The 116,944-nt window shown below is 25.3% G+C and overlaps 2 protein-coding genes across 4 annotated transcripts in view; one reads left to right on the top strand and one right to left on the bottom strand.

The window, feature by feature from the left end:
* Positions 1 to 504: 504 nt before the first annotated feature.
* On the top strand, positions 505 to 64,228 carry LOC112591193 (transmembrane channel-like protein 3). 3 transcript variants are annotated; one of them, XM_025334924.1, is made up of 15 exons: positions 505 to 712; positions 21,614 to 21,740; positions 22,632 to 22,812; positions 26,782 to 27,022; positions 27,103 to 27,291; positions 27,401 to 27,639; positions 27,746 to 27,937; positions 28,146 to 28,394; positions 37,045 to 37,114; positions 42,634 to 43,777; positions 44,651 to 44,811; positions 50,753 to 51,352; positions 57,886 to 58,099; positions 61,375 to 61,993; positions 63,983 to 64,228. In XM_025334924.1, exons 1-14 carry the CDS (start codon positions 578 to 580, stop codon positions 61,968 to 61,970), a joined length of 4,338 nt encoding a protein of 1,445 aa, XP_025190709.1. In that variant the 5' UTR covers positions 505 to 577; the 3' UTR covers positions 61,971 to 61,993; positions 63,983 to 64,228. The 3 variants fall into 3 exon arrangements, with proteins under 3 accessions (XP_025190709.1, XP_025190711.1, XP_025190710.1); XM_025334926.1 differs by lacking the exon at positions 505 to 712 and adding an exon at positions 7,008 to 7,098; XM_025334925.1 differs by lacking the exon at positions 505 to 712 and adding an exon at positions 19,339 to 19,425.
* A 34,904-nt stretch (positions 64,229 to 99,132) lies between these two features.
* Positions 99,133 to 116,944, bottom strand: part of LOC112591208 — a 62,742-nt gene continuing 44,930 nt past the window's right edge. The window contains exons 3-4 of the mRNA XM_025334953.1: positions 113,251 to 113,451; positions 99,133 to 100,256 (exon numbers count right to left, since the gene is read on the bottom strand). Coding sequence (XP_025190738.1) covers positions 100,111 to 100,256; positions 113,251 to 113,451 — 347 coding nt within the window. The 3' untranslated portion in view covers positions 99,133 to 100,110. The remainder of the gene's footprint in view (positions 100,257 to 113,250; positions 113,452 to 116,944) is intronic.

The raw sequence follows: 116,944 nt of genomic DNA, 5'->3' as shown, positions 1-116,944 counted from the left end.
TATTATTGTGTCAAAAGACAGTCCTTAAGTACTATTTAAAATCTCACGGATTTGAAAATATGGTCTTAAAAAGTATATTTAAAAATTCCAAGAAAAAAAAAGAATCTGAATAAATGAATTTTGTATCAAAATGAAAAATGCAGGAGGTAAGCATGTTTGATGAATCACACTGTATAATATAATATACACAAATATACACATTTATACACTTATATATACAGTATATACACACACAAACGTTTTAGCATAATTAAACATCGGAGGCCGTTCCAACACCCTGGATGAAATATTCCGGTTTTTTGCCAACCCCAAGCGGTTGACGTATTATTTCTACGTGGTTTTATATATTTTTTTTAATAATTTTAATTAACTTAAGTACTCCGTATTAAACAGCGGGGTTAATGTGTTTGCACGACGGTGACGATAATCTATACATAAAGCTGTTTAATATCATAACAAGGTGGTTTAATCAAAATCGCGTAACAGGCACACTCGTGGAGAAACTCGTACACGTCCCGCACGTCGTTATACATATGATAGAAATCATCATCATAACATAATACTATTATACACCGTAATGGATATCAACCAAATATCGGAGAAACAGACGCGTAGACGCAGCCGGACTGTCAGCTGGGACCATTCGGTCAGAGCGGATGGCGAACCGTTGACTTACAGGACGACGGTGGACAGAGGTGTTCTATTCCCGCAGGTACGTCATTTTCATCGGAAATGATAAACAAAAAAAATTATACTTTTACCAGTTGTTACTATAATTTATATTGTACTGTGCACGTTAATATCAATATCGCACAATATTTTTCTGTTATATATATATATTTTAGACGGGTGGTAAATGGTTTTTGTCTATGATAGTTTGTACGACATAATATTTTATATGACATAAATAAAGTATAATATGTCCTGTATTTAAGTCCAGATCAACATATCGGTGAGTTAAATTTCATAAAATTTATTTTTAAGTTTTGGATGGCGTGAGATTATTTTGATTCAATACATGAGGATACAATATTATATATCTTAATTCCTATTATGATATTATTACGTCATTAAAGTAGCGCCCGAAATATGAAATTTTAAACTATTAATCAAAATATTTTTTTTAAATGAAATATGTCTTTAGGTAAAAAATATATAAAAGTTAAATCTATTTAAATGCTAAAATAATATGTGTGGTGTAATAATTAAACACAATTTAAAGTTATTATTATACAAAGTTAACATTCTACTATTTATGATAATTTGTTTATTTTTAATCCAATTATTATTAGTTTTTTTTATTGAGTTAAGGTTAAGTTTAATTTTGGAAAAAATCGTTAATGTTTAGCAATTAATTAATTTTATTAATATTCATTATTTAAACAATTTTTAGAGTGATTTTAATTAGAAAAAAGGCTTTATGGAATTCGTTTTCAATTAAAAGGCTTGAATTAACTGGAAATAAATTATCATTGTTTATTTAAACGACTAGTATTCATGGCTATAATAGCATTTAATGCTATAAAAGCCAATTAGAAAAAGTTTTTCAATAAAAGTTGAGTTTCAAATATTCAATATGCCAATTTCAGTTTGTAAACTTAGAAAAAACAAGAGGAGTAAACGAATATTAGATTCAATAGATTCTAAGCGAAGCGATGAATGTATTGATTTTACAATGATGCTTTTTTTTTTTTTGTAAGAATACAGGATAAAATACTTCAATTTTCAACATTGAGGGTGATTTTGGATAGTAATTGGATTTAGTTTTTAGTAAAAGGACCAAATAAAAAATGCTCTGTTTTTTTTTTTTAATAATCGGGAAAAACAAACAAAAATTAAAAAAAAGTTTAACCAGATTTTAACTTCATTTATTTCTTTATTATGTTATGATTTAAAAACAAATAACCATAAAAATTTATCATTTTCACCAAATATTTATATTATTATTTTATCATTATGTATGGTATAATTTTCAAAATATTTAAACTTTTTTTGAGAAGTTAATAGACAATAATTTTAATTTTTAATTTTTTTTTTTTGATATAAACGTCATTAAACAATTTATGAATCGATCAATTTAATGCAAAGTTCCTATAGATGGTTAATATCCCAATTAAAAAATATCGAAAATCTATAATCACAGTATATTTTTATAATATTTAGAATGTTACCGAAATTATTTATTTAAAGAATAAATATTAGTATTAGTTATTTTTTTAAATTTAAAAACATTACTCGTGGAAATTTAAAACTTTTACACATATTATATTATTATAGGATGAATTTTACTATACACAATAACATTTTTGATTCATTGTAAGATATATATTTATATTTTGAATCTATTTTTACTGTTTTATGGTATTTACAGAAAGATTAAATTAAATTTCGAGTTATATACAGTTTTTTAATATGCTTGAAATGTATATTATTATAATTATTAAATACTGCACGGTACATTATACAAGAAAAAATTATATCGATCTATCATAATTCTATAATTCTATTAGAGTAAAGTAAATGGCTTTAATAGCTATGATAAAAAAAAAATTCATTAAGTAATATACTACTTAGTAATATTGTAGGCTAATAGACCGTCCCCGCTCAGAATCAATTTTCGTATATTATACTCGTATGTTAAACGATACATATGTATCATTGAATTGAAATTTGCCACACTCATAATAGTGACCTACTCGATACTTAATGTACAGCAAAACGGTTCGTTCCCATTTGCATAGCTTTTTTTTTTTTAATATTATAAAAAAAAATAATGCTAAATACGCAGTAATAACAATAATATGGTAAATGGCACGTTTTTTATTCATTTATAAAAGCTTAACGAACCATCGTGCTCCGTAGTAATATCTCCAGCCAATCAATCTAGCTGTATTTAAACGAAATCGCAGTACTTACCGACATTACACGCATAATAAATTATTATTAAAGAAAAAATTTGTTATGATGTAATAAATGGAGAAAAAATGGCTTAAAAGTGGCCTATCTTCAGAAATACGATCAAATCGGTAAGAGTCTGCGTTCTATAATGTTGTTAAATAGTAATATTTTATCATTTTAAAAAGTAATTTTATTTAAAATGATAATAAATTAAAATAAGTATAATATGAGGTTGGTCTCAAAACCATAGAAAAAATTGCGTATTACGTATTTAATACTTTGTGTCAATTAAATTTATCTGTTATGCGTTTTGTAGAAAAGTTGTTTTTTTTTTCGTTGTTGTCGGTATATTTCTCATATTGTGCAATTCGATTGACATTATTTTATGGCTATCTCTACCCCAACACGGGCTTAGGCTTAAAAGGAGTAGTGGACATTATATATATTCACTTATATTAAACGTATGCACGTATGAGCGAAGTAATTTAATCGACAGGAAAAAAAATACACCCACACACACGCACAGATATCGATCATCGCGTTAATAAGAGACGGCAGTTTGCTCGACCTGCAGCAGTGACGACGCCGCCGTTGACCGATGTGGGTACGATCGACGTCCGGTGACCGGTGTCGTGTTTGAACTTTCCGATGGCTCGGCGCATCATTTCTCCGATGCCGCCGGACGATCTGCTATTTTTCACACACGTCGGTTGCTGAGACGTCACGGCCGCCACGTCGGGGTGTCGACGTCCCACGTCTTGGTCGATCGCGGCATTTCGCTCCGGCGACGCTCCGGCGAACGGTCGTTTCGTCGACGCGGTCGCCAACCGCACGAGCGATTCGAACTGGTTCACGGCGGCCATCACGTCGGCGGCGCCGCCGTTGCCGCAGTCATTGGACACGTCGCGACGGCCGGCCGGTGAAACGGGAGTCGCGCGCGTCCCGCCGACGGCCACGACGACGACGGCGATGAGCACGGCGAACGCGAACGCCGCCGAAAACCGTCGCATAGCGTGGTTCGCGTGCGCGACTGGCGCGGATCGCACAGGGGTTGGCGAGCGATGCACGTCGCGAAGAGACGCGACAGACGGTTGCAATAGTGTACGGTACGTCGGCGTACCCGAAAACGATGTTGTCACGTACCTCTCCGGGCGACGGCGTCTGATGTGTCACGAGAATTGAATTTTGGAGAATAAAAAGAGTTGCTAGGCGACAGCAATCAAAAAAAAAAAACGTCGTCCGACAAAGCGTTCGTCGATCCGTCGTTGTACGTTTTTTTTTTTTTTTTTTTTGAAAACCGTTTACAGCGACTGGAAAGTCAAACGTATTTTTCGAGACGTTTATTGTCCACTGCAGAGCGACTGTTGTGTGCGCAGTTCTGCACTGTCTGCAGTCGATCATACACGTTCGTGATAATACAGTAGTCGTCGTATCGTTTTCACTCGTCAATAACGAGATGCTAATACTTAATTGACATACATTGTGCTTGTGTGTGATATTATTAAAAATAATAATTGTTAGATAAGAAATTCTAGTAAAACCTACTATTGGATAAACCGCATAAACTACTCATATTTATACGGCTATATATACGTACAATTGGAAATAACAGTACGTAAAAATACACGGCATTAGTGATCAATCCCATCCCCCTTAATTGTAGAATTGGAGTATTACAAATAATTCATTAATGTTTTTGGTTGACTCGAATTCGGTCGGGTGAGGGAGCAGGGGCTATATCAGTAATGCCTAATATTTTATTCGGCGTGCTACTTGGTAAACTTCGAGCGGGCCACCAAATACAAAAGTACGAATAATCCCAATCTTAGCTAGTAATATAATTTTGTTATACATAATTCGAACCAGATTTTTCATTATTACTAAAGTAAACTCAAGTTTAAACTTCACATTAAACATTGTTTTAATTTTATTATTATCATTACTATTATAAAATAAATTAATATTATTTTACTTTTTTTAGAACATTTTATTTTATTTAAAAATTTGTATCGGGTCACACAAAATACCTTGGCGGGCCACATGTGGCCTTCTGGCCGCGGGTTGGGCACCATTGGGCTGTATGATACACTTTTGGTTTTTTTTTATTTTACACAAAACTGGTGTAGTAAATAAATTCCTAATTTTTAATTTTCATTAGATACACATGTAATGATTGATATGATTATGATAACTAATAAAAAAAATAAATATTTGGAAGTTAAAAAAGTATTTGAAAAAAAAAAATTATATCACATTACCTCAGGACGGGGCAATGTGTTACAATACCTGAGGTCAAATGATACAAGTAAGCCAATAAATAATTTTATATAATAATAGACTTTACTACATTTGTCCAATCAGTAGGTTGTGGGTAATTATAACTAAAAAGTTCATATTGAAGATGAATATTTAATCAAAATGTATAATAATAATTAATAGGTACTTTTTATATTAAAAGTAGACATATGCAAAATTTAGTTGCTAGTATAATAAAATTACATTTAACCTTGATTTTACTAAATCACATTTGTACAAAACAATTTAAAAAAAACATAGATAAATTAATAGTTTAATATACACAAATACAAATTGATTTAGATTATAATGGAGTTTTATAGTTATATTAATATTTAACATTGTAACAGTTAGCCCCAATTGGCCTTAGGTATTTAACGATTTTGGTTATAAGTTATAATACTATAATTAATTTGTACAAAAAGAATAAAGATAATTCTAGGAAAATATCATTCTGCACAAGATATACTGTAAAATGAAATTAAAAAAACTTACTTTTAAGAATAATTGTAGAAAAAAACTTAATCGATAAAACATTTTTTTTAAACACATTTTAGTTTTTTAAAATTATTTATAAAAATACGATTGTTATTAAACCGGCTTATCAATGATATACGCACATGGTTGAAACCGATAATTCTACGTAATTATTATGGTGTTACCAATTATTGTGTAGTACAAATAATTGTTACCGTAACACTTTGCCCCGTTATTACTATATTCAAGTTTAGTTACGCAATTCACATAAAAATCCTTACATAGTTACACCGTATAATGAAATCATATATTATGGAAACTTTTTAGCTACATGTATCGCCAGGATACGATTATAATAAAAATTGATTTATTTGTTTGGAAAATTCAAATTTTTAGAAAATTTTTTTACGTATGTTATATAGGTCATGAAAACCCTCAATATTCTTGACTTAAAACTTTTACTTACATAATTAATTTTACTATACGTAACAAAATTTTCAAAATAAGTATACTCTTTTTATGATATTAGTTTATTACCTATTAATATCACAAACCTATTCTCATTGTTTGTTTTTTTTTTTTTTTGGTAAGGTGGAAAAGTCAAAAGTTAGTTACAATATCTTGTATACTTTGTCAATAAGTTCATACCTAAAATGCGCTATAATATAATATAAAACTAAGTGTTTAATGTAAATATATTCTTAAGATTTAAGAAGTACAAAATCAATTTTATAAATTTTTGTGAGCTACAAGAAAATGAATACAGACAATAATATTTAAGTTACTCTCTTAACACCCTTAAAAAACAGAAATAAAATAAATAATTTATCATTTTATACAAAGTTTTTAATGATTTGATTGACGTCTTTAATCTAATTGTAAAGTTGAAGTGTCGTGTACCCGTGAGATATATGACTTAAATAACTCTTAGATGCCTCTTTTCGAAATCTGACAGAATATAAGGATATTATAATATTATCGTGAACTGAATTTTAAACAAAGTAAATAAACATCATAGAAATCACATCGATTTCATCTTACATGGTTAAATTAATTTAGAAGTAAAACCCAGTAAATATCATTTAAATTAGTTACATAATATTATTATTGGTCTAACCCAGTGGTTGCTAACCTGTCGATTTTTCCAGGAATATAGGTCGATTGCGAATTAAAATTAATTTTATCATTATCGATCTATCGTGTTATAAATAACCAGATAATTGCTATATTGTATTCTATACATATATTGAATTTACCATTATCGGTCAGTTGCGATAGTGGGAATGTTTATTATTTTCAGTTATAATTCAACTATCAACTACTGTTGATCTTTTTTTTTTGCTCATCAAACAAATCTTCCAGACTCTAGACTTCGATATCGATCATCAGAAACTTGAAATTTAAAATGTAGCTCACTTAAATAAAAAGGTACCAAGTTTATTTAATTTTTTTTTTAGTTATTTTACTAAGTTTTTCCTTTTTGATTCTATTCCTTGTTTATTTATATCAAATATTTAATTTTTAATTTGTAATTAGTATTATTATGTGTTATTTTTCATTAAATTTACTAAAAGGGTGTTATCTATCTATTTATTAACAAATAAATATCATATGGTATAATATATATTATTTTAATAATTAAATATCAATAATATAATAAACGCAATCGTTTGGAAAAATTAAATCAACCTACCGTAAAAATAATAGTAAATAAATAAATAAATAGTTAAAAGAAATACTAAAAATGTTATCATAATAAAATGTACTTAGTGATACAAGCTGACAAATATTAGGTATAATAGATATCTATTACAGATTTTTACTCAAATTAAGAGTTTTTTTTTTGTTTTTAATACAGAATAGTATACTTAAAATTTATATTCATAAAACATAGGCTGTTTGATACAGTAAAAACAGATAAATTTTATAGGTTAAGTAGTTAAGTGAATTTTATAGTATATATAATATATGTAATATGTATATACGTAAGATTATTTATTTTTCGATTTACTAACGTATTCTAGAATTTATGATGGGTCTGATGGATTTGACATGTAAAAACTAATACTATTTGGAAAATGGATCAAAAGCTCCATCTGGTCCATTCGAATTACCCCATATTAATATACACCGTCAGAATGACAATACTGACTTTTACAGTATATATTATATTATGCACACCGGTTGTTGTACAATAAAATTTCCATTTAACGGGTATTCACTAACAAGAACGTTATTATGGAATCGTTTTACTTATCCGTTATGTCAGAGATTTTGGTGATTTAAATGTTTCAGTCATAAATTTGTTTGATAAAAATAAAAATAAATTTAAAAAAATCAAGTATCATTTTAAGCTTATAATATTAATTTATCAGAATGAAATTAACACTATTATTTCATTAAATTAAATTTAAATCGTATAATTTGATATCTGTTCGACTAGAATTATGACAGCTGTGTATCGATTTTAAAAGAAATCATTAAAATGTACGAAGAAAAATAATGCTATCAATAATATTCCTTTAAAATTATGATCGTATTTTATTTTATATTGAGTTACATGCCATTAAATTAAAATAATATTATTAATAGTATCTAATAATTTCTTCATATATTTAAACAAAATTTCCTTTAAAATCGATACACAGATATCATCATTTTACGAAATTTAAATTAATAAAACATGTTGTGTAACAATAATAGACAGGTTAACAAGTTTTAATTAATTATAAAAACAAATACATTATAATGATGTATGTGATATATAATTTACTTATAAATCTGCAAATTATATGTATTGAAAGTCGCTTTTCAATAAAAACATAAATCGCTCACTAAAAAAACAATAACTATTTTTTCACAAATTCATTAAGATTTGAGTGTATACGTAGTTACCCACGATTTTATTTTTATAAAAAATCTTGAGAGTATACTGCGTTCATGGGTATACTCTATGGGAACACCACATTTATATTATTTTACTATGCTTATAAATGTATTATAAAAGTACCTAAACTTCTATTCGTAATTATAATAATATAATTTAATATGCCTAATTTCCTAGATTTTGTTAGATATTTTATTTTAAATATAAATTGAATTTAGAACAACAAAATATTTGAATACTTAACTAAACATATTTTATAAATTTGATCATTAAAAAGTAGTATTTATCAGGTTATGATATATTGATTTTAAAGTAATGATAGATATTTAAAATCAAACTGTTGTCATTATTTAATAAATTGTTTTATTATCTTTATTCTTTATGTAGCACTTTAAGTTTTTTTTATAATATTTAAACATTCTATCTTTATACTATTTTTAAAGTTAGATGGCGCTACTATATATATTTTGGTATTTATAAGCTTTCTATGTATATAGAATACCTAGAGATGTGAGTTTGTATTATACAGTGGTATAAAACTGTACCAGGTAATAAACACATGGTATAAAATTATTTTATACAAACGATGTAAAAAAAAATTGACACGTTATTATTATGAATAATATTTTTATTATTTATTATTATCGTTTATAATAGTAACATGTTTATTTAGCATTTTTGTGTTAGAATTTAGAAATGACTTAAATAAATTGTACCTAATATTATAATATTGTTAATATAGGTACAATGAGATAGTATATAAGTATTAATTATGGTTTTCGATTTATTTCAATTTAAAAATCTAACATAAAATACAGGTAAGTTTATTTAAATTAAAGATAAAATAATTTTTTTACTAAATTTCTGATATTAAATATAAGTAATTAATACTTACAAGAAGTAAAACGTGTGGAACCAAAAAGTTAGTAGATATAATTACATGTTAATAGACAGATAACGAGGTAACTAAGTCCTAATTTATGTAATATTTTAAGAATATAATTAACTATGGAATATGAATTGTAATTAAAATATTTTAAATTTAAATCATTTCTAGTCACTGATATATGAATGTATGATACATCATAATTAGTAATATGAATAAATATTAATTTGGTTTAAAATAATTCTTGTTTTATGTATTTTTTTAAAATATTTTCTGACCTTTTAGCCATTTTTCAATTAATTAATTTTAAAATAACTCATATTCCATAATTAACAATAGTTTTATAATCTGTATTCAATTTTTGATAATTTAAAGTATTAAAAAGATCTATACGGTATAATACTGGTATTATAAAAAAAAAAAAAAAAAAAAATAAATAAATGAAATACTATATTTTAACATCTCTATAAATATTACAATAATATGTTAAATCAATGAGAAAACTAAATAATTTTTGTAAATATTATAACAATAGTTTAAGCAACATAAAATTATTTATAATATTAACATAAATAATGTATTTAATATATTATATTCAGTCAGAGTTTAATTAAAAAGAAACCATTGATTGTACTTAACTATGTAAGTTTACAAAATATCTATGCTTATATATATTATTAACCATTTTTTTTATTTATGAAGTAGTGAAATGGGATATGTATGATATAAATTTATGTCTTTATTGTATAATTTATTAAACATATGACATTCAATATTTCAAAAAAACATGAATGTTTTTTTTAAAAATATTTTTTTTTACATAATTTTAAGTAAAAACAACATTTTTCTAAGAAAAATATACTCTTCATTTTTTTATTAACCTTATTTTTTTAATGGAAGTATACATTTTTATTTTTTAAAAATATATAATTGCAATAATTCGATAGATATACAAAAATAGCGTTTTGTCGAGTAGATTATGAATTGTAAATCATTCATTGTACAGTTTTTTTAAATATTTTTTTTTTGAAGTATTTTAAATTTTAATGAGTGGAGTTGAATGGTATAGATAAGGTACCTTGCAAAATATTAAATCTCTACCATGCTCATAGGTACATACTATAAATATTTTTTAACTTTATAGCTTATTGACAATTATTAATTCAAAATTTGAATTTATGTATAAAAATATTTTTAATTATAATCTGCTTTGGAATATTAAGATAAAATGTATGTTATACAAAAAGTTAAGAAAGAAATATTTAAAAACCATTAAATAACGAGTGCCTTACGTTAAATTAATCACCCCGTGTAATTGTAATTTTTTTTTGTTTTTTATTTTTAAAATTTTTGTATTTTTTAATTTTATTAATAGATGATTATAAATTTATTATATACTGTTTAATAGTTAACTGGTAATTTTCTAAACAATTGGGTAAAGGCTTAGAGTTTATGAGAATATTTTTTATTTTGAATGTTAATTTCATGAGTTGTAATGGTTTTTTTTTTTTTAACTTTTTGATTAAATGTATTTGTTTTTATTCTTTTTAATTATTTTATATTGGCATGGTAACGAAAACTTGTATGTACCATCTTTATTGATAGACAATAATATTGTGTTTATGGAGAAGATTATAGCTTTATTATACCTATAATATTATATATTATTACTTTTCTTCAATGATCAATGTGTAAATACAATTTTTTCTTATTTATTTGAGTTTCATTGTTCTTGAAATATAATACAATCGAAATATAGTTACAGCAACGCTATCTAACATCATACTTGTTTTTACGAATACCAGGATGGTACAGTTTCAAAAGATAAATTGGATTTAGTTATGGTTTTATAATATAATAATTATACTTTTGTATTTTACTGATTTTATTGGTTTATTATTTCAATTAATAAACAAGCAACGATAATTTTATAATGTTATACATCTAAGTTCTATATGAAATTTGTTTTATTCACGTTGACCAATTGTGACGACTTTCTGTTATTTTATCAGATATTTTGATTTTATCATCGTAAAAGTTTGATTCTGGGTTCAAATACTAGATATCGCAATACTATACATGATACGTATACATTTTATTATATTTAAAAAGTAGAAACAATTACACTAATATATCGTTTATGACGTAATTGTTTATGTTTTATATTCAATGAAGTGTTGTTTTGATAAATTATTATGTTTTAAAAGTATTTGTATTTTAATTTAAGTGTAAGGTAGAAATAAAATTATAATAAGATATATAATTCATGAACATTATTATATTCAAATTTATAAAAAATTCCCTAGAAATATATCTTTATTATGGTGAGATTTTTTTAATCATATACTTATAATTTGAATAACAGTATACTTACTTAAATATTTATTATTTAATAATAGGTAATTGTTTTGCGTTAAATAAATCATTTTTAATACAGAACTTTACTTATAAATGTTAAGTTTTAAATAAATATATATACTCATATTTTAAATTATAATATTTATTTTTAATTTTTGTGTTGATTATTTGACGTGATCGCGTCAATTAATATTTGCACCTATAGTATATCGATGGAGTTACACTAAATTTTGTAGGTTATTTAACCTCATGCTACAAATACTTTCAAAAATCATTAAAATAATAAATAAATAGAAGAAGAAATATACAATTCACCTCGTAGTACAGCACCGCGTCGCCATAGAATTTTATAACTATGGTCTATAAATAAAATTGGAAACTTGGCGATGGCGGTGATGATAAAAATTATGGTTATGTTGATACTCGATTAAGAGATTTAAGATTTATGGTGAAATTCGTTTTTGTATTAGGGTAATTTCCATAAATATTTTTTTTCTGGATTTTTTTATTTTTTCTATTTCTTATGATTGGTCATAGTATGACTTGGGGAAGAACGCCTTTAGAAAACCTTAACATAAAAAAGGTGCCGCGAGTCAAAAAAGTTTGGAATCGTTGTGACGTCATAGCACATATTGTAATAAAATGTTGTTTATATTACCATGCCAATATAATACACACCCACTTATAAAAAGAACGATAATTGGGATTTTTGGATTATATTATAAACTGGATAATGTTTTAAAGAAAACAATTCTGAATGAATACGTACATGCATATTTGGTTACCCATACAAACCGTAGAATATTTTATGAAAGTTTAAAATTATCTGAATATTGTATTACGATTGCTTGAATACAAACTTTTTAAGTTTGTATGAATATAATATGATCATACAGAATTACAGAAAGATTGAAAATGCCAAAAATATTTTGCATTTTAATTAATTTTTTTTTATTAATAAAAAATGAGCATTGAATTATTTTGCGATGATAATTTGATAATTATCATTTGAATATTTAGAGTTTGTCTAATACATATTATACATATAATATAAAAGTCATGATTCCAGTATATAGTTTGAAAGCTACATGATATGTCATTATGTTATGTGGTTATAATATTACAAAAATAAGTCCTCAAATATCGCGTCTCAAATTACACACTCTAATAAAATTGAAGCTTATATTTCAAATATTTTCTATAATGCAGTAGTGCAGTTTATCATAGAAATAACTGAGTGCGTTTCATTCATCAATAATACCGAATTCAATTAGTGGCTACAAGTGGTAAATTAGGTAAATATATTATAAATTACAATACAATTTGATATTGTCTTGATAGGAAAGATGTATTTAATATTACACTGAATTATTAATTTAACATCCATTGATGTAAACAATAAATTTTATGTTAAAAATTACGAAAACAAAATGTGGGGTAAAATTCTATTTGCAATAATTAAAAATCTAATATTATTATTACCCGTATGGATTTTTATTATTATATTTTTTTTTATCTTATGTTCTGTTTTTGTTTTATTTTATTTTTTATTATTTAATATATTTACCAAATAATATTATTATTTAGAGTATATCTTTTTGGTGATTGGTTATTTGGATTATTATTCATTATAATTGTGATCAATAAAATTCAATATAAGGTTGTCCTTAATTCATTTATATTTAATCATTTTTAGCACAAGTGTCATTTGTTAAACATAACTAGTTTATCTAATTATTTATATGCGGGAAAAATCAATAATTTTTACTTATAAAAGGTTATGAGCTGTAAGCATAACGTGTATAGTAAAAAAAAAAAAAACAAAATCGTCAACGTAAAAAATATTGATGATATAAGTTTGATTAAAAAAAAAGAACAAATCAGGGTAGGGTAAAAAAATTTGCATATAAAGCTTAAAACTGTGATCGATAATTCTGTTATGTAAAATTTAATTAAAAACTCGAAGAACTCATTCTATTGTAGATTTCAAATGTACCTCGTAATTAATAAAAATCATCCTGGAAAGTAAAAATTATTCAGAGCTGATTCTGTGTCAGATTTTACCGCAGAAAAAATTTAAAAATGTATTAGTATTAATATGAGTAATTAATTTTTCTATAAGTAATACGAAATATTGAACTGATTTTTGTCAAAAATATTTCAAATATTATGTATTATTATTGTTATTATTATATGTGTTAATATTGATAGTGATGTACTATTGAATAATATTTATAGGTTCATGAAATAAATAGCTTAGTTAGTTTAAATATTTTGAAAGATTCATTGTTTATAAAATATAAAAATATATATAATATTGAAGAGTTCCGTGCATTCGTGATTACAGAAATCAAAACCATTCTAAAATCGTTAAAGAAATAATCGTTTAAATATTCATATTTGTTAAGTTTTGATCAAAAAAATATTGAGTATAAAAATTAAAAACATCTTTTCAGTATATTCGATATTTAAAATTAGTTTAATTCTAACTTTATGATTAACCATGAGGATTATATTATCATATTTTCAATAATATCGAATAAATATTTAAAATTTAAATAAATAGATAAAGAAAGCCAAATGTATTGAAAATTATATCATGTCTAGAAAACATCGATTAAAAATTTAGATTTTAGTTATAACTACATGTTTTGTTCATTGTTAAAGCAATACACACTTTATATATACTGTACTTATGAATACTAATAGATATTTAAAGTTTATTTGTTAATAATGTTTGTTTTAATTATTAAATTAAAAAAAAAAAAAAAGGAAATTTTATCTTTAAGGTAAAGCTTAGTTCTTGCGAGTAAAATTAAAAAAATTAATCGGCCAGGACACGGGCAAGTTGTACTTCAAAATAGAAAAATAGGTATTGCGTTTAAAATATAAGGGTTGTTATTTAAAAAAAAAAAAAAATAATAACTTAAACACATGTTGAAAAAAACTTTAATAAATTAAATATACCTCTGTTTTTATTTTACATGATATTGTAACGTTAAATATATCTAATTAATTTTGATAAGATTTATTATATATATATATGATTTTTTACAATATATTTAAGTATAAATGAATAATCACCAAATATTTTTTTTTAATTCAGTTGATTACTAAGTTTAACATGAACAATGTTCTTTTAAACATTATATTTAAGACTTCGATATATTTTTTTTTGACATTGCAAAAATATAATATTACAGTAGAACCTCTCTAATCCGTCACCTTTGGGACTGGGAGTGTGGTCTGAACGCGAAAAAGGTCGAATTATCAGAATATACAGAACATTTTTTTATTTACATATTACATACAAGATTATATCAGAAATTTATTATATTTTACATTACTTAGAAAAAAAGTCAGTTATAAATTTTTGTTTAGCAAATGACATTCTAGACTTAACTGCAATATTCCAAAATACGTACACCGATAGAAACGATACGAGAGAGGTCGGAGTACTAATTATATTAAATAATTAAATTACATAGTATTCATATCGATTATACTATAGTTGGATCAACCGGAGCGGCGGACCAGCCGAGGGCGAATGGGAGGGGTTCTACTGTAATGCAATGACAATATCTATACTTAATAACCATGAAAGTTAACATAACATGAATGTAGATTATAGATGTAATATTATGTTCTCAAGATTTTGAAAACTAATGGGTTCTAACACTTTATATATTTTATGCATATTAGTATTTCAATGAGAATATCATGTTAACGTGTAGTAAAACTATGGTATAATAAACGAAATTATTTGAACTAGTATCGTTAAGATAGGAGGAAATGTCACCATTTCGTTACACTTTTCTTGGGAGAAAACGCTAGGCAAAGCATATACAATTTTTTCACTCGATAAATAACTTTCAATACACTAAAAAGATCAATACAAAATTACTACTATTATGGTACTCAAAAACATTAATTTAATTCATTTTTTTCTCAAGGATAAGAATGTCGAGTTTATATTGTATAATGAAATAAAGTATGAATAGATTGTGATAATAATCTGTTTATACCAGAATAATGCCAATTCTGAAAATATATGTATGTTTAGGTCATTGTGTAAAGTTTTGTTTGTGACATAGCAAGAATAAAAAACTATTAATCTTAATCATACTGATTTAGACCAAAGAGCAAATTGGACTTTTCAATAGGTACGTTAATACTTTATAGAACTGTTGGTTGAATTAGTAAACGGTTTTTTTGTTATTACTTACTATTGATTTTTTATTTTAATTCTGACAATATTATAACTGCTATGTGATTGTGTATCCGTTATATTTATAACGATGTGAGTTGAAATAATCTTGTTGAAATATTAGTTATATGCTATTATATTATTGCTCTATCGTTAATATACGGTGAAAAATGATATTTTATTTGGATGATTCGTTGATTCTAAATTTGAATTTGCAATCGAATAATACATAATTAATATAAATTATGGATTTTTATACATAACACATTAACATGTTTTTAGTTTCTATGCTATATTTAAACAAAATTATTACCACTTCTCAAAATCATCATTATTATTAATATTAGGTTTAGTTGTATATCCTTTAAGCCTATAATATATCCTAGATGTCAAATACCTATTATTTATTACTCAATTTAATTTAATTTTTCAACAATATTTTATTAGCTATGCAATATTATAATCTGTTTGATAATTTCAATTTTAATAGTTAAATGGATCTCAGTTTTTAAATTTAAATATTAATTATAATAATAATGTATAAACCAGAAACATCTATATCTATATATATATATATATAATAATGAGATTAATAAATAACTTACTAGATTAAAATCCATTGTAATTTTTTACAAAACAATCTACTTTCATTTTTATATTACAATATACCTCTTACTCTAAAGGTATATGGTTTAAGTAGTGTCATTTTTAACTTATGTCATAAATTATTAACCCAAAAAATAAAATATATTAATTAAATATTGATATTATTTTTTTATTTTTTTAATTTTTGATTGATTTCGATTTTAATATATATCTAGATGATTTCTAAGTTATATGCACTATATAGTATAATTTGTACTATTCCATACATAACATGTTCTGTCTCACACTATGAACATTAATTTGCTCATATGACATACTCATGAGTTCATGACCTACAATTGCATATATTATTATGTTTTAAAATTATTATTATAGTATTATATATGGGACCTCTTAATTGGAAGTTATAGTTTCACGTGACCACGTGCCATGCATGTACTGTCGTGTTCACTGTTAGTGAGTTGTGGCTCAATCCCTAAATAAAGTACGAGTTGCGGCCATACATTAATGTATACATTACATATATACTATATTATATATTCACAACAAAATCAATTTAGAACTTAGAAGTGTAATAAAAACACGTAAATATTAGTTTAGTCACGAGGCTCCTACGACTTTTGCACGAGTACGATCGCACACATAAGAAACCGATCAGAAATATGATGATTTTAACGCGACTGTATGAACTTGGTGTGAAAAAAGTACGAAGCCGAGTCTGCGGCAACAACGTTAAGTAAAGGTCGCATGGATAACTTCCCATACGTATCGAACATTTCATTTCGTATCGAACATTTTATTTACCGTTATTCGTTTATCGTTATGTATATTCTCATAGATAATGATAATTATTTTGGCCGCAACTCACATGCAGCTAAAATATTGTGGGGCTGCAGCTAACCTACACCTAAAATATTATCGGGACGCAATTCACTGGTCTCTAACACCGGAAACGACACATCGGGTTGCAACTTACCCACAGCCGTCGTGTTATTTCCTAAAACGTTTGATATTACGTACATTCCCATCATGATATGTATTGTTAATCAAAAAATTGATGTATAATGATAAGTATTACATTAATTATATGTTATAGTAATATTTGTTACGAAATAGCTGAAATAAATAATGATTTTGTTTTTTAACAATTTGAACTATAATTAAGTATTTTATTTGTACTATACCAAGCTCATACTTGTTTATTATATACATCAATTTAAATATCAGTTGAAGTTTAAAGTATTTGGGTAGCTTATTTTTTAGAACAGTATAGATTATGTGCAGAACATAGATTTATGTATTGATTTTTCAGTGACGTATTTCTATTTTTTTTTTTTTTTTATGTACGGTACATTTAGTTTTGGAGATTTAATCTAAAATATTCATAGATATGTTTGGCAAAAAATATTATTTAATTGATAATTTAAGAGAATTAAAACTAAGAAATTCCCAGTAATTTTAAAAACTACCGATAAAGTTTTAAGTAAAATGATAGTAAAACGTAAATATTTACATAATGTTTTAATAAAATGTAGGTATTTATTTGTTTTTTATTTTTTTTGTAATTCAATTTTTGATACTTTAAAATATTTAAAATAATAAGCTATTTATGTAAAAAACCTATTCATATTATACTTTATACTATGTATTTTTGATACAGATCTGTTCAACCTACCAAATTAAGAAAATTATAATTATAATGTGAATGTAACGCAGTATAAACTATTTTTAAAAATAGACGTTGATCTGATAATTTTAATATACAAGGATTTAAAATTCAATTTAAATTGAATTTATTCGTTACACATTACAGTGAATTATTATTCTTAACCGTGCGTTTACAACATTGGAAGCGTAGTCATATAGGTAATATTTGTAATAAGTATTTATATGTTTTAATTTAAATTTTGTTTCAATAACTATTCGTGGTGGTTGATGGGAAGGTCGACGAGAGAGTAACATTTTTTTAAACATTATTTACTTACCATTAAATAAGTAAAATAATCACATACTATTATAAATTATAAATGCAGTATATTATTATTAAAAAAAAAATATCTTTAACATTATTAGGTTATTACTTAAGAAGTATGAGTTATAAGTTACATTTTCACAGTTAGGATATCCAAAACTATTTATAACTGGTAAAATTTTCCAAGAACATATATTAATTGATAATTCAGTAACTTACTTTTACCGTGTAACACTTGTACGTAATAAATTATTTATATATTTTTTTATTTACCTATAAGTTATAATCGTGTATACCTGAAAACAAAGTTCTTAAACAATCTATTATCCTACCTCGCGTGCACGCTTATAAATGGCCTACTCAAAGATGAGGTACACTCAAAACGTTTTATACAGCGGAGAAAGTTTCCTATTTTTTTGTATCATTCATGGTTCTTATACTAGGTTAAATAATGTTTTTTTATTGTTTTTAATTTTTTAATTACGTTTATAAGAAAAATTAGTAGTTTCGTAGTATAATCTAGTCACAATATTGATTATGGGCTATTGAAAAAAAAGGCAAAACTGTTGCTTTCACCCTATCACTCGATTTGTAAAGGATCGCGTGAGAAGTCGGCTGTACAAATTAATGTATGTCGTTGTTGTCACTATTCCTATAATATAGCCCTTTGTTGTTATTATCGTGGGTGTGGCATGACCATAGTACTATACGAGTATGACTACTTTTTTATTTCTACTGTGATTGTAGTCGACGTTAGACTTATCCCTATAATGTCTAGATCTATCTGCTAACAAAGTTTTATGGAATTCAAATAAGAAAAAAAGAACATGTCATAAAACGTAAGTACTTGCACATTTAGCTATGCTTTTGCACGGTGTTATGATATAAGGAAACCTATTCAAATTGAGTATTATGCTCAAAATAATTGGGAATAAAGTTTTTAAATAGATCTATAGGCTTTGTATTAAACTTTATAATTGTATATTTGTTATTGTTAAAATCAGTTGGTGCGGTGTTCCGATAGTAATATATCACTGAGGATTAGTATTAACGAGAGGAGAAGACGTTCTGTATGGACCCCATATTATTAATAATAGTAACTGAACATGTATATTGGTTGGTATTACCATCATATTTGAACAATAATTTTAATGTAATGATATATCATACCCTATAGGTCCCATAAAATAGATCATAACTGCAGTAATACTTGAAAAATTCATATCATATATTTTTAAGTTAAGTTTTTCTTAACATTAAAAGTAGCTGAGTCTTAAAGAACTGGTCAAAATTTCTGTGTTTTTTTTTAATATTTACAATTTGTTATTCTAGAATATTATATATGTACTAATTTTAAATATAATTAATTAAATAACATTAGGTTTATATTTACTGTTATTGCTTATTATCATTTAACAATATTTTATTGCATTAAATTTAGTTTGAATTAAAATATTAATTTTCACAATTCTTACATTAAATTTTTATCCAATAGTTGTTTTTTTTTTAATTTTAAACCATCAAAGTCGAAAATAATACGAACTTAAAATTACTTTGATATTGTATTTTAAGTTTTATATACTATATTTATTCTCTTATAATTGTAATTAATATTTTGTAATCTGTTCATAAATTAATAATATCTTTACTTGTTCTTTATAATATATTTGATTAAAATATCATAATATAATATTACGGGTGTGTAATTGTTAGTTATCAGAATACGTTATACTTGCAAGGACTTTTGTGTATTTGGTATAAAATACAAAAAAGTAGTTAGATTTTTAATATTTTACTTATTAATTAATTATATTTAGGTAATTTTTACAAATTATAAACTGCTCAAAGTTTTTTTTATAGCCTCTATCCAAACCTTTTATTTTCGTATCTAATGATAATAATTCAGAAACGACAGAAACGACAGAAACTTTAATACTTTTTTGAATTTCTATATCGTTCTATATCTGACATTTTTGAGAACATCTTCTCCTTAACAATACACAAAAATGCTCCTCATTTTAAAAATAAAGAATTTTGTATCACCATAAGATTTTACCAATAAAAATATAGGTATAGTAAATACTAACAAGACGACTCAACAATATAATACATTATACGAACATCCACCGACGTTTTCGATGGATTTCTTTTCGATACATTAACAATTGGATATTATTTTTTAATAATAGTCATATAACCTAGTCATACAGGCACGTCCTCCAATCGGTGTTAATTCATTCAGCTGATCAGCAGTGTGTACACATAATATTTTACGCGCATATAACACGTGTATATATTCCGGAAATCCGCAATGTCACACCGACACAGCATTCACATCCGCGGTGTTGTTCGAATGTCACGGAGTCGATTGTCGTTTTTATATACGAGTACGTGCAAAATGATAAATTACTAAGTCCTGTCCTTACTACGCTCGCGGAATTTCATCAGGATGGACGCCGCTGATTGCGTTCGTAAAATCTAAAAACGACACAAATTCCAGATGTTGGTGGCGGTGGTTGCGTAATAATAATAATTTTACTGTTGCACCGCGTAACGTTTAATTAACTCTGGCTGGAGTCGTAGTGAGGGGGATGATGGACGGTAAGGGTTCTCCAGGTCGAGGGTGATAGGGTTTTTTTGGGATGGTGTCACGGGGAGGGGATGTTTAATCTGCTTAATGGTAGCACAACAACCGTCAATTATTATACTATGTCGGCGAGACGTTGCACGCAATTTTGCCTAAAACGGACTCGCGTGGCATCTCCTTCCCCACCGGTCGAACGACGTTCCACGCACGCTGTTTTGTATATTATTACATAACTTATAAGCATTGTACATTTAATAATAATAATTTTTATAATAATATGTATATTGTACAAGTTATCCACACACACACACACATGCTGTGTGACAGTAAACATATAAAATAGTTTAAACATTTTGAGATTTTATTTGCTTTGAAGTAATATAAACCATGCATGACTACATATATACATATATTATGACTGTAATGAATGAAAATTACAGGGGATAACGTCACAGGGTCCACGTGATTCGTCGACAGTAGAATTGTTTTTTGACGACGACATGAGTATTAGCAGAGGACATTCGGTAGAAAAGGTTCGGTTTTCAGCCAGCCGGGCACATTCAGATGGTACGTGACATAAGTATTTGTTCAAAATAATTTATTTAAATGTTACGGGCAATGCAAATTATTGGGCGATAATCCATTGAGAAATTTTACCCGTTTGGAGTGACCCATATTAACTCTAAAATAATACGTAGACAGTATACTTAAAAAAAAAAATTAATTAACAAAACCCTTTATTCAAATATTTATCTTTGTCTACAATTATTTTTTTATATTTTTAAAAATACATAATATTTTAACTATAACGCTATGATTAAATAAAAAATGTAAAAATTAAATAAATATAAGATATGAACATAATATAGTGATATATTCACCGGCATATTAGTAGTAAGACAATTTTATTATTTAGACTAACATAGTAGTAAAGATTCAGAATATTCTACAAATAGGTTATTGGCTGCCTTTAACCTATATATTGTATAGTTAATGAAATAATTAATAATTATAATACATTGAAACATAATATTATATCATGCAACGTGCAATAATTAAGTAAAGTGTAATATATTTTTTTTTTTTATTAAAAATATGTATTATACATAATTTTAAAACATACTTAATTTAAAATTATACATGGACGAATTTGCTTGGGTATTTCATTTACTTAAACGACAATAGTACCCAGAAATTATAGTATACCTTATCTGATCATCAGACAACAAAAATAGTACACACCACTTCTGACAAAAGTAGTATAATTGAGTATATATTCCACCCATAATTGATGTACAATTGATAAACAATATTGACATGGACTTTACAGTATTATTAATTAATCAGCTATTTAATAGGTATTGTAAAAATTTTATTTCATTGAATGTATTAGACATAAACTTTGTATAAATAATAATAATAATAATAACGTATATTTTTATTAATTGGCTTTTTTAGAAAACGATGAGGATTATTCAGCTAGTGTAAATGCGATACTCCATAAGCGGCTTAGCGTTAGGAAAGGCAAACACCTTAAGCAAAGAAGATCATCTTCTCCCGTGTCTTCAATGCTAGCCGATGACGCTAGTTTAATATCAGATCGAAGGAGATCGTCAGCATTTACAACCAGTTCTGGAGAGTGAGTTTCAAAGCATTAATATAAACTAAAAAAGTATACTAAAAGATTATAAGATTATAAATTATAATTCATCAAATCAAATTTGAAAGAAAAAATTGTAAATTCATAATTTGAATCATTAAATGTATTGTTTTAGTTATTCTCATAATGTGTAAATGGTAGAACTGACTCAATAAAATTAGTAAACCTGAGAGACTTTATTAAGTTTCTTCCGGGGTTCCTCAAGAGAGCTTTTTTTTTTATTATTGTATCATTATTTTTTAATATTCATTAATGATAATGACTCAGCAGGGTGTTTAAATTGTGTGAATATGGAATTTTTCGTTATTTATACAGACAAAGCTATTATAGTACTCCAACAGAAATTAAATAGATTCTTCGAGTGGAGTTTTTAAAAAGGTCTAACTAATAATGTATTCTTAAGATGCTTATATTGAAATAATTTACAACAAATAATTATGCGTAATGAAATGCATTTATGCGTTGTAAAAAATTGAATAAGCTACTTAGTTTGGTTAAACGTGTTATAGAGTTTCTTAGTAAGAACTATTTTAAGATTTAGTACAATAATTATTTACGAACCCCTAATAAACAAGGTTCAATTTTTAAATTAAAATTCTCAAAGAAGTTTCTTTGAATAAGTTTCCTTTTTGTTAAATTATATCTCCTTAGTAATAACAATTATTCGAATAGTATGATTTATTATTCTTTTACGCTCAAATAATGACATTTAGGATTTTGAGTTTTTTTTTTATTAATAATATTTAATTTTAAAACTCAATGTACGAACTATGTTCCTACTTTAAGCTTTACTATTTAATTATTTATTATATTAACTATATACTCGTAATCTTACTTTTTAGGGTGTAGCTTTTTAAAAAAATATATAAAAAAAAGTTAAATGTAGTTTAAACAGTTTTCATAAGTTTTAATTAATTTATAAATAGAATTAAAAAATGTAAAATACATGGTCTATGATTATTTGGCTTTTATGATGTTGAGAAATAAGAGTTGAAGGAAATACAATCTAAAAAGAAAATATATTAATTCGTACTGGGTAATTGTAATACATATTAAGTATATTATCTGAAATCAGGTCGTTATTTGATAAAATGTTTAATTTCCTTAGTCAAGACTGTTTAAACGATTTAATATTTGTTTCTAAAACATAAAAAATTAAGATATATCTATTAACGCGTAAAAATAAGATGAAAACTTTTGTTTGTATTTTGTGTTCAATAAAATTGACAGAAAATTAAAATGAGATTTCATAGCTTGGCGTTTTATATATTACTGATGTTGCAAGAAAATTAGAGGAGAAATTTTTCACTGTAGTTGGACGATTTACTTATTTATCAATTTCACTAAACGAAAATATAAAATGTGTTAAAATATTTATCTTAGTTATGTTTCAATCAAAATTCTTGAAAATCAAAGAGTATACTCTATATATCGGGTTTGGGTTTACAAAACGGTCTTCGTGTCCTAATTTGGTCACTATTAAAATACACGTAGTTTTTCTTTATTCATTATACTTGGTCAGTCGAAATACTGTTTAAATGATAACACGTTTTACATTTAAAACTGTATATACTATTACTCTATATAATTATTTTATTATGTTAATTTCAAAATGTAGTGTTTTAAATTATTTTTAACTGATTTAAATATTTTTTATTTAAAATCAAAACCAATTATTAAATCAGCTAAATATTTCTGATTTATAAAATGTATAATTTCTAGGTACAATTCACAATTAAACATATTTTTATCTAGAATCTTGACACATATATTTTAATTATTTTTATTAATGTTTAGATATATTTATGCATAGCAGTAGTTAAATTTATAAAAATTTGTATTGTGGGAATATGAATAACAGGGAATATTAATAATTTTGAAAAATTACCAAGATTATTTTGTCTTACCTTACAAATTACATATAATTATTTAAAACATATTTAATAAATCTTTGCCATTGTAAGAATGTACATAATTAATTGATATATTTTTTGGTAATAAAATATGAAAAAGATTTGCGATCTTACTTATGGTAATAGAGCAGTTTTGTGGAGAATAAAATTTAAACGGGAATTATTGAGATTGTCACCGGTTAGTATAATAAGTGGTTGTCAGCAAATTCAATGGTTTAGTCATATAAAGCACAGAAATGAGGAAGAGACAGTTAAAGCGGTACTGGAATGGTATTCTACAAAGAAGATACCTCGCAGGTGACTCTTGAAAAAATTGGTTGGATACAGCAGAAGAGGATCTCGAGAAAATAAGAGTAAGAAAGTGGAAAACGATAATTTGTAACAGGGAAGAATGGAGGCAGATTTTGATAATGGTGAAAACTCTTGAAGAGTAATAAAAAATGCCAGAAGAAGCAAAAAATTTATATGTTACGTTTTAGTCAGTTTATTTTTGTTTGATTAAAATATAAAAAATATAATAACATTATATTATATTAAATCCTAAATTCTAATTAAAGTACTGTAACGATTAGTTTTAGTTTTTTTTTTTTTTTAAAGATAGTATCATAACATTAACATTTTTTTATTAAATGAACGAAATAGTTATAATTTTTATTTAAAAATAAAATATTTTTAATTTTAAAAGTAGTTTAAATTTGAAACACTATTCTTGTTTTGATTGAATACTTTTGCATTCCATTAATCAAATTTTATTTTTGACAAAGAAGTTTTACATTTATTATTACAAATTACATAATTTTTATTTTAGTACTTTAGTAATATTATCAGTAGTAATTTTAGTTAAATTATTAAAAGTTCACTAATCTTCAATAAGTTATAAAATAAAAAAGTAAACTATTATTAATGTTTAAAAAAAAAAGAAGAAGAAGATATTTAGAAATTAGATATTTTTTCTAATTTTATACATGTAGAAGAAAGTATTTTTAACAAGTATGGTTCGCATAATTACTTTCAACATTATCTTTCAGATTCAATTGTCGTTACGTTGTGGTTCATCAGGCCCTCAGGAATACTCTATTCCCTCTCGTATTTTAACTTTTCTTATGATGTCAGAATCAGTTATAAGTAATACAATTTGATGTCATTTTTATGCTTTCTAAAACTGTATATTACATTTTAAGTCTGTAGACATTATAATATACGATCTGAAAATGTTAGTATAATTTAATTATTTATAAATATTGTGTTAAATAAGTTAATTTTATTTCGTACTTGTGTAAATTATAAATTATATACGGTTTAATGTCTATAAATATTTCAAAGAGAAAAATCTTTTAGTTTTTTAAAAGTAAATCTTATATTATGTGTATACGAAATATGTTAGATTTAACGGGTTCACGTAAAATGCGCTTCAAAAGTATATAATCCATTTTGCTCACGTGTATGATTTGGTCCAATTTAAAATATAGAATAACTCATCTCTCGATTAATGCTATTTGGATATATAAGAGACAGAAATAATCCGTTTGATTCTGAGATAGTGCGTCTAATGTTGTATTATAACTTATAATTATAATTTTATCTCTAATTATATGCGTAAAAATAACTCAAAGGTATTAATTAATAACCTTGATTTTGCGACAACGACTGATAATGATAAAATTACAAAAAATAACATGGATAACACTATAAATGTTTATAATTTAAAATAATAAAAACAATTATTAAAAATAGTTAAAAATTAATGTTATCTATCTCGTTTATAAAATTAAATTTTCATTTTATCAATAAGGATTTTGTAAATAGTTTAGTATAGCATTAATTCAACGGATTATAACAGCAACTCGTGGCCGAGTCAGATAGTATAGGTATATTTTAGATACAAATTATTTGTATATTTTAAAAATGATATGTTTATTCACAGTATTTCATAATATAAATAGTGCAATGTATATTATTAAATTTTTGGTTGGAAACATTATGCATTGTATAACAATTAAATAATGATTAAAATATAACCATCTTATCTTTACAGTACGGCGATTAACATCGAAGATGCTGGTATCTCTCAAGAGCAGATACTTGAAAACATTCGTTTACACAAAGAGGTATTAGGCAGTGTCCGTCAACAACCGTGGTCCATACGGAGGAAGATGAAATTGGTTCAGCAAGCCAAAGAGTATGTTAAGAAACACGAGGGTCAGCTACAAGAACGTTTGGCAATGAGTAAAAGTACGAGAGATATCATGGCGCGGTTTCACATAGTCTTAGTTAAAGTAATACGATAACATAACGAAAATATTGTTAATGCTTCGGTGTTAATATAATATGATAACGGTTCGCTGTAAAAATATAGCAATGGCAGCACAGTAAACGGGAGATGGCCAATTTCATAAGTCAAATAATACCATGGGAACTAACGATCAAAGAAATTGAATCTCAATTCGGCACGGTAGTCGCTTCATACTTCACTTTCCTGCGCTGGTTGTTCTGGGTGAACTTTGTCATATCTGTGTTGTTAGCAGCTTTTGTCGTCATACCCGAAGTACTCGCAACAATTTAAAAAAATCATATTATGAACTTCTAAATCCAAATATCCGCACCTGAAATTAAAAAGTATACCAGTTAATAATAATTTGTTATGGATTTTACAGATTTTGATGACCAATAAGGTGGATACCGGAGAACGAAAGACACTGTTGCCCGAAGAGCAAGATACTTCTAAGGAATTAATGACTTTGTTGAATTTTGAAGGAGTTCTACAGCATTCACCCATATTTTACGGCTACTATTCAAATCGACAAAGTTCGGATACCGGATACCAGCTACCCACAGCCTACTTTATCACAGGGCTCGTTGTTTACATTTACAGTTTCGTGGCTACGCTCAGAAAGTATAAATACATATATATATATCTAAACATACTACCCGAAATTCGAACTACCATAATAGCTGTTTTAATGTGTTCTTATATGTTCGTTGTATTAATTGTTATATAGAATGGCCGCAAACTCTCGTCTGAGCAAACTATCTGAAAAAGACGACGAGTGCATTTTTACGTGGAAACTATTCACCGGGTGGGATTACATGATCGGAAACGAAGAAACTGCTCATAATCGTATATCGTCCATTATACTCGGTTTTAAAGAAGCGTTGCTTGAAGAAGCTGAAAGAATGAAAGACAAACAAAAGTAATAAAATATCTATCAGAAATCTGATTTTTTACACATGCGTAATCAATCATTGAATTAAATTAAAATTATATTTTATGAGAAGAAGGAATTATATTTAATTTTTAGTATGGTTTAAGCTATTGTCCTAATTGTTAATAATTGTACTGATACTTTTCGTTACTCAGTGCAATAGAAATATATTTTGTTGTATTCACTTGTTTCGTAGTTGGAAAGTGATGGGTCTGAGAATATTTGCAAATTTGAATATGATATGGATGTTGGGAAGTTCGGTTTATGCTGTCATTTTCGTAGTAGAAAGGTCTACAGACCAAAATATTGAATCCGATTTTTGGAGAAAATATGAAATCACATTTGTCATGACGCTTATTGGCACGTTCTTTCCGATTGCGTTTGAAGTGTTGGGCGTGTTGGAGAGTTATCACCCCAGGACAACTCTTCGTGTACAATTAGCTAGGTAGGTATATAAAATCCAAATATCTTTTATATACCTTTGCACATGAAAAATTTACATTTCATAAAAAAAACTAGTTTTTTTTTTTAAAGATAGAATAATAATATACCTGCTTATATTTACTTAATTTAAGCATACCGCATTCGTCTTTTTTTAGAAGTATCTGGAAGTTTAAATTAAACCTTAAATATTTAGATTCATTCATTATTATTTGAAAATAAAGTTACTTTTATTTTTTGTAGTAGGTTAGAAAATCTCATTAAATTTTCTATTTATTTTAAGCACAGTATTGATGTTACTGTAGTAAAATGGTTCCAACATTTTATTTTTAATTGAAACACTTTTTAACAAACATAATTTTAAATTATTTAAATTATTATATACTATTATATATAATTATATATTCTATTAATTGCATTGATGAATTTGTTAGTTACAAAATGAATGCAAAGCTTTGAATTTGTATTTTTAAACAAATGGTTAATAATTGAGTTATTTTATAATTTATATTGATCTTTTGAAATATTTAAGTTTGCAGTTTATATTTTTATAATCTGGAAATAAATTAATTTTATTAAAAAGAAAACAGAATATTATATTTTGTTTATATAAGCCAGGGTTTGGGTTGGTTTTTTTAAAACTATTTTAATACTAGATTCATTATTAATGAAAAAGAATAAAATAACGGACGTTAAAGTCTACTGTTAAACAAGATTTAAATTAACCAAAACGAAAAAAATTCTTTAAAGACAGCGATAGAATTTTTTTCAAATAATTTTCTATTAAATTATGTATTGTGGTTCCATTTATACATGACTTCTTGCGTTAACGAAAAAGTGGCGTGATTCAATATTGAAAAATAAATTGAAAGTAAATTGCTCCAAAGTACCCTAACATAATTCAATATTTTCGCAACGAAAGTACATAAACAAATAAAAAATACCTACTATAACGTTAAGGAAATATTACATGCGTCATCGTCACTGCTTTCACATATACTAGTATTTGTTACATGTTGTATACGGATGATTAGAGACTTATGCTTTTTTTTTGAACCTTTATATTAGTGACCTTTTTAACTATAGTATAACAGTAATTTGATATTGTAAATTATGTTGTAATATACTTTCGAAAGACTTAAAAAAAAAATCATAAAATTATAATAAAAAAATTTCAAATTTGATTGCGTCACTAAATATTATTACCATGATATATAATTATTAATAATAATTTATTATGCATTAGTCATTGTTGTTATGTTTTCATAGTTTATGGAAAAATATACTCTTAAATTTAAAAAAATATATTAAATTATAATCTACATAAGTTATTTTTTTTTTTTTTTTTTTTTTTTTATTGTAACCTTAGTTATACTATTAGGTTCGACAGTTACAAAGTATACAAATATTAGTTGAAAATAGTAAAACAATAAAAGAGAAACAGATACAATTGTAGATAAGAGTACTGATATAAACCAATTAAATAATTAAATGTATATAAAATGGCCAGATATAATTAAGGAGGTGAAGTATTTTTGGAAAGAATTGTATTTTGGAGATTAGATAAGAGCGAGATTATAACATAAGTTAGGTTGATTAAAAATAAATAAAAAAAAAAACAATAAAATATTTTAGAATAACTACACTCAAAATTAAATACAAATATTACAATTTAGGAAATTGAAAAATAAAAACATAGATGCTCAAACATAGTAATGTTTACATAAGGACGTAAAGTTAACTAAATAAACACATAATAAAATGTTTTACATACATCATAAATAAAGTCGTGGATGTTTCCACGTTTAATGTTAGATTTTAATTGAACCCATCATAAAGTAAGCCTCTATTATAATTTAAATGTATAAAATTTAAATTCAACGATAAATATGTACATACGAAAAATATTTCTAAGTGAAAATACAGTGTGTCAATCTTTAATTTTAAGGATATTTTATAAAAAAGTTTATATTATTATTCTATAAATCATTTATTTTTTTTATTAATCAGTAGATTGAATACATTTTTGACAAAAACTCAAAAATACCGCATTTAATATTATTGTTAATAACTTATAAACGAATACTAACGTACGTGGTGTGAAATGTAAATATCTTAAAATTAAACTAAATCTTCTTAAAATTGCATTGTATATTACAAATAATAATTGAAGTATTATTGAAATATTCCATATTTCAATGATTAAAAGGAAGTCGTATCTGTAAGTGTCGTCTCAATCAAACACATGTGTAACTTACCAAATTTGCGTACCTGCAGGTTCTTTAAAAAAATATTAAATATTAAAAATAATTAAATATTTAATATTATTTAAAAAGTTTTTAATTAAGATTAAATGTGATAATATTTTAAATATTAAAAGAAAATCTGGATTAGGTAATTATATTTAATCAAATAAAGCATAAAAATTAAAAGATTATTGTATATTTTTAATACTAAAACAGACCATATGCACGATCTTCTAATTTCAAGCATAATAACAGTATCTATATAGTTTATTGTATAGACATATGTACCTATGTAATATGTACATTGTGTACTGAAGTGTACACCTATTAGAAATGTACATTTTGATAATCGTACTAAAGCCATTTCAACAACTAACCTAGTTAACAAGTGTTAAATCTTCTTGTTATCCGCACTAATCACATGATATTTTTAAAAAATTTTACATAAGGTGATTTATTTTAAAGTTAAATCGTACCTTTTTTTTAAAAAAAATATGCTGGTTGATAATTTTTTCAAATTAAAATGTATTAAATATTTTATTCTGTGGTTTAAAATGTTTATTTATAAATGTATCATCTCTGTAGAACGCTCTTATAACCACTTAAATCGTTTGATAGAATATAACAAACTATTCAATAAATTCTAATAAAAATATAGAACTACCTATTTTAATACTTTAATTTAAATTAGTACATAGAAATTATAAATATTTATATTATTATTATTGGTATAATTAGTATGATTTGGTATTTTATTTTTTCTTCAAAACAATAATGGGCCTCACTGGACATATTCATGTGAAGGTCCATGAGTTTAAATTTTAAATTATAAATTTAATAAGTAGATATAACACTTAGAATTATTAAAATAACAATTACAATAGATTTTCATGCATAATTAGAATATTAATATAATTAAATACATTTATTGTATATTTTATGTATAATGTAATATTATATAAAAAATCGCATTGAATAGAGGCATACAAGAAGGACACACAACGTACGACAACGAACGTCATCATTATGACCGTGGATAGCACAGATGATTGCCAGACGACCTTTTTATCATCGACTGGTCTGATTCGTGACATTTGACGGTTGGCAGATTATTTAACGCCCGTACCTTTCATGGGCAGTAGAATTCACGTGTTGGCCAAGACCACTGGAATGGGCTTGACAATCACGTCGGTGTTTAAATTAAATATCATTAGCTCTAACCTACTAGCTTATGGATATTAAACTTTTGTAAAATAACAAGATGGTAAGGCCTAGACCCTAGCCGATCCCTAACCGGCCTGGACCCCAAGTCAGACAGGTGAAACTTTGAAGCGAATAGCTGTTTAGAAACCAGAGGAAACTGGTTGGACGCGACACTGACTTGACACGTGTGCTATAACCAGTGTAACCCCGTAAAATGTTTTGTAAACTTTGACTACTGGTTGCCAAATCAAACTCTGTCCTTGTTCATTGACCAAGTGTTAAGATACTGTTATTTCCAAATCTTGCAATCTATCTATACTACTACAGTAGACGCCGCTGATAAGACTCACGGATATAAGGTTCAGTCGCTTATTAGACTCAACATCGTCTGGAACGGACCGGACGTATCCAAATACATTAAAAAAAAATCAGTTTTAAGACTCAACACTTCGGTTATAAGACTCAAATTTCGTAAAATAAATAGTAGAAAATAAACTTTTTTGGTTATAATTTAGAAATAAATTGGTTTTGAAAAATGAAATAATATTCGTGTTGATTATTTCTAGTTTCTGTTGGTACCTTATTATATATGACGTATAATAATTTTTATTGCAGATAAAAGTTCACATTTATTGCAACAATAATTATAACGATTAAAATTTTAGTTTTTTTTATCGGGATTATTAAATTTATTCAATAATAAAGTATGTAATATGTGTTAATGTATTAAAATCAAAGCAAAATATATAGTAAAACAAAATTTATAAATACGTAATTAATTTTTTTTTTCCACTTCGCCTATAAGATTCATTCGGTTATAAGACTCACTTTGTGCTAGTCCCAAAGTGAGTCTTATAAGCGGCGTCTACTATATATAGATTTACTTATCGGCATGGATCTAGATTCTAAACTTTTCCTGAAGTCAATTCGAACATTCAATTTATGTTTCCAAATGACATCAAATGGTTCCAAATGGTCAACAATTTAATTCAATATTACAAATCTAAGATCAAGTTCATCACAGAAATAATTTATATGACAGAACAACGTTTGCCGGTCAGCCAGTAAAAATAAAATAAATCAAGAAAAATGGGAATTTTTACGTAATTTTATTATTAACACATTCGAGACGAAACACAATAATAGAAAAATACGTTGAGGACGAATAACGCGCTGAGCGCGTTACAGTATTTTATTCATTGAAGACGGATCACGCGTTAAGCGCGTGATGATTTTTAGACATCGATATTAAATTCAATTTTTATTCTACACTTTTCGTATTTTCATCAATCGATAGAATCGATAGTGTTAAAATTATCAACATCGAAAATTAAAATGTATAAATAGTTGGCTCCACGTGGAGCATTGTTTCTAATTTATTTTTAACTGATGACAACAATTGCATTTTGTCTACAAAAATAATTTCTATTGACTTATAATTTTGTTTCAAATATATTGGATATTTCTCGTGAATTTTATCTAATTATATATTTTTAAGTATATATCTACTAAGTATATTTTTAAATACACATATAACATTGAATTAGTTTAAACATAAACATAATATATCAATATATGAATAAACGAGTATGAATGAAACCGAACGCTAAAATTAATGTTTATAAAATAATAACGATACACGGTGTGTATAATAAATATTGACATATTTTTATCAAAAAGATTTTAAACTCAATGAATTGCGTTTTTAATAACGCATAAATGCAAATAACGCAAATAACGATTTTAATTCTGAAATTCATCATTTATACTAAAGAATAACCATATAATAACGAATTATTATTTATATTTCTTATTTCCATTGTGTTGATCAATGTTTTGAAACATATCATACTTTTGTATGATAAGTATTAAAGTATTGGTTGTAATTATTATATTTCATTTTTATTTGTAAAATATTAATTTTTTTTTAGTTATTTTAGCACTTTTATTATGCTGGTCAACTTTTTTTTTTTTGTTAGAAACAGTACATTTTAATAAAATAATTATATGAATAGAATAATTTACTATTATTTGTTGAGTATTTAAAAATATTTAATAATAACTGCTTAGTAAATAGGTTTTTTTGTTTTTCAAAATTGGTTAAGTATCGACGAAGTAATAAATATTTGAAATAAGTTAAAAACGCTCCGTCCACTATAACTAACGTCCGCCGAAATCCGTCGTCCATAACAGTAATATTGACATCACGCGTTATGCGCGTGATCCGTCTCGAATGTGATAAAATTATTGTTTTGTAACCATGGTTACCATTAAAACACTTATGTTATAAGTGTTGTTATAAATTATACGGAATACGAAATTTTAAAAATATCTAAATGAATTTAAAGGTATTATCTATTTATACCATACTTTTATTCACATTGTTCTATGGTAAGGTTTAATTAACTCAAAAGTGAATAATAAAGTTTTTGAAAAATTAAAAAGAAAGCAAAGTTTTGGGGCCTCTCTGCGAGGTTCACAAAAACAGGTTTTTTTATATTCTCATTTTGGTGTTGTCACCATTTTTTTTTCACAGATTTGTTTCAAATATCTTCCTAAACGTCACCACATCACCCGATTTTTAACCTTTTTTTGTCTGGTAGGGAGGGTGTATTGTATTTAAATGTTTCAATTTTCTGACGACACTATTTAACATTTTTCTAATTTTTTTCTCAAAAGATTATATTAAATACTTAATACGCTAGAAACACTTCATTACGTTTTTTTTAACCATTTTTTATATTTACTTGCCGATCATATGATTAAAATATAATTTGAATAAAAAATTCTATATATCAATATATATCATCGTCTGAAGCCAAAATAAACAACCAATCACGGGCGAAGCCGTGACGAGTAACCTAGTATTATACATTTTGGTAAATATACATTATACAACTCTATTTATACTTAGACGTTGAATTTAAGTTTGTGGATAAACGTGTCGCATTTTTAAGGACTTACATTTCTATTGAAATGAAGTGATTTGTCAAGCACTTTTGTTCGCGGGAAAACTCATTATACAAAAAGTATAATATTATCAGTCTTGTAAAAATACTTTTGAAAAAGTATTAAAAATACTTTAAAAATGTATTTTGCGAATACCCACAAAGTATTTGAAAACAAATAAAAGTATTTTTTTAAATTTTATACTACATATGTTTTATAAATTAATAATAATAATAATATATATGGGAAACCCACCACATCTATGATATTAATGTATTAGTGCTAGCAACAACGCATATAAAACTGATGTCATCAGTTAGAATATTATTAGTATATTAAATTTTAAATTTATATTATATAATAATCAATAGGTTTTTAATATTCAATTTATTTACTTTTAGTAAATGAATGTAATCAGTATTCATTGGAAAAATGGAATAAAAATGAAAACTCTAAGTAAATATTAAATAATGTAATACAAAGCAATATACTATATAATTATTAATAATTACTTAGATCATCATTTTTTATAGTAATTCACTAATGCTGTAAAATTGTTATGCTACAATATTTCGTCCAAAATGTAATTTAATTTTAAAAATATTGAATGAATTACTATGTTTAATTTTGAATGGTAGTTGGTAGTAATTTTTTGGACCATTAAATACAACTATGTGGATTGTGTTAATTTTTTATGTATGGTTGCAGGTACTTTGATGTTAGATATTTGTCTAGTATTATGTCCGTGTTTGCGTGCATGTTAAATATTTTTATTTGAACAATTATTCTTATGTATACTTTTATTTATTTTATATGGTTGATTAAAATGGGCTATTTTTATATAATTTGATCAAATGTAATAGTTTAAAATTATTTTCGGATAACCATTTTTGGATATTTTTCAAGTCGGTATAATGTAAATTAGCAAATACCTCAACTCAAGATAAATAATTTTGGAAATTTTTTGTCCTTCAACAAAAAATACTGTAACTAGCTTACCGATTTTGTTCAAATCGTTTATTTAGTTGATATGTATATTAATATTGTAAACGATAGAGAATGAAGATTCTTCACTTATTTCATTGTTAATTTGAACGTAGTTTTTTCTATTTTTCTATTTTATATGAACTTAATAAATTGTAATTTGTTCCATTAATACCGAATTTGTTGACATATTGTAGAATATTTGGTGATCCATAGTATCAAATGCTTTAGCTATAATCAAATATAAACAGTACCAATTTTTTTTTTTTATTTTCAAAGGAATTTTAAATGGAGTATAAATTTAAAATTTTAAGTCATAAGAAATCGATTACACGTGGTAGACCGAAACCATAGTATTGGTATTGAGTATTTTTTTTTATAGAAAGGTGATTTTTCGTAGAAATCCGTATTGACTTAAATACAAACTAATGTATTATGAAATTGGGATTTTTTTTATTGTTTATTTAAATGTAAATATTCATATTTGAGAAATTTTTTTTTTTTTATTTTAACTTAAGTAAAAAAAATATTTTTTGCAATTATTTATCAAATTTAATTATATTGATCATAAGTCATAACAAAGAAAAAAAGAAACGACCTTACATCCTAAATGAAAAATGTTGAATTCTTACTATATCTGCCTATCAATTAGTAATCAATTTGCAATAATCTGCTTTCAGGAAATTAAAATTTATTACTTAAGTGACTTATTTAAAATACATAAATGCTTAAATAATAATTTATGACAAGATGAACACTTTTAACTAAATTGTATTATTATATTACACTGAAGTCTAAAATACTGTATTAACACAAATGGTGTATATCGTAAATTTTAATTTAATTTTACATTAATAATAATGTTAAACCTACGGTAAAAATAAATATTTTTGGGCACTTCTTAACCGATGATGGTGAATAGTATTATATATTATACAATGATAGTAAAATGCTTGTTTCATCCGAATAAACCTCAAATTGATATCGATGTACATTTTCTTGTTACAATAATACGAATATTATGTTCCGGATTTTTATAACTTATAACTTAATTAAATTATTTCATTAAGCCTGACACAAATTGTTAGGTTTATATTAATATGATTTGTTAGTTTTAATTTTCTCGCAGTAAACTTTAATAAATCAACTAAATCAGACTCACGCATATAATTATATCTGTACTGTATAGCTACTCATTTTGAACGGAAAATATTCGTTCGATTTAAAATGAATGTTCTTATGAACTGATGTCTCGTTTATTGTGTGTTTTAGGATTATGGCGCTGAACTTGTTAAATCTTTACACACTGACGTTTGCGTTATTTGTGAAAATCAACGACATGGTAAGTATAACATATTAATCTCTTTAAATGTGTTAATTATTCTTAGTGACGTAATCTACGTATATTACGTATGATACAGTCACTATTAAATACCATTTGCATACGTTTAATTATGTTAATCGTACAGAGTTAATATATTTAAATTATTATTTTATTTTTATTATTGTGAAATTGTCTATAAGTTTCTAAAAAATAAAATAAAAAACCAGGCCTGCACTAGAAAAATTTTACATTGTGCTTCATTTTGGTGAAAATTTATAAGGTAGAAAATGTGTGTATTTGTAAACGTGTTTGCTGCAAACAGTGCATTCAAATATTTTTGACATATCCTACATACTCGATCCGTCGGCTATCGGATTTTTGCACCGCAATATATGTTTATTTTTGGCCTATATATTTGTGGCGAACTCTATATTTGACGCACAACGTACATTTTTACTAGAGTTGACCTATTTATGAAAGAAAACATTTTTTTGTTTAGTGAATTTTTTTAGTATTTTCAAAGAAACATTCGTCATTAAAGGGTGACTTTTACTATAACGTATTTTCCATGAGATTTAATTACAACTTAAATATCACAATATAGATTTCATTAAACCTATGCTTAAGGTTCACTACATGCAGTTCCAATTTTAATAACATGATCATTTTAAACTTAAATGTTATAAAATTGATGTATTTTTTTTTATACACTAAACATTTCTTGTTATCCAATAAAAAGTAGATACATATTTTAGATTTTGAGCGCAGCAATAAATGTATTGATTTTACAATGATAAAAGTTTTTTTTTTTTTTATATTTGTGCACACAATAAATTAAAATTTGTCACTTTAAGGGTGGTTGAAGGTTTTAAATAGCAAATTTAATTCAATTTATAATTTAAAGATGTATAACTTAAAAAATCCAAGCACCAAATTTTTAAAAATTTTATAAAGTTTTTTTCTATAAATGTCAACTAAAAAGTATTCATTGAGTAGAAATCAATCATTAAAGTTTTTTAGAGTTTTTCAAAGTTTTCATGGTTTATTATTTTTCAATTAAAAAATAAAGACTATTATAATTTTTTTTTTTTTTATAAGCGTTTAAAGTTAAATTAAACGAAGACATTTTAAGTTCAAATTTAGACTAGATTATTTATTTTAATAATAAATAATGATATTAATTATTATTTTATTATAATTTAAAACTCATGGAAACTTAAAATTAATGTATATTATATTATTATGAATTTTACTATAGCGATGAAATTTTTGATTTGTTTTATGATATTTTCTGTTTATAGTTCATACTATGAACCTATTTTTACTCTTTTACGATATTTAAAACGCTATTATGTTATTACATTTCGAATTATATAAATTGATATAATATAGAATAAATACATATTATTAAAAAACGTATGATAGGTTTATTAAATACATTATTATTGGTAATAATTATATTAACCTATTATAATACTAAAAGTAAAATAAATGATTTTAATAGCTATTAAAAAAACTATCACTTAACAATATAGACTGACAGATCGCCTCCGCTCAGAATCGTTTTTCATCAATAATAATATATCATTGAATTCAAATTTAACACAAAAAAAAATAGTGACCTACCAACTCTTAATGCAAATCAGAGTAATACCCATTTACTTACCTTTTTTTTTAACTCATGAATTTCATAGTTTCAATTTTTGATAACGGATGGTGTCATAATGTCACATTTTATAACCTAACCTTTACCTTTTAAAATGAATTATTTGACAAGAAAACTTCATAAAATGGATTTTTATGGTATCTGAGATAAGTTAGGGATCTCAAAATCTATTTTAAATTTGGTTACAAAACGTCTAAAATATTATGCTGTGAAAACTTAAAGTAAAAAAAATCATTTTGATGTGTATTAGTTCTAACCTGGCTGCTAGCCAAAAAGAGCTTTTTACACGTTTTAAATTATAAGTTAAGAATCTCTAATTTTTGATTTATTTGGTTATAAAATAATATCTACAATAGCTTGATGAAGTTTCGCACAAAATTTTCAAATTTGTTATTCTGACGTAATATTGCAAAAATAATTTTGTTAGTTTTTATAATTAAAAGAAACATTGTTTATCATAATCTCAATATACATTTATAATTTTTGTTTACAAATAGGAAGTTATAATAAATTCAAATTTTAAATGTATAAATAATGATTATGGTTGTATTGATGATAATCACTTCTATTTTTCGATATTTTTATAATATTGCTTATCATATTTTATTCATTGTACTCCTCTGCTATACAATATAATATTATATAATCTGCAAATAATGTTTACGTTACTTATTTTATTAGAATATTTATTTTTAATTATTAAGCAACGATTTTTTAAAAACATATAAAGCCAAATCGAAATGTTATTAATTATTATATTAGAGATTGTTATTAAAAAATCCAATATAGATAATTTCTAAGTATGTGAGTGCGTGTTATTTATGAGTGTCATCCTTGGTTAAAGATACACTTGGCTTTGGAACAACAGACATTTAATGTACCCCTTTCAACTTCAACCACTATTCTCACTTAAAAATATTGTTAATTACTAATTTTTTTTTTTTTTTTGGTTTTATGAAACTTTTTCAATTGTGTAATAATAATAACGATAATAATACAAAACTATTATGACTAAAAAAATTATTGTTTAATATTAGGTGTAATATTAAACACGTATTATTCAAAATAGTAAATTATTTGAACAATAATTTTCTACTTTTTAGATTTTACTATGAAACATTTTTTTTTTCGGTGGACAAGTACACGATAAGTTATCGATAAAACGCTCAATTGTTAAAAACGGTGGTGGTCTTGGATATAAAATTGAATCTAATTTGTTCTTAAAAAAGGTCACACATAAAAATTTCTAGTATTTATTTTTATAATATTCGAAAAATTGAACAAAAAATTAGAAAAAACAGGAATTTTTGCTCAAATCCAATTTTCAACAAAATCAATTTTATTTTTTATGTTACCTACTCGAAAACGAATAGCTGTAGATATTTGAAATTTTCACTGATGTTACTATTATAATTTTTTATTCATAGTAAAATTATAAAAATATTTCAACTCTTGAACTATTAATTGGCATGACAATTTTCCAATATTTTTTTAGTTTTTTTCTATAGCCATCGATAAAAAAAATGTTTAGTAGATCAACATTCTTAAAAATGTAATACAAGATTCCAAATAATTTGTTCTTATATCTGTTTAAAAATATTAGAAATACATAGTCATAATCTTTTTTATTGTTTGCATTAGAAGTTTAAATTTTTATAAATTTTTTCAAAACCACGAAACTGTTCAAACTACAAGTATTTTGCAGTAAGAAAATTATAAAACTTTTTCGTTTTGTATCTAAGTTTTAAAAATGTTAGTACAAGATTCCTGATTAGTATTTTATACTGAAACTATAACATATACTCGTATAAAGAATTTACCAAGAGAATTGTTTTTATAGATATTTAAAGTTCAAATTTGGACAAAATTATTTATTTTAATGATAAATAATGATATTTATAATTTTCAATTCGTGGAAACTTAAAATTTATGTATATTATAGTATAATTAATGGAATTTATGATTTTTTTTAAAGATATTATCTATTTATATTATTAACCTATTCTTATTCTTTTATGGTATTTATAGAAATATTATATGGTTAAATATCAAGTTATATAAGTTGACATAATAAAGTATAAATACATATTATTAAATACTAATGATTAGTATAGTAAATGCAATTTTTCTGGTAAAAATTATATCAATCTACCGTAATGCTAAAAGTAAAATAAATGGCTTAAATATGTCATAAAATATACTTAGTGCGATAAGGCTGACACTCTAACAAACTGTCTTCATTCACAGTCGCTTTTCGTATACAATAATACAGTAATTCTAATATTTTAAATTTATTTTATAATAAAGTTTTGTTATATTTATTCTTGAACCATAAAAACATGAAAAAAATCTGATAAAAATTATGATTGAATGATGTTAATTAAATAAATAATACAATATAAAAATCAGGTATTAATAAGAACTACTATTTATAATTTATAATACTAAGAAGTAAGAACTTTTTTTTTAAACTAAAATATTAAAATATTAAAAAATATTTCTTTTTGTAAACTATTTATTTTACATTTACATATGAAGCGATCGACCTATAATTAATATTTATATATCTACATGTATTTTAAAGAAGATTAATTATTTTTAAATATACAAAGAAGCTAATTACTTGAAAAATTTGTTAGGACAAAAGTTATTTATTATAATATTATACGTATCTATAAAAGTAATAAAATTTAGGTGGAATTACAAATAAAACATATTTAGTGTAAAGTCAGTAAATATTAAATACAATTTGGTCATCTGCTAAAAGAGCACACTAAAACACAATAATAAACTTATATTTGTAGTATAATAAAAATAAAAATAAAAATTTATAGATTATCCGTTTTCGGTGTTTATTACTCAATTTTGAGGCTACTAATTGCTGTTATAATTTCTTTTATTTTCTTGGTTAGGTTTAAAAATTATAAATTTCACTCTAAAATATCGGAAAATTTTCATTTTATTAATTTTAAATCAACATACATATTTCACTACATATATATCAAAAGACAAGTACCACTGGAAGTATCTACCTATTATATCATTTTTCTAAGAAGATAATATACTTAATTACTTATTTAATTATATGTATAAATATAGGTATACATATTATATATAAATATATATATATATAATATACTTATTATAAAAGTCAAACTTAATGAAACAAATCACAAAGAAAAGTGGTGATAAAAAAAAAAAATGAAATTAATAAAAATTAACCAAGGTAGTGTAGGTTAAGATTTTGATTTTGGTGATAATAATAGTTATGTTAGTAGAAACTAAAAACCTAAGCCGTGACCAAATCATCAGTTAATAGAATCTTTCAACAAAATTAACTTAGTTTGAATCTATTTTATCAGAATATAATGTAAAGATCTACATAAACATTACAATTGAGATTCGTTTAGATTTTAGAAAAATATTTAGTTTATTCATAAAAGCTATTCTTATAAAAATCAATAACTTAATCTGTTCTTGATTGGACAATTTTCGATCGAGTTAAATATTTTTTTTTTTTTTTTAATAAGATAAAAAGGCTATACTGAAAATTGTATTGTACAAATATTTTTTTGATTTTTTAATTTGTTGTTAATACGGATCATTCCTATACAATTATTAAAAAAAAAAAAATAAAACGTATATAATTTAATCATATTAATTTTTCAAAGATGTACTAGCAGCTACTTTTGATGCATATTATGATACGAAGCGATTGAGATAAATTGTATATTATGTACCTCAATATTTATTTACTATAATATTTATATAATATTATACGTATTATTCTATTTGTACTGATTCTTGTTTACATTTTAAGACGACTAATCTTTATTTCGACTGTATTTTTACCGATGTTTACGTGTTGCAGACCAAGGAGCTGTTGGAGTTGAAAGATAATGTATCTAATATTACAGCCACTGCGGCTACCAAGGCTACCACAGCCACCATGGCCACTACGGCTACCGCGACCACCATAGCCACTGCGGCCACCATGGCGACCACGACATCTTTGTTGAAAACGACTTCGACTACATCGGTATTGGTAGCATTAGCATTCATGAATTCTACTATGTCGAACACGACAAAATCTCAATTGCCAGTCACCCGTACTATCGATACACAACCGAATTGCTTCCGACAGCAAGTAGAATGTCCGTTCTCCTGGTCAGCTGTCCGGTACGTTCCAACCGACGCGAATCCACCGAAATTGGACGAAAGCGTTCCTTCACCGATTGCGCCACTGGAATTCGGCACGACTGAGACCGATTTTTCGACGGTAGTAGATTTAACTCCCGGTACGAACTTAGGTCCTATTACAGATGTTTTCGGTGCAAATCGAAATGATGACGCCGGGTGGACTGAAAGTACGGCTGAAGCGACTTTCAACACCATTAATGATTTACAAATAACTGCTGAAGTCGTATACGACACATCTTCGTCTGAAAATACCGCCACCACCTCTCAGTTCGATGTCACTTATACGCACAGTTATGATGATATGGTAGAGAATTCGACTGTAGATTTAGTTACAGATGAACCGATGACGGAGAATTCAACCATGGATCCGGTTGATGGTGGGTCAACAATTATGAATCCGACGAATGCTTCGTTAGACTTTTATTCAACGGCTTTTCAATCGATATCGATTTCGACACAGAGTGTAATCGGTGAAACGACACCGGATGAGTCCGTTGAGTTGACGTCGAGTGTCGTTCCCGAATCAACAACAAGTCTGGATGCAGAAGTATTGATGAAGAACACGACGATTGATCAATCGATAATCACTATAGATAAAGACGATGAGCCATATAGTACGATTGCGTCTGATGATCTGCAGTCGTGGAGGACGGACAAGATAATTGCGTTGTCTGAAAGGAGAAGAATCGTAAAACGGATGTCGGAAGTAATTTTCAATGGGACTCATTGTTTTCAAGTAGTTTGTTCGTCTCCATCACCAGTTACAAATGTAACCGAGGTGCCAAATGGTTTTCAAGGATTTAGCAAGGAATCGAGTAAATACCAAAGCGTATACTCGTATATGTGTACTGTTTAATACTACATAGCTCAATGTATGTGAAAATGTGGTCGATATCAATTTGGGCCCCGCAATTCCCTAGAGACTTACATTTCTGCTGAGAACATTAATTTAATCAAATATCTAACATATAGTTACGCGTTGATGTACACGTATAGTACGCAATATGCATTTTATAACAATTTTAAATAAATTATATGAGTTTGATTATTTGTATCCACATAATATAAAATAGTTACTAGTTAAATATATTAAATAATTAGTATGAGTTTTACTACTAAAAAAAAAAAAAAATAAATAGTTAATTAAAAATAAATTAATAATTGTTTAAATGTTAAACTTTGTGATGCTTACGTATAAAATTGAACTATTTAAAGTACATTTCTATTTATATTTATACTAACTCTTGACAGATACATTTTATCTTCAAATTGTCTTAGTTGTTTTTGATACATAATATTTTTATGATAGTTATGAATTTAGATGTCAAGAGGTAGTATGAAAATGTAGAGCCTTTTATACCAAATTTAATTTAAAATTATTTTTATTTTTTTATCCTATTTTATTATTTATTAATTGTATTTGTAGTAATACCTATGATAGTATATTTTAACCATAATATACACTACTAATTTAAATTTAAGATTTTTACCAACATCAGTAAAACGTTACTTATTAAATATTATCATAATATGCATTATTTTTTCGCTTTTAGGGATTTGTTAGATAATATTAGAGAGATTTACTTTGGGCATTTAATTATAATTTTATCAAAAATGAGTTAAAAGCGTTTAATAATTTAATTGTAATTAAAAATTTATGAAATAAATGCACAGTGGTTTTTATATAGGCAAAGCGTACACGACAACGACGGAACATGACGATGCGCCCAGAGAAGACTTATCTCTTCGTACCACTTGTTTGAATCTTCAAATCAGGCGACGATTGCGGAAGTTGTGTTGGGAGACAATGTTTGGACAAGAGCTAGTTAAACTTACAGTCATGGATTTGGTAAGCATATTAAATAAAATGATATCAGAAATTTATGTTTGTTAATACCTTGGGAAATAATTCTAGTATACCTCTTGTTGGTAGTTTCTTGAATTAGTTGACGAAATATGTATGAAATTAGATTATTAGAAACTTAAACATAATCTGTTTTTAAATGTCATTGATGACGAATATGTATTAGGACTTAGTAATAATAAATGAATTTATTTTCTACCTATATACAAATTATACGTATAATCATGATTGAAATAAGTTTGAAAAATCAATAAATATGAAATGTAATTATTTATTTAACAATGCTAAAAACATTAAATTTTAAATTACTTTAAAACTTTAAAAGAAATAAAATAAGTATTCGTTATTTATAAATTCAGGCTTAATTTTGATAACAATTTAAATAATATATTACAATAATATTACACCAAAAATATTATAAAATATTTACATCATATTTTAGTTGAAATTTTTTAAATATTTATAGACTAGTGAGAGGTAGTAGGTACATTTAATTAAATAAAATAAAATTTTTTTTTCTAATCCACACATTTTTAGCTTACACTTATCTTTATCTTATGATGATCGAACGTTATTTATATTATTATACCGTGATAAAAGAAAAAAATACATAACACAAATAGCTACATAATCACCCCGGATTCTGCAAGATTGCTTTGTTAATTAAAGTCTATGAGAAATAAATTTTTTACGAGTAACATCTTTCACGGAAATTAGATTCAAGTTTTTGCATTTCAAATTTATTTTTATTTGTTTCGCCTGTCTTGTCATGAGCATCTTGTGTTTTACGTATATTTTTTAGTTATTTTCTTGTTTAAGGTACAGTTGGTTGCACAATTTCATTAATATTTTATTTATACACAGTTTTTTCTTTCTTAAATGTTAACGTTTTTCAAGTCAAGGGTTTGTGTTTTTAATCCTAATTTTTTGACGTTTAATAATAAATTCATATGTTTAAAATCTCGCTATTATAGGTCTATACTCATGTTAGTTGTCCGATCTTGATGAAAAAATACCTGGCAAAGCAATAACATCAAAATTGTTGATAATAAATTTCAAATTATTATTTATCAAAATTACTTAATTTAAATATAGAAGTATTAAAGTGTTATTAATATTTTATACTTGCGCTAAAATATATCTATCTTGTTCGTTTAAAATGTAATAAATCATCATTCCAGTATTATTTTTTTTTCATAAAACAATTATTTTTTATTTGAGATATTTTTTTGAGGGGATATTTTGAACGGCTACCGCATATAGCTTATGAAATACAATCTATGATAACAATTATAATATATACATTACGAATTTCGATTTATATTAAACAATTTTGCTGGGTGAGGTGCATCTATCATCGTTTAAAGACTTACAGAAGTCACGTTTATTTGATTTTGGAATGTGAATAAAGATTAATGTTTGTCAATGCATTTATGCTGAGTAAACACATATGACTATTTACGAGTTATTACTTATTATATTATATGTACTTAGATATTTCATTGTTTTTTAGTTTATTTCATGTAACATGCTGTGTTACTCCACGAAAAACAATAACAATTTATTTTTAACAATATACTCCACGGTAGTAAAACCTTCAGTACTCAATAATTGTCTATTGATGTTACATTGAAAAACAAATCGTTTTTTATATGTATTTGTTGTTTTTTATTTTGATGAACTAAAAAAATGTAATACAATTATATGATAAAATTTAAAGATAAAAACAGAAGGTTTTATAAATTTATATAACCTTAACCCATTATTTAAAAAATGTAATGTTTGCTTATAAAACATAGGTAATAAAATAACGAAACAGCTGTAGTTCAAAAATTTGGATTTATAATAATGTATTTTAATAACATTAACTGTCGTCAAAGAAGCCATTAACAATATAATCTTCATAAAATTAATTGTACTAAAACTTGTCTGAATAATTGTTAGAGTTGAAGTTACAATAACGTTTGGTATGGAAAACTTAGCATGTAGCTTATTTATTTATCACTATTTCGTAAAATTGGATATCTATAAAGTTAATAAGAATTATTCAATAACTATTTACGTAAAATCGTGTAGTTGTATTTAGAACTGATATTTGATAAAACATAATACTATAAGTATAGTTCTCAAAATATAAAAGTACCTCATTAAATGTATTGTACTCTAAAAGTAATATTTATACATAAAAATATCACCTGATATTACACATTAAAATAATAGTTTGAATAAGTGCTATTCACAAGCTCTCAGAATTTTTTTTCTAAGTTAAATTAATTTTTTATGCTATTAAACATTTAATTTTATAAAATTGAAATAATTCTAATTTGAAGTATAAAACAGATCCTCAATGTATAGAATAGTTTTATTTTTAAACCTTCATACTTCTATAAAATAAGAAACATAAAACCATGTGTACTTTGATTATTTTAATTCCAAGCTTCAAGTATGAATGTTACGATGCTATTTTAAGTATAAATTGAGTGTGCAACTAAAAATTGTAAATACTAAATATGTTATACAAACAATCCCAAAATAACTTAGTCATAACGTAATATGTGAAATTACAAAAAATAATATGAAGAGGTACCTACTGATTAAAATTAATTAGATAAATAATACGGATATGCGATTTTTAAAATTACGCTAGGAATGAAGAGATACCACATGGTAAAAGAATTAATAGATGTTTTAAACTTAAAATCACGAGTAAATTTACGGGGTCGGTTAGAAAAAAGTTTCAGATAAGCTGCACGCACCGCTCATATTACACGTGGTGACCTGGGTAGAAGTGGTAGAACGAAACGACATGAGATAGTGAAATGACGAAACCTTAACGTTTGGACATGTATTCGCAGGATTTATAGTTTTTAAACAAAATATTGTGCATTCCACTGGTTTATTTTGAAACGCGTGAAATACATACCGAGATAACAAAAAATAATAATACTACATTCAACTACTGAGAGATATATCATTTTATAAATAATGTAAATACATTTCATAGATATTAAATAAACTGATTATAATTGTATGTGTTATATTGTTCTTTATGTGCGTAATTTAAATATTTAATATGTATCATTTTTAAAACTTTTTACATACCAACAATATAATAATGAATATTTAAATTTTTTTATACAAAAATACCACGTATTTTATGGTTATATTAACTGTGTTAATTTATCGTCAAAAAGATAAACATATACAGTTATAAAATAAAAAAAACAGATTATCGCACTTAAATTGAATATATTAAATATCATATTATTACTATAATCCGCTGGGACTTTGTGATTGCGTTAAACTCAATATTCAATAGAATTCATGTAGGTAACTGCCTAATTCGTCTTTTTAAAGTAACAATAAAATAAATTCACAATAACATAGACAAAATTAAATTATTTAGATCAAAGAAATAGTTTTAAGACTTTGAAATTAACAACTAAACTTAACTTAAATATTCTACTATTTAAGTTAAGTGCATGTTTACTAAGCTTTTGACCATTGATCAATATCTCTATTTCGTGTTACAATATTATGTTGTTCAGTTTGAATTGTATAAATGGATACGGTTTGCATTTATGATTATAATGATAATCGTATTTTATTTTAATATTTAAAAATATATGATCACCAGTTTAACGTTAAAAATATCTTTATCTCCATGTGGTTTTATTAAATAAATTATAAACTTAATTTAAATTAAAATTCATTATACGATTCAGGGGTTAGAAAAGCTACCGAGATGGTGTTAAAGATTAAAATATTTGCTTCATTACAGACTTAATTTTTTCAAAACCTTATGGAAAATTTGAAAAATAATTTCTGAGCTATTAATAAACATTAAAGCTATTTTATTTATCTTTCAAAAGGTTTTACATGATAAACCTTTTTACTATCACGAAAAGTGTGACCAAAGAATAAAACGCATCAGATTTTGAACCAAATAGATTTTTGATCCTAAATGTTCAATGTGTATTTCTCTCTGTAGCAGTTATTTTTTAATAATACAACTTTTATTGAGTTTACTTGAGCACAAATTCAGTATAAATATTTAACATTTTTATGCTTTGGGTCGATAGCAAAGATAACCGTCTTTTTTAAATTTAAATATAGGTTGAAAGCAGAGTATTTAAATTTTAATAAACATGAATAATTGCATAAGTGTAGTAAAAACCACATGCATAAATTGTTACGTCACAAAACCAATTGTCACACGAAATCTTATAAAAAAATAAAAAATTGCAATTGAAAACCTTCTTAGTAATTTATTCAATATAAACAACAATGTTTTATTGAAAGAAATCTATTTTCATCAACAATTGTTCACGAAGAGATGGCAAAATGTAAATTCCATGGTCTATCCAATAGTTAATAGTATATCTTGTGTATACTATACACAAAGTTAAATTTTACAGCACTTACCCTAAAAAATGTTGATATTTATTATTTTAGAAAAAATAGAACTAAAATTATGGACATTTGCGTAAATAGAGTACTTAATTGAATTCATCCACCACAAATTAAATAAACGCTTGCCAAGGTTTCAACATTCATTTACTTTAATTGCTTTCTTGTTGATCGTTAGTTGGTTTAAGTATACTATTAATTTCGACATATTCAAAATACATGGATACATTTTTTATACTTTTTCTTAAATTCAATAATGTTATAGTTTTCGTAGATATTTCACTTGTGTATAATATGATAAATAATATATATATATATATTTTTTTTGTGTACTATCATAATTTTATATTACTTTTGTGTCATCTTAGAAAATTAAAACCACTACGAAATGGCTAGTTGCGTAAATATAATGTACGAATAATCTTACGCTCACGATGTGTTTTTGATTTTTTCTTTTGTACCTACTTTGTTTATAAAGCTTAATATGTTCAATGAGAACAATATTTTACATGCAGTACGAGTGTTCATAAACGTGTTAAATAGTGCTTGTTTAAAAAGTAAAACACAAAAGCATGTTCATCATTATATCAATATATAATAATATGTATAAAGAATGAAACATAACAAAAATTATGAATGTATGCAAATTTATACAAATATTAATTATTATGTGATAAATGTGACAAGAATGTATCATAATTTTAATTGTGTTCATAAAAAAAATTATCCATTGCGATATCCGATGTGATAAATTATCTTTATTTCTCAAAAGTATTTCATGTAAAGAGTTTAAATTTTCTACGTACGCAGTACACACATTATTACAATAATGTAGAAAGATTATTGAAAATCAGATAATTTTATATTTTCTTTATATTTAACTTAGGTTTTATTGGAGTTAAATCATGACTATAATCAAATATATTTTGTATAATTAAAAAAAATAAATAGATTTCTAATGTCCTTGAATAATTATATTTAATAAGTATATTTTTGAGTGCCAAAATATAATCTAAAATCCACGATGTCGGTGTAGAAATAATGCATGTATTTTTATTTCACCACGGGTTGGGCAATTTGGGAAAATGTATCTGAACATTTGGGTCAAAAGAAAGTAATAATAATAATAATAATAATAATAATAATTGAACCATATCCGATTTTTGCTTACAATGCCATTATGTGAATTTTAAAATAACTATGTAATTATATTTATTCAGCTCGAATTGATACCTTTGCTTATAAACTTTAAATCTCTTCGGTTTGGATTACAAACATCAGTAGCAAAATGAATGTTTTAATTTAGTGTCTATTGGTTAATGTTCTGTGAATAAATATATTGTGTATGATGTATTTAGGTATCGGTTTTAATATTGAACATTTAATTTTGTATTATATCACATGTCGGTTTTTAATTGTTTTAATTTGTGTTTAAACCGGTTCAAGTCGTGTAGAGTGACTTAAAACAAAAAATGTCAGGGGTTTTAAAACAGTTTTTTACTATTATTTTTGTTAGGTGTCGACAATCCTCTCAACGATATTCGTGGACTTTGCACGTGCTGTATTCGTGCGGTACATGAACCGGTGCTGGTGCTGGAACTTAGAGAAGCGGTTCCCACAGTATGGCGATTTCAAGATCGCCGAGAATATATTGCACCTGGTCAACAACCAGGGTATGGTGTGGATGGGTATGTTCTTCTCTCCAGGGCTGCCCATTATAAACGTGGTCAAGTTGATGATTATGATGTACGTGCGATCGTGGGCGGTGCTCACGTGTAACGTACCACACGACGTCGTGTTTCGGGCCAGCCGAAGCAACAACTTCTACCTGGGACTGCTACTCACAATGCTATTTTTGTGCGTGCTGCCGGTCGGTTACGCCATCGTGTGGATTGAACCGTCGTGGCACTGTGGACCGTTCTCGCAGTACAAAAAGATCTATCACATCTTTACCAACTCGATCAAGAAGGCGATACCTAACCCGATGGTGCATCGGGTACTCGATTACATAGCGTCACCCGGTATCGTTATACCACTGTTGTTGCTCCTCATTCTCATCATTTACTACTTGGCATCGCTCACGTCATCGCTCCGAGAAGCCAATAACGACTTGAAAGTAAGTGAATGTGCTAGACCTGCTTCCTGTACGGTGGTCGTGAATTAAGTAAAATTATTAATCTTAAAATTAATATAAGAATGTTCAGTATTGTGCCAGATCATAAAATTATATTGTTTTTTCATACTATTTTTCAATTAAGTACGAGAAAAATGTTCTGCTTCAAACATTTTCGATAACATAAGTCAATTACAGATCTAGAAATGGTTTATCATTATTTTTAGAGGAGACTTTCTTGAGGAAGTAATTTTTTTTCAAAACTTTGAAGCTACTAATATTTTTAATGTCATCTTACTTTTAAGCTAATACAACATTCTATTAAATATATTGCACAAATATGTGTATTTGAGCCTACCAGGTGTTTATTGAAAAAAAAAAGAAGAAGAAAGATTCTATTTAAAATTTAATTGATTAATTTATGCTTATTTTATCTTAATACAAGAAATAATAAATATTATTTTATTTTGGAACTCGCTCTAAGAGGATAATTACTTCATCATATTATACATTATATTTACACCCATGTTATATTTATATGCAATAAATTCTAAATACCGTTAATATAACTATGATAAGACTGTAGAAGTGTATGAATGATAGCATATCCTTACAATAGTGCTACAAAGATCAGTGAATAATATAGGTAGATACCTAACATTATTATGTGTTTCTTATATCTATACGCGTCGTCCTTGGATTGTAATCTTCTGGGAATGGGAAAAGTGTATGGTAAAACTGTAAATTAAGTGGGTCACAATTATTAATATAATATTATAATACTATTTTTATTATAAATATTAAACGCCAATAATTATACATTAATACTTACTGAACTCGTTCCGCTAGCATTTCATAACACTACCTGAGAGCTCATCAGTCATCACCATTAATAATACTCACTCGTAGATGATATTGCGAATCGTTGATCGAGAATCGAATGATAAGATGGGCGCTAAAAAAAGACTGTTGACGACTGTGTTTTACTAATTTTTTTTTTTAGAGTTTTTTTTGCTTTCAAGTCTTTTACGCTAGATATTATATACTCACGAAATTAAAGTTAAATCGATTAAATCATTAGAATCTTTGAAAATTAGTAAAAATAGCGGACGCAAACAAAACGATTGACAGCTACTGTTTTAATTTCATTAAAATTGTCCGACAACGAAGAATATTACGTTCACGAGTATACCACAATATAACATACGATATGAATCGTAATTTCCGAACTGAAACACGGTCGACTTCGAGGTAGTCGACTTTATACTATGACCACCATCCATATTATTTTACCTAATTCGCAAGCAGGTAAAAATTAGATTTTTCATTGGCTAGTTTTTATGGGAATCTGTAACTACCAACTGTTTTTTGCATTTGCCACAGAATCAAATTCTCAACGATTCTCGACAAACACCGTTTTTGAGTGGGTAAAGTGTAATGTGCAGTGAGATTATAGTTTATCAGTAAAATGAGCCTCGGGAGTGAACACGTTTTATATTTGTTAGCTTCGTAACTTTAAGTCCGATAAAATGCGTAGTCGGTTTCCTGAAAACATGCATAAAGTAAAAATCTATAATATTTTCATCTAGGTACTTGTATTTGCTTTTTGTTTACAGATTCTTTGTTTAGGGGTGTATCTAAAATATTGATTACATTGATTTTAGTTGCATAGAAATAGATATCTTAATAAGACAATTATTTAATTAATAGGTCATTAATATCATAAAAATATATTAACAAATAGTCTTAAATGTTTGACTTTATAAAAAATTCAAAATAGAATTTGAATAAAAGTAAAATTAATATTTAAAAAATGGTTTCTACTCTGTAATATTTGTATTAAACACAAGGACCAGTGCTAACATGGGAAAGGATCGTTTTGGATGGCTGTATTTTATTAAATAATTTAAGTAAAATTGATTTAAAAATTTACATTTATAGGAAAGAATCAGGGGAATCTGCACTTTGACTTAAAAGTGTTCAATACATATTTGTTATGCTATTATATGCTACTATTACATTTGAACAAAAAATTAAGTTTTGAAGCTTAATAGTTTTGGATATTCGTTTAAGAATTGTCTTAGTATGCGTTTTAAAATTCGAAATAATGTTTTTAATTGTATTTTGAAACACAAATTAATTCTAAGCTAATTGCTTAGACTTAATTAGACATTATATAATAACAAGCTTGTTTTTTGGAAAGTTTATTGAGTCATTGTACGACACAAGGTTATTAATGATAACAATAATTTATACTGACGATCAAAATGTATTGTTAAATTTGTTCAATTATTGCATATGCACAACTATTTACGTGCATTAAAGCAATCTTGAATAATAAAGGATACACGATGAAGAAATAAATCGATTTTATCCTCACACCTCACTGCTCACAAATCACATTACGATAATAATATATAGGACAAAAATGATTAAAATGGGAAAATTTTGAATGAATAAACATAACAAACTTAATAAAAATGAATGTTTATTACAATATAAATTTGAACGTTTGTATTATATTATTCCGAGATGTACATCATTAGGTATATATGTATAACTAATTTATTGACGTTAAAACATCCGAAATGTACATTTTCGCTTTATTCTAATTTTAATGTGTTAGCTGAATGCCCAAACGTTAAATTTAAAACCATTTAACGATAATATACTTTATAGTGTACATAAGTACAAACATATATTGTATTTATACTCGTTCGTATTCCAGGTGTTCCAATTTTCTACTAAAATCGAATTTTTGTTTATTTCTAACTTAGTAATGTAATAAGTTTCTAGTTTCCACCACAACAAAGTTCAGCTTTTAGAATTTAAAAACGGCACATTGCAAAATATAATATAATTTAGAGAATACATTTGTTAGGTATCTATATCATTTTATCAAGGAAAACTGCATCTTAAGTACTAAGATTTTAATTTACGAGAATTTAAATCGATATTAACTATTTAGGTAGGTATAAATAAGAATAAAAAATAAAAAAAAACATAAATTAATCAAAACGTATTTGTTTAATGTTATGAATATTTTTTTATTTATCGAATATTTAAGTTCTATAATGTAAGATGATAAACGTTTGAATTTAAATTGATATTACTATACATGTTCACAAAAATGGTATGTTTTATATTTGTAAACAAAAAAATGTTAATTTTGATTATCGAAACGAGCTGGCGAGACCTGTTGAAGGCTATTTCCAAGAATTTTTCATTTTCTGTAATTTTATAAAGGAAGAATTGTTGTACGAATATCCAAACTTAATTCGCATGTTTACTGACATGACATAAATTATATTCGTAAAAAAATAATCAAAAATGATAATTTTACTAACAAAGGGCTGAAATTAAAATATGAACTTACATTAATGCATATTTATTATCACGTTTACATAATTATATTATACATGGTATTACTTATTGATTTTATTCATTTATTTGTCTTAAGTCATATATATATATAAATAAACATATAATTTATTACCGAAAAATATTAAAACAGCGATTCACAACTATTGATACATAGTATTATAATAAAAACATAATAAATTCTGTTTATTTTTGGTCAAAAATTAAGCAATTTATGAATTAATCGTAATACCATATTGACTACTGACTAAATACTAATAGAAAAGTAAATTACTTATTGTAATATAAATTTATTATTATAAAATTCGAGACTGACATACAGTCTTCACTCAAACATGTTGTTAGTAAACAATGATTTGTTATTGAATTCAAAATTAATTTATATATTACTTATATATCGGTCATTAGAAATAGACAACTGGCATACTTCTTTATCTCACTTGTGTTACATTTTAAAATTAACAAATTAACAGTTAGGTATAATTATAAATACAGAAGTTTTAAATTTTATTGACTTTTTTTTTTATGTTCTTTATCCCGTTAGACTTAAAAGTTCCAATGAAAAATATTTTTTATTCCTTAGTCAAAAAAGGTTAATGATTCAATATATTAAGGTTCTATCCAATAAAATAAAAACCATTTAAATTATAAATAATAAATAAATTGATATTAATAATTAATGTATTTTTGATGATCAATATAATTTGTAAATAAATCATTTTAGATTTTATAAAATATGCATAAAATTAATTTATGACAATTATAATATATATAACTCATACTACACACAATTTTCCATAGCAAATTAAAATTATTTCATTTCCATATTATTGTTGTCGATTACATGCGTGTTACAAAATAAACTTCATACCACACAACACAGAAACTTTTGTATTATACGCAATAAAATTACGCCTAACAATTTTTTTTTGTTTAATTCTATAATTCACGGCGTTTACGATTATTCGTTACAGATAATGTCATTTAAGTCTTCTGACCATAAAATTTATTGTTCAACGAGTATCCTCGTAAACGTACGGCCGTACACGGTATATTTTACCACGGTTTTCAGGTCTTGTGACTCGGTTTGATTTTTTGAGGTAAACGGTATCTTGACTTCGATTCCACTCTAAGTTTTAGACTTGGCTGAAATATTAAGCATTGAGTTGAAAGTTTTCGTAAGTTAACTAGCATGAGACATAATTTAATAATTAATTATACTAATATTCGTAATTTTTGACTACAGAGAATTAAACATAACAAATAACAATAGTGCAAAAATTATGAGTCGGAAGTAAATTAATACATATGTATAAACACAACTATTTTCATGATGACAACATTTAAATTATTTTTTTTGCAAAGAATAAATTTAAATTAAAAACAAAACTGCTCCGAGTTACCGAAAAACCAGATAAATTGTGTAATGTAAATATTATATTATATAGAAAGCAAATAGATTAAAAACAATTTTATAAAATTTAAAAATGTAACCTACTTATATTTAATGAATATATTATATTATACTATTATAAAATATATAGAAAAAAAATTAAAAAGGGAAAAAATAGGTAAGTAATTAATCTGCTGTACAATAAAATAATAATTGTTATGTGTACTGCGTCATTGACTAGTAAGTCACTGTAATTTATGTTTTAAATTTGAATTTAAAGATAAATAAATGCAAACAAATAACAACTCTGAGCGAATATGGTCTATCAGTCTATATCACTAAATATATTTTAAATTGATATTAAAATAATTTATTTTACTAATAGTAATACAGTAGGGTAAATTAAAGTTTGCATTCGAAAATATCATTGTATATGTATATTAAAAATAATAATACAGGACAACAATTTTAAGCACCCTTGCGTAATATTTTTAAATTACAACAAAATAACTAAAATTGTTAGTCTACGTTTAAAAGTTAAATGTAGTCTTAATTTGAAATCAAAATGTCTATAAAAAAAAAAAAAAAACTGTGCTTATATATTTTTAAATTTTTTGCTTACAGTATGAACTGATTATTATAAATCTTTTATTAAATTCTCAATCCTTTGTTTTAAAAATTGAAACATTTTGTTAGTTTTTGATGTATATATCAATTTTTATAAGAATTATTTTATTGTTGTAAAAAGTTAACAAAATTTAAAAACTGAACTTTTTTATGATAGAAAATGAAAGTATATATTACTATTATATTGGAAGAAAGGTTGATTTTTGTAGAAAATGGTAATGCCCCACTTTCCAGTCATTAGTCATTACCGGTATAACGTTTGATAAACTGTTTTTGCATATATATTTTACGACTCATTGTAATTATCTATATTCTTGATACAGAAATCTAGATATCTTATAATATACTTATATACATATTACCTAGTATAAGAGATTACGGAGATTTACTTTAAATTTAAGTCATCAATTTTAACGAATGTTCCAAATGCATTTTGTTTATAAATATATTTAGATAACAACACAGTTAGTAAAGCTCTATAAATACTAATGGTAATAATAAAAACAATTAAATAAAACTTTTTTTATCTAATTTATCAAACAAATTTATATAACCAGAATAATTTTATCTCAATATTTTAAATAATACCATCATTTATAGATACAACCTTGCTATACAAATAACATAAAACACATAAATTACATTTAATAGTAATCAAAAACATAGGTAATGTATTTATTATATTATATTAAAAAAAAAAATCGTTCCAATCTATCCGAGTTATAATATATTAACATACCTACTCTTCAAACATGAATAATTATTGATGTCTCAAGTTCCCGTTAGCCCTAGTTAAAACCTTACTGCAGGTACAACTATAGAATTAATATTTATACGTCGAGAAAGTTGCAGGAACGCTTGGAATCTTAATGCTTCAAGAAAAGTGAATATGTGCAATTGCATAATATACCATCAGGCACGCAAAATTTTATTTTATTTTGGAGGGGGGGGGGGTCTAAATAGTTTTAAATCAATTTTTATTTTTATTTTTTTACATGATTGATATACAAAACTTTAAATTTTTAATTTTTTTTCTCTGGAGGAGGTCTTTGAACTCCTCTGGATTCGTGTCTGGTTATCATATTATCTATGATAATAATAATAATCATAACTATTGTTTTTATGATATTAACAGACGCAACTAAGACGCGAGCGGACCGAAGAACGACGAAAAATGTTTCAGCTGGTAAATAGGAAGAAAAACAGTAGTGGCGTTGATGACGATAACGAAGATGATTACGCGTGCATGGATACAACGTTGGCAAAGTGGAGACATATAATGCCTAACAGTAAACTGCAAACAGACGTTCCGAGCTCCGTGTTTGAAATCGCCGAGAAAAAGCTCACAGGTTAGACTACAGAAAATAAAAATAAATAATACTTATATCCAGGGGATAGATTGGGACGCTAATTTGATACAGAAAAGCTGTATCAAGTGGCCCATTTTAATTAATCAGATTGTCTAAATATATATCTCATAACATTTTTTTTCTATATCAGTGTCATTTTAGAGGTAGTTATTTATCTAGACATAACTGCGTTTACTTATGCTCGTTTTAACATTTTTATTCTGATCTTATTATTTTATTTTACTTAAACTAATTACACAATAACTAATTAAAAACGAATATTACAAAAATAATTTTATTAGGAATACCACGAGTTTTAAAAAAAAAAGTAATTATTTTTGCTTGTTAGGTAAAACTTTCAATTTAAGAAAAAGTGATACATTTTTAAAGATTTTTAGATGTAATGAGCATGGGTATTAAACTGCATTAATTGCTCGTGTATAAAAAATATAAATAAAAATCAAAGTATGATTATACTCGTAACTTATTATAGTGTAGTAGTGTACCTACACCTATTATACATCTATATATTCTGGTATAGATCAAGCTTAACGAATTTTGAACAATATATTATATCTATTATTATTGAAATTATTATAATTACACATTAATGTACTACTTGTATGGATATATGAGGGTTATGGTCATTGATATTGTGCACTTTCGTTACAATGAATATGATTTATATATAATAATAAAATGGGTCAAATATAAATTTGACCGTTCCGGTCGTCACAATGACGTGGGTTGTGATCATATTACAACGATACCGATTGTAAACATTTATCACAATTTCAAGTCATAAGCAAAGGCAGCGGTTCCGGTTAAATGGTGGTAATGTGTACGTGTAGAATACACTATACACTATAATACATTAATACATACATGATACATGATATACCGTTGGCGTTGGGTAATAAAAATTAAAAATACGTCCTGTAAAGTGACGTTTTCGTCTTTCAAAATTGACATTGAGATTAAATATAGACCTCAGATCTCACCATAATAAGATATATATTATCACCTATGGACAGAATTTATCTGATGCGCGGACAAAAAATCAATTTTTCTGTTAGTGAGGTTTTCGTTAATTTTATTTAATCTTTTGCATATGTCTTACTTTATTTAACTCGAACATTAAATGTTTACGATTTCAGAAAACTTTCTTGATTCTAAAAGTAGTTCACAAAAAAAAAAAAAAATCAATGTATTACTTTCTATGTAGACTGTATAGTACCATATAATATAATGGTTTATTGGTATATAATCGTAGTTACAGGCGTATAATGTAAAAACCTATGCACTCATAATATATATAAACACGTCACACGTCACACGTAACAACAATATACATATACTATATACGCAGAGTAGTATAAATATAGACCAGTGATAAACATAAAGTGATAATTGACGGCTCCTCCGTCGCCCGTTTGCCAAGGACGTAAATGAAACCATTATTCCAAACTGACGCATTTAATAATTCAAAAGAGTGAATAAATACGCATTCGCGTGACGAGATTTAGTGAACCACGCTATACACGTACTGAGATAACTATTTAATGGAGACGGTGTGTCGGAGAAATGCGTTATAGTAGTTAATGGCAAACTTTTGTGTTCGAATGGACATGACCAACCGAATAATAATAGTTTATCGATCGCAAGTTTATCGGTGGTTTTCTGAAAATGTAATTTTCTTTATCAGTAACTATTAAGAATGGGTTCAAAAACTAAAAAATATTGTACGTATGAAATATATTCTCAATACTCATTATAACACAATCAGACAACCACAACGACTCGTATTTATGGTATCTATTTTCCATTCACCAACTAAATAATAATAATTCTACTTTATTATATTTTTATCTTTGATATTATATTAATAGTTACAACTATGATTAAATCTTTTAAATAATTTAGAATTATTTTGCATTTCTGTATTGTGATAATTAATAACATGATTATAAGTACTCAATAATGAATAATTAATAAATAATAATTAAAACTTAGCTTGATTTTATTGTTATGTCACATGGTTAAATTATATATTTATATATATATATATATACATATTATATATTATACTGTATATTAATTAAATTTTTTTTTCAAAGCTATATATTGTTTTATTCATCGATTAAATCATAACGATAGTTCCTAATTGAAATATTAAATATATAATCATTAGCGTTTTTCGTTATTCGTATTAAATACAATATGTTTTCCATAAATTATCAAGCTGATTTTTTTTTTGTACAAAAATTAAACTTAAATTGTAATAATTAAAGTACTGTATGGTATTTTTAAAATACTGTAGTTATTCTTTATAGTATATACAGTCGATTCCGCTTAATAAATACACCAGTTAAATAAGGACAACCACTTAATCGAGACAATTATTTAAATACAAAAATAAATGTATGGTTGTAGTATAAACGTTCACTGTTGATCTTGGCCACGAATCCAGACAGTTGAGACATTTTTATCAAATACATTGTATCAATTATGATCAATATTATTCGATAATATTCGTGTAATCGAATTGAGTTGTTCATAAACCTTGATCTCCTATTAAAGAAAACACAATTTCTCTTAATGACATTTCTGTAATCTTGTTAACTTACTTAATATAAATAAAATTTGATATCAACTCTTTATTATGCCATGTTCAGTTCTTAAAGGTTAATGTAATTTTTTTGGTCGATCACTACGACAATAATATTAGCTGAGTTTGTAAAATTAAATTTCTATCCACTTTTGGAACCGGGATGACAACACGGTCTCTAACTTTAAATATTGGTGTTTTGGTCTTATTATCCTATAATATAATAAAATAATGAATTATTTTAAGTAAATATAAAAATGAAAATTATTTTACTCACACAATTTTTTCTATTCCTATAGCTACTAGCTTAGATGACGTGTTTCCTTAATTTTCAATTTATTCTCACATAAATTGCATACGATTGCTTCGACAGAGTGCATTTATATACATTCTTTTCTGCAGGACATTTTTATTGAAGAATGAAGATTGACTTTTCACAATGAAATTATTCATAATAATTTTATTATTTTTAAATAAAGGGTGGTGTTGTTAAATTATAAATAAACGTACATTTAATAATATTATCTCGATTAGTGCATCAGATGCACTATAATAGGTACACTGCACCTACTAAATACGTATACGAGTAGTATTTGTATTATTGCTTTAAAATTCTTGTAGTTTATTTTAAAGATCAATGAAATAATTATTTTCAACTATAACACAGACAATGAGGTGTTGGACAGAGTGCGTGAGAAACTCGTGCACATAGAAGCAGAGGATCAGCAGTCTGAAAACCAAAACCACCTTAGTCGAGAAAATCAGCAGCAACAACAGCAAACGCAACCGCAACACATCAAGCCTCAACGCAATCATCACCACCATCAGCCACCGCTTTTACAACACCACCACCACCATCATCATCATCACCAGCAGCATCTCTATCACCACCTCCGTCGGCCGTCAAGGAGTGAAGAGCCGCGGGATACAGCGGCGACGCTGCGTAAGTGGAAAAAGCCCAAAGTGGTCCGGCGTCAATCATCCGAGTCGGAGTCGTCGGATCAGTCGGAAGCAGTACCGGAAATCCGTGAACCAATTCAACCTCAGGTCACCACTGCTTTGCATAGTTCCGGGTTACATCATAGAACCACAACGGCTGAACTCCCGGTCAGCGGTGCTGTTGTTGAAGAAGGAGGTCCTGCGACCGCCGTAGATCAACCCGTCAAGCAGAGGGCTAGACTCAAGTTGGCGCAGATACTTTACAAAGAAGCGCGGAGAAGAAGACAAAAATATCTAGAAGAACTGCAAAACCAACAGGAATAAATGGAACACAATAGATTCACACTGTAAGTCATTTTCGAGTCATTTTTGTTTTTTTTGTTTTATTTTTTTGTACAAAATGTGTGTACCGTTTTGTTTTTGGATCACATGTATCATTGCTTAAGCATAACGCGTTTCCATTAGGAGTATAGTTTTCTTTTGTTGACTAATATTCGTTTTCATTAAAACAATTACTATATACTATTACAACTTATAATATAGTACATTTATTTAAAATACTATAAAAATAAATTAAAGAACATTATGATATATTACATTTTAATAACAACATTTCTATTGCAATGATCGATAATATAACTTTGTACCGGTGTTAAATTCGTGAGTTATCTGGATACATTTCTATCATTATATTTCTATATAATACGAAATAAAGTTCTATAATTATATTAGATATACATTCTTAATATATGTATATAAGAATATAAGATCAATATAATACAAAAACAATAATAAATAAAAGATTAACTAATTGTAAAATTACATACATATTTAATTTAATTTTTATTTACTTTAAAAAACTGTTGTTTTATTTATTGTTTTATTCAGTCATTCATAATTTCGGTATCCGTACAGATTTAGCATTATTGCTTAATAACTATTTTCAAAACGAAACTAAACAAATATTATTTTAATAATTTATCTTTAATGAATTTACTATATTACAAATTTTAATAATATAATTTATATTGTTTTAAAGAAAAATTGGTCAATATTTAATTTAGTGAAAATGAATACTGCCTCATTAGTCATTAATCATTATATACCATAATTTACCTGCCTTAAAAATGTATTATGTGCTGTTTAGTTTAAAATCTATTGCAACAATTTTGGAAATTTGATCTGACAATATTTACATCCAATAAAAAAAATGTATACATAAAGATTAATTGATTATTTTTCATCGTTTTATATTAATACTTGTAGATTATGATAATAATTAATAATTAATAAAACAAAATTACAACTGGATTAAAATCTACATAAAAATTAAAATAAATATATTGACTAAAGTTTAGAACACATTTTAATCAATATTATTTTTCTAGTATTATGAAAGTGGTTTATTACATTTAAATATTTGTAACACAATATTTGTCTACAAAATAACTATGGTTGATATTTTTTAAATGCGTGTAAACTTTTCTTGGTATTTATTTTCATATTACGAGTACATTAATTAGAATAAATTCAACTAATCAAGTTTTCGCAGGTTAGGCCAACTTGCATTCCTGGTATATCTGTTAATCTTTATTCAAGTATACGTTAAATGTAGAAAATTAGAACATGATCACTTGACATACTTTATATCCTAGTAAAGTGAGGTGAATAAAATTAGAACCAGCATAGGTAAAAATTTAAATACTTAGGTACTCAGTATTTAGTTAACTATTATTATCTTATATAAGATATGATGATGATATTTTAACAGTAGTTAACACATTATATATTATATAATATATAATAAAATATGTATATTTTCACTATTTTCACTATCATTATATATTATAAAATATAAATATTGAAATATTAATTTGATATTTGACATACTCATTTGTACTTAATTTATTTTTGTGGATGATACTAAAATTAGAATTCATAGTTTTAGAGTAGTGCATTAAGATTACAACATTTTCAAAGTTTTTTTTTTAGTTTGGCTTAAAATATATTTTTATTTATTTAATTTCAATTAATTTACATAAAAAAACTCTGAAGGTTCTGTAATTTTAATGATCTACTCTAAAATTGCCTACTGCTTGTATGTGTCCTCCCATACGAGCTGGTTGTCCAATCAAAATGGTTTAATTAGCAAATTTCTTAGAACAGTCGTATGGAAAGGAGTTCTACGCATCAGCTTTTATAATATAATTATTTATGTTATATTATTTCACAACAACATACAATTATACTCAGTGGTACTTAACAACAGTTTTTTATATACTTATCGATCTCTGCATGATCTGTTATTTCATTAATATTTTGGTATACGGTTTCAGAGAGCACATTTTTTGGAGGCACTAGATTGATTTCAAATTCAACCTGAAGTTTAAGTCTTACTCATTTATATTGCATCTATGTGACTATGTACGATACATATTATATTTAGTATGTATATAAATAATCAGTGTGGACGTTGAATAATTAGTTTCTTAGTTCACCATTATTTAAAGTAAAATTTAAAAATATATATTATTAAATATCTGCACATCAGTATTGAAATACGATCATTGTAAACGTGTAGTTTGTTGGCTTCATATTTAATTTAACAATTTTTAGTCGCAATAAATTAACTGTTAACACAATTTTGTTTTTATGTTATTTTAGTTTTTTAATACATTGTTTATCGTTACGCTAATTTAACCCCTTATTTTTCTCGAATCACTCCACTCATTTCTAATATATATTATATATTTGTGTGTAGTATTTAAGAGGATGTAACATGCTTAGTATGTAAAGTACAGCTGCACTCTCTAGGTATACAGTATTATATTATATAACACATTGATACCAAACTCGTTTTTTGAATATTTTGTCATGTGATATCAATAATTTTATTATATAGTTCAACAATTATTAGAGTAATATAATTTTTAAGTTCAAAAATAATTAATCACATATTATTATATTATCATTGTTATCTAACCTTTTGTTTTAAACTCTCAAGAAATTTCCTAGTTTCAAATTTAGATAGCGGGTACTCCAAAACCTTTCAAAACACTTTATTTGACAAGAAATGTATAGAAAAATATGGATTTTTACAGTATTTGGGATAAGTTAGGAATTTCAAAATATATTTTAAATTTGGTTACCAAAAATTACTATAATATTATGTTTTTAATTACTTTTTATTCACAATCTAGAAGTTATAATAAATTAAAATTTTAAATATATAGATAATTATTATGGCTTTATTCATGCCTGATGATAAATGATCACTTCTATTTTATTAACATTAGTACAAGTAGTCGGGAGAATGAACATTAGCTGCTGGTACGAACGCTCCCGGTGGTGTAATTCTACAATAGATTCACAAAATAATAAAAAAAATGTGCACGTATTTTGATTTTTGAATGTTTTTAAATTTTATAATAACCACTATGCAATAGGAATAAATAACTTTCATAAAAATATAACCATTCTGTTATTTAATACAAAATACATTCTAATGCATGTACACGTACAAGCAGGGCCGGTGAGAGGGTGGGGCAGGTGGGGCCAGAGCCTCCAGGAGGGCCCGTTTTCTGGGGCATATTTAGGCACAGTCGTACAGGCCCTATAGACCCGGGAGGTCAATTTTACTAATTTTTTGAGTAGAAAAATTATTTTTATACAAATTATATGTTATATAATTCAGAATTACAAGTTAAGTCGTAAACATTCGCGTCCGATCGCTCAAAATTAAACAGCTACATGTAGCTACTATATTATCATTTATCACATACGCAACACAGTACGAAACAGTACGCACAAAGATAACAAAACATACGCGCATTCAATGCGAGTTCGATCTGTGTAATCGTCTAACCGGTTAGATTACTGTATTAAAGTGTTATGTTTATCTTAGTATTCTTAGTCAAATATGAAATAACTATAAGTAAAGGGGCCCGGAATTGATCAGCCCCGGGGCCCACAAATATTCTCGCCGGCCCTGCGTACAAGTCATATGGAACAAATATTTTATACTAATGCTTCACGTTACACAGGTTGAGAACTCCAGTTCATCAAACAAATCTTTGGGTATCTTATTTTACAATAGCCAATTTTTTTTCTTCCGACTATAATAGTACTTATCATATTTCATTGTTCGTTATACTCCTTTATCATACAATATAATATTATGTAATCTGTAAGTAATTTTTAATCGAAATATTATTATATTAGCTGGGAATGTTATTAATAAATTCAATATAGATAATATCTAAAATCTAAACATGAAAATGCGTTTAAATGTAATGCGTGTCATTCCTAAGTGCAATCCCAGATTAAAGATATTCATACCAGGAATGTTAAAATTTAATGTGCCTCTCTGGGTTAAAAATTATTTTTAAAACATTGTTAATTACTATTTTTTAGGTTTTTTGAAACTTTTTTTGTTTAATAATAATAATAATTATAAAACTATTAAGACTAGACATATAATAGTTTAATATTAGGTATAATATTAAAAATATATTATTCAAAATTATAAACTATTTGAATAATTATGGTATATTCACCAAAATATCACTCTAGTAACAAATTATATTTTAAGCATTAGACACAAGCATAAAATATTTTTAATCTACATTTATATGTTAAAAACTATATATATCAGTTAATTATTTTAAATTTTAATATCATTAATTTTTTCATAAAGATTAATAATTATATATTAATTCTGTGTGGCGTATATTAAATCAAACTACATTGTTCTAAACCTCTATTTTCACTTATTTACAAACATAAACATATTGTTATTAAATATTTATATATTATTTATCACTTAGTATTTATTCAAGGTATGAACATATTTTAGTTTATTTTAAAAATGTGTATTGCAAAAATATTTTGTAAAAAGTGCTTAAACTTTAAAAGACCATAGGACTCTGGTCTTTCGGACCTGTAAACAGACACTTTGTACTGTCTATTGTTTGATTTGTACAACGAATATAAAAAGGTAATAATTGATCATGAACATTTTGTATGGTCACAATAAATGGGTAATTATTGATCACAAACACTATACGATAAAAATGAACTTGGAAATACATTTTAAAAAATGAGATAGGATTTAATAACTGTTCAAAATGTTAATATCCAGGATAGCGAGCACAATATTGCAATCGCAATTAGTAAAAGTTTGATATTTTACAGTAGAACATACATAATGAACCAAATTACGAAATAAATCCAAAAATATTTAATGTATCATTTAAGAGTAAATAATTCAAATATTCCAAGTGATTCTTAATGGCGTATTAAACTTTTTGCTAGATAGAAAAAAAGGACAGTAAAATGTATAGCTTAAATAACGAAAATCATAAATTTCATTACAAAATATTCAAATATAGCCTTTTTGATCCAAAACCGTAGGCTTAAAATTTAGAGTGGATGTTTCAAAACTTCAAAAAGTCTGTATATGGTAAGGAAATAAAACTATAACTAAATAAATTTATAATTGTAAGTTAATATATAATTTATAGTTTATTCACAATAACTTAATATTTTTAAAAATCATTAATTTTAAGTATTTATAGTATTATAGTATATTTTTTTCTTATTATTTATATATTTTATATGTATTGATTATGTTATTTTATTAATAACTATTAATATATTTTTGTTAGAAATCTAAGATAAAATTATAGGATTTTTTCCACTAATGCCTATACCTGTTTGTTTTTTATGTGTAATAATAAATTACATAAAATATATAGGGTACATTTCTTTCTACCTGGAGTAGGTACTAACAGCTGTCCACCATATTCAATAGTGTTACTACCTAAAATAAAATTGTACAAACTAACTGCGGGTTATACGACCGTACAAAATGCCTTTTTAACCTTCTCGACAATCTTAATCTTAATCTTTCAATTCTAATGCCGTTTACTCACTTTGGTAAATGTTATCTTTCAACAAGTCCGATGTGTCCTCCATCTCCCTCCCTGTGTTGGTGTACGTCCGTCCAAAATACGGAATGGGACAACCATTGGGATACATAGACTTGTCGCCATAGATGATATATCGTCTAACATACTGTGTCAATACTATCTATTAACAAAAAAAAAAAAAAAAAAATGACCAACATCGGATTGTTTTGTCCTTGTTATTTGTGTGCCACTCAATTATTGAAAGATACCACATGGGGTTTAACCGACCATACTCCACACCACTCCTCTAGCACCGAGCATATTATGTTTGTCATACATTCCAAGAATTCGACTGCTATAACAATATATTTTCGTAGACTAGTGTGGTGTTGGCTCGCAACAAGACGTTCTTAGAATATAACGTTGAATTTTTGAAAGTAGTAGTGAGGTCAGTGAGGGTTGTTTTTTATATAAAAACATATATTTTTGTCTGTATTAGTATGTTATATACTTTATGTTTACATAAGGAGACAAATAAATAGCTTAATATAATTGTTATGTTATTGCTAATATTAAAAAAAAAAAAAAAAATTAATAGAAATTAATAATTTATTTGTCAAGGATTACCTGAACATTAGCACAAATCTATAAATATTGTAAACATATATTTTGCAATAAATAAATTATATTATATGTATTTAATAATGAATACTGATTACCGAAAAATGATAGAAGTTGCAGATTTTTCTCATAATTAGTGTAATTAATAATTTTTTATTTATAAACATGCACTTTTAAATATAATATGTAAGTCATGAGATTTAAAAAAATTAACATTTGGTTATTTTTCATTTAATCATACATATGAATTTTTTGAAATAAAACATTTTCCCTTTGATTTTTAATTTAAAAACGTATATTAAAACCGTACCCGAGGCTAACCTAAAATATGATATAGAGTTTAAAATTTAAGTCGATTACTTATTATTGTATATGAAGAAGTAGATAATATGTTTTAAATTTTATTATAAAGAATAAATTAACTCATTGTGTTATAAAGTAAAAAAAAAACCATTAGTATATAGTAAAAAAGGTCTTTTAGAATCACTTTTTAGGTAAACAAGTATTATGCGGCGACATAAGGATCGGTCGTCGGCATGGTTGTGATTGTTTGCCGTAAACTGGTTTTTAATTCATTTAGTATTTTTTTCACAAATTCTTAGTACAGAGCCGAATTAATACATTATAAATACTGTGGGCGAATCAATAATATTATTTTCTATTAAAAATTTAAAAATTTAAAATTAAGAAAGTAACAGGATAGCTGTAGGTAGTCAATTAAAATGCCAATTTACTTATTATGATAATGTTATTATTTAAGAAATAACTGTATGTCTATATAATACATGTACCTACTTTTATATCAGCTTCTAATTTATTTATGCTCATAACTCATAAGGCAAAATTAATAATAGGATCGCAATATTACTAATGTAAATATTATTATAGAATTTTATAAGTAAATATTAATCATAGTAAGAAGTCGAATCACATTGCTTTATTTTTTTTTTTATTACGAAACACTGTTGAACTTTTCTTTTTGAATCTTACAATATTTGTGAGCATAATAATATGATCGCTTATTTAAGTAAATGGTAAACGGACATTTTGTCCACGTCAAAAAAAAACCAGTCCACGGACGTTTCGTTCACGGTAATTATTAATATAGGATGTTTCGTCCAGGTAATTATTAGCCATAGGATGGTTGTCGTTTGATCTCCGGTATACTTTGATAATAGGACATTTGGTTCTCAGGTTTTTTTAAACCATTATTATTTATTTTCTCCAAAGTTCATCATTTTACTAACAATTAATATATTTATTTTTAATTAACAATTATGTAATGTCTAATATAGTATATAGGCTATAGGTAGGTAAGTAATAAAGACATTTTATAGTATTTAAAAAATATAAGTCAGTTAACCTAAAATAAATATATAATTTTTTTAATATTATAGTATTTAATTTTAATTTATTCATTTTTACATTTCGTGTTGACTTGATTGTGATTTATTTAAATCTTGATTATTTGATTACATTGTATGAATATTGATTATGTATTTGTATATTTTGTAGTATTGTAATTTAAATATTAAATATAATAATTTGGATTATTAAAGTAAACTGAAACCTAACCTAAAACGGAAACCAAACGTTCTATAGCTAATAAAAGTAATAACTCTATAGCACGAAACGTCCGTAAACTGGTTTTTTTTTATGGTGACGAAACGGCGGGGGCGAAACGCCCGCGTTTCTAAATAAAAATTATACAGTATAGTCACTATTTGAAGAAGCAATCGCCAATCTTGGTCATAGTATATTTAAATGTTTTACTATATTTTATTACACTATACTTAGTTTTGTTCAATGTTATTGTATTAGTACGGTAATGTTTTGATTTTATAGCTGCTAACGATTAATTTCGTTAATATAAAATGTCTTAAGTGTATAATATTATAGTTGAAACAAGCACAATAAAAAAAATAAATAATAAATACACGTATAATAATATTGCATTGAGCAAAAAGTGGTACAGGAACACAAATAGTAGCATTTAATATATTAGTAATAACATTTTTTAGGAGATTTACGCTTTCTATAGTCATAGTGTAATTATAGTAAATTTTCCAGATATCGTATGAGCTACCGTAGTATTATACCATTATAATATTCAATTGGTATAAGCTTAAATATTTTTTGTTCTTGTATAAGGATTCATGACCTACAAATAATCACTTTATCTATACTGTTCGAAAATCGAAAAATAATGTTATGAGCAGGGCTCGGAAGTTATAGCACTAAAAAAAATGATTTTTAGCGCTTAAATATGCACATAAAAACATTAATATAAGCGCTATAAATAGCACTAAAAATTGGAAAATATGCAAAATAAAATTTTTTATTTAAAATTTTTTTAAATTATACAAGTTTTTTTTATAAAATATGATATAGTAAATATTTGAGAAGTAGGCACTTTTCCGGCTCTGGAACATTTTCTGTTAACATAAACATATAAAACAATTTATTAATAAATGAATAATATATTATTAATAAATGAATAATATAGTGTATTAATTTTATTTACCTTAAAAATTGCACTGAATAATAAGATGTTTTCTTATATTTTCAAATTTGAATGATCTACGATTATTTGATAGTAGAGTTTTGTATGCCGAGAATGACCGCTCTACATCAACAGACGTCAGGGGTGCGTACTTAAAAAAATGTTAAGTCGTTACAATTTAAGTCTTCAGGAAGACCATCTAAATTTCGGAATGTCTCTTCACCCGTTAGAACTTGTGATATTTTTACCAACGCCGAGAGACCACGATTTTTTTCCTGTACCTGATTAAATTTATTTTGAACAGATTTTCCACTTGAACCACTTAATGTTTCAAATGATTTTTGAATATCTTGAACTATTTTTAGTGAATCCGATAAAGGTATATGTTGCTGTTGTAATTGTTCAATAGCCAAAATTAATTTGGCAAAGTTCGACTTAATATACGTTAAGTTGTTTTTCAATCCAGGTTTTATGATGTTATCTTGAGCATCTTTAATACTAACTGCATCGTTTCTGTCTAGCATAAAAATAACACGGTGGATTATCTCGAAATTCTCGCAATAATAAATTGCTGCGTTAATCCAACTTCCCCAACGTGTGATAATTGGCTCCGGAGGTAAGGGTAAGTTTGGCGCTTCCGATTTAAATACAAGTAAACGACTTGGGGCTTTTCTAAAGATTTTTTTTACACTTGAAATAACTTTATCTACTACGTGAAATTGACTTCTAACTTCTTCTGCGACTCTGTGCAGTCCATGCACAACACATGTTACATGAATCATTTTTGAGTAAAGGCTTTTTAGTGCTTCTCCTGATTTAACCATGTAAGGTGCAGCATCGGATAAAAATAAAAGTACATTGTCATGTTGGATACCAGTCGGCCATAATATGCTCATTGATCTATCAAAAAGTTTGCTGATTGTGGAGTGGTTAGCTTTTTCTAGTTCCTCCGAATTAAGTAAAAAAATATTGCCTGCATTATTTTCCTCAAGAGTGCCTACTATTACATTTGCAATGTAACGACCCTGTACATCAGTGGTCTCATCGATACTGACCCAAATTTTTTTGTCAGAAATTATTTTCCTAATTTTATCCATGGTCTCATTGTAAATATCATCCACATATCCTTTTCGCAACGTGGATTCACTCGGAATATCATTTTTTATATATACTTCCAAAAATGTTTTGAATTTTGGGTTTTCTAACTTGTTCAAAGGAATGTTAGCAGAAATAAAAGCCTCACACAAATCTTTGTTAAATGACGATTTTTTACTTATATTACTTGTCGCTGTCAATAACTGTTGTTGTTTCCGATTTATTTGATATTCATATCGGGCAAGGCCTTTGATATGTTTGTCACTTTTTATATGTTGTGATACGTTAAACTTTTTGTCAGAATTAACTTTGATTTCACAAATTTTACAAAATAATACACTTTTATCAATTGAAAAAATATTAGGACCATATAAATTAACATAGGTTTGGAGCCGATTTGACAAATTTTGTTTAACTTTGGGCATTTTTAAACACGATAAATACGATAGTTCACGATCAAACGCACACGCAACACGCAAATGACGGCAGAAGTGCAGAACGCAGAAAACCAAAATAAAATCATAGGTCTTTACGTACGGCGATAACGCCGTGTCTTACGTAAATACGACGAATTCGATAACTGCAGTTCATATTTTGATACAATTTTAAAAATAACTAAATTATTGGAAATTAAAGGAATTGTCCGATTTAATCGACGATAACAACGGTCTAAGGCCGTTTATTCCGGATGCGTACCATCTTAAAATAAAACAATTTGTTTTCGTTCACATATTCGTAGGCGGCTGTTTGGTAGGTAATTTAGTTTTTCAACAATATGTGTTTATTTCCTTAAATATGCCCATTAACAGCATTTATAACTCCTAATTAGCAAAATATCTCCTATAATATGTATTTATGTGAAAATATACCCAAAAATAGCACTAAAAACCTAAAATTAGCAAAATAGCAGTAAAACCCGTAAATAAGCAAAAAATAGCAAAATAAAATTTCGTGTATGACATCAGAGAAGTGTGAAACATATTTGTATCTTACTTTGGATGTTCTAGGACGAACCAATAAAAATATGCATTTGCTAGAACTTCCGAGCCCTGGTTATGAGATAACAAAACAGTATTAGCGTATTTTTTATTAAGTTTCAAAATATATTTGAACAAAAAAAAAAAAAAAAAAAAATTGGGTTAAAAATAATTGGAAAAATCGTATAATATTCATTATTATGTTAAGACAAAATGTAATGTTAATGTAGTTAATAATATGAACCTTTAGATAATCCACACATATATCACATATATTGTATGTGTATATGCATACCGAACACTTGGGTTTACGATTCCTCATGTTCATCAGAAATAATAATATGTTATTTCATTATTATTATTATTTTTTGTGTCGGATTTATCTCTGTTGCTTTTGAAAGACATAATGCGTATTATTTTATTTTATACATATGACTCTCGGCCGCGTAGTTATGAACTGTAACTAAATTCGGCCAAGCAGGTATATGAACATCATCCAATGCGTGTATACATGTACACGGCATAATTAGGTACCGTTTAGATACCTACGTTTTCATTATTTATAAAATAGCTGAAAATTGAAATTTTCTGTTCCTTGTGAGACGTGAGTTGTATCAAGAAGTCTAAAGCGATTAATTTTAATTTCGATGTATTTTTTTAAAAGTAATTAGTACTAGTAGTAACAATTATTTGATTCATATAAAATTTACTCCGAAGAAAAAAATACATTTAGTGAGGTATGTAAAAATTTGACGTAACATTTAAAAAACTTTGAATTTCCAGTTCATTTATTTACAATATTATATTCACAACCGCCTTAACTGCGGGCATGCACATTAGGCGATGTGCCATGTGCATACCTGTTCGACCGAATTCAATTACGGTTAGTACATACACGACACTGCTAACCCAACACACTCAGGTAGATGATAAAATATACAGTTCATGTTGGGTCGCTCGGAATGCAACAGTATCTTCATTGGACTGTAGGTATAGAATTATTCCGTCAACGCCGGTCAGCAAGAATTGTAATTTTGTAGAGACGCATACGAGAGGGGTGTATTTGATCGTAAACTGTGTTGGTATAGGTACTTAACAGGCGATTAATGGCGCCGTACATTTTCCATCGTTATATCTATGTAGAGTGATGCGAAACAATTTATACTTGTCTTGACAAAAATTCAAATGTATAGTATGTGATTGCCAATACACTTGATTATTATCCCTCTGTTATTTTTGATTGGTCGTCCATTATACTAATGCGCGTGCGTGCGCACACCATTCCACCCCCAAACGAAACAGGTTTATAATATTATAGAAATCGTCATTTGCCTTCGTCCTGCTGCGTCGACACGACCCTTATTATATTTTGGCACGTCTTACAAACACTACCACCGATTACGGCCACGTGAAATCACGGTTCTATTAGGCTTGGACTATTCGACGAAGACTTCAATTGTAAGCACACTGCTGGAGTCATTTAAATCAATAAAATTAAATAACTATACGACAGTCCACACTCTATCGTTGGTAAGTTAATTAATTATTTAACTATTTATTTTATTATATCATTTAATCTTATCGTTTAATATCAGTAATCGTTTATTACTCTTTTACTTTAGTCATTCCGCATTAGTAATATATTATATTAGATACACCACTGTATTGTTTTTATTACTTTTTCCTACTTTCTGTGTCTAAATGCAAAAATTTGTTTTCGAGTGTTTAATGTGTAGGCACGTTATTGTTATTTTTTATTTTGTGTTAATAAATGGTATGTAAAAATATTGTTATGTTGGTAAGTATTTATATGGTAATAATTTTAGGAGAATATCGATAAGATTAGTAAAATGTTTCTTATCATACTTATTTATTATTTTTAGATGCATTTCTAAAGTTTTTGAAAATTTCAATTAACTACGATAATTTGTTTTTGAGTTGCATAAAAACATAAAATTGATTTTGTTGAATACTAGTTTTATGTGGAAATTACAGTTTTTAATTTTTTTTTTTTTTTTTTTTTTAAATATTGAGACATTTTTACTTTTAATTTTCAAAATACCTAATACATTAAATTTGTTACCAAAAACCAATTAAAAATTTTAAAATCAAATCATTTTTACTGCACCAAAAGTAATGACAGAGACAGACAAAAAAAAAAAAAAAATACATAAATATGAAAATATCATTGCTCCGTTCAGAATCTAAAAAAAATATTATACAATTTAAATAAATAGTACATTGATGATATAAAATTCTTAAATTTTAGAACAATTTAAATGTTGAATTTATTTTATCATGAATTTATACTATCATAAGATGAAACACAACTTTAATTAAAAGGTATTTTATTTTAAAATAAAAGATCACACTTTTTTTGATATGACACAAGGTCTCATTAATTAATAATAATAATAACCATGATAATTGTGCTTCCACGACTAATCAAACATACAAACATTGAAACGTTTATCCGTGTGATATTATTTACAAATATACAAATATAATACAGGAAGTATACTTTTTTTTTTTTTAATAATTTAAATACATTTTAAAATAAATTAGAAATAATTAAACAACTTTATCATAAAAGTAATAAAAATATAAATAAATTAAAGAAAACATCACCACTATTACAAATGATTTATTTAAGTTTAACAATCTGTACTAACTAATAGACAAGAAAATTAATTACATGAGTTTACAAATAACCAAATGAATTATACATAACTAAATAATAAATAATGTTATAATAATATATAAATTAAATTAAATACCAATCTAAACGTACTATATATTATTAAATAGAATAATTATTATAGATAAAATGGCATTTTACTAAAACACATATGTTCTTCTTTAAAACTTATTATAACCATTATATTTATTAACTTTTTTAACTTAGCTTCCAATTCTAGTTATATTACTGTCTATCTTTTCTTGTATATTAATCTTAATTTTTTCTTTTTTGGTCTACAATTTTATCTTTTTTATCAACAATATTATTATCATCATTCAACTCTCTAATTGAATCATAATCTTTGATTTTTTAAATTAATTTTGAATTGCGCTTCAGTATTTTACCATTTACATTTTTAATTATACAAGATCTAGGATACTCAATTTTGTTAATAACTATACCAGGGAACCACTTTTTATTAAATACATTTTGAATGTAAACTTTTTGATCTAAATAAAACTCCTTTTCTTCTTTTTCCTGCATTTTTATTTTAATCACTTATCTGCTTATCTTTATTTTAAATTATTTCTTTAGAAGCATTAACAACAATCAGTTTTAAAAATTCTTTAAATTCTTTATTGAATACCTTAATCTTCTACTTTGTAATAGCTGAGCAGTTAAATAAGTTAAATCTGTTATAGGTGTGTTTCTGTAATTCAATAAGTATATGTGAAAGTCACCAATTTTGTTTAACATATCTTTAACTATATCCACTGATTTTTCTGCCAAGCCATTAATTTGATGAAAATATGGATTAGATGTAGATATTTAATTTTATATCCCATTGTCAACAAAAATTTAAAAATTCTAAGCTATTAAATGGGTTATTGTCAGCAACAACAGTTTTAGGAACAGTTAGGTAAATACTAAACATCTATATTATATAATAGTAATTTGACTTTAAATCTTCTAAGTCTATTATTCGGTAATTTGTATATTTCTGTTTTATCTTTAAGACTAGTGGTTGATGATCTGTATAATAGAACGTTAGTCATATATAAGATAATGGCATTTTTGGTAGGCAAAAACTATATCTGACATTTCCTTTTCAATTTGCGCAAAATTTCAGTATCATTCAGGCATCATTCATGCATAATGAACTGGTTTATTGTTTTAAGAACTATAACATCAAATTCCTCTCTGAAACACATCTGTTAATTGGAAGATTACAAAGTATGTCTTATTTTTCCAAAAACTAACTTGTGTTCTACGGTTCAATACCACATTATATCTTTTTTTTAAATTCCCTAAAAGAGGTTATTATGGTTATTATTTCAGATAGGTTAGAAATAAATCCAAAAAGATAATTAACTATTCCAAGAAATGATTGTAACTTTTTTTTATTACATGATTCATTTAATTCCCTAATTGTTCATATGTTTTCCTTATCAGGTTAAATTCCTTTACAACGGAATAAAAATGCTAAACATTTTATCTTGGACACTTTATATTGCAATTTAACAAAATTAAATTTAATATTAAATTCTCTTGAATTTTTAATTTCTTTATTTAACATTAAATTATGTTCTTCAATTATTGAGCCTAATATTAATACATCATCAAAATATATATTTATATTTTTAATGTCTTCAAAAAATTTAGATATAATTACGTGTCCATGACTTATCAAACATAGAAAATGTATGCATATGATATTAAAAATAAATATAATATAATATAATAATAAAACTGAGGTATACAACAGTATTATTATTGTTAAAAGTCCGGACACGAGAAGAAGAAGATTGTGGTAAACGATATTTTTAATTTCATATTTTTTTGTAAATGTGTGTATAGTTAAGATTTATTATTTCATGACTATACTAATTTCGAAAACTGAAAAGAACAAAAATAAATGCTCAATTAAAAAAAATTAGTTAACATTTAAGTATCTTATGCAAGTTATAAAAATATTTTATTCAATTTATCCTAAAATTTAGAATGAAAAAAAAAACAAGCATTATTTTTAAAGGAAAGTTGCTAGCATATATTATTATCTTGATTTATTTATTTATTGTTTTTATAAATAAAATATATAAAAAATATAAACCTAATTTGACTTTTATCGCAATTGATTTAGACATTTAGTTGTTTTTGTGTATTTTTTTTTCTATAAATTTTAGAATTTAACTAAAAAAGATAATTTGTCCTTTTTAATTCAATATTTATCATTTGTTGAATCTCGGACTACATGCAATATTATAACCATTCGAAGTTGGATAAAATTGTTTAGTAAACCTATTTTAGCATTTCCAAAATCAATCGTTAAAAGCTCAAAATTCAGCAATAGTCGGTATATTTTATGCTTTACTAGATTATAATATTATAGATTTGTTTTAAATTATAATCATTATAATTTATGTAAACAGTATTACAAACAGCAATAGCTAAGTTTACATAAGCCCTTTACCTCATACACGAGCAATATACCACATATTTATACCCTATAAATTTTTCCTGCCTTTCACTTATGATTAAGAATATTATTAGGTATACAAAAAAAGTAAGGGTTTTGAAGCTTATATAAATATCCTGGATATGTTCCAGCCTCCATAACAACCCCTCAAGATTTTCTTATTTACATTAGTGTATTAATGTAGACCTATTTTATTTCAGTTTCGTTGCAATACAAAATTATGGTTTATTATTTGCAATATTGGATTACTTATAAATATGTTAATTATTCAAAAGGTATGATACTATTTGTATTTTATAAACTTAACTTATACATATAACTACTACAAAATATATTATTAGGGGGTAATTTATCATATTTACTTTTGTAAACTATTTTAAATATTTTTGTAAACAGGCTTAAAGACAACTACCAAATTTGTTGTAAGACTACGTTTTCGAGTAAGATATAAGAAAACAGAATGTTCTTCAATGTACAGAAAATATATCAACTTGAAAAAAAAATAATTATTGCAAGAATAACCATTAGTGTACCATAATACCAAAATACATTGGAAAAGGTAAGATTACGGAAGCACGCGATAAAAAATATAAACGTGATAAATTAATATAAATTAGGCAAGTCAGTGTATATTTGTGTTTATATTTATCAATAATATGAATTCATATAACGGTCAACGGTCATATTAAAATAGGTCACACGAACTAAAATATACTCAATCACGCACTCACGTTATAGTAAGTTACAATTAAAATTGTATGTAGAATTTAAATTTTATCACTAAGTAGGATTCTATCAAAGAATTGTTTAATTATTTATTGCTTAAAATAAAATGCACAATATATTGATTATTATTATATCATGTAAATTTACTGAGAGGAAGCAAGTTAACTTTTTAATTCCTGACCGAATCGTGTAAGTTGTGTATACGAGATTAAAAATGTTTTAACTATAATTACCCATCTTCTCTTTGATTTGAAATCTAAATAGTTACTTGCTAATAAATACTGTAGTGCATAATATAATACGATCTTAGAGTTTCCAAAATTATTTTTAAACCGTTAAGTCACCGTGAAAATAAATATATTGTATACAATATTTTGTAATTTTTTTGATATAGCTAATACTAAAGTAATAAATAAAAAAAAATTAAATTAATATTTTCGAAGACTTTTAGCAACAAGCAAAAACAAATTATAGATATTAAATTTAAAAAATCCACAAATCAATTTATTCTACGACTACAATACTTTAAGAGGTTGTAAAAATGATATTATAATATACATTTTATTTATTATTATTATTTTTATTATTTTATTTTACCTAATTGGCAATAATTTATATGTGTTAACGTCATACTTTCTGTTTGCATACATTTGTATTCATATCTAGTATCTACATAAAATTTATATTTATATTTAAAATCACGTTAGTCTACCGTCGTATTATCGCACACAATATATAATGTTCACAGACCGATCCTGATTCAATCATTGAGTTCCATGGAGCTTGATGTAAATTAAAGTTGTTCAACTGGCGGTGATGAAGGATGTACATATTGTATTGGAGACTAAGTGATGTGGCTGATTCACGCATCTAGGAAATGAACATCTTATATGTTGTATATAATGCAGCTATATTTCACAGACAGCGGAACAGGCACTAAACGATCAAATACTTCCTTCACTACTACCTACCAGTTTATTTACCATACAGTCTAACTATTTTATTTTAAATGGATTCGACAACAATGTATACTTGGTACTTACACGTATGTGTTCACAAGTAATTATTTTAAACATGTATGATATCTTATTATAATATATATTATTTTATTAAATTCGTTTTTTTATTTAATGTTATTAATACTGTTAAATTTTAATTTATTATTAATATTATAAATAAATTATTACAGAAGGTAGCAATGAAAATATATCGTAAAATATTTAGTAATGTAAGCTGACAGGCAGTTTTTGTTTAAAATCCATTGTTCGTATAAGATGATTCATCATTAAATTCTAATTTTACACACACGTACAGTGAAAAACTCAAAAAATAGATACTAGGTAGGTATACACTTGAAACTTTCAACTGTTCTATAAAAACTTATAAAATAAAATAATAATTGCTACATACTTACATAAAAAAATAATACTTTTTCGTTTAATAGAAGCAAACATTCTTAAATAATAGTTTAATCAATATTCTAGTTAATGAAAGTTGAAAAGGAATAAAAAATCGTTTATAAATGAATCAGTAAAGAAATTTGTATAATATAACGAAGTAAAGTTATTTATTCTTTATCATATTTTAATTTGAAGATAGTTCATCCATTATTTATTGAAATTAGTACTCGTACCTACTATTGTAGAAACTTAGTGGTATATACTTATCTAAAAATGTTGCCGTTATAAAAACAATATTTGTGTAAAATATTACTAGGCATGAGTGCAACTAGGATTTTTTTTTTTTTTGATTTTTTGATTTCATAGTAAAACTTTTACGTTTGATTAGAAATAGAATTTAGTGGAAAGCGCAGTGAAGCTGGGGCACTTAGGTTGTTAGGTTATCTGATAATCTTCTTTTTCCTTATTTTATAGAAAAATGACACATTTGGTATAAGAAATAGAATTAAACAGGTAATAGAAATTCTGAAAAGCATTATAAACCCTAATTTGTACAATAAATATATTACATATGTATTAATAAAGTAAATTTAACTATATTTTTAATAATTTTTAAATAAAATATTATGTTAGATTGAGAAATGAAGTGTTTAAAGATAAACGTGATTTAAGTGATGTCAAACTCAAAAATCTGATTGTCTAAAGGCTTGAAACTGATTTACTTATTATTACTTTATGAGTTGAAAAGACAGGTAATAAAATGTAAAAAATATACTATGAATGTTATTATTACTATTTTAATAATTTTAATTGTAACATTTAACTATATAAAACAAAATATGATTTTGTAATTTGATTCTTAATATTTTTTTATTTTAATTTAATACCATCATAATTTATATTTTTTTGTTGAATATTTTGTTAATTTTTCTTGGTTGAGTTTTTTCAAAAAATTCAAAAACTCTTAACAATTTCTATTTTAATTTGATAAGGAGTTTCAGCAGAAATTTTCACCAACAGTCAATATATTTTATCTAATAACGAATTGCTTGCTAAAGAAGATATGCGTTAACAAATATGAATTCATGTTATGGTAAAAAATTTTCATTAGTATTTTGGGAAAGCTTGGCTAGTTATGTTTTTTAAATAATTCTATCCACAGTATAATTTAACTAATTTAAGGTTTTGAAAGCTTTGAACATATTTTCTAATTTTACGATGACTGAGATAATAATTAACCAGACTTGTGGCCCGTAGATTTACCTTTTAAATTGAAGATTTCGGGGTGAAACTCTAAGTAGTGGCAGCTATAGTTGTATATTATATTAATATGTAATTTTAGTATTTCATTAAAAGCTTCTAGTTAAACATACAATTTTAAATTTAAAAAATCTAAATAATGATAAGTTAACATCTTGAAGTAAAATAAAATATTACAGAATAACATTTTAAAATAACTACCACTATATGTATAGGTAGGTAGCTTAAAAAAAAAATTAATTTATATTATTGAGTATAAATTATTCAATTGGATTAATATGATGAAACAAATTTAAACCAAATCAATTATGTTTTAAAAAAATATTTACAAACATAGTAATTTATATTTATATTTATTATTACAATTGAATATACGGATACATATTAAATATGTGAATCAAAATTTATTATTTTGACAATTAGTATATATTTTTAAGAAAATAAATATTAATTTATTTTAAAAATGTATTTTAAGTAGCATAATATACTTAATATCATTTTAAATATAATAGATATTTACTATTATAAAAATGTTTGAACATAGGTTTTTAGACTTTTAAGTTAAACAGTTAGCTAATAATTATTTTATCTTAAAATTTAAAACTAAATTAATATATTGTATTCGTTTTCAGATGTTAGTTATACAATTTATAACAATTTGATCATTACTTATAACAATAAAACAAAATTAATTTTTTAATTTTAAATTTAGCCTACTGTGATCAAAATCACATATAGTAAAAAAAAAAAAAAAACACAATTTTATCATAATTAAGTTTAATATTCAATTAAAACGTATTCAATATGATATATATTATGTAAATAATTGTATTAAATTATTGATAATATGCAAATACACCGTTTAAATTAATATATTTACACATCTTATCCTTGCAAATTATGGTTGCTTAAAAAAATGTCGTGAACATAAACAATAACATTATATTTTGTGTAACCTTTTTAATCTGTAAAATACAGGATTTTAAACTCAATATTTTAATTCATGTGTTTTTTTTTACTAAAAATAAGGAAAACACGTTTTGAGTAGAAGCCAAGACGCTTAAGTATAATACCTATACATATATAGGTTAAATATTTTGCCAAAATGTTTTATGTTCTTTTGTGTTGTACACTTAATGAACAAAAGTAGAAAAAGCTGCAAATTATGTGGTAAAGAAACGTCAGACGTGTCTATATCAATTGCTATACATATATTTATATGTGTGATATGTGTATAAGTGTATTTTATTTTAGTACAGTAGTGGATTTATGAAATTAGAAAATTAATATAAAACTTTTATAAATATAAATATGTAAATATGTTTAATGTTATTACATTTGACTTAATTTGACTAGTAGGTTTTACACGCAGATGATACCATCATAATACCAAACATTAATTTTACACTAATAATATTATAGTATATTTCAGTTAAAAAAAGTAAATATTGTTAAAAAATTTTATTTTATGACTATCGTATCAATTAAAAACTGATTTATGTGTCTACAAGTTTTTTTTTTCAATAATGAAATGCTGTTAATTTTTATTCGTCAAGCAAACGCTAAGTAATATATTTTCCTGGTGTGATATATACTTTAAAAGATATGGTCCCGTATAGTAGTATTGATCACTATAAATCATCGTATCCTCTAGATTACAAAGATTTATGCCGATCAATTCATCGTTGGTACGTGCTAAACACAACACTTATTTTTAAATACACATTGTACACGTACATATGTCTAAAAGCTAAATATTTGTTTTAGAAAACAAAAAACGTAGAATATCTCCCGAGAGACACCTTTCGGTAAAAAAAGGAATTCAAAGTTTAAGCCAATAAGTGATTCTAGATATACATGTGTGTAAATCAATATCCATTGATTTCGGAAAAAAAAAAGTTCGTCTACAATATAATATTGGTTTATGACAAGCGTGTCGATAAAACTTTCAATGAAATCGTAATTGAACAGCTAAAATATTATTTCACGTCTGGAGTTAATTTTGTTATTTTAATAAACTGTCAAAAATTTTAAGAAGACGAGTGTCAAAACTTTGTCTTTTGTTATCTGTTAATTATTTCTTCGAGTTAATTTCCACATATACATTATGATAATATATATGATACATTACAAGTAGTTCCAGATAAACTTTTAGATTGTTCTTGTAAATTAACATCGAGTAAATGTGCAGTGTAAAGAATCATTCTAAGTAAATACGATTGATAAATAATTTTATTTGTATATCAAAACAAAAAAAAAAAAAAAAACAAAAATTCAGAAATCATCGTGAACAAAGACAAATAAATAATACATATAGTTAGTTATTTGTCAAATAATTCAGATAATATATGACGATTGTGTAACTTTCACTTACACAGTTGAATAACTTGTAATCTAAAAAAAAAAAAAAAAAAATAATAAAAATACAAATACGCATTGCTTTTTAATAAACTATTTTGTATTTAAACCTTGTGAATTTTCTTTTTAAAACGAATATTGTGATTTATGAAACAAAACAGATTGCATGTTTATAAATACAATGCCTTTAAATTCATTTATCCAATTACACTGGTTTTTTTTTTTTAATGTTGTTTCGATTATAATATTATATATTATGTATAATAAAATCTTACCATTATAATAGTTGCATTATAAAGATATAGGTTGTAAAGTTTTTTTTTCGTTAAATGGTTTGAACCCTTTCATTGTATTTATTTTTTATTTTTTTTTATGAAAATCTTTTAAACATTTCTTTTACGTCAAATTTGTTATATTTCAAAAATTATCTCTATTCCATACATTTTTTTGGAGTTGCGTACAAGAATAAACGAATAAACATAAATGTTTGAATTCCCAACACTCTCGTTTGAACCAAGTGATTTACAAATCGAGAATATTATGTTATATCGTTATATCTACGATATATACTATGTAATATTATATATTATTATCAGATCTCAAACGTTTCAGTGAACACTCTTCTCAATCATGATTTTACTAACTTAACCTGTATATTTATATTGATAACAGTATTAATGTAATATTATATGGTTAAAAAACATTGAAACTATAGTAATGAAAACCATTACCTATAGTTTCAATGTTATTGAATTATATTTATTTTTCTATTGAATTTTTCTAATTTAATCTTTAATTATGATTAACAAAGCATTAATATTAATAACGTATGATACATATCCATAGTATGCTATTTATGCTTATGAAAATTACTGCTCAAGTGTTCAGTCCTAAATTTATGGAAACAGAATTACATTTGTTTATTTGAATATGAAACTTTTGGAACACAACAACATGAAAAGTGGTAATATAAAATATAAATTACATTAAAAAAAAAAAAAACCTACATTTTTAAAGATATTTTATCATACTATGTTAAATGTTTATATTGAAATTAGATAATAATTTATTTTTATATTGAAAAATCCAATAAATTTAAATAGATTTTTTTTTTTTTTACAGACCACATACATTTTATTATAAAGTAGTAATTAATATAATTATAACTTTAGGATAAAAGTTAGTATGAATTAAAATGTGGTATAAATAGCTAACTTTAATCTAAATGTTTTAACGACTTCATTGTGTGAAGTAAATTTAATCATTTACATGGAAATGAAAATTTAAAAGTTTCTGCAGATAAATTTTGTGAGTTACAACTAAACAATATTTAGTCAACATTTGTGCTTAAAATGTCTATAAAAATGTTCTGCATTTGTATTTTTGAAGTTTCTATAGAAAATAAGTAACAAAAAATCTTGCATAAAATTAAACTTTCAAGTTTTAACTATCAAAACTTAATTAACAAATTTTTAATAATAATATTTCATAACCATAACAAATTTTGTCAACATTTGAATTTCAAACGATCAAAAAACAAAAATATCGTGAAATGTATTTTTAATATTTTTAAATTGTTATAAAGTTAAATCTACTCTGAAGGTCAAAGCATTTTAATTCTGGTTAAATAATATATTATTATTATTTTCATGATAATGTGATATACAGCTAATCGGTACTGTTGTAGTGTAGCTAAATTATTTTGTTATACATTTATTTATAAATTAAACATCATTGCATAAATAATTAATTTAAATTGTATAACATATCGCCTTCAATTATAACAATAAAATACATAAATTATATTAATAAAAAATAATGAATTAAAAATGTAAACACCGTTGTGAATTGTGATGTAATAATATATAATGGATATATGATATCTGCATATAGGTATTAATTATTTTACTAATGATTAATATATATATATATATATGTATTAATGTCAAATTAATTATAAGCTTTTGTTTGAAACATGGCTTATAATATTATATTTATGCGTAATAAATATTTCACCAAGTGACCATTTCATAGAATGACTAACTTTTCATAAGACAGATCAGATAATATTTCACTAAGTATGTATCATATAGTAATTTTATGTTATATGTAATACTATATACCTAATATTGAGATTATAATGTATAATTAAATCAGTAATAGGTAAAGTGATAACAAAATTTGCGTTCTGTCAAAATGATGACAGTTGCTTTTATCTTATTCTTGGTACATTTGGTACAAATAGAAACGTATGTTGGCGTTACAATGAATCATCCTGATTGATCTTCGTTGATATTGTGTGTATATTGTTATTAAAACCTTATACACATATAGTATAATATAATTAGTTATTACTAATTTTCCTATTACAAAAACAGGATTGTATTATATATTATTAAATATACCATATTATTTTATTCAATTGGTGTTTTTCATTTAATATAGTAAACATTGTTGATTGTATTATTGCATTTCAACTTTTCGATGATTTATTTTAATTTTTAATGTAATTCAGAGTCCACATGATACATATTTTAAATAGATTATGTTATAATATAATAATAATAATATAATAGAAAATTATCTCATTTATAAAATAATATTTATTATGATATTTCATATGTATTACCGTGCTCGGCCATCGAGAAAATAATCTGATAATGTTAAAACTTTCGTTGTATATGGAAAACAAAAATAAACGTTAAGACGAGAATTTTCATATCCTCTCTCCCATATTTTTTTATATTACACAAAAAAAAAATATTAAAATTGTAATTATTCATAAATATTCAATATAATCAAAATTTTTATTTAGAAAGTCTATTAAAAATCAATGTGGCTTTAAGCTAAAAATAACATTTTTTACGCGTTTCAAAATGTTTAAATGCCATTTTTAATTTATATTTTGGTAATGTACATTTATATATATATTAATACAAACATTTGAATAATCAATGGAGGGGCATTTTTTTCTGTAGATGATTTTAAAAGAGTCGCTAAATTTATTTAATAGTTTATATGAATTCTTGATTCAATTATTATTGAATTATCCTACTTGTAATACTCAAGTTTGAATACTACTTATACGTATTTTTCACTGATGGTATTCATTATTTATGTATATTAATTTATTATTTTAGGTGTATTTATTTATTTATTATCAAAACACTTTAAAAAATAATAATGTATTTCCATTTAAAGCATAAATAAATTATAACCAACGATAAATTTTCATACGGAATCAGTTGAAAAATGATAAACGTCTCGAAACAACATATGAACACATAACACGCACGATATTCTATTGTAAAACACTCTTGAATAGAAATGTTTGAAAAATAAATAAGCCGTCATACGTAGTACATAATATTAAAGTGATGTTAAAAAATAAATAAGATGAATTGGTTAACCACCACACTGGATCTACGAAATATCATTTATCTTATCATTGGGTTCGTCAAAAATAAATAACAAGTCGATTTCTAATGGTTTTGAGTTTTAATTATTGTTTATCTAGAATAATTTTTTTTTTTTTATCAGAAAACTACATTGTTAATGATATTTAATTGATTTAACACAGAACATTGTGAAATATCAAATATTTATTAAACATACTTAAATTTAATTTAATGATTTTTTTCGCGTGTTTGTACGCCACAAAATAAATAATAAAACTGATTAACTTGAATAAATAGGAAAAAATTGAAATCTTAATTAACTGTATTATTTTGCATGTTACTAAATACGTTTATTTTTAAAGATAGTAACAGAATATTTTAGTAATAACAACATGCTCATTTATTTCTTCGGCGAATTTTTTGATTAAAAAAAAATCCAATTTTATGAATCGTAAAGATTTGAACCAAAATTATCTTACATACTCGTATTCAAAAAACCATTGCTCATAATTTTTTTTAACCATTTTCTAAGACGAAAATTATTGAATTTTGAACACATTCATATAATACAACAGGTAAGACGCACATTTTATAACTTTATTTTTATAAATGTTTAAATATCATACTTGAAAAAATTAAATTTAAGTGCTTAGTAAAAACTTCAAGTCTTTAAAGTTATTTATTTTTTAGTTTGTTCACAGAAAAATGTCTTGGTATTGATCGGCATATCCCAGACAAAAGTACCAACTGGCTATAAGTCTGCCTGTTTCCAATTGACTTATTAAAGTAATATTAAAGTGAGTTATTTTCTTATCTGTGTGTAGCTAACACATAGAAAAGACCTTATATTTTTGGTACAGGTCACTAGTGCAGCCGGTGCAGGAAAATTATAGTTGAGTTGTGATTGTGCGACGAGAAATTTGATATTGTCATTGAGCGACGACGAACAACTTTAACTGGGGATAAAAAGTATTGTTCGATAAAGAAAACGAAAAACTTTTGTAAAAGACATAAAGAGTGAAAAATATAGAGGGAGAATATTCCGACTTTGTATACTGAAAGTAGTTCGCTACCGTGCGATGGTGTGCTGTGCAGGTAAACAATGACGTGGTGAATCTTCATTATATCGCTCAAGAAATCCGTCCTACCATGTTATAGTAACTAACTATATGTGAATCCAACTTCCTGGATGCATTTCATGCGTTATCATCATATATTGTTTGCCCTTTATTATACTTACTCCTGCGCCATTGACAATCTCATCGGTGTATGTATACTCAATACCTATTATATATTCCTACCAGAGATAGTTTTTTTTTTTACAAAATAATGTCGATTGACACGTTTCAATTTGTTTTCGATAAAGTTTTCCTGCGCATTTTTTCATATTTTGTTTACGCAGAAAATCAATCTGATTCGTGTTTAAAGTAGATAAAATTCTTTATAAGAAATATCAATTTGATACTAAAACAATATTTATACAACTACAAAAAAAAAAAAAAATATATATATATATATAAAATAAAAATAAATGTGCTATATTATAAATATTGTAATATATAAATATAATTTGAATTTTTATATATTTATAAAATATTTCTGAGCTGTAAATGTATTATATATTATACAAAAATACATTTTTTATAATAATAAATAACTAAGTTTTTTTAAATGTACATAAAAAAGCCTTTAAAAATCATCTCTTGTATTTTATCCATGGAAAGTAGAATATTAGTTTAATTTTTTTGAACCATTAAACATTATATAAATCATTGTAAACTATTTATTTAAAAAAAAAAAAGTTGCTTGAACTAATAATTGTAAATTCCGAAGCTGTATTATCATCATTCATTAGTTTTTTTGATGAACACTGTTAAATATGTTATTCAGAAAAAGTACGTTTAAAAAAATAATCATTGTTGATGTTTGATATACATAATAATGAAATACATATCCTTAGTAAAAAATACATAGGAAGTATATTATCAAATCATAGTATCAAAAAACTTTTGATTACAGTTCATAAAACAATACATAATCAACATAAACGTAAAAATAACAATTCTTAAAATACATTTACGATTACATCATTATTACGCTTTATTTTGTCAAAAATTGTTATATTATGAGTTTACTGGGTACTTCTAAAATTATAATATAAAACATGAAATATTTGTACATTTTATAATATCTGTGATTGCATAATATATTTTCTGAAGAAAAAAAATATTAGCCGAATTTTGGATGGATCACAGTGGTGTGTTAATGAAAAGGAGGGTGTCTGGGGGTGTCACATTTGTGTAACGATATTAAATCTGGAAAGAAAGATTAATCGTCACATTTAAAAAGTGATTCTGAGTAAAGTTTAGTTAAAAGCACGTTTGCCGACATTTCTTTACAAATTGTTGATGATTACTAGGATTACGGATCTAAAATAACGAAAAATGTATAAATAATTTATAGTGAAATCTAATCATTAAACAAATGAAAAATATTTTAATCATCACAATTAAACAAAATACTTATCGGTTTGTTGCTTTGCTTAAATTTTTTTTGCTTGAATAACATTAAAGTTAAAATTAAAAAATATTTGTTAATATATAAAGCATTATATAGATCATTTAATGTTTATAATTTCTGCATTTGTATTATTTATTTTCTTAATTCTATTTTTAAATCTTACCACAGAATGTTATTATTAACGATAAATGTGTAAACATCATATTATTTTGTATTAATAAATTAAACAAATAAGTTATTTTAGTCATTTTAATTATTTTTTTTAACATTTTATCATGAATAATGATGTTATAAATATACTACACCTACCTTTATTATTTAACTAACGCCTCAAGGTTAACGTTAATAATATTTTTAAGTTTGTTGAATAAATTAAACAGTAACATTTATATTAACTTTTATTTATTTAAACTAGAAATCTTCTATAATTATGTACTCTGCAGTTATAACTTATAAATACTAGTTAAATATAAATATAACGAAGATCATTATTAATCGTTTATCGTATAATATATATTTTGTACTACTTATAAGTATACTTAATCTACGAAAACGTAAATAAACATTTTTGCAGTGTAGGTAAGCAGATACCTGTATAATAATAGTACTCATACTATTACTAATATAGTAGTATAGTGCCTTTGTACTTATATATTATTGCACACGTGCATATTACACATGTGTAGAGTATACTGTTTCCTAAAACTACGACTGAGACAAAAAACTGTTGTTGTAAATGGTTGTGCATACGAGGAAAACTGATGGTTAATTTACCTTGCTATACGAGACGTCGGGCGCTGACGTTTAATTTATTAACATGCACCAACTATCAGAACCGACTGGCGTGCGTATTGTATAGGCATACTATGTAACCAAGAATAGTAAATTAAATGTATAAAATATTATAATATGCACCCGTTTTATTGTAATATAGATGTAACATAGATATGTCGCGTATGTGATATATGTTTTTTATGTTGTCTTCGTCTTACTATAGTCTAACTATAGTCTATAGTACATTTAAGTTCAGCAGAATTCATTGTATGCTGTTTGGTTTAATATTTTGGTAAATTTACCTATTATAAAACTTGAAGATAAGAATATTATCTAGATCATCACGTAGGCTTTTATTGTTATTTTCATTTTAAATTGAATTATAGCTATGTAAAATATTAAAACTTTAAAATGTAAATATTAATAAAACCCTATGCGATACTTTAGATAATATGTTTACCTTTAAGTTTAATAATAAGTCAATTGACTCTAATATTAAAACAAATAGCTAAAATGAATTCTACTGATCGTAAATTTGCCATATTGTGCGTTAGTAGTACGGGTACAACACATGGGAGTACGACGTCTTCCGAAAAGTAAAACAACGTATTAATTTTAGCTAGGTTATTCTTGAATACGATAACCTATCGATTTTGCCAAAATAGTATTTATCGGTACAAATAGTCAAAATTTAACTTATTAATTTCATCACCTACAAATTTTCTTATTTTAGTTATTCTATTTCCTTCTTAACTTATACATTTACATTTGATTTAAATATTTTTAGAAATAATCTACAAATTAATACAACTTACAGTTTCTGATTATTTAAATATTAAAATAAATATGTAATAATAATATTACTATATTTAGAAGGGTATTTAAAAAAAATAAACTTTTATTATGTATACATTATATACTATACACATGCCTAATTGTGTATACAGTATTCCACAATATTATTTCAAGTCGTATCATATCAACTAATAACTAAACACTAAATTATAATTTTATAAGAAAAATCAAAATATAATTTTTATTTGGGAAAATTAATTTGTCTTTACTCGGCTAAGTGATTGAATCGATAGGTTTTTTTAGACTACCTGTACTAATGGTGGAATCAATATAGGAACATTTTCCTTGAGTATAAAAAGGTTTGATGTAATTGATTAAACTCTCTTGAATGTACCGTATAAGAAAGATAAATAAAATAAACAGGCACTCAGTATACAAGCACTATAATTTTTATTCTGAGCTAAAAGGGGGTGCATTTTCAGGTATAAAAATAATATAAAATATAGCTGTCTAAGTAATTGAGTTGAGACAACGATTAAAAAACTAATATTTGGTGTAAACAAAATATATTTAATTAATACTTTTTTGTTTTGGTATATGATCCAAATCTATAGATTATTACCAAAATTACAATTAATTATGTTTTTTTTTTTATCTTTCCTGCTTATCTTATAAAATACATAATTATAAATAAAAACCTGGGAATAAATATATATATTATTCCTTTCGGAATTATATTAACCTATGTGTGAAACTATGTAACCAGTGTAAAGTTGCACTTCATAATAACATACACGTCAAGTCAACAATTATCAAACCCAAATCATCATATAATGTAAATAGTACCTACGCTTATGCGTATAAATAGTTAACTATATAGTTTACACGATATTATGACCGAGACAATTAATTGTATTGTTTAATATTATATCATAAGCTCTTGGATCAGGTACCACAGTGGAAGCATAAACATGAGCCAAATCAAACTATAACAAATCCATAATAGTTGTAATATAAGAAGCCATCCACTCTGTTGACAGTGTTAAAGTGGCGAAGAGAAGACCTGCGAAAATAAGGAATCGTACGTTCTTATACGTGCGTAGCAGGTTAAAGATTTTAGACGTAAAAATAAATTCCCACATATGTGATGTATAAGTTCCTACACGAATATAAAAATAAGATGAGTAAATACACGGTAAAAATAAAGATACGTATGTTAGTTGAGTTAGTTCCTATGCGGCGGAAAAAGGTACGTGTGTGAAAATAATATATCATATCATAAATTATTGAACCGATAATATGAAAATAATATAATATAGAAGAATATAATAGTGCGAAGTAAGTGTAATAATATAACTGCACATGTTTCAATCACTATGCGTGGTGCTCATATTTTTAGAATTATAACGATAGTTTATCGATAAAGTATAGTATATAAATTTGATTTTTCGCCGAAAAAAATATTTACATTTCATCATTAATAAAAATGGTACAGAAACTGCATGGAATAATGTAAATTGCCACAGTGGATAATTACAGTAATTAGAATATTGTTAGTATATTCTTCGAAACATTCGTGTGATTGTACATATCCGTTACGAAGTCGTGATGAGCAAAAATCACGTATTTCTTCATGTTCAGTGAAAAAGGTAAAGGTCTACTAATTTTAAATAATTTAAATTTTTTTAAATATCATAGGGACATATAAAAAAATATGAAAATACTTGATGTTGTGTTAAGCAAGTGTAGTTCAAGAGTATATATGGTGGGTCAAAATGTTCAATCAATAAAAATAAATAAATCGTGTTTTGACTATAAACGTACAAGTGATGAAACTTTAAAACAACAATAAATTAGTTATTCTTGGAAAAGAAAAGTTTAAAACTTTATAGTTGAAAAACCATTAAAAAGAATAAGAAAACAAGTATTTAAACATACTAATGAAGGAGATTTAGTTTTATCCGATTTAAAACTGATAGCAAGAAATATTCACATGCAAGGATGCATTGTTATTCAAAACTGCCAACATCAAATAAAGAAGTTTACGAATCATTAAGTTTATTAGACGTAAAAACAAATAGAGGTAAGTTATGACAATGATGTTCTAAATAAAATAATTATTTTTTTGTGTAACACAAACAGAATTTAAAAAAAAATTAGGGTATTGTATACATGGATGAAACTTTAAATTATTGTGATAAATATTACACGCAATTATACTGGATTCATGGAATTAAAAATGAAACATAAATTTCATAAATGTATTGTTTATTAACAAATAAAGAAAAAAAATATAATACATCACACTATTATGAAAAATCAAAATATCTGAATTAATAATTAATAATTAAAAGAATTGTTTAAATTTTGAAGTAGCAATACATTTACATACCAAACAGATTTTGAAATTATTAAAGAAATAGAGGTGTTTGGTTGTCAATTTTATTTAGGCCAAGCTTAGTTTCATAAAATACAAAATATAAGTTATTTGTCACATTTTAATTCAGAAAATGGCTACACAGGAAAATAGTTGATGCATATTTTTTGATTTCACGAAAGAAATCAAAAATTGTTTTATAACAGAAAAACCTGAAAATTCGGCAATAATAACATTTTATGGTTCTTTAATAGAGAAATATATATAAAATAACAGTATTTATCTACCGATAACATGGGCGTGACAATCTTTTGACAGAATACATTTGACAAACGTATGTGAAAGTTTTTTATGGATTTTAATTCAAATTTTTTCATCAACATCCCACGCATTTTTAAAATTATTGAAATTCTTAAACTTTTTCAAGTAAATTCATGCAATAAAATAAGAAATTTAAATAGTTAAATAAAAAAAAAAAAATCAATCAAAAATATGCCAAAAGAGAAAATTTTATAAATGAAAACATTTTAGAATATTTAACCAATAAGATTAATCAATATAATTATATAAAACATTTATATTTCCAAAATAAACCATATAAAATATAATTTTTTTTTTTAATTATGAATTTTAAAAACGTATGAACGTTTTATTTATCGAATTGATAACTTATAAATTATAATATAATATAAATGTAATATATTTTTTTTACAATTATTGAATAATTATATTATAATATAATAATATATAATAATATATGTAGTGTAGGAACTTATACATACGTACCTACCTTTTTTTTTTGTTGTATAGGAATTTACATATGTATTTTTTTTAACTGTATAGGAACTTACATATGTACCTTTTTTACCGTATAGAAACTTACATGTATACCTTTTTTATACCACGTCGGAACTTACATATATATTTTTGACCTGGTATAGGTTTTGTGTAAAAACTTAAATTTGCTTGTGAAAGCCGTTTGAATTCTATTTTATCCGAATTATCATCTGTGTTTGTTTCATTTCGCAATCGTGGTTTGCCACCGTCTTTTTATACACGATTAATCAATTTATTATTCACAGTTTATTTATTTATACCACAGAAACATTTTTTTTTTTTATTATTATTATTACCGAACGGTTATTTTGTTATAAATTCAGTCGTCATATTATTAAAAATATTATTTTGACATTTATTAAATTCCAATAATAATAAATGACAAAGGTAAACTTTTATACGTACCAAAGTAAAACTAAATTAATTATTGATATAAATAATAATTTATTTTTATGCACGTATTTTATCGGGTTAGAGTATGATAAGTGAAGCGTATATTAATTTCACCTAGTCTTAAATGTATTATAATATATAAGTATTTAAAATTATAAACCTTATAAATGTCGGTAGTTGGTTAACTGCACAGCGTACCAACCTATGTATCATTTAAATCATTATTTTTAAATAAATAATGTATTTTTAAATAAATAACATTAACTGTAGTATATGTTATATAAGTACATAATATACGTACATCATATAAATCATATACTTTTTTTTTATTAAAAAATGAATATTATTATTCATGTTAAAAATTAATTGTTTTAATTACAGTTCAGTAAATTACCAACACAATCTAAAACTTATAGCTGATTTATACGGTGTATATAAATTTATGAATATTCAAGATCAATAGGTAGGTGAACAGTAGTTGGCAGAATCGATATATTATATATTTATTAGTAAAAATGAATGTTCCCGTAGAAATCGATAAATGTTCTGATGAGACAATCATAAAATAATCGTAAACGCACTATAGGGTTTCCGTTTAGAAAACATTAAAATAGTTTTTGTACTTGATATTTTTTAATAACTTTAATATAATGCGATTGTCTATAAGCATAAAACGGCGCAATGTTTAGACGATTTAAATACATTTGTACGTAGGTGTCTTTTGTACGGCATGTGTGATTCTCGATAAGCAAATTTAGTATGGGAACATTGAATTGCTGTAATTTGAAATTACATGAGATAATACTACTCAAATATGCGGGTTTAAGGATAGTAAACTCTTAGATGTCAAATAGTGAGATTGCGAACTACGGAATGACTGTTCTACTGAAGTCTATTTTTTTTCACAACAAATCCATTTTTCAGTTACCTACAGTTTGATATAATTTACACTATTATAAAGTTATTTTCATACATATTTAAAAAAAAAAAAAAAAAAAAAAAAAAAAAATGACTCAATAAGAAGGTTTTATCAAATTTTGATTTTGTTAATAGTTCATCTACAGACTAAAAACAAAATACATAGTATCTTGTTGTAAATTAACAATTAGAATTGTATTTCACGTACTTTTTTGTAGCGGAGAGAAAAATACTCGTATGTACCCTTTAGCCTTTATACAAAATACGTGTACATTAAACAAATTTTACGTGTTAACACTAACAAACATCAATAAATAATGTTAACTTCGAATGATCAATATTATATTATTTTAATTATTCACCTTACTTTTTTAAAATGTATTGATTAATCATATTACTATTTAATTAAATATGTAAATAATATATCTTCATTTATTAATATTATATTAATGCAAATAAAATTTCTTAGTGTATACAAACGTAATTAGAATATTCAGTCACGAAAACTCTATTACTTATAGGTTTATTAGATATACTCACTGTATAAATTTTACGTGCATTTCATGTTTTTAATTTAATTTATGTAATTTTGATATACGAGGATCCTATTCCAGGTGGACCATAACCGTCATTTCAGCCCCTCATAATTCATCAATAACAAAAACTTTATACTCTGAAAATAATTTACTAAACTTGTCTCTAAAATATTTGAATTTATATCCAAAAATAAAAATAAAACAGTATGAACATTAGTTCACACGTTAGTTTTGGTATATTATCTTATTAATCGTGAAATATTGTCCAAACACAATGTGATTTGCAGCCAATTGTGAGAATTTGGTAATTTTTACCTGCAGTTGGTGTAAAAGGCTTGTATCTTGTCTGTGAACTTTTCTTTGATGTCATGCGTGCTCATGAAAGCGTATAATATAACCGTGTTTTTGTGGTAGTCCCCGATTCCTACACAAACATTATCCACCACAATTATTGTTTATGATTGTAATTTCTTACAACGTTATAGGAAGTATTATTGTATTATGGTTGGATACACGTGTAGGTTATATTTGTTTTAGTCGATAAATACAATGAGTTATTCGATATTCAATATTTCTGATTTCACGAGTTCGTTTTAAACACGTTTTCGCAATAATACTAAAATATTACATTATCAAAAATATCATTTACCAACCGTATAAGTGGAGAAGGTAACTATAATCGAATCGAGTACGTGACCTTTAAAGCAACATCATTAGGAGAAAATAACACAGTTTTAGAGATGAAATAATGTAATTTAGGCTACGTCATAACCATTTTTCATGTACTGAACATTAGTAAAAATGTAAAATAACAATCAAAATTTGGCGCATTTCATCATTTGTTACCTTTTTGATTATTATTTTTCTTTTTGCGATTTTTGGTATAAATTATTAAATCAATTTCTTGAAGTATTACTTCTTTAAATGATTTCCAACCATCCCCAACTTATATTTATTACGTACAACAATCGTCATATTTTAACCTATTGCAATATTTATTTATACCTTAGATGGAAAAAATGCTTCATTTTTATATAAGTATTAAAAATTTAATTTACAATTAATTTATTTTATTTTTTTATTATTATTTATCGAGGCTAAAAAAAATATGATATCTCTAAATTTATCGTACCTATCTAATATCTATATATAGGTAATGATTTTCATTCAAAATATAATAAATTATTTTCTACTTATTTAGTTATTTTTTTATAAAACTTTATACATTTCATTATAGTAAAAGTAAAAGTGAAAATGCTATTCATAAAATAATTTTTGCCTTTTGAAGAGTAAACAGAAACGGTAGCTTGTGATGAGATTAATATTAATGGATGAAACTATTGTTATAAGCAGTAAGATTTATATGATTAAGAAACATAAAAGGTTACATACATATTTTAAAGGTGATGAAATGTATATACTTGTTCATTACATTTTAAACTTATTACTTATTAGTTATTACAAATTAACTACAATATTATACCTATAAAGAGCAAGACAAATATTTAGTTTTGATTTTATTATTCGTTATTCCTAACAAAATAAAATATAATGAATATCCTTTTTGTATTTGTATTTTAGTGCATTTTCAAAGAAGTATTTTAAATAAAAATTTATGAATTCATTTACGTATATTATACAATAAGACTTATGGATATTGTTTGATTTTTGTGATACCAAAACAATTTAAATATAAAAACACAAACGATTGTTGCCAAAGATCATTGGTTATAAAATCAAATAAAAAAATTTTAATACAAAGAGTATATAATTAAAATTATTTTTAAGTGTTGCTTGTAGTTTTTTAGATTTTTATGAGAATTATAAATATTGTTATACGATGGCAGAGATAAAAAAAAAATTAGCTGTATTATAAAATATTAGGTAAAGATAAAAAATATAATTCATAACATTTCTTCTATTTTCTATTCAATTGGTGAGACATAGTATTTTCTTCATTACATACTTAAAAAATGATAAAATTAAAAAATACATACCTGTTGTAAAATCTTGTGCATAAAACCTTTATATTGATTAGGTTTTCAGCTGTTGGGAATAGATGTTAAGAAAAAAATTCAATTTTAATCCAAATATTCTTGGCTATATTATTAATTATTTATTTTTTATATTCATACACAATTATAACATAATTATTTAATATATATTTATATAAATATGTAGTATGTATATATTATTTATGTCAATTACTTATCATTATGTGCGAAAATCATGCTCGTTTTTAATTTATAATAAAAACTGCCCTAAATTATATTTGGACCATAAATATGTTATTTTTGCACAACTACTATAATTAATATTATAAAAATTAATCTAAAATACAAACAATAAAAATATTAAGTATAATTCATATCAAATTTTACCATTAAAAGGAGTCAGGAACTTGTTTTTCTACATTGCAACAAAATATAAATATATATTTTAAACGCACACATTGAAACAATATTGTTTTTTTAACTTGATATTTTTGGAGATATTCTATTGTTTTTGAATTGATTTACAACTTAAAGCAAGCATATTTATATTTTATTAGCTTTTCATCATAACATACACTGCCATAAATAATTAACACATACATGATATGCATAATTGTAAACAATGGGCTGTAAATATTATTTTATAAACAATGATCTAGAAATATTAAAAATTGTACATGTATAATATTATTTCTATATTGTTTTTTGATTTACACATTTCTTTATATTTAAAAAAATCGATCAAAGTAAATAATAGTAGCTATACTATATTCAAAACCTTCACCATAACATATTTTTATGAAATAACTATAATAATATAATATAAATTAATGTTTTACAATAATATTCAATAATAACAACATATTTTTCCTATTTTATTAAAATTAAACCTAATGCCTTTTGTTTTGTAATTAATTGACAGTTAATAAAAGGCTTAAACAAAAATGTATACACGATCATAAGTTATATATGTTATATAATATGTATATGTATATATATAAATGTGTATATCATGTAAATAATTGACAACTAGAAGGAAAAATGCATGCCCAAACGGTTAAATGCATGATTTTATAAGGTTACATATTATTTTGATATAAGTTTACAACGTAACGAAAGGTTGTATTTGAACGGGTCACGTTTTGTATATAAATTTAAAAATACTATTTCATTATTGGATAATAAAATACTTTTTATGTACAAGTTAAAAAAAAAGTTAAGATTTATAATATCGGCTACATCACTAACATGATACTATTAAAACGAAACGATTCTAAACTTTATATGTATAAGTATAGTAATTTAATTCATATCATTGGACGATCGTAAATGGAGGAATAATTAAATGTTATCAAACATTAATTTCAACATTTTATTTAGAATATGTCTATGGAGTTTAAGACCAATGTTAGTTAACGTTTCATAAATGATATAGATTATTATAAGTAATGGTTGTATAGTAATGTTTTTAATAAAATGAATTTAAAAATAAAAAAAAAAAAAATGGAAAACTGTGTTATTTTAATTGGATGCTTATAAATATGACAAACAAGCGTAGCAGCAGTCAGCTGGACTAAAAATACAATTTATTACGACATTTTTATAACGAAACAAAAGTCAGTATCTTTTTTTTTGTCGTAAATATCGATAAATCTCCGTTAGAAACCGTTACGATCCCATAACACAAATTTCCATATTATTAATTAATTACCCATCACTTCCGACCGATAATAATAATTATTAATATTATTGTTGTTGTTAATTTTAAGTTGATTTACGATTTAATAGTTTCTTCGGTCAATGATTTTACAGAATATGTAGTATTATACAAAAATGCGAGGTCAAGTTTAAATCAAAACATATTTTAATTTTTGTATATTTATTGTGCGCCATCCAGTAGAACAATCACAGACGATTTTATATCCATCGGTGCCGATCGTGCCACGCTATAGTGTAATGTTGTTCCGGTTCGGGTGACCAGCAATTGTCCGACAGCCAACAGCCGACTATAACGGTGGCCATACCGATCAACAAAGCTAGTATTATGTACAGCTCGGCTTTGCCTGAAATATAATTTTTCGAATGTCATCATAAAAGTAAAATAAGAGTGTAAAAAACAAATTTTAAGTCGTATTTTTTCCTGAATTTTTTAACTGCTGTGCATAAATGTTTTAAAATATATTCCTGTAGATATAAAATAATATATACAGAACTAAGTATACGAACATCCAATTTTTTTTCCTTTAATAATGAATTCATGAAATCGAATAAAAATAAAAATAACCAACTATGAATTTTTAAAATTTATAAGTATACTTATGGAAGCCTTGTTTTGAATTATTTAGATTCATTATGCCATTTAAGGAGTGCCCAATGATAATATAAAGTACGTATTTTCAAAATAAAACAAACTCTTCTTATTGTAAGTAATAAATTGTTAAAGACAAAAAAAAGCTTAATCACATCCAAAGTAAAATTGTATAAGGTGTTGTTTTTGAATAAATAATGTCAAAAAAAAAGTTTGAAAAATAGGGGTTGACATACTCGGTGAATAGCTCTATAAATAGGCAGTAAATATGAATTAGAACATATTTTTAGTACTCACTAGGGGGCTAAATAAATGACTGCGAAGCCATCAACTACAGTAAATAAACGATAAATAATCATGCGTTGAACATATCATCTATATAGGAATTTGTCTTAAGACTTTATAAAACAAATATCCGGTGATACTGAGCAACAGAAAATAATCTAATTGACATGTCACGCTTAACAGCTACCAATAAAACAGAGTATATTATAAATTCAGAAATCAATACCAAAAACGATAAACGTATTTATACCGATATTGTACTCGTATATTAAAACTATCAAAAGAATCAAAATCTAAAACCCAACATCAAAATAACATAATAAGGGTCCCCAGCACTGATTAAAAATTTAAAAAACAGTATACATAAATGTAAATAATATGTATATTTTTTACCATACAATAATGTTCATCTACATATTATATTATAGTTATCGCGTTTTTCCATTTCCTGTTTTTTCCTTGGCATTTTTGTTTATTATTATTTGTTTTTTAAACAGCCCTCGTAATAAAACGTTTTCATTGGGGACGATATAAACACAATGCTTAGTTTAATATTTAAAACATGAGGATAGAGTGGACGATTCTTGCATTAGAGAAACGAATCATATGGCTACAAGTACAATATATATAATATATATATATATATATACGCAATAGAAAACCATGTTATTTTCATCACACTCACGCGCGAACACTTTTATTACCTACGCCCGTTTATAATGTGGCGTGGCGGAGTATATATTTCGAGAAACTCACTCAGAGCATGGTCACCAGGGAATACCATGTGGTTCCTCTCTTTTTTTTCTTTATATTTTTATACAAACTTAATCTCGAGAGAAATTGACAACGAGCGTGTTTAAAAATACAGAACGTTTTCTAGTACCTAAATCGTCTATAGGACCGAAGGGTTTTTATAGGTCTTGTGATCAAAACTATACATGAAGTATGTGTTATATAAGTGTAAGTCATGTAAGTGTATATGCTCATGGTGACAACCTTGTAACGTGTGTATAGTAATAATAATAATAATAATAAAATGAACAAGCAAATTATTATTATTATTATTATTATATTGTATAATGACACGAGAGAAACCGTTGCATGGATGCGACGGAGTAGAATATTTAATAGACAAAAAAAGTTGTTATACCGTTATTAAAATTCATCGAATTTGACAATAAAAATATGAAGTTAAAAAAATCATTTATTATTAAAACCAGTAAGTGAAATTGGTACTAGTCACGAGAGAAAAGAGAAAAGAGTAAATATTTCTTGTTTTTTTTTTTTTTTTAGATTATTCCTTCACGTCTAATTTTTAATTTTTCTACACTAAAAAATATATCGTAATTACAATAAAAACAAATATATATATAATTGCAATAAATTTTTCTGTAGAACCAGACATAAAGACCTAATTCAGTCTCTCAGCTATTTAATTTTCAACTCAAGTAAATAATATCTTAGAAAATCAACTTTACATTTATAAAATATCTTCTTGGACCTCCTTTATTTTAATTTTTTTTAAAATGACTTACAATCTGTTACAATTATGTTCAAATAATATATATAAATTTATATTTCTGCCGTTAAACATTTATGAATAACACATTTTTTATGGATTATAAATTGAACAATAGTATTATGATGCATAAATATTTATTTTTTTAGTATTATAATACTTGTGTTGATATGTGTTACGATGTTGTCCCTGTTATTACCATTCAATATAAAATTATTATATTCCATAACGTAATGTTTTCAGTTTACCTTTCTAATGTCACCAATAAATTGTATCATATTGATGAATTATTATGATAAATTTCAGTACCTTTCTCTAAAATCGACTGGTTTTGACACCGCATATAGATCATCTGGCCGATCGGAATGTATAAAGACAATAAAAAAATATAATTAATTATTACAATATTACCTATAATAACCACACAATCTTTATTAAACTTCAATGGTGGCGCTAAGATCTTATACCTAGTAAGGACAACTTAAAGACTGTATTTTACTACAAGGCCAAATATACGTATTTACTATACTAACTACAATGAAGTATGAAATATTTGCTACATACTTCCTGTCACACTCCCCGTATTTAGAGCAGGAATACATTAATTCATTTATATAAAAGGTTTCAAAAAAATTATCATCACTTTAGATCTTCTCTATACCTACCATAAAAATTAAGCTATATCAATGCTTTCTATTCCATTGCACCTAATTAATTCACGATATCATATTTAAACCATAATATACATATACACATAAACATATATTTTGTATGATTCAAAATAATATTTCATAATAGTTGTATTTAATTTAATAACATTATATTTATATACTTTTAACTATCTACCTACATAATAAAATAAAATAATATTTGAATAATTACAAATTATGTTTCATATTGTTTATTATAAGTTATAAGTTTGAACATGTTTACTTAAATGGAGTAACTAAAATTATATATTGAAATATATATTTAATTTATTTTAATGTTATCTTCCTAATTTTATGTTCTTAACTAACAAATGATAACATTAACAATTGCATCAACTATTACATAGATCATTTAAGATATTACTTATAGTATTTAAATATTATGTATTTATATTTTGTCCTCGTACGCGTATTAATAAAAGAGAATAAAGAATATTTAATAGTAACTAGGCTTTGATGTAAATTTCAAATTGGGCCAGTGGACGGACTAGAGATTTCCATAGAAGAAAATATTCGCTCGTATTTGTCCTTATTGGCTCTGCCACTTTATTAAAGGCTATTGATAAATGGAAATAATATTCATCGATTTGCAACACTTCTTTCATTAGATCTACATAAGCTGACTCCTCAAGAGAATCATGTGACCCACAGTTTATTTTTTAATTACTGTGTAGAACGTATTTTAAACATCAATTAATGTCATAATGTTATATATTATATATATTTATTTGTATGTTTCAATATTTATCCAAATTTTCATTTTTTATTATACTATTATAGTTATTTAAAACATTTTAAAATTAATTTAATGAATACAAATAATAATTTTTTTTTAAATATGTTTTTCAGAAATTTCATCTTTAAGAAATTATAAACATTTTTTTTTCTTAAAATGAAACATAATTAAACAAAATTATTTAGAATATTTATTTTGAAGAAACTAAATAATTTAAGCAAGGGCGAAAAACAAAAAAAGAAGAAAATACCGGTTGAAGGAATTTTGAATATATTGTTTAGTCAGTTGAAGAAAATGTAAAATGTTTACATGCTTTGTTATTTTGGATTCATTTACAAATATATTGAAACGTCGATTTAAAGATTTCTCCAATATTGTTAACAAATTTAAAGTATTGAACCCACATCAAATATAAGTATAAATCTTGTTTTAAATAAATAATTGTCGACATTTTATGAATTTGACATTGATGAAATAGACACGGAAGTGAATTAGTGAATTATCATTTATTTTCTGGCTTACAATCAAGTTTACATGAAAAATGAACTTCTACAAATAAATGAAGTGTTAAATTTCCTGATATCTCAAAATATCCTTTCTTCTTATCAAAATGTTTGCATATTGTATAAATTATTTTATACATAACCAGTAAGTAGGGCAACTGCAAAAAAAAGTTTTAGCTAACTTAAACTTCTAAAGACTTACTTCGTTTGACGACGACTGAAGAACAGCTATAAGAGTTAGCAATATTAAGTATTAAAAGCACCATAGCTTAAACTATTGGTTTTAATGAAGTGAGAAAACAAAATTTTTTAGAGGAAAAAACATAGATTGTGATATAATATCACTTATATTTTTACTGTATCTATACTAATATATTTTAAAACAAATTGTTAAATTGTTAAAATTGAAAATACAAGATGTGCAGTCTACAATTTTTTTTAAATAATTGCTATTTTTTTATTTTATCATCAGATTATGTCGATCATGACAATATGTCATTTTTTTCTGATGATATTAATTAGAATTAAGATTTATAAGCATTGTACATATATTTATTTTGCAAATTATGATTATTGATTTAGTTTGAAATATCCACAGATTACATCATTATTAATTTCAGGTTATTATATTTTACATACTTTTGCATATTTTGAATAAAATGTATATCATTATAGAATTTTAGTGATAAACACATAAAATACACGTTTTATGATATATTTTATTCATGGTAGTTAGTAAAAGAAGAAATTTACTAATACTTAAACGATATGGAACTTAGTTGGTTGTTATATCATATTATGCTAATAATTTTCATTTTATAAAATTAGTACTTTTGCCTTAAACGAAAACACTGCAAAATTTATAATAAATGTGATACCTTTATTTTAAAATAAAAATTATTTAACTTACTTATATAAAAATTAATTTTAGCTTTATTATTCATTCTATTCCAAAACTATAAAATACGTCATTTCCATTTGATGAAAGTCTAAAAATTATTAAAACTATCAAAATCAAACTTAGCTAAAACAAAGGAAAAAACTCTAGAAAAGGTAAAAAAAAATTCTTAAGCATTTTAGAAAAATTCGAGGACGGACAAAATTTTATGCTTAAAATACGTAATACTTTAAATAAAAGTACCTAATTCAAATGAAGATTTTCATTAGGTATAATATAACTAATTCCTGGTGAAATTTTAGAATGTAAAAACGCAAAATTTTTTATTAAGTTTTTCTATTTTTTTATGATATTTTTAATAAATCAAATGCATTACTATTTTCTATTGCATATATATCCTAGCCTTGTAATAATAATAATAACAAAGTGACATTAACAATAATTTCACTAAAACTGATCAGTGAGATAGTTCAAATTATGTCAGTAATTTGTCAATTTACTAATAATTTATTAAAATTATTTATTATAAATTCTTAATATTAACTTTGCTGTTTTTATATTAAATTTTTGTTAATTATTCATTGTTATCATAATACTATGAACGCAAACTATATATTTATATGACATATAAACATATTCTTAGTACATAACTCCTCATTTATTTTTATCTATTATTTTGTCTACATGTAGAAATACATTTTACCTTGATTCTTAATTTAGGTGTGGGTGTTTGTTTATAATATAAATTATCATAGAATCTAGTGCGTCAAGGTGTTCTGGTTTCCAAGATTTAAATATGCTCAAGAAATAAAATTAAAATAAATATTTAAGATTAAGATAAAACCCATATTTACTGATAACTGCTAGTATATATTTTTGAATTTGTAGATTTTAGAGAATAATATTGATAAATTCTAGAAAAATACAGAATAATTTGGTCAAATTGGTAGAAAATTAAAATAATTATTATACTTCGGACTTTTACAAGCGAGATGTTATATAAACCTCAGGATAAACAATATTATTCTATTATGGTAAAAGTCTAAACTATATTTCAAAATAATCATTTCATAACATTTTTCAATCGACCATTATAATTTTGTTTTAATGATACGAAATAATTTAAATGCTCGTTTTTGTTGAGATAAAATATCTTTTTTTTTGTATAATTTTAAGTTTATTATTTAAGCTATTTTATTAAGAAATAAATATAATTAGTTTATTTTTTATTTTGTGCAAAGACAATTTAATAGGAAAATAATATGTATCTTTTAGAGCAACTGATGTTTTATAAATATTTTTAGACAGAGTAATTTAATCATTTATATATTATAGTATATAATACATAGCTGCATATTTAAAGAGTTTATGAAGAACTTTGAGTAAGAAATTGAATTTTTATTACTATTCTCATTATTATGCTATAGTTGACAAAATGTATATTTAAGTCTTGAGCCATTTTAATATATGCCAAAAGCAACATTTTGACAAATATGTCGTCTGTTCCTGAACATGATGGATTATCTAATCGCGTCATTTTAATGATTTTGATGGATAATTGTGCACATTAACCTTTCATAAACTATAACCGCAATATTATCACCTTTAATATTAATCAAACGTATTAAATGTGCATCGTTTTGATGTCAGTGAATATTGATATTCTATTGGTTAAAATAATTATAAAACTTGACTTAATCACCTTATGAACAGAATAATAAGTAATAACATTAAACCACAAACTGTAATATTTTTCGTAAATTATATTATGCGAATTTTTTTGAATAATATGGATATAATAATTCTAAGAATAATTTTAATATTATATTATAATGTTATGCAAATTAATGTATGTTTTCGAACAGAATAATTTAAAAATAAATTTATAATTTTTCAATTCTAGTAAAAAAATACATATATATAATATACAAATACATATGAATATGTTGATGTAATATTCATATTCTATATTTTTATGAATTAATTAAAGTTTATTTATATACATAATCCAGATTTTAGAACGTATCATTTTATTTTATTCATACAATTTTGTTTAAATGAAAAAGGTATATTACGTACTAAAACCATGGGCCGGGTGGTCTATTTGCTATGTTTATATAAATTTATATTTTTTTTTATTTGACAACCATTTATAACAGTTCCTTTATTTTTATACATTCTCTGCATTTTACTCTTTCTTGTCTGATATGTCTACATAGTCTTTTACATTTATTAATCTAGTATAGTAACAAAATGCAACATTAGAAGAAAAAAGTTCTTATAAAAACAAAAAAAAATGCGAAAAGGTAAACGTCAAAATGATTGTACTACATAACCTATCTCAAAAAAGTTTTTGTGTAAAATACATTCAAACTATCCATTAACAAATAAAATGTGTTAAATTCCTAAATTTATTTCTCACTTCTTGTGTGCTTCTAATAAAGTCAATTCACACGTGGAAAAAAACAATAAAATAATTTTGAATGTACGCGTGATGTACGCGAAATCCTTTTAGTTTGTTTTTTTGCTGCTTGTAAAGTTTAAACGAAAACCAGCCAACCAGAAACAGGTCGTGCACGAAATGCACCACCTATGCTCAAGTTTTTGAATAATAAAAGCATTGCGTGTACATTGAATATGCGTGTATACGTAATGGAAATAGTTAGAGGAGGTGGTGAATCTATATTAAACGCGCAGAACGTATAAATCCGGATGGTATTTAATAATTATAATAATAATAATAATAGTGATAATAACATAGTCGTTTGAACCTTTACCTTTAGGTTTATACGGTTTTGATATCTTTCGTGTCCACAAACAATCCACACAGCAGCTGGTGATCATTCGCTTTATTATACAATGATGATAGGTACGCGTAATAATATTATTATACCAAGTGGGACAGCATGACAATATATCATCAAGTTAGCTCGTGGAAGGATGTGCACTATGCATCGTAAAATTGTTTAATACTATGGCGCTAAATCCAGTGGTGAGTAGGAGGCTTAAGTGGGGAAATTTAAGACGTGCAAATATAATACAATGATATAATTGCACATATTTTTCATGATTAAAATTCTAAATTCAATTAAAATATTGTCATAAATCATTTCATATAGTTTCTACTATTGGATATTTTAAATATTATTTTTTTAATATATCAATTAACAATTATTTCGCTATTGTAAATTATATACGTTTGAAAAAAAAATTTTCAGATCTGTCAAATCAAGAATAATTATTCATATTCTTTAAATGTTTGCATAGAAATGTTTAAATAAGTATATAGACGTGTATTATATTTGTTATACAATCTTTTAATTTCATAATATAAGATTACTTATTGGTTATTTGTACCTTATAGAATAGTGTCTTAGTAAATATTTACATAAGGTAATATTTTTAATTGTGAGATCTATGGTACACCAAATCCGACCAAACATCACAAAATAAGATTCTTCAATACATCGTAGCAATTTTGTAAAATTTCACCTTAACTCCGTACAAAATATTTTTTGAACACCGTAAATTTGCACACAATACATGTTAAACAGATTCACAAAATATTTTTATCGGTGATACCCAAGAGCGTAAATCGTCAATTTTTTTTCAATTGCCCAAAAACACAAAAATAAATTTTATTACTTGATAATATAATACAATTCATTGCATTATAAGTTTCAGTTTAAAATTTGACGTTTATAATATTTAGTTCTCAAATACGCGGGTATACGAGTATTTCTTTTTTTAGTGTTTTTGTGTTTCAAAAACAACAATGATCGAGTTCAGTTGAAGTTGATTGTTATTGTATCATATTTTATTGTAACATATAACGATAGCGGTCGAAAATCATTTATGATAACTAAACAGTATATAGAGTACAAACTTACATTAATAAGATTTTTGATAATTTAGTAGCTTTAAAACTGTATATATTATAATATAACTTTATCATTAGTCGTTTTATTTTTAATTAAAGCATGTTGGAAATCCAAGTGAAATATTTTAAATTGTATACCAAATATATCCACTTAAATCGGTTGGTGTCGAGAGGCGTGCTCAATTAATAATAACTATAATTCTAATGAAATATAATTTATTTTTGTAAAATTTACTTCGCTTATGGGCTCCAGCCATTTTTATTCATGCGGTACTACGTATGGTACTTCAGTTTCAATTACTTTTCCCTAAAGAAACTATATAAGCAGCACCAGTCTTAGGGAAGGGAGGGCACGCGGTGCGACTGCACCGAGTCCCATGCTTGTGGGGGGAGGGGGGAACACAAATTATTTAATACGGACACCACTTTAATATATAAATAAACAAAATAATATTGTCTCAGTAGAACGTGAATTATATATATTAGCTATACAGTTACACGCATGCATTTGTAAAATTGTTTTATCGTCATTGACGATCGATGACGGTAAGTCCCTAAGAAAAAAAAAATAAATATAAATATTTATAAATAATTTATTTATTTATTTATATGGGGCCCCACAAAAATCTGCACTGGGCTCCGAAAACCAGCGGGCTGGCACTGTATACAAGTAAATTGTACCTTGGACATAGTCATTTAAATTTGTGGCTCCTAAAAGAAAGGCACTGTTGGTAGTTTCCACTACTCAGTATCTGAAAAATAATTGGCTACAACTACTCACAAGTCAATAAGATTTGTTGGTTTTATGGGAATTTTATCACCGATGATCAGTTATATAATATCGTTAATAATATTCTATAAAATATAAATATTATTAAAATTTAATAACAGAAAGTATATAAACATGTGATGTATTTATATTAATATTATTGATTATTTTCTAAACTCTCCAAATATTAACTGTTTTATTAGTGGATGTACAAGATGACGATGAGTTTTAATTTTTATACTAACATAATTGTCTTAATTCTACAAGAACGCTAAGTTTTTTCGTTTAATATAAAATAATTAAAATTAAAGGGAAAAGGCAACATTTACATTTTAATATCTTGTAACAGCCCGAAAACAAATAGGTAATAATTTAAATATATTTTTTCACGTTTTTAATTTGTCTTGATTTTAATATTATATAGCAAACATTGTTGATTTAAAAAAAGTAATATTTTAATATTAAATATTATTTGTATTAGAATTTATAATTGCTTATAAATTTAAATATTATTGAATTATTTAAGTTCCTGCTATTTATTCTGCCTGTATTATATGTACCATTGATATATATTTATATACACAAGAAGAATATTTAAATTTGTATTAAATTAAATTTATTGCTTTTTTTATTGCTCGAAATTACTTTGTATTTTGTGAAATATCAAATTTATTTAGAAAAATAGCTTACCCCTATAGACATCAGTACCTATAATTGATATGTATTATTTAGGTATAGTATCACGATCAATGATTGTAAATTTAATATATTTTGCCACCATTTTACAAGTTTTATAACTCATTAAAAAATTATGATTTAAATTTATCATACTGATTAAATTCTACTTTGAATTGACCACTGTATAAGATCCTGCTATTTTTTAATTAATAGGGATTATCAATGCAAGTTTTTTGGGAATTAGTGTACAATCGACAACTTACGGTAAGTTTCTTGCATACTTATACTCGTATAATATTCGTATAGACGTTTCGTATGAATAAATTACTATAATACATAATATTATATACTTTACATCAACAGGATGGATCGCCGTGGTTTAGTGAATTGAACGAGAAAACTGGAAAATACGGTCAGCCATTCTCTGTATAATACAAGTATATATAATGTTATAATATTATCTTTCCGGTTGAATTTAATCGGCGTACGTGAACATTCAGACAACAGTAATATAAAATTAATAAGTCAAGCCGGCGCTCATATTCCATTATTAACATAAAATAAGAATATAGGTATCATGTTATTCATGTTAAATATTATAATATTATCGTGTATTGACTCGTCTCATAAAATTGGTGATAAATATAATACGTATTTAATTTATTCTGGTGATTCATCAAGCATACACACTCCCTGTTTTCTTCAATATTGCAGCTATTCAAAATCTGATTCTTAGAACCTTTAAATATACTTTTAGTTTAAAGCCATGTTTTAAAATTCTTGGGATTTTTTCTTCGACTTAAGGCGATAAAAACTTCTGGTTTTGTTTTGTTTTTTTTTTTTTTTAATGATAATGGTTTTGGAATATATTACTATATGAAAGTTATGATGCATTGCATATTTAAATAGGTAGTTCAAATTAATTATTAAAAAACAATATTTAAGTATAATAAATTCTATAATGACTCAATAAAACATTAAACTAATATTATATTTCTGTAAATAAACTAAATAATTAACACTAAAATAAGTGATCATTAAAAAAAAAAAACCAGAAGTTTGTGTTTCTTCAGGACACTGTTTAAGTAGTTCAACATTTTTTCGAAAATTTAAAAATATAGTCTTTAAGTACAATATTTTAACATTCCAAAAATCATAATTTAAATTAAATCGTTATTAAATAGAAAAATATATTGTTGAGCACGTTCGATGATTCGTTCTGCATATTAATTTAATATTATAAAGCAGTTAAGCTTTATATAATAATAATAATATAATCGTCTTTTTCAAAGGGTTTGGTTTGTATATATATTTAAAGTACACGATTTAAGTAGTTTCCAAATGCAAAACACTCACGTACTATACACAAATATTAATATTTCAACTAGTTAATAATAAGTATAATAATATTATGCATATTAATAATCGTATATATGTTATAATATAGCAGCGAAGTGTGTTGTGCCAGTAGTTATATATAATATATTTACACGTGTGTATATCCGGGTGCGAGGTGAGCGGCTTATATATATATATTATACTATTATAAATAAATATGCGAACCTATTGCATACATGTATAATATAATATGCGTGTTTCCGTTCAGTTCTTGTTTTATTCACAGCCTTCGCCCCTCAATTTTTTATTCATAGCTGACATCAATGAACGCTACCACTGTACCTTTAGAGTTGTCCAGTTCCATTACTAGCCGTTATTCACCGTGTGCCGTTGAGTGAAACACACATTATTTATTTATTTTATATATATTTGTAAAGTCGATACACTCCAAGACGAAAATTACGGAGAATAAAGTAATCATAACTTAATAAATTTAATAACAAAATAGTATATAGGTAGATATATATATTAGAGACATGTTAGCTAAAATATAGTTTGATGATAGATATAGAGTATATTCCGTCGTACATTCTATGATTACAATAATTACATTCATAATATAGCCAAAAAATGTAACGAGATAAACAATTTCGATTTATTTGATATGAAAAATTTGTATTATTTAAACCTTTGTTTTCAGCGGTTTAATGTATATTGTATATATATATATATATATTATATCATGTGATTTGCATTTTAAGGATCTAGCTTCTTTTATTATGTTTTACTTTGACTTAAATTACTAACTAACTTGGCTAATACTTACTCTTGTTTTGTACTATATTATTTTAATAATGATTTTATTCGTTTTAAGATACGATTGTATTACCTTATTGTACTTGAATCCTTGCGGGTGTTTTCATTATAAATAAATTTGAAAAAAATTATTTGTCAGAAGTTATTCACTGTTTTACATTTCATTTTGTAAAGCATAGAACTTTTAAAGCTCTTTTGGACCTTTATTTAAGTAAGTGGTAATTATGCAAAAAGGCTAAAGAGAAATAAATTCTGGCATTTGTTTATATCGATGACATAATTACCCGTTATTGCTGAGATCCATTAAGAAATTAATATTAATTGAAAATAGGTGAATGCTATATGATATTTCATACTTGACACATATTTAGAGTTATATGCAAATATTCGGGACCTGTTAAATGAATTAAGTTCCTACATAAATATAATCGTTGCGATAATATTATGTTATAGGTACAAGAGGATACACCGAGCATGCTCTTACGTTAGGTATTTAAGAAAAAAAAGAGGGTTTATATGTTTTGTGAATCACTCTATCTAAAAGAAACCTACTATTATAAACTAAATAAAGCCCTATATTATATTGATGTAACACATATTTGTTTCTACAAACTCACCAAGAGGCTGATCACTGCTTTTCCAAATGGAACTGTACACCGTGCCTGGATCCGTTCGCCGCCATTCCCCCCGCCAACCCCGTCGAGGTATTGCGCTGTTATTATTGTTGATATTGTTATTGTTATTGCCAATATTTGAGTCCAGAGGCGATCCAGCTTGTGGTTGACTTGGCTGTCCTGTTTGTGGTCTACAATTGCCATCTGCCAATAAGTACAAACACGACGTTATATCATATCACAATTAGAAAAAAATGACAAAATAATAAGAAATATAAATGGTTAAATAAATAATGTAAGTAAATATATTATAAAAGTAGTTAGTAGTTATATCTATTTTCTTTTGTGAAATTCTGTTTTAATTTCGATATAATATATGAATCGTACAATTTATATTTTGGTTAGCTAGGAATGTTGTTTATAATTTTATTAAGTATCGATTACGATAATGAACATTTCTTCTTTTGAATTCTACCATAATAAATAAATTTTGATATAAATGATAAAGTTTTCTAATATTTAAATGTATATCAGCATAGATTATGATTAGGACCATAATTCTTTATTTGTAATATGCTCCATTGGTGTAAGAGGTATACAACTAAAAAATTGAGCTGATTTTTAATGTATTGAGATCAATTTATGTTTATATATATTATAATGTGTACGATCCAATAAACAGTAATAACATTATTTAAATTAATTACTAGCTATATTACCCGTCGCTTCCGGGTTAACAGTAAAAAAATAAGATTGTTGAATAATTATATACATATATATATGAACAATGCATATATACTTATAATAATACAACAATAATAATGTTTAAGAAAAACATAAAATGGAAATTAATTGAAGTTCTTAAGTTTAAATTAACTTTATAAATGTACGCATAATATATTTATATGGAAAAACTGGAATATTTCACCCAACACAAATAAATTGACATTTAAATGAAAATTTGAATGTATTTGTGTATTATTATTATAGAATTTCTTTAAAAACTATATTAATTTAATTTAATTTTTTTTTGTATTTTTAATTTTTCAAAAGATTTAATTATAAACATGGCTACATAAAGTTGACCACGACTAAATACAAGTTGGGGCAAATACACCCTACTCCATCCAACTTTTGTCTCTGTGCATCGTTTATTGTCATAGCAAAAACAATTCTTATTGAAAATTGAAGCCTAGTAAGTGAAAAGAGAATATTTGAATAACCCATATTTATTATGAGTTTTTCCAACGGCGCAACAGTAGACGATAATATAGTTATCTTTGTGGAGGGTCATGATTTCGTACGTCACGCCAGCCTTCTTTTTAAAAATATGGAAATTATATTATTCTATCATTTTGTACGTCATTTTACGATACGAATTTTTACGAAATGGCACTGAATTTGTACAACTAAAGCGTCTAAGATATATCAAAAACTCTTCAGGGGGTTAGCCTGACGTCACACCAGCCCTCCATTTAAGAATATGAAATTTTTTTTACCAATCTTTTTTTATCTTTTATGTTTGATATAATAATATGTATAATTATATAAACATCCTATGACATATATTTTCATCTATGGCTAATATATATACTCTCTGGCAAATATAGTTTCGCATCTATAGAAAATATATACACTATTAAATAGTGTGACATCGTATTTATGCGAAGCAGGTTTTTCTGCAGTTGCTGTATTGAAATCAAAATATCGATCAAAACTTAATATTGAAAAAGAAATGCGTGTGACTGTCACAACATTGTTACCTAATTTTGAAGAATTATTAAACAGAAAACAAGCACATTGTTCGCATTAAGTTTAAATATTAATACGTATTGTATTTTGTAATACTTTAAATTGAAGTTTAATAATATTTACTGTTAACTTATATTTTCATAAAAATAAAAGTGTTTGTATATTTAAATACTATAAATTTGTAATTTAATTTTTTATGGGAGGCGCAATTATTTTTTTTAATTTTTAGGGTGGCGTGAACTTAAAAAGTTTGGGAATCGCTGCACTATTTGACTATTTGGCATATGTATAAACTCTATGGGAAATAAATAAATTCATTGGCATTTATATTTGTAAGAATGCATACATACTATATGGTATATAATACGGCACAAACAATACACATACTAAAATGGCCGTTCTCACGGCCAAAATATGATTGAATAAATAAACAAGTGATAGGCAAAAAAACACGGTTGGTATCTGGCGACTCGACGAACGATATCACGTTCACTCGTCAAACAGGTCGGTCAAATTCAATAGGACGTATACAAATGTCGGTCAAACTGTATAAATACGGGTACACTGACAGACCAAAAGATGACACAATCTCTACACTTCAAGCCATTAAGTCTTGCATTACTGCACACATACAACGGACAGAAGTAAAGGAGAAACTACCGAAGTGACCTACGAGCCACCACAAACATCGAGCTGCTGAATCAACGAAACGATCACGGAATATTGGGATTACGGCGAAACCAGACCAGTCATCGCATCCAAACAACGACTGACACTAGTGCGGCGGCCAACAAGCGACAAGCGATCATTTCTACCCCTAGTCCGACACCGTTCGGTCCGTAACCCGAACATCAGCAAATCTTCGTGACTCCTGACGAACGCCTTCGACGTTACGATCAACAGCTCCATGACCCCGGTTTGATCACCGGCAATATGTGCTATAGACACATCGTCTCATTACGAGAACGACAACCCGACCAACGAACGTCGACGGCAGTTGCGAGATATTTCCGCCGAGCCGTGCGACACAAGGACACTCACAGCGAGCTCCGGAATCAGTCACCAAGAAAGAGACGAGCCCTGCCAAACCGGAAAGTGACAAATAAATTAGTCGCCCTAAGCGCGCCTGCCTAGCCATGCTTACCCGGACAGACCCACGAACGAACGCCACTTGCTTGAGCGGGCCGGACATGGCAATCCTTACTTCCACCCTTAATTGTACAAAACGACAAACATTCCTAAATTGTAAAATGGTCTCGAACTTATAGTCCGTTTGTACGGTCTCGGATCCGTAAACCATTTCCCTAATTTGTAATTATACTTTAATTTTATACAGAAATAAACCGTGTCTGATTACCTAAAGTCATCTGCGTTACATTTCTACACAGAACGGTGACGCGTCTCGGCGTGTACCGTTACATACAGTATACACTCTATGGCATATATTACATATATATATATTCATGAAAAGTATATACAATCTTTGGAATATAGATTAGCATCTATAGCTAATATATGTACTATTTGGGAAATACATACACTCTTCGACATAATATATTAACATACACGGATAAAATTTAAACTCTTTGGAAAATTAAAAAAATTGTCTATATAATAAGCTCTATGGGATATACGCAAGATCACCAGAAAATATAAAAAATATTTAGGAATTATATAATCTTTTAGGAAAATAAAAACTATTCAAAAATTATATAACTCTTTAGAAAGTATAAAAATGAATTGAGAATTATATAAATCCTTTGAAAAATATAAAATCGAATTGCGAATTCTATAATCTCTTTAAAAATATAAAATCTGATAAGAAATTAAATAAAAATTGATTGGGAATTATATAAGCTCTTTGGAAATATAAAAATTGATTGAGATTTTATATAATTATATAATCTTTGGAAAATTAAAAATTGATTAGAAGTATCTAAGCTCT

The sequence above is a fragment of the Melanaphis sacchari genome, unplaced genomic scaffold (genome assembly GCF_002803265.2).
Source record: "Melanaphis sacchari strain LSU unplaced genomic scaffold, SCAv2.0 Contig12_pilon_pilon, whole genome shotgun sequence".
Lineage (NCBI taxonomy): Eukaryota > Metazoa > Arthropoda > Insecta > Hemiptera > Aphididae > Melanaphis > Melanaphis sacchari.
The sequence above is the reverse complement of the archived record's forward strand: the minus strand, read 5'-3'. Positions and strand labels throughout refer to the sequence as shown.

Bases quoted from the DNA above. Each gene is read 5' to 3' on its own strand.
- LOC112591193 (XM_025334924.1), top strand. From the start codon at position 578: ATGGATATCAACCAAATATCGGAGAAACAGACGCGTAGACGCAGCCGG. The intron at 37,115-42,633 runs GTAAGTATAACA...TACGTGTTGCAG, and splicing joins TTGTGAAAATCAACGACATG to ACCAAGGAGCTGTTGGAGTT. The intron at 51,353-57,885 runs GTAAGTGAATGT...TGATATTAACAG, and splicing joins AAGCCAATAACGACTTGAAA to ACGCAACTAAGACGCGAGCG.